At 38.7% G+C, this 142254-nt stretch overlaps 9 protein-coding genes and 1 pseudogene across 16 annotated transcripts in view; 5 read left to right on the top strand and 5 right to left on the bottom strand.

The window, feature by feature from the left end:
• LOC110069247 (uncharacterized) overlaps positions 1–4642 on the bottom strand; it is a 10083-nt gene extending 5441 nt beyond the window's left edge. For all 3 annotated transcript variants that reach the window (XM_089286666.1, XM_089286670.1, XM_089286676.1), the window contains exons 1-8: positions 4559–4642; positions 4394–4491; positions 3670–3792; positions 2993–3044; positions 2129–2167; positions 1916–1957; positions 1231–1274; positions 537–600 (exon numbers count right to left, since the gene is read on the bottom strand). In XM_089286666.1, coding sequence (XP_089142792.1) covers positions 537–600; positions 1231–1274; positions 1916–1957; positions 2129–2167; positions 2993–3044; positions 3670–3792; positions 4394–4491; positions 4559–4589 — 493 coding nt within the window. In that variant the 5' untranslated portion in view covers positions 4590–4642. The remainder of the gene's footprint in view (positions 1–536; positions 601–1230; positions 1275–1915; positions 1958–2128; positions 2168–2992; positions 3045–3669; positions 3793–4393; positions 4492–4558) is intronic.
• A 20637-nt stretch (positions 4643–25279) lies between these two features.
• Positions 25280–35898, bottom strand: LOC110064850 (allene oxide synthase-lipoxygenase protein-like). Of its 2 annotated transcripts, XM_089286630.1 has the most exons (13): positions 35828–35898; positions 34629–34776; positions 33664–33765; positions 32861–33215; positions 32489–32624; positions 31837–31943; positions 31321–31525; positions 30768–30874; positions 29064–29318; positions 28194–28300; positions 27411–27516; positions 26984–27202; positions 25280–26271 (listed from the first exon to the last, which is right to left on the bottom strand). In XM_089286630.1, the coding sequence occupies exons 4-13, from the start codon at positions 32879–32881 to the stop codon at positions 26038–26040; spliced, it is 1497 nt and encodes a 498-aa protein (XP_089142756.1). In that variant the 5' UTR covers positions 32882–33215; positions 33664–33765; positions 34629–34776; positions 35828–35898; the 3' UTR covers positions 25280–26037. The 2 variants fall into 2 exon arrangements, with proteins under 2 accessions (XP_089142756.1, XP_089142762.1); XM_089286636.1 differs by lacking the exons at positions 32861–33215; positions 33664–33765; positions 34629–34776; positions 35828–35898 and having other exon boundaries at positions 32489–32842.
• A 6802-nt stretch (positions 35899–42700) lies between these two features.
• Positions 42701–90512, top strand: LOC110064830 (BTB/POZ domain-containing protein KCTD9-like). Of its 2 annotated transcripts, none has more exons than XM_089297082.1 (13): positions 42701–42788; positions 79101–79225; positions 80367–80410; positions 81366–81428; positions 81891–81945; positions 82766–82821; positions 83366–83494; positions 84339–84406; positions 85359–85451; positions 86248–86397; positions 87142–87247; positions 88302–88435; positions 89511–90512. In XM_089297082.1, exons 1-13 carry the CDS (start codon positions 42723–42725, stop codon positions 89673–89675), a joined length of 1254 nt encoding a protein of 417 aa, XP_089153208.1. In that variant the 5' UTR covers positions 42701–42722; the 3' UTR covers positions 89676–90512. The 2 variants fall into 2 exon arrangements, with proteins under 2 accessions (XP_089153208.1, XP_089153152.1); XM_089297026.1 differs by lacking the exon at positions 42701–42788 and adding an exon at positions 78275–78434.
• Positions 44234–55617, top strand: LOC149117848 (allene oxide synthase-lipoxygenase protein-like). The gene is made up of 12 exons (XM_089296733.1): positions 44234–44256; positions 45532–45679; positions 47187–47288; positions 48050–48404; positions 48666–48801; positions 49156–49262; positions 49844–50048; positions 50510–50616; positions 52336–52590; positions 53384–53490; positions 54170–54275; positions 54690–55617. Exons 2-12 carry the CDS (start codon positions 45618–45620, stop codon positions 54927–54929), a joined length of 1782 nt encoding a protein of 593 aa, XP_089152859.1. The 5' UTR covers positions 44234–44256; positions 45532–45617; the 3' UTR covers positions 54930–55617.
• Positions 58670–78216, bottom strand: LOC110064840 (xaa-Pro aminopeptidase 1-like). Of its 2 annotated transcripts, XM_089296596.1 has the most exons (25): positions 78116–78216; positions 77463–77593; positions 76642–76705; positions 76178–76282; positions 75850–75890; positions 74783–74834; positions 74288–74310; positions 73439–73565; positions 71801–71896; positions 70708–70789; positions 69441–69597; positions 68229–68273; positions 67307–67393; positions 66244–66294; positions 66022–66080; positions 64314–64391; positions 63782–63853; positions 63247–63307; positions 62819–62888; positions 62162–62266; positions 61605–61676; positions 60591–60667; positions 60366–60413; positions 59454–59504; positions 58670–58931 (listed from the first exon to the last, which is right to left on the bottom strand). In XM_089296596.1, exons 2-25 carry the CDS (start codon positions 77574–77576, stop codon positions 58812–58814), a joined length of 1857 nt encoding a protein of 618 aa, XP_089152722.1. In that variant the 5' UTR covers positions 77577–77593; positions 78116–78216; the 3' UTR covers positions 58670–58811. The 2 variants fall into 2 exon arrangements, with proteins under 2 accessions (XP_089152722.1, XP_089152789.1); XM_089296663.1 differs by lacking the exons at positions 75850–75890; positions 76642–76705; positions 77463–77593; positions 78116–78216.
• A 629-nt stretch (positions 90513–91141) lies between the features above and the next one.
• Positions 91142–104161, bottom strand: LOC110065056 (uncharacterized). The gene is made up of 8 exons (XM_089295848.1): positions 103997–104161; positions 101732–101800; positions 100168–100329; positions 99150–99227; positions 98771–98838; positions 96117–96242; positions 92432–95674; positions 91142–91951 (listed from the first exon to the last, which is right to left on the bottom strand). Exons 2-7 carry the CDS (start codon positions 101796–101798, stop codon positions 92447–92449), a joined length of 3729 nt encoding a protein of 1242 aa, XP_089151974.1. The 5' UTR covers positions 101799–101800; positions 103997–104161; the 3' UTR covers positions 91142–91951; positions 92432–92446.
• A 1337-nt stretch (positions 104162–105498) lies between these two features.
• LOC149117846 (uncharacterized) lies at positions 105499–116005 on the top strand (annotated as a pseudogene).
• Positions 107570–112220, top strand: LOC149117847 (uncharacterized). The gene is made up of 5 exons (XM_089286622.1): positions 107570–108058; positions 108528–108805; positions 109070–109221; positions 109397–109481; positions 112166–112220. The coding sequence occupies exons 2-5, from the start codon at positions 108610–108612 to the stop codon at positions 112189–112191; spliced, it is 459 nt and encodes a 152-aa protein (XP_089142748.1). The 5' UTR covers positions 107570–108058; positions 108528–108609; the 3' UTR covers positions 112192–112220.
• Positions 116006–121314: 5309 nt separating the features above from the next.
• LOC110064473 (uncharacterized) lies at positions 121315–132637 on the bottom strand. Of its 2 annotated transcripts, XM_089296473.1 has the most exons (14): positions 132457–132637; positions 131883–131951; positions 131257–131295; positions 130463–130522; positions 129499–130020; positions 128980–129012; positions 127675–127692; positions 127559–127576; positions 127015–127152; positions 126016–126435; positions 125416–125596; positions 124517–124734; positions 123605–123751; positions 121315–122638 (listed from the first exon to the last, which is right to left on the bottom strand). In XM_089296473.1, the coding sequence occupies exons 1-14, from the start codon at positions 132509–132511 to the stop codon at positions 122397–122399; spliced, it is 2160 nt and encodes a 719-aa protein (XP_089152599.1). In that variant the 5' UTR covers positions 132512–132637; the 3' UTR covers positions 121315–122396. The 2 variants fall into 2 exon arrangements, with proteins under 2 accessions (XP_089152599.1, XP_089152641.1); XM_089296515.1 differs by lacking the exon at positions 128980–129012 and having other exon boundaries at positions 132457–132636.
• A 6742-nt stretch (positions 132638–139379) lies between these two features.
• LOC110065150 (uncharacterized) overlaps positions 139380–142254 on the top strand; it is a 9869-nt gene continuing 6994 nt past the window's right edge. For both annotated transcript variants that reach the window (XM_020772263.2, XM_020772256.2), the window contains exons 1-2: positions 139380–140119; positions 141572–141880. In XM_020772263.2, the coding sequence (XP_020627922.2) occupies positions 140053–140119; positions 141572–141880 (376 nt within the window). In that variant the 5' untranslated portion in view covers positions 139380–140052. The remainder of the gene's footprint in view (positions 140120–141571; positions 141881–142254) is intronic.

The raw sequence follows: 142254 nt of genomic DNA, 5'->3' as shown, positions 1-142254 counted from the left end.
CCTAGTGTCCCAGAACTACTGGGCAAATTTGCTCAAAGACTGGATACTGCTATCCCAGGGTTAATCACTATCCAGCTGAGATCACAGCTTCTTTTATCCACACTTGACCTTTGGATAGCTTTTTTTTGTAGTAAATAAGGTTATCTAGATCTACTACACTTTGTACACATGAGGCCTGTTGTGTTAATCTGACTGGGCTTCTGACAAGAGTGCGGGAAAAAATCATATTGTGCTGGATTTTGGGGCCAAATTGTGCCAGAAAAAAAAATCAATTGTGCAGGATTGTTTTGTTATGGACAATAAAACAACTGTGATTTATTATTTGCAAAACAATTGTCGCAATCCGCAAGTGAAAAACTGGAGAAGCTGACTACTGTCCATGATCACAAAAGCTGCTGTATATGTGAAGAAAGAACACCTTGAAAGCAAGGCTGGAGCCCTGAATGTTGTAGCACAAAGCCGCTTACAATGAACATTGCATCTAATCATTCCTTATGGCATCACAATACTGTACAAGGGTTCAAACAAATTCTTACCAACTTCAACACGAGCAAGCTTCTTTGGTGGTCCCTTGGGAGTCTCGGATGCAAGAGGTCTTTTCTACAAGTAAACAAGCTTGCCTTGTTAGTGATCATGAACAATAGCGACACAACAAATGTACATTAGATGTAACTATACAAAAGGGCACCCCTCAATTTCTTCCCATGGCAGATAAAAATAATAAAATAATAAAGATTGTCCATCACTTCTCAAAGCCTATTATGTTAATGAGATGTCCAGTTCTCCAGGCTTCACTTTGCATTTGTCTACAATGTAGAAATGTAATGAAGTACAAAGTGCAGTCAAGTGCTTATTATGAAATATGGCATACAACACTCTTGACAAGCCATACCAGTCAATTACAACCAAAGTCAAACAGCACATTCGCATGCTTTCGCTATGACTTGTAAAGATCTTTTAATTATTATTTTTTCCCTATGGTTTCTAAGTAGCAAAGAGAAAAAGAATACTCATATGAAAACAACATGAAGGTGCTTTAAGCTTGAGAAAATTCCACGCTTGCAAATGAGGCCTGGGAGTGAATTTTGAGCATTTGACATAACACATACAAGACCTACTGAGAACAAAAACTGTGCATTTATCACTACTATTCATGAATCAGAGCTCATAACCAATAGGATGCACAGAGCCGAGTTAGTTACTGTATGATTATATTCCTGTAAAATGTACCTTTGAACCAACTTTAGCCTCTGATTTCACTAATTCATCACCATCTATAATAGCAAAATTGATACAACTGTTAATCGCTCACTGAAAACTCTGCACTAATACATGTATGTTCAGAACATCTGTACGAATATTACTACAGCAGCTTTTAAACAGTTACAGCAACATTGTATAACTTTTGTTCTCTCTCAGGGTACAGTAAATACATGCAACATGTATTTCACAGCCATTTGAGTCTAAACTAAACAGAAAAAAAGTCTGGGACAAGTACCCGTGTGTAGCTACCTTCAATGACATTAATGAACAGATTAACTTCGAAGAGAACCAAGTACATGTAGCATTTTGTTCATTCGAAAAGTAATTTACCCAAGGAGATTATAAACCAGAACTGCTGCCTGTTTGTTTGTTTGTTTGTTTGTTTTTTGTCTGTTTTACTTTTCAACATTATCAATTAATATCTATGTATAGTTTGCTCTACTACATATATGTACATGTTCTACACACAAACGAAATGTCTGCTGTTCTCAAATTAGGCAAAACAATACAGCATAGGTTCTCCAACTCCATGTTGGTACTCATGTCTCCAACCAGAACTACAGAACAAGTCTCAGAAGCTATTTGTTTAAGCAAACGTTTCATGTGATTTTAATTACAAACCAGATATTAATTTGTTTAGGTTAATGCATACCTTCATCACTCTCTTCATCATCATCATCTAATAAATATAGTTCTGCAAATAGTAATGTTAAGAATAAAATGGTAGAAGCATCATCATGAAAGACTGTACAGCAACTGCATGACAGTTGATAGGTAAACACAAAATGCAACTTTTACATGTACTGTACATGTATACATGTGTATACGTCTTCACTAAACAACAGTGCCTTAAAACCAGTCTTACCTTGGTAAACAGAGCCAGTCAAATGGACAGGTCCAGAACCTGAAAAAATGCAATAAATACGTCATTAAATAACCCAACAATTTACTGCATCGTATCTTGTCTAAAAGTAACACATACAGGTATATGTACCTTGTAACACAATTCAGGTAATATTACGGGACAAATTGATCTTGTCAAGGTTTCTCATGGTGTACATGTATGCACTGACACATGGAAAGACCCCAAAGACAATGTAGGTTAGTTTAATGCTGTACAAGGCTTACTGTTATTGATAATATTTTAACTTCTGTTGGTTTTCCATAACAAAAAATTCATGTATGATGTTGTTGTTGCTATTAAATGTATAGAGGATATTACATGGCTGTGCATGCATGGAGATACAAAATTTCTCTCGAGTGTTGAAAAATATTTCATGAGCAAGCACGGTGAATGAGTGAAATATTTTTCAGTATGTGGGATATCAATTTATAAATTGCTACCACTCGGTATATCATTACATGTAAGTTTTATTAAACAAATAAAGAAGCCCAAGCTGTGTATTACACTGTGATAAAAGACGACAGGCATTTGAAAACACGAGTGTTCTCAAATGTCGGAAGTATTTTATCACAGTGTAATACACAGCTTAGGCTTCTTCATTTGCTTTATAATAATAGAGGAAATGTGGCAAAAAATGCACTTTTTTATGTTTTACACTCTGATAAAAAATGGGTTTTTGACCAATCAGAGTGTGTGCAGGGTCCTACATGTATCTATATCATACATGATAATAAAAGTGGTTCATGAATGCACAAATTAAATGCAAGGACCTACATGTATTTTCTAAGAAAACAGCTTTAACAGAAAACTGAGCAGTCCTCTTACCCTCGATGAGTTTAAAGGTGGCTGAGGATGGGAATGCCAAACTAAGTCGACACTATAAAAGAAGGGAAACATCAGCAATAAATAATAATAAGAAAGATATAGTAAATTATAAGCTCAGTAGTGAAACAATATGCTGTTCAAATATGACTTCAGGACCAATAGAATTCTTTCCTACATGACCTCCCAAGGTTTATGCACTAAGCTACAGAGAAATTTGTGTTTACAAAATGTAACAAGGCTATAATTTAACCTGTATATTCACTACATCGTAGGTTTAACTGACACACATCATGTCTACTGTTGTACTTCTATGTAAAGAAATTTTGAGAGGGTGCTGAAAGGTTTAATAGTTTGTTTTGCTCACATTGTATTTATTTAGTATTTTCCTTATTTGTCATCGCCTTAATAATTCTTTTGACCATACATTTACACTTCATCAACCATATTTCAGTTTACTCTCTAGCATCCCAAATTAACCAGCTAAAACACTGAGGAGCAAATGCAAACTGAAGTACACAGAAAGTGTGTGACATACGACAAAGAGTGACCAAAGTTTGGAAGCTTCGTAATGATTATATACATACTAAACAGCAAAAATTATGCAGTCATTATAACAATAATGTTTAATCAATGGCTTAATATAGTATTTGCAAAAACGGCAAACAAAGATACTAAACCTGATCAGTTTTTCCAGACGTTAAGGCGAGAATTGTGAATGTAACCATGCTATCACTACTATCTGTTGTCGTAACCTGCACCAGATTTTTTTCATTTGCTTTGGCTTTTAACCCTAGACAAGCCTGCAGAATGAGAATCGTTGATGTACATGTAAATATCAAAAGGGAGAATAAGAACGAATACTGTCTGTTGGATCTGAGCAGAAACACATCTTGAAAAAACAAATAATCATGTCTAAATAGTATCAAATGTGTCATGATTTATTATCCAACACTTTCCTTTGGTTTCTCTGGTTACCAGGGCAGCATGCAAAAAAAGTTATGTCTGATAGCCAGGGGGCTAGTAGATTTTGCAGTCAGGCAAATTAAGCTATTAAACATCTCTGACATTACATGTAGCTTTAAATATCAGTTCCCTTATTAACTTCACGCTCTTAACCAAGATATTGCTTCACCTGCCCTTTCAACACGAGTGTGGTAACACTTCAACCATTTCACGGAAAATTGTTCAATATTTTGTCAACAAGTTCTTCCCTGCAAATAAACTTAATTCAAATCTTAACAGCGCTAGCCTGACCAGCTCCTAGATTATGATTACCTTAACAGTGCCTACAGCTCTTAAACCTATATTGCTAATCGATAACATCGACAAAACTTTAGCGACTGCAGAAACACCATTTAGCTAAGTAAACGTCGTAAGCACGTGGAACGTTGATAAACGCACCTGAGATACTACCAGTTTCTGCTCAATATCTGCCTTACTGAGTTCTTCGTCTTCACAGTCCCAACTGTGTTCCTTTCTGTCCTTGCTCAGCTCACAGCCTGTGGTGGATCGGATTTTAAAATAAGACTATAGTCACGGCCGAATAGCATCAACAAGAAGTCTTACCCCAGAAAAACTCCTTCTCCATGGACGCCATCTTACAAAAAGAACGATTCTCGCGTGGTCGGTATTATTCTACGCATTCCCTTGAAGGACACAGCCGCTGGTCATTACAGGCACGTGAGGCGTACTAAGAGTCGCGTGTCCTCGCGTGTCACCTCATTTTATTCTCACGTTTTTCTCCGGCTTTACTACAGTCGACTCCCGATAACTCGAACCTTCAAGGGAAACTGATATAGTTTCTAGTTGTCGGGAGTTGGGAACAACGGTGTTTGATGTTTTTTTATTCATGCAGTGTACATTTTAATCAAATTTAATTACAGAATAGAGACGTCGAGTGAAAATAAAGCAATACAGCTCTAAAAGGTAAAGGTAAAGTTACAGGAAATGTATGACGGAAATCCAGGGGGCAAGCAATTTCGGTTCGAGTTAGTGCAAGGTTCGAGTTATCGGGAGTCGACTGTCTCATAGATTCGGCCGCACTTAATTTTGAACTGATTTTGGACACAAATTTGTCCAAAACTGAACCTGCCCCGAAGGTTCAAGGTTTCTGCAAATTTTACAGCGCTCACCAATATTGATGTTACTTCATTGTTCATTAGAAAATTACTTCGCTCTCAGAGAACTGGTCGCTTCTCGGAACGGATATTATCCGCGGACAAATATCCGAGCATATTTCCGCGCCAAATGGAAGATATTGCTTATATACATGTAAACCTTCTCATCACGGCTTAGGAAGCCATTGTGACCCGTCAGACATCACGCATCAGAAATTATAGTAGTTTTATGGGAATCTGATGCAAATGATTTTCTTGGTTTCTTTCGATTTCTTCTTTTCGAATTTACGGAAACTTTTAATCTGCGCACAAATTTTCTTTAAAAAATGCTTTCATCCAAGATTTCCAAATCATGGGACAGCATGCAGTCCTATATTCTTTCAGAAAAGTCCTTCGTCTTGATTAAATATTATTCATTACCCGTCCTACGAAGGACTTTTCATACTGAGGGGGGCATTGGGGGGTTCTGAGCGCCGCAATACCGCAAAAAATTCGGTAAATGCCACAGTATCGCAAAGAATGTCGCCAAATACCGCAATACTTCCAAGTCGAAACTCGATGTCATACCGAAACTACAACTCTGTATGTTAAGTTCAAATCAAATATAGCAATTAAAAATTTACGATCAAAGTTTTCAAAATTTAAGGTGGCTCTGAGGCTATGTACAAAATTTTTTAAAATTTTTCCAAAAGTTGCATCTCATCATGCTTGTCAAAATTTGATTTTATCAAATAAATTTCACCACCTCGTTTTTTAATTAATAAGCCCCTAAAGCCGTACTTAAGGGTATTTTTAGCAGGTCATATAACGAAAATGATACCAATGTGTTTACCAATGATTGGGCAGGTTTTTGATACCATGATTATAGCATGAAGTGATAAAGAGTGGTTATAACGACCCATCAAAGGCTAAGTGCTGGAAACTGTTGAACATTTGTCACACTGTGCGCATTTTTTTTTTGGTGCATGGTCCACTCAAGGATGCCGAGCTGCCACTGCATTCGCACAGTTTAAGTCTTTAATTAAGTTCTTACAGAAAGCTGCAAGCGCACGAAAGTTTGGTCTTAGAATAGCCGTGCCGCTTACATCCGAAAATATCCCTAAAGCTATCACTTAGATATCTAAGAAAATTAAAATGAAAGCATCTCTCGCATGCAGAACCTTGCAATTTAGTACGAACCAAACAAGCATAGTGATGCAACAGCAGCCGTATAAGAACACATCAAAGCACATCGGGAGCTACTGTTCGCCGATTGGGCAGAATAGGGAGCATACCTCGACTATGACAGCAACAAGAACGTCACCAAACAAAAGGTTTACTGAGCAAAACAATAGCTGTGCACGTGCGTTATAAATCCTTGTACATTTCTTTGCCGTCCTCTGCAAAACAAGAACCTGAAATGACCAAATTCTGCGTAGTCTGAGGAACGCGACCGACGACGGCTATTTTTGTTTTTGTTTTTTTTTTTTCCCATCTGAGATTGATCGCTGTCGTTGCATATTTACACTGGGCAAGTTTTAGAGCCATTGGCGTACTGAACACATCTAGACAATTGCGAAAGTGTCACTTAGCTCTTATTAACCGAGCAGAAGGTCTGTATGGGAGAATCATGACCGAGGTCGGAAGTACAGACCGAACGCAGTGAGGTCTGTACACACGACCGAGGTCAAGATTCTCACATACCGATCGACTAAGCTCGGTTAATAAGCTGTTCATTACATGGCAAACAAAACTAATTAATTCGTTTCATTCGTTCATTTTGCTTGCGAACGGCGATAAGCTGAACTTAATTCTGCCAAACTCGTCATCTTTACTTTTTTCCTCATCAGGTTTCGCACTTCCATAATATGGAAACTTTCTGGAACAGGATTATGGCTCCAGTTCTGGAACTAATATGTTGGGAAAAAAATAGTCAATATTTTTGTATTTAGTTTGCAACTTTTTCACGGCAAAATGTAATCGATCGAGATGCCGGTCTAGATGGGAAAATCTAGACCGCGGTCAATATCGATCTCGGCGAATCAAATTCGTGAATTTGGTAGTTCCCAGTCCTTGTGAGACACAGCCATATAATAGCTGGTTTTCACATGATGTCACCACAATTCGAACTACAAAACTATTGATCTTCCCAAGATTTTACTTAAATGATCTTTAAGAGCAGCTGAAAACTAATATTCATACAAATTTTCGCTCCGAATGGGTTCTTGGTTTTGTGATACACTACGCTTGAATTTCTAAGCTTTTACGTGACGCGGTATTTACATGATGGCCTAGAGAGCTGTCATGATGATTCAAAAAGTGACTTATTTCAGAAAACTTGGCTATCTGAACATTTCATGTCTTAGAAAAAGTATTATTTTAATGTTTTAGAGTTCCTCGAGGGAAAAATTCACGCTTTTGTAGCAAAACTCAGTGACAGATGTTTCTGTTGGTTGCCAGCCGCCATGTTGTTGCCCATACGAATGGGCATCAGCATGGCGTCTCCGTACAAATCTCTATAAAATTGGGTAAAAAATTTCTCCGCATAACTCGCATAAGAAAAATTGCTGTGACTAGAATTTTGGCGAGAGTCTTTGCATATTTACCTTCTTTCACTTTCCAGATTCTGGACTTTATCTATTGACCGGTTTTGATTTTTATTTTGATCTATTTTGAATTGCGTGACACTGAAAACCAGCAATAAAAAGTGGTAATTCAACCCCCGTCTTTTTGTCATCATTATTGGAATAACTTTCTATTTTTAAAAGCGAAATAATTTATGCCGTCTCATGGCAAGGTAAAATGAGATGATTCCTGGCTAGCGATTGTGTCGATTCTCTCTAGCTGCTCCAAGCGAAGTAAAGAAGAAAAACATTTAAATTATTTTATAAAATGGGAGGCTTTAAAACATGCTAGTGGGACTTTTCAGGCTCATTACAAGATCGTCTTCCCTACCTAAGACCGATAGAAAGAAACTATTAGTTTCCCGCGTATCTGAACACAGCGAACTGTATCGATTTCACGCCTGGCAACTTCTATACGCTAAGAAATCTTTGGCTTTGAGAACGTTTCAAAACGTTGCAGTGATTAGTTTTTAATAGTCTAATGTATGTCAGAAGTAGCGCTCAGGTAAAATAATAGTAATAATAATAATAATAATAATAATAATAAAAATATTGATGATAATAGTAAAAACGCTCTACACTTGTAGTCATGTTGCGAGTCGGTTGCCATTTCTAGCGGCATAATAAATTATGTCTGCTTTGTCGTCTGGCGGCAAACTGGAATAATTTCTGGCTGAGATCATTTCTAGATGCGGATGGTAAGTAAAATATTATTATGAAAGATTATTTGTTTGATTATTATTTTATTATTTGTTGATGATTAATTGTTTGATTAATGCTAAGATCATCAACCTCAACTAAGATCGATTGAGCTAGAATATTTGTGGTTCGCTGGAGTGGAAACTGTGAATAAGGCACTTGACGAATACCATCATTCATATAGAAAAGTGCTGCCTATGAAAACGTTACAAAATGTTGTTGACTTTTCCTTTGGGGTAGTTTAGCTCGTGTCGGTATATACTACAGTTCAGACTTGGATATACGAGCACGTTCGTAATGCGCGAGCTGCCACTTCTACGGAGGAGTTACAGACCGTATGCGATCTCAAAATGTGAAAATATATTTTTATAAGAGTTTCGTCGACCGTTCTACTGTCTCTTATATCTTAATCGCCGTTACCGTTATTATTGTTAGCAGTGGAATCCCGTTCTGCTAACCATGCTGTTACTTCGAATACGGCATACGTCTCCGAGAAATAAATAATTACGGTCGTAAGCAAACCACGACAACAAAGCCAAAGGAAATTAACGCAACCGAACAAAAGGTTCAATCAGCAGAGCAATGATTGTGCGCTTGTGTCATATTGTTTTTTGTTTTGTTTTGTTTTTTTTTTTTTTGGCACATGTCATGGCTGTCCTCTGCAAAACAGCAACGTCAATTGACAAAGTTCTCCGTATTTTGAAGAACGCGAACGACGCCAGCTGATTTTTTCTTTTGGGAGGGGAGAGAAATTTTCATTTGGAATTGAACGCTGTCGTCACATATTTAGCTTGAGTAAGTTCTGAGACCGATAGGCGCACTAAAACGATTTAGGAAATTGTGAAATTCGAAAGTAAAATATAAATTCATTCTTTACTAAGCGTTCTCCTCGGAGTCACGTTTGTCATTGCTTAAGCTCATTAATACGCGCAACCTGCTAAATGTTGCCTTTGAACTAAATTCAATCGCTGAACTGGAGTATTTCCGCACAGTTAATTTGTTTTTCTTTCTTCTTCTTATTATTTTTTTTTTTTCTTGAGCTGTTGGAGAATCGTTGCGACGGTATAATCTTTGCATGTTTTTCGATTTGAATCCAAACACAGACCCTGGAAACCTTGGAAACAGTTAAGATATTTAGCTTTTAAGGTGCAATATTGAAGGAGGATTAATTCTTAACAGCCCATACGAATTCTTTGGGGAAAATCCGCATCAGGCTAATACATCACTCTCGAAGTTGTTGGTCGGAGATAATCGTGCCTTTTCCTTAAGTGTTTCGAGTTGATATTTGTGTAGCGTGATCAGAACGAAACACATGCTAGAGACAAATATCATATACATATATATTCTTATGGTAGTTAGGTCGCTCAATGTAATTTTTGTTACTAGCCAGAAAGGAAGCGCAAATTTGCACGCAGCCTGTATACTATTTTTCAAATTCAAAATTTGGTCGTGGCTCCATCCGAAAAAAAAAAATAGAGAGTAGTTTAAGCAATAATGCCTAGAATAGCATAAATTTAAGGGTGCTTAGCATTTGTCAGAATCAACCGGTTGGGAGGACCATAGAATGATGGTAAGGGTTTTTCCAAAATCAGCAACCAAGCGAACGAGATGGCGCTTACCATTTGCAACTGGATTTCCTCGTAACTGTTTTCTGCTAATGAGAGACTGGAAACTGGAAAATTTAGCAAATGGTGAGGAAATTTCCGCCGTTCCGTCCCGAACGCAAAAGGAGGACTAACTCTGGAGGTAGCCTACAATTTCCGAACGGATTTTAAGGAAAATTACTGTTTTATTTGACTTCAGTGTACCGAAATTTCCAGATTTTTTTGCTAAATGGTAAGCAACCTATATTGTTTACCTTCAGATTTCGCAATTTTCTAGATCTATTCAGCGCGTCTGTTGGTCTCAGAACTTGCTCAAGCTAAATATCTAGAACCAGCGTTCAAATCCAAAGAAAAATACTAAAAATTAGCCGCTGTCGTTTGCGTTCTCCAAAATACGTAGATATCAATAGTCATTTCATCTTGTTGGTTTGCAGGGGATGGCAAAGAGATTTACAAAGATCAATAACACACGTGCACAACCATTGATTTGTTCATGAAACCTCAGCAGACAAAAGATTTAAGGAGCAGAAAAAATGGCTCTGCATGTGCGATATGAATCTTAGTACACTTCTCACCCATCATCTGCAAAGCAACAGCGTGAAAAGACAACTGATTCCGATTCTTCCTTTGGAACTGAACGCTGTCGTTCCACATTTAGCCTGAGCACATTTTTAGACTGATAGGCCGGCACTGAACAGATTTACAGAGTTCCGACATTCGAAGGTAAAATATAACTACATATTTTTATAAGGCGGCGTCGTCGTCATTGTTAAAGCCCCTTGTGAAGAAATAAAACAAACACATTGATACTTGGGAAAAACATGCACAACCAAAAAAACAAAACCGTAAAACGGTATATACGAAACAAACACATATGTAATTAGAATAGCCGAGTCTACGTGAAATATCTTTCATTTGTAGTATTGAATGCAACATAGATTTGAAGTAACAAAGGATGAATATGGACAAGATACCATGCAGTGGCTCTGTTGACTGCGGTAATATTGCCGGGCAGCACGTGAAAAAGGCTGGGAATAATGTCGGAGATCAGGAGGCTGGTTTATCATCGGCAGAGGAAGCCACCCCAAAACGTTTTTCACGCCTTTTTCAGAAACCGTTAAAACTGGCTTCGTAGTGCCTCATCACCGTTCTCTCTATGATGGCGCTTTCCATGATTGCACCATTCTATCCACAAGAAGTGAGTTGAGTCGTAGTTGATTGAAGAACAATTCCTTGCCTAATTTATATTTATCGTTTATACACCTAAATGTTAACCCTCGGACGTGCAAGCTAGCTCATACCCCCACTGTGGTACAAGGAGGAGGGGAGGGGGGGGGGGGGCAGGGAGCGTGGATGTGGAGTCCCTCTTCTGGCTGTTCGTTCTGTTAAGGCAGAGCGAAATAAACTTACATTGATTACATAGATACCAGTTTTGGTGGTAATGTCGTCATATGACGTCAAATGACGTCCTTTGACCCGCCATCTTGGATCTCGCTATATTCTTAAAAAGTCAAGAAATACGAGAAATCAATAAAAAATCAAGCCAGAATGCTTATGAAATATAAAAATTCACGAATTGCTGCAATTTGATTTTAAAAACATTGGAAAAATACAGAATTATGTCAAAAAGGTTGATTTTTGGTAAGACCTACATGAATTTGCGGTCGCCATGGAGACGTCAGAAATGATGAACAAACAATTGACATATACAATTTCCGCAGAGGATGAATGAACAGCTACTGAAAGTTTCAGCCCCTTGCAATAAATATTCTTTCCAAAACCTTTGATAAACCTGGTTTCAATTTCGACTTTTTTTTCCTATTTGGTTGAGATCCCTTTTCACGCTGACAGCGGTTTTTTTATTTTTGTTTTTGCTGTTGTTGTTGTTGTTGTTGTTGTTGTTGTTGTTGTTGTTGTTGTTGTTGAAATCTAGTAGAGAGAGTACTGCTGTGAACTTGGACCAGGGTATTAATTAAATACCGCTCGTCTATTGGAGACTATCACTCCTGACCCGAAAGTAAGAACTAATCAACGAACGACAGATCACATTGTTGCGGTTTTATTGTAAATTTGATTGTTTTAACTTTGACCCGTGTGTGTCCAGTCAGTATTAGAAGAAAGTTCCCCTTAATAAAATGGAAAAGTTTTAGGTGCCAAAAAATGTCTTCCATTGCTTGCTGACTGTCTGAAAGGTAGGTTGGTTGTTGGACTGACAAACTGATTGATTGATCGACTGAGTTGATTTGAGGTGATAACTCAATTAGATTATGGGCTCGAGATTTCTATGAGGTGATAGTTGATTCGGCCTCCGGCCTCATCAACTATCGCCTCATTGAAATCGAGAGCGAATAATCTAACTGTTTTAATAGAATGCTGACTGAAATTTCCTTCAAATAGCGATTCCAATTATTTCTGGTCTTAGTATTAAACTTCACGCTTAAGAGAATTCGCGCGGACTCGAATTTATCTGTCAATTTGACGTCTGCAGTTCTGTACTCGCTTATCAGTTTCTTTCAAAACTTTCGAGCGTTTTTAATTCATGAAACTGTAAATGCTCTCCTTTTAGTCTTGTCGAAAATTTTGCTTATTCACTTCTTTCTAAATGTTCTTTCAAAACTTCGAAGAAATGAGGAAACGTTGCATTTTTTGTCGACCACAACAAGCTACTGCACAGTAATGACTGACAGTGTGCAATGCATCAGCCAATCAGATTACAGCATTTGCATCAGTATAGTGATTAGAATTCATTATCGTCCGTATTACGAAATCGCCCTGACTACGCGACGCGGGAAAAATAGGTCAGGTGACTTAAGTTTTAAAAGGTACAATTTATCATGTAACGATATTCGAAGTCAAGTTATCAACCGTAGCAAGCGTAGACAAGATAGCGAATCAAAGGGATCTAACGACTCAGGAACACAAATTGTAAGTTTCGAAATCGTTTGTCGCTTCAACTGACCTTAGTGGAGAGTGACAAAGAAAACCTGTCCAGCATCTAAAAATATTCACGAATAGATATCATGGCCAGTGAAACAAATCATTTAGAAAGTAAATAGAGTAATTTCTAGGAGAAAACAACTGACATATATACGCATCCGAATCCGTCGTCTCTCGATGTGCAAACTAGACGCTCTAGGAGCGTTTACTCGGGCTTCTTACCGCAATATCAAGCGTACTTTATAAGGACGAAGCTGATTGAATAGTTTTGCGAAAAAGGTCCCGTGACTATGAATGATCTATTGAGCATTTCCATATGTACTATGCTAGCTGTGCGTTCTAAACTCATCACATTGCCATCGTTTTCTCGCACAGGAAGCGTTAGAACACGGTCATCTTATGCCTTCGTCAAACACGAGCAATTCCTCTTTAACTTGGGTGTCAGCAGTCAATAACACGTGTAGAGTGTATTTATTTCTTCTCTACCGCCATGCCTTTTGCAAACTCCTTTTTGGAGTCCGAGAGCTTGAAAAGGGTAATGGGCGGCTGTCAAGTTCTAGAATTTTGTTTGTGGGAAATCAACTCAGCAATATAGTTACGTTTTTCCTTTTTTCTGATGACTTTTCTAATGTTTAATATGTTGTCGCGCGCGGTTGACCGGCGCTGCTAGGCAACTCAGGTGATATTTGGCTCCAAGGGCAATCATGTCAATTGTACGTAGCTGAGATATTAGATTCAAGCTCGTCCGCCGGACTAAACACGCCTCGTCATCTCTTAAATTTGAAATAAGCGCCCCCGGCGCTAATTCGAGGATTTAAGGCATTCGTAGGTTTGCAGTAGTTATAATTTGTGTAGTGGTTTAGTCAATGCATCGTGAATCACGAGTCCCGGGTTCGACTCCCGGTGCCCGCATGTTAAGTTCTTTTCTTCTTCTTCTTCTTCTTCTTCTTCTTCTTCTTCTTCTTCTTCTTCTTCTTCTTCTTCTTCTTCTTGATCTTGATCTTTAGTATTTCTATAATGAATTTTAGTATCTTATGATGAATTTTAGTATTTAATGAATTTTAGTATTTTATCATCCATTGTAATTTAATATATTTTCCTTATATTGGTTTCGTTATCGTTTTTCTCATTTTTATTCTGTAAGAGCATTGAGATTTTTTAATGTAATGCGCCAGAAATAAATTCTTCTTCTTCTTCTTCTTCTTCTTCTTCTTCTTTGTTTCTGCTGATAACTGAATTTGACGATGGTGATAATCGGTCACGAAATTTCATAGCAGAAAGAAGGGTCTTCTTCTCATCTATCCCGTCGAGTGACTACCAATAAAGCAAGCTGTGAGGGATCTACAGCTATTGTTTTCACTGGTCAGCAGATTTATCTCTGAATTTGACAGTTGAGTGACTGACCGCTCACTTGCATATTATTTGCATAATTTCGTAGCTTGTTATCGCAATCACGAGTTAATGAGAACAGCACCTCCATTTCTCTTAGGAAGGAACCATTTAACTTTATCGCTCAGCACATAATGCTGTCCACAGCAACTCTTAGCAAAGAATCTGCGTCAGGGAATCTGATACTCCTACCGAATATCCTAATTTAATAAATTTTCAACCTCGGATATTGCGTTTCAAGCATGCTGATTGGCTCACTCAATCTCGGTTATCAGCCATTATAACGGCGTTTGACCTTTTAAGGAAACTGACTGCGCCAACCAAGCTCAACAATTTGTGCGAGAAGCAATTTTTTTCCGTGGACAAAATGTCGGACGAAAGTAAATTATATTTTGCGAACTTTGTACCAAAGAAATACAGGAACTATACAGGCAATGACGTAGAAAGGTTCTTTATTGGTACGTATCTCAATTTTGCTGACAAATTGAGGAAAAAAATTAAACTCTACCTCTCATAGAAATTTGAGGCACTGATAAACGTTACCTATTAAAAAAAAAACAAGGTTTAGCAACAACAACAAAGTTGACTTTTAAAATTTTCAGAATGGCTTGCAAGTCCTTGTGGGAGTACGTTTTAGGCGAAGCAAATTGAAGCAATAGCTAAGACGAGCTTAATGTGAGCCTGAAGAATTTTCACACGTACGCGAGGAAAAAGGACGGAAGTTTTTTTACGAAAGCACTTTAAACAAGTCGATAAGAGCTGCGATTGACCGTTTTCTCCGGTTGCCACCGCACAATACGACCTTTTCAATAATCGCAGACCCTGCCCTTACTGAGGCAAATAAAGTATTAGAACATTTGTAAAAGACATCAGGAAGACAGGCAAAATTGCCAGCGTGGTTCATGAGAAACCAGTTATCACCGAGCAGATGAAGAAACTGACTGTTCGACAGCAGCGAGCTCGGACCGGACGAGATTATAAATCCCACACAGTTCCAGAGGACGATCTAGTTTTATCTCAATATCCTTTTAGGCCGACGAGGACGGCAATGCTGTCCTTGCGAAAAACACCTTAAGGACATGAGTATTTTGAGCTAAAAAGAAGTAAGCTCGGTTCTTTACCAGCCATGAATAACCATCAGGGTGGCCTCGGAGATCCTGAAGATGAATCCAACGCTAAGATAGTTTATGTCACTGACTCTGAAACTGGGCTACAATCAGCTCCACACATCCAGTTCGAAATGCCAAGGCAGTCACAGCGAGGGAACACTGAAAGAGTTCTTGTCGAGAATAATTTTAGCGCAACGTCTTAGTCATATGGCGATCAAGGTTTTGCGCAGTATTTTTACAACTGCAATGTGCAAGTGTAGAATTGCTACTTTTTTGGTGGTAGATGTTCCTTGAATTCTGCATGATTGTAAGTTTCTTTCAGCAGACTCACTTGCTTCGCTTTCACGTTTCTCATTCAACTAAGGGTGCGTTTCTTTAAGAAAATCCAAGATTGGAATCTTAAATCCGAAAACGGATTTTGCGTTTCATTACTAAACAGATAAATCCAAGAGCACTCGGATCATGGTGCATCAAAGGAACCGAAGAACCTACTCTGGGCAAGGATTCTTTGGTTCATTTGATGCACAAAGATGCGAGTGATCCTCGATGAATCTTTTTAGTAATGAAACGCAAAATCCGTTTAATTTTGGGCTTTGAGAAGCCAACCTTGGATTTTCATAAAGAAACGCACCCTAAGTTCACAAGCGGGGCGCATATCATGTGATTTCCGACTTGTTGTTATTTTTGATACACCAATTTCCAATCGTTTTCCAAAATTACAAAACGGTAAAATTAAGCTAAGATTTTCAAGTACACAAGCGTACAGAATTTAATAATAAAATTTAATGAAATAATCATTCCATAAGCGCTTGTTGGATATAAGATTGGTTATAGCTAACTTAGCCCTACGGGCCTCGTTGGCTATTTACCATCTCATAACCAACGCACGCTAATAGGATAATTGTTAATTATATTATATTACCTGTATAATCTCTCCTCTCATAGCTGTTTGTCTTGCTACAACTGGGCTAGTTTACGTTTACTTCGACCCCATTCCCGGGCCGCACTTGGAAAAAGTAAGTATCATTTCTATTTGCGGCATTTTGCCAAGTGTTGGTTATTTGAAGGTCACGATTTCGCCGAAAATCTTTTCCGAAGAGGACATTAAAATAATTCAGGGTTACTTAAAAATACCAAGTAAATGATAATTCAAGTAATTACCTCCGAATTGAAGACATAGACATAGGACATAGGACATAAGACATAAGACATAAGACATAAGACATAAGACATAAGACATATTATGAATGGGATAATTAAATCTCCTTATAATGAAAGATCTGTAAAAGGTTTCACATCCATCTCCCTAGAGCTTTGTTGTGTGAAGTTGTGAACCAGGGGAAAAACTTTAAAACTTGTCGTACAACAACTGTTGTTAGTCAATAAATAATCACTCCGACAATCAATCAATAAAAGTTATCACTGGCACCTCCACGTACTGGCTATTCGTACACTGTTTCCAGATCGAACAGAAATTTGGAGACTCTTGGTTTTTGTGGATGGAGGAAAACGGAGAATCGGACAATTAAACTGCTTGGCCTGTGAACATACAACCACTTGAATACATTCAGGAAATGAGATTTCTTTTCACAACAAGTGATCAAATCCCTTTTGTGACAATTTATTTATGGCAGGGTCTACTGTAAAGACGCTGCTATGTCAAATGACTTTCCATTTAGCGCCATGATAATGTGGGCACTTGCAAGTTCTGAATATCTTCAAAGTAGTTACGATGTTTTAAATTATAGGAAGCCTTTTCAGTATAATGTTCTGTGGCCCTTTATTGGTTCCCGTAACTTCGCTGTTCGTATTAAACGTACTGACCTAAGATCAGACTCGGCTAGAGGCAGGCAAATCAGCCGCAATGTTTTGCGACGAGAGAACCAAGAAAAAAGGAAAAAAATATATATCATTGAATACTTTTCGACTGATGTGGATCAATAGCGGCAATTGCATGTGATTTTCTCGAATTGATGATATCACTCGTTGTAACATTGAACCATTTTTTTCCATTCCTTTTGATAGACTATGAACCTCAATTCTGCTCGGCTCGACCTGGTTTTTCTTGTACCTGCTATGATTTTTACCATTGTATCGCCACTCGCAGGCTGGATGGGAGACAAAACGGTATGTCAGTCACACTACATCGTAAAGTTAGTCACTAAGATAGCTAGTCAGTCAGTCAGTCAGTCAGTCAGTCCGTCTGTTACTCAACCCTTCAGTCAGTCAGTCCGTCAACCAGTCAGTTAGCCGATCATTCAGCCAGTCAGTCAGTCAAGTATTTTCAGCGGCATGCTAAACTTGGGGTGAATTGTTCAGTAGTGATCTCCTATTTAACGATTAGATTATGAGCTCCAGATTTCTATGAGGTGATAGATGATGAGGCCGAAGGCCGAATCAACTATCACCTCATAGGAATCGAGAGCGGATAAACTAATTGTTTTAGTAGAAATCTAACCGAAATTTGCTTCAAATAACGATTCCAATTATTTCTGGTCTTAGTATTAAACTTTACACTTTTGAGAATTCGCGCGGACTAAATTGTGAATCTGACATTTGCAATTGGGTACGCGAACTTATCAGTTTCTTTCAAAATATTTGATAATGTCCTAAATGTCCTTTGAAACATTTTGGAGAAACGAGGAAACGTTGCAATTTTGTCGACCACACCAAGCCATTGCACGCTAATTAAACAATAGAGTGTTTCTGTTGAGGAACTATTATCGGCTAATAGTTTCCCCGCGGAAATTTGATGTTCTTAAAACAAATATTTGCCCGAGGAGCGAAGCTTCGAGAGCAAATATGCTGGTCTTAAGAACATCAAATTCCATGGGGCAACGTAACTATCAGACCGATAGTTCCGAGACATTCACACTCTATTGTCTTCATTGTTCATCACTAAATTTTCTTCCGCGCGCCAGTTCAAAAATCATATTGAATCGTTTTCAACTTTTTCAGATGAAAGCCATGAAAGCCAAATGGAAAATTTGAAACAGAAAACAAACAAAAACCTTCTTAATACAATTTAAATTGCTTATTTTCTACAAGCCCGCTTGTTTACAGAAATATTTTCACGGACGCGTACTATCCATCCGGGTATTTTCCTCGGACGGGCACTATGGGCTGATAGTGTCTCTCCGCGGATGAACACTATCGCGTTACGTGATCATTTTAAACCAATAGGAATCGGAGAAAATTTAGTGGTGAACTATAATGGCTGATAGTGTGCAATGGCTCAGTCAATCAGATTACAGCATTTGCATTACTATACTAGTAGAATTCTACTAAATTCGAATTATAAATCAGATGGTACATCTCTCCCTGACCATGAGTGATTATAAGCATTGTGTACCAGTAGAGGAATACGTGATATGTATTAGCTTTTTCCATGGGAAGGACAGTATAAAGTCTATTGGATGAAGCACATCGAGCAATGAAAATACTCGTGGTGATCTTTAAAGATTTCTGAGTTACTTCTTACTCACTATTCAGTTATTCTAAGTTGAGAGTCGAATTCGGTATGAAGATTTGCTTAACTTGCAGACGATTTGTTAAGTGCATTAATATTTACATTGCAGTGCGACTATTGGCCCGACCCTGGGTGGGATCTTAATTTGATCAACATATTGGATTGCAATGGGCAGTTGTGGTAAGATTTTCAGCATTAATTTGAATACTACTAAATATGTATTGAAATAGTTAGAAATCTTTATCTGAAGTCAATTTGGTAATTTGTGATGGAAATCTTGAGATCGTAATCGAAATTTTAATCGTTTGTTTGCTTTGTATTTAGATTGTAGTTATTATCAGCTTCTCGCAGGTAAGTTGGTGACAGCATTGCATTATTTAGGCCCCGTTTATGTGAGAAAATGTTGTCCCCGTAGGTCGAATCAAAGCTTAGGTTACCCTGCAAGATTATTTGAATAATGAAATGTGTAGATACCTCTTCGTTTGAGTTTCCCTCGGTCATTCGATCATGATAGTGGGTTTAGCCAAGTTAATTTTCGGTTCTTTGATAGAAATTTCTGCTTTAAATCCTAAATCTAGGCATTACGTGACACTCGCCACACTGAGAGTTGTCCCGGTTGGGTGACCCAAAATGTTTATATGAAGAAAAGTTGTCTCGCCTGCCAGGGTTACCCTACCTGCCAAAGCGAAAGAACTCGTCAGCCCTTGACAACAGTCGACGGCGAACGGAGAATTCCATTGGCTAATACTCACTGAGTAACTTATTAAGGACGTTCGCGCGAAACGTTTTCAGTCGATAGATTTACTTGAGTCAGAAATGCAAAAAAATGGGGGGGGGGGGGGGGGACCGACTTCGTTTCAGAGACAAAGCATGAGGAAAACTACCCTGATTTTGAATAATTGGCGCACGTAATTCAGCATGGTCTACAGGGGTTTATAGTAAGAAATATTGAAGGTGAGTCAACGGAGGCAAACGATCTTAGTCATATTTTGTAGAAGTGAGTCATTTTTTCGCTAAATCGGTGGGGAAATTGATCCATCAAAAACAAAAACAAAAAAAAAAAAAATAGGGGTCACCAAACGTCCAAGATCGTCAAATCCACGCAAAGCTTTAGCAATGGCCATCTCGGCCCTATCATTGTTAATTTTATGATATAGCACGTGCTCAGCAGTCCAACTAACTAAATTTTTTTTGTAGACCTTTAAGTAAATCAAGGATAACAATCGCAGAAAGTCGGAATAAGGTGATATTCTTCGCTAAAAATTTAGCGGGGAATATTTCTGAATTTTTTTGGGGGGGGGGGCGGGGGGGGGGAACTTTGCGAGACCAACTACTCCGATTTGCTTGTAGATACCAATTTTAACTAAACTGGATATTGATAACAGTGTAAAAGAATATCACAAAAATGTTTTTCTGCAGAAATAACTGCCCTCTTTTGAAAACACGACTCGCTGAAAATGGCTAAATTTTGGGCCACGCTCATTAACGATTCGGCGGCGAAATTTCCGCCATTTTAGACCGCTTGAGTAGCCAAAACATGATGTGGTGACATCTCGAAGAAAAACGAACGCCTACCTCGACAAATGTCATTGTTGTTAATCTTTTTGGATAGCTTTTATACTGTGAAAAGATCAAGGCAAACGTCTGACCTCGATCTTTTGGTTCTGCCCGGTTTTCTCTGACAATGACACTTAATTGTGTTTAGGCCCTAGTGTTGGTGGCGTTTACTTTGTTTGAAAAGAGTATGGGCAGCAGGTGAGAGACGAGGAATCGTTTACCATGGCCCAGATCCAATAATGAGATGCAGTAGAAGTTGCCTTTGTTTGGTGATCAGGTTTTGGGCGACTTTTGTAACCAGGCATGTTGCGTGGATGTAACTGCGTGTAGGATTCCCTGGGCTGTCCCGATGTTAGACTTTCCCAGGATTTCCGGAACCAAAAAGAAAAACCCAGACCCAAAGCAAGTTCACACTGTTCAGAACTTACAATCCACAACACAAGTCCTTGGCACCTCTGGATCAGATAGCACGAAAATATGTTGACAGGCTAGACCTAATGACATGACTAGAATGGAGAGCGGCTCCTTCCCCTCCCGACAATGTTGTGATCGAACAATGACGACTTCATCACGATAAACAACATTGAATTTGGGGGAAGGGGACGAACTGATAAATTTCCCTGACAGATACTGCAAAAGTGGGCAAGCGTGCCAAGGTTTTTGTCGGGGATTGTAGCTCAAAAGCTAATTCATTACATTTCATTCATCTTTTTGTTCTTTTTAACAAGTGCCTAGCGTAACTAGAATGAGTTATAGCAATTTAACTGCTGTAACTTATTCTAGCTAAATAAATCACTGGCTCGATCAGTCAGTCCGTCAACCTTCAGACAGTCCATGGGTCGTAAACTAGTAATGAAGGTAGTGTCGCTGACCAGAGTATTTCGCAAGAAGGGTGACATTTGCCTCATCATTGTGAACAAAATCGTGACTATTTGGCGAGGCACATCAAGACAGTCAAGGGTCACAAATCGGACAGCTCCATTGAATGATACAACCCAAGATCACCTTTCGCCCAGAAAGAAAAAGTGTCAAAACACTTTGAGCGGACTCGTACCCGGAGAAGTCCTTTTTTAGTTCTCAGTTGTGCTGCCGTGGCCTCCCAAGTTTCTCAGCAGTCAAACAACCGTGCGTGCACTTTTTTTTCTTGCATTTCAGAGCAAAAGAGCAGTATTGCCCGCCCCATTATGGAAAATTCCAGCAAGGGAGAGGAGGAATGGGTGGTCGATTCCAGTGATAGGTAGGAAGACTCGGTAATAGATTGCGTTCATAACCAAGAAACAGGGTGTATGGTTAATCTCATCTGGTGCATGTCAGAAGTTGGACTGGAGACTAAACTAGTGGAAAGCTCTCTTGTCCACGTGGCATTGAAGACGCTGAGGAATCAGAATTGTGATTAGATAAGCCACTGCCGCTTTCGAAGCTTACCTGGTCCCCGGGTGCGGATTCGTCGATGTAAAGAAACCGTACCTTCCTCGAGCTAATTTTAAATGATTTTGGTAAATACATACGAAACTGAAAACAAATATTTATTTGTCCAAGAAAAAATAACTTTAGTAGAGAAATATACTTTTTATAGAAGCCATTAACCCTTGCACATGAAAGGGGGCAGGTGTTGGCTGAGGCTTTGTGAAAGTATTGAAAACACGATTTACTCTAAGAGAATGAAACTGTCAGTAGCTGTTTATTCATCCTTGGCAAAAATTTTGATATGTCACTTGTGTGTTCTTGATTTCTGACTTTGCTATGGCAATTGCAAATGTCAGGCAGGTTTAGCCAAAACTCGACTTTTTTTGACATAATTCTACGTTTCTTTCTACTTCACTTCCTCAAATTGCAGAAACTCTTTTTACATCTCAGAAGTATTTTAACTTGATTTTGTATTAATTTCCGTTACTTTTGGCTTTTTTTAAAGAAAGTGGTGAAATCAAGAGAGGCGGATTCAAGATGGCGGATTGAATGACGTCATGACCAACAAAAATGACGTCATCCTTCAACGGCAACGGCAACGGCAACGAGTACAATGGCTGTGTAAGCGTGCGTTATAAATTTTCGCTTATTTCTTTGCCGTTGTTTACAAAAGCTCACAAAACAACAACGTTAAATAGCCACATTATGCATATTCGAGAGAACGTAAGCTATACGAAGGCCAATCTTTAAAATTTCTTATTCGAATTTTGAAGCTGACTTTGGCGTTGTTGCCGTTTCTGCTTAAACTGCTTTTTGCTACTTGGGCAGCGAGCGTCTGCTTGCACTTTCGAAAAACCTGTTTGTTCGGCGGTTGCCTAGCTTGAGTTTGGGCGTTTGTTTGCTTTGTACTCGTTTGTCTAAACGTTTCTCTGCCTTTCATTCAGTTGTTATTGCTTGAGTAGGGGACTTCTATTAAAATTTCGAAATGTATTAAAACATACCGAGAGCCGAAGCTCTTTTGCTTATAATCAAAATATCAAAGACATCTCCACAGCGTTGGAGCTTTTCCTTTGCTTTGAAACGAAACGAAACATAAACAGATCCTCCACGAAAACATCCAAACAACGCGCGAGTAACATTCGCGGAGGAACTGGGTACAATGTCTAAAAATAACTTTAGAGGGATTACCTTGGGTACAAGAAGGATATATGGGGAATTCACTCTCTTACCTTAATAATCTCTTGCATTACGATCATAGGTGTACGGGCACCTTCGAAGTTTGGGGAGGCCAGCCTGACGCAAGAAACAATTGCCCACGTAAACATACAGCAAACAAAAGAAAACAAAACAAGTTTCTATTGTTAGTGCAACAATCGCAGTCACGTAATACCTTAATCCAGAAATGCAAAATGATACAAGTGCCTACAATATTGACTAATGCAGTGATTTTCAGGAGCTACTAGTAAGCAGAATTACTTCACAAAATTTACGGATGATGGAAGGATATTGTTAATTCACAGCCCTCTTTTTTCTCGTATTGAACGCGCGGATAGAATCGCGCCGAGAGAACTGGACTTTATTTTCACATAAAAACATGGTTTATTTATTCGGCTGAATAGGTTCTTATATATATGGTGCATTATTGGCCAACTTTCAGCCTGATATTCTTAATCCACTTGGTCTTATATATGGGTGTTTGCTGTAGCCTACGCTTGCAAGTTTTGTATTCCTTTACTTTGCTTAGCGAAAGAAGAAGAACTTCCTCAATTCCAGATCCGAAATGGAAAAAAAATATTTGCGGCTGCCAATACCTTTATTTGCTTTTTCAGTGTACAAGATATGTAGCAGTTGCCGACGATCGCTTCTCACTTGATTTTCCCTTAATGGAGAAATCAAAAAGGCAAAGCTTTACTTGACGAGCGTTTGGCATAATTACGTTTAAGAAATTTTGACATACCACTAGTATTGACATACAGCCTTCATTCTTGGCTAAATTCTTAATTGTGATCAACTAGAGTTGTTGTTATGCAGTGAAATGAAATAAAAGCGAATAAATTTCCTCATCAATGTAAACAGGAACAATAGGCTTTAAATAAATAGACGCCCTGATTAATAGCAGTTGTAAACGTACATTGTTTTGTAGCTTATTAATTAAATAGAGGTGATATAGATGTGAAATACTATGGCTCAGTACAGAACAGAAATATCTAAGCTTGTTTCTGTGAACTGCACCGATAACGCGTACTCGATTGAGATATAATAGTGTCTGACTGACGAAGGCATATTTAAAATTTTAGTTCCACAAAGTCCTTTGTTTGAGGGTAACGAAGTAGAAATTTCTGGGACATAATTGAGAACGGTTTGCTGCAAGAACCGACTAAAGGTATGCAAGATATATTTCTCACAATTCGTCCGAATAAAGGTCTTGGTAAACTGATGAAATGTTTTTTCGTTTTCCGCTCGGGGGCTCGCGAAATTTACACCAAAATCGGCACTTTTCCAAATGCTTGTGTTTATATATTGAAAGCTTTTCAGAAAAGATTACACAAGGAATAAATCACTTTTATTTCTTGAAGTTATCAGAGGTGTCAAATTTACTTAAAACAAACTCCAATTTTTGATGAATTTTTATACTTCTTGCCAGATACAAGGATCGGGAAAGCATTCTGATGCATGAATTTAATCAACGAAACTATATTCAGATTAAAAACAAACATCCCAACTAAACATTAGTCGAAAAGAATTTGGGGGTAGATGAAACGGCGAACTCTAGGAGCGATTTGACACAGGTCTCTTGGGTAGAATGAGAGACCTTTTGACTTTTCATGTTAATGAAAAGGTAAGCAGACAGCTCTTAAAACCTGGCATTTCTTTGTTTAAAGATGTATAATTTTACTTCAAAGCATCTTTTAAATAAAAAAAACCAGTCTTTTTTTTTTTGTTAATTCGGAGTTGTGCAGTTGCCCTTTCACTTGAATTTCTAACTCCGTTCCGGAAACAATGAGAACGTGTACGTGACTCTGTAAATCTGGCTGTTTTGTATTCTTGACTAAGAATTATATGAGCTCTGTCTGAAATTTAAACACCACAAACAGCAGATGTCCCCGGCCTCCTCTTGCCCCCCTGCCCCACCCCCCAGCAACACCCTCTCTTTTTGCACCTTGTTGCCCCGAAATGAAGATAAGTACTCTTGTAATAGGCCCTTTGGAATACCGACATGGTTGTTAAGAAAAAACAGATTGATATGCATAGTAATACGTTGTTTAGCGATCGTCGTTAGACGAATACAGGATCGGGTAATCGTAGGTTCAGTCTCGTCACAAAGTAACAAAAACAGACGGACTTTCTTGGGACATCACAAATGTAAATTGCTAATAAAATTCTGGCTAAAACAAATTCATTAAAACAGAAAATGTTTAATCTCTCATACTACAGTAGTAAAAACAGTGCAAATTGAAATAAAGAAAGTAACTTTCCTTGCACATCGTTGGCCGTATGTAAAAGAATACACGCATATAACGCCCTAAGAAATCAATGAATATCTGAATGCAGCTACGGTTAAGTTATAAGCCGGCTCACTCGTGCAACTCCGCAACTGGCTCCATCAAATCCTTGAAACAATTGTACTGATGCAAGTAAAGCCACAGAGAATGTGGCAGCGGGTGGGTTAAACACAGGAAAGCTCTCTGTTACAATATCTGAAAACTTGAGCTAATAATCAATGTAACAAACAATGCATTTGTAGTGCCTTCTAAACCTGGGGGAGGGGGGGGGGGGAATTCCATATGAAACAGACAGGGATGCTCGTCGAAAATTTTGAGATTGACCCCTAAAGGAGACTAATCTGGGCATGACTCACGCATTTTTTGACCTAAAAGAGATCAATCTGGGTCAAAAATAGACTTTATTTTGTTATATTTCTTTGCGTGCAACCCTAAACGAGACCTTGAAGCTACAAATATTTGCGCTGTTTCCTTAACACCCTAAACGAGACTAAAAACTGAAATTTACACCCCTAAGCGAGACGAGCATCCCTGTCTGTTTTATATGAGAATTCCCCCCCCCCCCCCCGCCCCCCACCCCCCAGCTTCTAAAGCTACGTCAAGTGAAAAAGAAGACGTGTAAAACAAGTTCGTTTTTGAGAATGTGATGGATTAGGTTTGAATTCCATTTGGCAGCCATCTCGGAATGAGGTACGGATAGGTCAAGAAGGCATCTTCCTTCCTCTTTCGGTTCTTTTCTTGCATTTCAGGCTGAACAACATTCATGAGGTAAGTGTAATAACGATTGACGAGCTGGACGGCCTGGTGATCACGAAGCTCGTTGCCATAGTCAAACAAGGAGTCAAAACGGTACAGCGCAAGTGCGTTACTAAAGCTGGCTTCGATCTGAGGAGTGAAAACAGAAAAACTGAATTTTGACTGTCTGATTTTCAATTTTAATCAATGTTTTACTCACCGTCTTTCTATCAAGTGTATCATGGCTTTTAAATCACTAGAATACGAACGCACAAATTCAATTACTGACTGCCGGAGTGCCTGCTTGACTAACTGAGGCCTTACTTGAAAAAAGGTCAATTGCCTTTACTGATTTTGTGAGTTAGCTGTCAGTTGTTGACTCCCTATACATGATTGACGGGCATGTAGGTTAAAAGAATGAATATCTGTCTCCTTCGGTAAGTTTCTATATCGACGACTGACTGAAGGCAACATCTGCCACAGACTCAAATCACTGCGTACATTAACAAAATGTCTAAGAAAAACGAAAACGCCAAAGAATACCCCTTAAGAAAAATTGCCTTTCGAAGCAAATTCAAATACAGTTATTTCAGTGAGAATCTACTCTACATAACGAGATCTACAATCTTTGTCCGACCTTCAAAAGTACACTTCTGTTTATGCTACCGTACACTGCGTTGGGGGAGAAAGGAAGGCGCTGAATAATAATTAAGGCCAGATTCACGAAATTTAAATGTATATGCCTTAGCTTTTCATACGATTCCAAACTGCACCGCTCTAACGGTACAAGCTAGGTGCGCATGATTGAACCCATGACCATGCCATTTCCAGCGTAGGTATTCAATAAGGTCACACAACTTACAGAGGAGGTGTTTCTGTTTGGCAGACGTAGCACGGAGAATTCGCCTTCCTTCACCCTGGTATCGTTGTACAATTTGGTTGGTAGGTTAGGAGTGTACTCAGCGTAGTCTGACAGGGGATAGTTTACAGCAGCGTGTTGGACGCTCAGTTGTGAGATAATGCGGGTCACAATATCGCAGAGTTCGTCTTTAGTATCAATCTTTGAGGGTAATCCTTGAATCTGTTAAAACACAAAATAAACCATTTTTAGATAGCACGGCGAACTTAGAGCAGATTTCAGCGTTTAACTGATTGAAGTCCAGTTCTTCATGTAAATCCAGAACAAGCCGCTTTACGTGTCCAGGGGAATGAGTTGAGTGGAAAGAGCGATTACCCCTGCACTACCCCAAATATCGTGAAGTACCTTACATGTAAAAGTTTACACTTACTTTCCCATAGCGACCGTGGAAAATCGGTAGTGAATCACTGGACAATTCATGGAGGTATCTCTGAAACTCATAGTCGTTTTGAACATCTTCATTGTCGTAATAATACCTGAGGAAACAATACAATGCAAAACGTTTACTGACACTCCCTACAAGGAGTTTTTCAAGGATAATTAAAGTTAAAATGTATTCTATAAGTCATCATCCCCCGTCTACCTTATGCATTTGCATACATTGCACTCTAAAGGAAGGTCCGAAGTTAGTGTCTTAAGCCCGTACCTAGTATGCAAAGGCATATCCCGCCACGAGTTATCTGCGGCTATTTGGTTGAGGATTCGACTAGAAATTGGAAGGTCTAAGGTTTGATCACTTATTGGAGACATTGGACATTGGACAGGGTATCGCTCTAATGCAAGTACCATACTCGGTATAAGCATTCGTTGGGAAATGATCCTTTTAAGAAACTCTTGTGCTGCGTCAAAAGACAATTGAAACGCTTAGTCTTAAAATCATCGACCTGAACTGCCATAGCGAGCTTAGGAAACCTGGCGTTTCGAGGATTAGCTCTTTGTCAGAACTTCGTGTTTTTGCTGTTATCCCAATACCCAAGGTAGATGGGCTTACTATCAAAACGCCACATTTTCTTAGTCAGACTTAACTTTGTTAATTAACTAACCACAGACATTTCTCAGATTTATGATCAAGCGATCAAAACTATTTTTAGGAAGTTGGTCTTTGATACAGAGTTGCAAGTTTGTCTTTTTTCCCGCGGGCAGTAATACTTACAAGTCGACGTATTCCTTCACTATATTTTCTATAATTTTCAAGATTTGCTCCCCATCATCTCTGTAAGGATAATACGGAAGAAGTTCCTTATCATCGACTCCGCGTTTCTATTCATTCAAGAGAAATAAAGAAGTCCACACTTCATTGTAACTGGTCTACAGCAAAACACACAATTTCCAAGCTATGTGTTTCACAAATGCTCCTATTAAAACTGCAGCTTAACTTTAAAAAAGCGTGCGTCGGGATCGTAGGACTATTCTTGCAGACAGTTCTATCCATTTATGGTTTAAAACAAAAACGTAATTTATCTTTGTTCTACTTATGTCGTTGCGGTTTTTTCCTTCCCGTTAAACATTAATTTGAGGTCAGTATGTCTAAGACGCCATTAAAAATAATGCAGACTGGAATACTGTACATGGACATATCGCCCTTTCAACTTGCATTTTTGTTTGAGAAGTATACTAGCTACATCATCTGTGAACGTTTCTCGAGTGAAATATTCGATCGGGGATGTCGTAATCATTTGGAAAAATTTAGAGTTCCAAGCTATGTCCCCGAACGTGAACAAAAAGGGGCAGCAGTCAAAGGCTTGATAAAAGTAAAAAAAGAAAAGAAATATTAGGTATAAGTTCATTGAAAGACTGCATAAAAAAAAGAGTTCACTTTTTTTTTTCTACTTCTTAGGCTCTTTTGGTGCAGAGAAGGTTGCCTGTTTACATTTATTGCGGATATTCAGTCCCCATTGAATATTGTGGTCAGTGTGAACTCATTTCCATGTCTTTAAGGCTTAAAAAAATTGTTTAGCTGAACCAGAATACTTTGAATGTTTTTAGCCTCAAAGATTGAAAGGGAAACCGACGAATCACATACCTTTATTTCGTTTCTAAAATCTGTGACATCCCACGTAGTTAATGAATGTGCGTCTGTGAGAAGGCGGGCGGTTCCACTATTTCCAAATGCAAACAGCTGATCCATAAACTGTCCTTCGTTAACAAGTTTTGGAGCGCCAATGGTATTTGGGACTGTCACGTCTCTGCAATGGTACTTGAGCATTTGATGAAGTGGATGAGCAGAAGACAGGGTGCGTTTCAATATCACGCAAAATGGCTCCATTAAAAAATGAACCTTGTAAAAGACAATAATTGTTAATCTTCGTGTGGCATATCTGCCTTTAAAACATAAATACGAAACGTTAGCTATTTTGCGTTAATATTTTTATCTCTTCACCATTATTTCACCCACGAACCTACTTTTGTTTTAGAATTTTTTTGTGAAACCACTCGAAAGTGCTTTCGGCGAACTTTATGCTCTCAATTTCAACCAAACGTGACGTTAGTAAGAACGCTTCAAATTATTCGATTTGCCAACGACACAAAGCTGTCTATCACAAACTGAATTTGACCAAATTGCTTGAGCTAAACTTTCGGTTTCGAACTCAGATTGACTTTTCAAAGTTCTCTTTTCACCCCAAAATAACGATCTAAGAGTTATTTGCCAAATAAAAGCCAGCCGAAGTGGCAATAATGAAACAAATTTCTGGAAGCTTGCTGCTTATACTTTGCAAATTGATGAGCTGAGTTTGAAATAAACAGCAGCTGAATTGATCGTATCAAGATGATTCAACGAGCCGCCGACTAAGATGGAAAGACTGAACTGTTTTTTTTTTTTTTTTTTCCATTCCTACATTCAGAGTACAAGATAGGATAATGAAATACTGTGGCTCAATACAGAACAGAAATATCCAAGCTTGTTTCTGTGAACTGTACCACAAGCTCATTTGGTGTTTACTTTCGCTGTTTGACATGAACAGTGTAATCCATGCCAATCAGCGGTGATAAAATATACCTCTCGATAAATCTTTGTTAATTTCATTACTTTATTATTGTATTTTTCTCACAGTTTCTCAGAAACTTATAGCACTCAGTCTGGTTGTAATTTGGGTCCAAATCTATGGGCCAGACTTCCCAATCATGTTAAATTATTTAGTTTAAAGAATTTTAGAAATCACATTTATTCAGAAAAAGGAATTTAAACAATTTAATTGATGTAAGCAGTGGGTACAAATGTCCTAAGTGTTCCGGCAACTTCACTACTTTCTTCATTCTTGGTTAACTTTATTTGTAATTTTATTCGCTTCTGTATTTCATGATTACGATAGATAGGCTTTTTTTCTTGTGAATAGTTAGGATTTTTTGAAACTTTATTTGTGCATAGTCCTGATAATTGTAACTCGTTTTAGTTGTTCCCAATTAGCTGCAATGCTAAACCTTGTTGACACGTAAATAAAGTTATCATTATTATAATTTACGCACAGTTTACCCCCTCGGTAGATGGCCCAGTAGCTTGTATTCCCTTTGCTGTCTGCCACAGAGGATGTTTAAGGTACGCCAATTTTTTCTTTGATTCGAGGTTTTGCTCTTGATTACTGAACTATTTGCCAATAGAAATCTCGAAATTGTACTTAAGAACTCTTTTCAATTTGGAATGGCCTCGATCTGTGCACCGCTTAAACTTCTCCCTTATAATATTGTGTGAGGCTAGGGAAAGTTTTAAAAATTCATAGTAGTGACATACCTTAGCAAGATGCTCCACAATTTGTGCATATCCGAGATCTGTAACCTGGACATTCAATTTGGCCAACATCCAGTTGTCATCATCTTCAGGAGTATACACAGCTGAATCTGATGAGAAAGAATGATTTTAGCTCAGAAAACTACTCTTATTTGTTATTTGTAAAAAAAAGCACTGGTGTGTTTTATCACTATTTACTTCCTTTATATTGTCTATATGATTCTTCCCAACTTAACAGACAATTAAAAAAAAAGCCCGGCTGTTTTAAAATGTAAATCTATTTTTGTCTTTGTTTTCGTTGACATCTATAATTTTGCTTTTTGCTTGATCTTTTAACCTACTTTCTTTCTTCAAAGTCATTTTTTTCTGACTCAGAAATAATCTGATAACTATGTAGCCAATAGCTAATTTCAAAAAGAAGGAGATCAGATCATAATATTGCCCAAACTATTTGATTTCTCAAGTACAGTACAGCGAAACAAGGTTAACAAAGATTGTTGCGGAAAGGTAATGGTTTAGTAGATATTAACTTCATAAAATCTTTTATATACTGAACCTGGAGTGTAATCCATTTGAATGGCCACAGGGACAAGATTATTGGTTTTTGTTAGGAAATTTTCCGCAGACGCAAACAGAGCAATGGGAGAGAGTGTGTCCCACATTGTCCTATTGGGATCTCTGTCAGTAAGGTCCACCTTTTCTCTGGGTAGGTCGTCACACAACTCGTAACGAAGAACGTAGACTCGACCTTGATTAATGGCCTGAAAACAAACAAACAAACAAAACAAAAAAGAATAAATAAATAAATAAATAAACAATAAACAGCTTTCATTGTTGTCAAAATTGAACTTTAGATTGGAGCTTTCTCTAAACCCTCGAGTTAAGCGAGAGGTTCGGACTTAGTTTGTGTTCCCCCCGCAATTAGTCGGTTTACAACAACAACAACAACAAAAACTTAAACCCTTTGTTTTAAAGTTAAGCGCTTTGATAAGTGACTTTTCTTCGAACTGGTGCGGCTTAAGAATTTGTACTGTAAAACCTTTGGTATTTATCTTCTGGACGGTAATAATACCTCTTTTAACGTGTCATCGGTTCCCAAAGCTTTTCGTACAGCGCCTCCCCAGTCAAATTCTGTATTCAGTGTTTTATAAAGTGTTTCCCAATCCAACCCTACTGAACCTAAACGAGAATAAAGGAAGGATTAAAAGAAAGCAACGTAGGACATGTGCACTCTTATTTTTATTTTTATTTGTTCCTGTCTTGTTATCATTGATATCATTACCATCATCACCATCATCACCACCATCATTATCCGGCACCATTATTATCATAATTATCAATACGATTATTATCATCATCATCATCATCATCATTATCATTCTCATCATCATTATTACCATTATTATCAATATGATTATTATCATCAGTACCATTAATATTATCATCATCATTATTACTGCCACTATCATCATTATTATCGTTATCAATATCATTCCTAGCCATGATCAATAGAAGTTGAATAACAGTTATTTACATTGTTATTTTCACTATAATTGTCGCTAAAAAAAATAGTGCAAGAGCCGGCAAAGAGCCTGCATTTGAAAAAAACCATCAAGAACGATCCAAAATTGAAAAGCAGCTCAAAAAAAGTTTTTAATGTTTTTCTTTAACTTGAAAGGTAGTTATTGTTCTTCTAGCGACACCATTCTTAGAAGAAGTTTTACCAGCTTGGAGAGTAACTCGTCTCAGTGACATAGGGTTGACTCCTGCCAGGCGCTGCTGAGTGAAGAACCTGTCACTTATCCAGTCAGTCTTGTCGTCAATGAAGGCTTCATATTTCGATGGCCGCCTGTTATATACCTTTAGGAATAAAAACACTGAGGTTTGTTCTACGAATGAAGACTTCTTAGTCGCCATTCGAGTGATCCAGCACATACGCTATATCACATGCTATATGTGTACAGCTTGCCTAAGGTTTCGTTTATAAACGCTGTTGTATATATTTTGTCCATTAGCTTACACGAGGGAGCTTAGTAGTAGTTTGACACAACCGTAAACACACACAAACACACAAACAAACAAAGAGTTAGTCTTACCCCTCCAAGCTTCGCAGACATTTCAAAGAACTTTGACAAAATCCGGTAATTGTAGCTGTGGCTTATTTCTTTATCGGTGATATTATTGACCAAACCTTTGTACACGATAAGACTTAAGTCGGTGGTTAGGACAGTTTGAAGGTATCCCTCTAAATAAAACCTTGTGAAGGGATTTGCGAAATCACGACCAACTAATGTTCAGGGACTTGGCACATCTAACAGAGCGAATCCATACGGGCTAACTTTCAACTTCCATTTGTCTTTCATCGTGAGAACTTCCATAAACCTTTTGGCTTTGCAAACCAAGTTAGCCTTTTGCGGAAGAGAGACATCGCATTCCACAAGCACTCCGAGCCTTAAAAAGCAAAGATTATCGTATAATTAGATAGACAAGGTCAGTGCCATGTGCTACTTATAAACAAAACAAGCATGCCTTTGTAACGAAAATCATGACATTCTCATAGTAAAATTAGAATGATTTTACTAATTCTCTCTTTAAATTAATGTGTTTATTTAAAAGTAATGTATGGAATACTGTTATACCTTATGAGTCTAACGCTAAAAATTTGTGTTTGCTTATTTTGTTCTTGTTTATTTTTCTTTCGCTATGTTTGGTTTTCCGCCCTCTCTTGTTTGTGATGATTAAAATATATTTATATTTTCTTCTCTATTATACGCTGGTTGTTTTTGTTTGTACGTGTTGTGCCGATTTGTTAGTAATTGAGAATTATGTGTGTTTGAAAACTTGTTTGATATTATACTAAATTCACGTCGTCCCTCGCCAGGTTTAAAGAGGTACTTACAATTTAGCCACTCGTAGAATGTCTTGCAAGGTTTTATTTGACATGTTCTTCATCGGTACCATCTTGACCGCGCGACGCTCATCGTGTTGGCCAGACGACAAACTAGGGAAAAAATTAATGAGAAAGATCATGTATTATGCGAGAGGTGAAAAAATATAGAGAGAGAGTACCAAAATTATTGTAAGATGATTTTTGAGCAATAGCGTACGAGGCGGCGTTTCGCGCCTCAATACAAAAAATTTAGCATTTTCCCTCAAAATGTTATGAATTTGGGTAGCAAGACAGGGCGAAATAGGAAGAAATAAAATAAACATAATAAATAAAATAAAATAAAATAAAATAAAAATCGCAATAATGCATAATACTGAAAACGTTTTGTTGTGCAAATCACTGCAAAGGTTTCGGAAAAGGTTTCTATTTTCCTTGTAAATTCTGCGTGGCAGTTGCGATCGGACATGTGGGAAATCGGCGCAGACATGCAGAATTTTTTGACATGCTCAAGCTCGAACGTTCTTCATAGGTTAATCCTGTAATTCCAATGCAAGTTCAACCAAGAAACAAAGCTGTTAATTACAACACAAACAAGTAAACGCGGGTTTGATGTCCTCCATCAATTCATCCTCGAAATAAAGCTTTTAAGTTTCCCTTTAACAATGGCTTGTACAAATGCTCGCTGTTGTCCGCGTCTTTATTCTCAGGATCTTAATTTAATAAGGTCTTAGCCCCCGATGTTGAAACTCCGTGCGCCTGTGGTATCGAGCAAGCGGTTATTCTAATTTGTATATTTATTTGCAAATGGTTTTTTTCAGAATTAATTTTAATAGAATTACAAAAGTAGTAATAAGATTACAGAGGATTAAAAACTAACACTGGTTTTATAAATCAAGGAGTTAGTTGTCAGAACGACGTGACAGAAACTCCCTACTAAAACAAGGAATATTTTGATTTCATGAAAGAAAATTTACCTTGAAACTGCACCATAGAAAGTGACTATGAATACTATACCAACCACAATATTCGCATTCATAACTGATACCGAAATTCCTCACAGTCTGTATGTGGCCTATGTTATCTCAGGACCAGAAGCCTGCTGTTTCTTGGCAGTCAGTGAACCTATTTTTCAGGCAAAGAAATTTCATAGGTCAAACACAAAATGTTAATGTCTATATATAGTGAACTATTGGTCCACTTTATATACCACAGCTTCATATACTGGTTACACGGAGCTTTTGGTTTAGCTTCGGGTGGTAACCATCTATACTGAACTGGTGGCGACATCGAGAAAAATTGGCAGAGGGCTTCATAATTATTCGTGTGTAGCGAAGTGGAAAGTAGCAAAGCAAACAACGCCTCAATGTTAGCGCTGTTTGCAAATTATGCATTACACCGTTTGTAAATGATGTCTACGACCAAGGGTGGTGTTGTCTCAAACAGTCTTAGTGACAGCGAACGATTACATGATTGCGAAAACAACGCGACTTGTCTTACTTTTGTGAGCTTAACCTCATAAACTACTAAGTTCTCTTATGTCTGTCTAGATGAAAAGAAATAAAGATGATTGAAAAAGGAAAAGAAGTACAATAAAAACAACTGTTTTGCGAACCCTTTAAATGACTCAAATTTCGTTAAGCGTGGTTTTTGCGACACGAAATTGTAATCTGCCAACTTCGATCGGTTCAAACTAATCGACGAATAGGGGAAAATTCACGCGGAGAATCAGTATGGGAACGAGGCATGACAAAAAATGTACATATTTTTGTTTAAAACTTTGATTGCAACACGCACAACATAGCCCGAATTCAACTTTTCAGAGTATGCTGTCATATGCCAGATTTTGTGTTTGGAAGAAGGTTAAAGCTGAATGCCTTTTTAAGGCCTGCGAAATATTATAAATGCGTCTCACTAACTGTTATTAAGGTATACATTATCAAGAATTTTTAGACTTAAGCTGCCAAAAAGTACAGTGGAATTGCAGTATCTTCTCTTTTTTTCGAGACCGCACCCAGTCATATCTACAACCGGATCGCATTACGGCAAAATAAACTCAGGTAGATTCAGTTATAAGTAGAAGTATGATTAAAAGTTACAATTTACAAAACACGCACATTAACGAAAATACTCTCTATATATCATTTGTTATATGTCAATAAACAGGCCCACTCACCTTCGATCGGAGCTATGAACTGACTAGGAGTTGTTTACTCCCGGGAGGTGGAATACCATCTGTGGTAAGTAAATGGTCGCGTTGGTTTTTCTATGAATATTACTGATTTAAAACAGGCATTAACTGTATTATTTGCCTAAGGTGACTCTTCAATAAACCATTGTCAGCAGATATTAATTCTCATCAAGATACGACATGTCATTAAATAAATGAAAAAGTACAATACATCCTTGTTATGATGCGTTACGGATGGGATATTATACAACGACGCGACGCACACAGCTTATACTTAAAAAAGCGATTTGAAATTCTTGGATCGACCTAAGCAACAAGTTTGTTTAAGATATAAGAACTGCATTCAACTTCGTGACTACCCTTGGTTTGACTCCAGTAAGTATATCATGAAGGAAGGTGGATACCATTTTTTTAATACCAAATTTTTTAATGTATCACTCCACATTTTTCATTGCGTGCTACCAGACTTGCTATGCAGCGAAGTGAAATTATAAACGAATAGTTTGTTTTGCTTTCTTTCATTTGCCTTTTATTCTCTTTATGTAACGTGGAACAATAGATATGATTTAAATAGACGCCTGGGTTGATAGGAGTCACGCACATTTCTTTTCCAGGCTTATTCATATAACAGACGTAACCTACACGTCAAATACTGCCAAATACAGATGAAAAATCGCCAAACTCATTTCTGTAAATTGCATTTCACCCAAAACATTTTTAGTTTCGCTTTATTTATTTATTTCTGGTGATGCTTGACTGGCAAGGACATTTTGAAAGCACGCAAGGCAGCTCTTTGTCTGAGAGTAGCGAAGTGGAAATTTTCCAGACAAAGAACTAAAAATATAGTTCCTGCGACTAGTGTCATTTCATTGATCTGAATAGTTAACTAAATTTCGTGGGAAGCGTACTGCTGCAAAGGCTAAAATAGTTTAAACAGTGTGACTACCGCGTGCTCCTTTAAAATATGGATGACAGAACAGTGATAAGTTCCTTTACTCTAGAATTTGCCCCCATAGACATAAAGGGGACCGCTTGTTTTATATAATGCATTTTTGCGAGAAAAAGAGAATGCTTTATTAACTCTAATAAAATTCAGCATCACACTTGACTGGCAAGGACATTTTGAAAGCACCTACGCAAGGCAGCTCTTTGTCCGAGAGTAGCAAAGTGGAAATTTTCGAGACAAAAAACTAAAAATATAGTTCCTGCGACTAGCGTCATTTCTTTCATCTACGAGTTAATTAAAATTTTGTGGGGAGCCTACTGAAGCAAAGGCTTAAAAAAGTTTCAACATTGTGATTACCAGAGAAGACTGAAAAGTTCCTTTACTCTAGATTTTACCCCTGTACACACAGAGAGTACCGCTTGTTTCACATAACGAATTTTTGCGGAAAAAAGCGACTGCTTCATTAACTCTAATAAAATTCAGCATCACAGTTTCGCTTGTTTTTACAGCCATTAATGAATCACTGTCCGCGTCGTTTACAATACCGGGATAACAATGTTGTCTTTATCATAAGTTGACCACTTAAAGGCGTTGTGGGACAATAATGTGGCACTGTGTGATACCTAAGATAATACAGTCCTAAGTGATGAAGTCACAAAAATAAAATTTTTGAAATTAAGGGATATGATATCATATTCTTATAGAGGACCCTAAAAGATGCCCTCATCCCAAAAACTAGCTCTGAATTGCAATTCCCGATTCAGATATAAGGGATCAAAGTTTGATAGCATCCCATACAAACCCTTCAAAATTTGTTTAAGCTCCTTCAGTGTAGAACTGACTCAAAATTAGAGAGATTTCTATGGAGCAGTACCAAATTTTCATCCTTTATATTTCGGCTGGGAATTACAATAAGAGGTAATTTTCGGCAAGGACCCTTTTTTAAGGACGTTCTATTCGAAAATGGAGCCAAATCCCATAATTTGTCAAACATTTTTGTGACGTCACTCTTTAGGACTCTATTGTTATCTTTAAGGTAATTCCCCTGAAATAAAACTGCCAATAGATTTTTGTTCAAACTCTGTCCACTGAATATTTATCATATAAGAACTTTAATTATAAAATAAAAAGGGGGTGCCCATGCTCATTAACGAGCAGTGAGGCATTAAAAATGTCCCATTTTAGCATTATTTAATGCTTATTACAAGAACGCATTCCAAGTTTTTGTAAACTCTTTGTGAGCCCAGATTCATGGCAACACGCCTCAAACTACAGTCAATACTTGTGTCGGACGCAAATAAACTTTTTAAGTTTGATTTTGACAGACAGCTGAATCCTTGTTAAAATATTGGAACCAGATTGCTTGACACGGCTATCAAACTGCAAAATAGAAAAGACCACAGTGCAGCTGCTATTTTCCTTATTTATTCAATTTTCAACAATGGAAATCAGATAAGTCTTTTCTCACGCAAAGCTAATGATTAGTTGATTAAAATGACTGGAAAAAAATTTGGGGTGCCCAAGCTCGTTAGTGAGCTATAGCCATTTTTCAACTGACAGAACTCAATATCAAGGCAAATCCGCCATGTTTTCAATGTGCGCGTGCACGAACGCGCGCTAATGACGCATAAATTATGCACAGTAAGGATGCGCAATGCAAATGTGAGGAATCACCTTAATCTCAATTCTTTTATCTGGTCGAAATTAAAACGTAATAAGAAAAATGTTAATACCTAACGCAATGCACTTTCGGGGGGGGAGGGGATAGGGGTGGTGGTGGAGTTTTGATCGCTTGAAAAATAGGTGGTGGTGTGCAGCATGACTATAGCTTATTGTAAAGGTTCCATAATTCATGTGCGTTCACAGTACATTTACATACACCTATAGTTATAAAGTACAGGTCAGCAAAATGGATCGTGCTGATGTTTATAAGATATACATCGGAAAAGAAGACCTATAACAATAGACTATGCTACGAGTAGCAGGTTTTTGTTCCTGAAATCCTCCACAAGAGGGAGAAATTAAGATTATGCAAATAAGGGAAATAACGGGGTGGAAAAAAGAAAGCAAAGAAAGAGACTGTTCGCCGCCTACTATAACAAAAAAGCCCTTAAAACTTCGAGTCTTGGGGGTGCTTTGCTTTGGAGTTCTGGATACTTTGTCTAGGCTCATTGCTTTCGAACTTTAGAACTCCGTGCCGAGGTCCACGTTTTCAACGCGCTATTGAACTTTCCTTCGCCGCCAACCGGTCACCCCGAAACGCAGACCATGCAGACTGCAGACTGCAGACCACAGACCATGCAGACCATGCAGACAGTGCAGACTGAGTACTTTTTTTTGTTATTCTTGTTTCTGCATTTACTTTTGACTCGCATATTTTTTGGCTCTGTTCAATTATATATCAGAGTGTTTGTTATCCACAGGCCAGGCAAACTCGGTGGTATGTGACTGTTAATGTGTTATAGATTTTGCAAGGGAACTCCCTTTAGTCCTAAATATGCTTAAGTAAGCTATTTTAAAATGTGGAAATAAACTTCACTTGTATCTTGTACGTATAATGTCACACCTGACATGTGCATTTTGTACTCTTGGTGTGCAAAATGTAATTTCAAATAACTGTTGGAGTGTGACTGCGATCACGCCAAAAAAGCCTAGCGCATGGAAAGATCACAGAAAACCGAATATCATTTGAAATTCTCAGCGCAGTACGGTTGCCGTGATGAGTTGATGCGATGATAAATTTATCTGTCCTTGTGGCAGTTGTGTTTTTGTGGCGATTTAGACTACGAGTTGAGTAGTCACTCTTTCGCTTAGTCCATCGTTCGTGACGCATACGGAAACCCTCGAGGAAAAAATTTCATGCGAGCATTTTTTCCTCGAGGTTTACTTACTTCGGTCCGAGAGAGCGAATAACCCTAGTCTAATGGCGATTCTGTACTTTGTGGAGCAAAAGCGATTTGTAGGACAAGGTCGCTTAGAGTCACCGTCCTTGCTTTGTTTTATGAATCAGTTAATTATAAGGGGAGAACGAAGACTAAGAAAATCGAAAAAAAAACCACAATAACAACAACAACAAATTAGACGAAATAAATAAAACCACAAACCCGTCAAAAATTGACACAATATTTGCGCCCAGAATGTATGTAAGTTTATTTTTATGCTTGGTTTTAGTATATTTAGGACCAGTAAAGGGGATTTCCCATAAAGAGTCTATTAAACGCGTGAACCAACAGATGTTGAGTTTGTGCTGCCTGTGGATAAATAACAATCATCAGGACATATTGAACACTATTTTGTCTCTAGAGGCGAAAATAGTGAGTCAAGTGTTAGAAAAAAGTACTCAGTCTGCACGGTCTGCACGGTCTGCATGGTCTGCGTTTTGGGGTGACCGGCCGCCAACTGTGCATTAACAATTAAAAAAAAAGAGAAAGAAATCAAGATCGTACCTTCCCTGCCACGGGCGCACGTCCCTTGGCAAACACCATCACCCTATTTTGACCTCTTTTGAACATATTGGGGCATATTTCATTAGTTGAACGAAATCGTTAGCAGATTCCATCACAAACACAAACTAAGAGCATAAAATGTTTGCAAAGCAAGAAAACAGACAGGCGTATGTTACGAAGCCCAGGTGCTACGCATTATGTTACATGTAAATAAACGTCGAAAACTCAGAACTTTAACTTTGATACATCCAGATGTAAATCCAAACATCCACGAGTATGGCGACAAGCTTGGTTCACTTCGATCAGCCCAATTTAAGCAATTCAGGTTCAGCTAATCCAGGTTTTCTACAGACATTAAAGTGAACTAAGCAAATACGGGAACCAAAAGAGTGAAATTGTACAAATGTGACTCTTACCGACTGTTTCTTTCAAGTACAAGTGTCCAAAGTTCTTCGAAAACAACAACATGGCGGGTCGAAAAATCAAGAACAACCCACAGGCTTCATAACACGTAACACAAAGACGATACGTCATATACAGGTCCGCAATGGTAGCTACGGCGTATGTTTGTAGATAACGGGCATTCCTGGGTTCCTGGGCTCCAGGCTTTAGTCTCTCTCCGATTACTACATAGCCTGCGCGTTTTCACTCGGGCTTCCGTAGGAAAGCCCGAGTCATAAAATGCAAGCGTTTTGGTCGCCAACAGGGGGATCATGTTCCCAGGCGTTCCATGCGTAGACCATGGAAACTGGGGACGAGAAAAGCAACAACGCTCGCTCTTCGTGACAGAATGCGATGTTTTGTGAAGAACTTTTTTGGAAGAATCGCGCCTTATACATTCATCTTACATACAAAGATGTCGATCGTTTTTGGAAAGGGTCGGTCCACGAATTATATTGCTTGAAAGCCAGCCAGGTAAGCAAAGGTCAAGCTCGAAACGTTCTCGTGACATAACAACTGAGCCGATCGCGGTATGAATTCAAACTACCAAAACACGGACAGAAAATAGGCAGTCAATGACTGCGTGTGGCTACTGCTGTTATTATTTAAAACATTGCAGTAAAACATATTGCAATAAACCGAGCTAAGTATGAAAACGTGTTTGGACTCGCAGCTCATTAAAAACATGCGACTTGTTTCTTGTACCGCGCAAAATATGTCGACCTCCAAATTTATAAAGATAAGACTTTCGGTAACTTGAATTTTAAATATCTTACCTCCAGGTTAGTTGGCCTTCTAGTAGGGTGCAGGGAAAAAATACGTGTAATTTTGCATGCAGATTGTGCGGGAAAATTTAAACTTCAATTGTGCGGGGAATTTGTGCGGGATTACTGACGAACCAATGCTCTTGCCATGTTCCAAGGGAAATCTGCATTGACGATAGTTTAGCCAAATTTATTTCACTAGTAGTTCAAATATATTTAGCAGTCTTCGCAATCGCCAATTGTTTTAGAAAACTGTGTCTAACTACTAAAGAAAATCATGTTGCGTGACATGAACTAGACGAGTATGAAACCAAAATAAATGGCAAAACAGAATGCCGCATCTTCCCTTATACTCCTGCCTTGATCGAATAAAAATATATAGCTTGAATATTTCTTCATAAACTACGTTAAGGGTCGCAAATTCTCGGAAGTTATCCGTAAAAAACACAACTTGAAAGTTTATGCAAATTAAGTGCACTGCAATTTGCGCCTTGTCCCAAAAGGACTGTTGCTTTCGCAAAAGAGTTTATCTATTCGCTCTTTAAAGGAGAGAAGACTCTTGAAAAGGGTTTAAGACTGCAAAACGGCAAAGATGTTCAGGTGCACAATTCACTCGGATCGCCACAACCAGTAAACGAACTTCGTACAATTTCCGTTAGCATGTTCAATGTAATCGCCATAAGTCGTAAAAAGACCGGGAAAATTCTTTGCAAACAAGTTCTCCATAAATGCGTAGACAGCTGTGCTTGATTCTTGAACCAAAATGGTTTTAACTCACAACATGCGATTGAACTAGGGGGATACTCAACGAAGCAACTTGAATGGTGAATATCTAAGCGGAACTCTTGTGCTAAAATATCCTGATTCTTTAATTTGTTTTTATTGTGTCCAATACGCGTTGACGTAAAATACGATTTGATACTGCGGTACGAGGCCCGAGTAAACGCTCTTAGAGCGTCTAGTTTGCCAAAAATGCGGAAAGCGAAAGCTTTTTATTTTTCGCAAAGTAGACGCTCTGAGAGCGTTTACTCGAGTTTCGTAAACGAAGCAAAACGCTTGCATTTTATAACTCGGGCCACCCGCGGCCTTCCTACGGAAGCCCGAGTAAAAACAGGTAGGCTATGCTAGGTAGCAATCGGAGAGAGACTGGAGCCTGGAACCCAGGAATGCTCGTTATCTACAAACATACGCCTGTTTGTTTTCTTGCTTCGCAAACATTCTGCGGAAATTGTGCTCTTAATTTGTAATGGAATCTCTTGACGATTTCGTTCAACTAATGAAATATGCCCCAATATGTTCAAAAGAGGGTGATGGTGTTTGTCAAGGGACGTGCGCCTGTGGCAGGGAAGGTACGATTGTGATTTTTTTTTTTTTTTTTTTAATATTAATACACAGTTGGCGGCGAAGGAGAGTTCGATAGCGCGTTGAAGACGTGGACCTCGGCACGGAGTTCTAAAGGCTCGAAAGCAATGAGCCTAGACAAAGTATCCAGAACTCCAAAGCAAAGCACCCCCAAGACTCGAACATTTTAAGGGCTTTTTTGTTATGGTGGGTTGCGAACAGTCTCTTTCTTTACTTTCTTTTTCCCACCCCGTTTCTTTCTTTGCATAATCTTAATTTCTCCCTCTTGTGGAGGATTTCAGGAACAAAAGCCGAGTACTCGTAGCGTAGTCTATTGTTATAGGTCTTCTTTTCCGATGTCTATCTTATAAATTCAGCTCGATCCATTTTCCTAAAAAGTACTTTATAATTATAGGGTATGTAAATGTATTGTGAACGCACGTGAATTATGAAACCTTTACAATAAGCTATAGTCATGAAGTAGCCCTAGCCAGCCAGGCTTACAATAAAGATTAAAAAGCTTAAAATAAAATTGTGTTGTAGTAGGACTTACCAGCTTGCCAAAAATAAAAAATAAAAATAAAGAATGATACACTTGAGTCGCATTGCGTTAGGTATTAACATTTTCTCCGTCATGAAATAGGGTAAGGGTCAAAAAAAAAAAAAAAAAATGCTGCACACCACCACCTATTTTTCAAGCAATCAAAACTCCTATTGTTCCACGTTACATAAAGAGAAAAAAAAGGCAAATGAAAGAAAACAAAACAAACTATTCGTTTATATTTTCACTTCGCTGCACAGCAAGTCTGGTAGCACGCAATGAAAAATGTGAAGTGATACATTAAAAGAAAATGGTATTAAAAAAAAATGGTATCCGCCTTCCTTCATGATATACTTACTGGAGTTAAACCAAGGGTAGTCACGAGGTTGAATATAGTTCTTATATCTTAAACAAACTTGTTGCTTAGGTCGATCCAAGAATTTCAAATCGATTTTTTAAGTATAAGCTGTGTGCGTCGCGTCGTTATATAATATCCCATCCGTAACTTATCACAACAAGGCTGTATTATACTTGTTCATTTATTTCATGACATGGCGGATCTTGATGACAATTAATATCTGCTGATAATGGTTTATAGAAGAGTCACCTTAGGCAAATAACACAGTTGATGCCTGTTTTAAATCAGTAATATTCATAGAAAAACCAACGCTACCATTTACTTACCACAGTTGGTATTCCACCTCCCCGGGTGTAAACAACTCCCAGTCAGTTCATAGCTCCGATCGAAGGTGAGTGGGCCCGTTTATTGACATATGAGAATTGACATTGTAGCAACTAGAATTTTCTTTGCATTTGGTTTTCACATTTCTCCGTGACCCCTGGGGATTATGTAACCTACTCGTTAACTACTTAAGCGATCATCGCTATGTATAGTTTTGTATTCATTTTCGTCAGTGTTCGTTAGCTGCGGGCAGGTAAGTTTTACTGGTTTCTACCGCGTGTTCTTGGCTGCATTTCACTGTTCTGAGCTTTGAAGTATTATTCTAAGAGTTTATCCCCTTGGACAGTCGCCACAGTTTGTAAGTTTATTTTACTCCGTTATCAGTTTTTGTCGTTATATTTCTGTACTTAGGTATTTTGTTTCGTTTATTTTTCAGTTGAATCACACCGATAATTACGCTCATTCGCTCTCGCGCTTATGCGCACCATAATTTAAACAAGTGCATTCAAACTGTAGCATCGATTTCTGTAGCGTTTATACCTACAGATATACATAGAGTATTTTTGTTAATGTGTGTGTTTTGTAAATTGTAACTTTTGATTATACTTCCACTTATAACTGAATCTACCTGAGTTTATTTCGCCGTAAATAGGTTGGTTCATGCAATGACTAGATATGACTGGGTGCGGTCTCGAAAAAAAAAGATGCTACAATTCCACTGTACTTTTTGGCAGCTTAAGTCTAAAAATTCTTGATACTGTATACCTTAATAACAGTTAGTGAGACGCATTTCTAATTTTTCGCAGGCCTTAAAAAGGCATTCAGCTTAACCTTCTGCCAAACACAAAATCTAGCATATGAGAGCACACTCTGAAAAATTTACTTCGGGCTATGTTGTGCGTATTGCAATCAAAGTCTTAAGCAAAAATATGTACACTTTTTGTTTTGTCTCGTTCCCATAAATTTTTCGCGTAAATTTTCCCCCATTCGTCGATTAGTTTGAGTCGATCGAAGTTGGCAGCTAACAATTTCGTGTTGCAAAAACGACGCTTAACGACATTTGAGTCATTTAAAGGGTTCGCAGAACAGTTGTTTCTTTTGTATTTCTTTTCCTTTTTCAATCATTATTATTTCTTTTCATTTAGACAGACATAAGAGAACTTAGCCTTGTTTTCACAATCATCTAATCTTTTGCTGTCACTAAGACTGTTTGAGACAACACCACCCTTGGTCGTAGACATTTTGCAAACGATGCAATGCATAATTTGCAAACGATGCTAACATTGAGGCGCTGTTTGCTTTGCTATTTTCAACTTCGCTACACTCGAATAACCATGAAACCCTCTGCCAATTTAGCTTGATGTCGCCACCAGTTCAATATAGATATATACCACCCGAAGCTAAACCGAAACTGGCTCAGTGTAGCCGATATATAAAACTGTGATATATAAAGTGCACCGATAGTGCACTATATTTATAGACATACAGTTTGTGTTTGACCTATGAAACTTCTTTGCCTAAAATATAGGTTCACGGACTGCCAAGAAACAGCAGGCTTCTAGTCCTGAGATAACATAAGCCTCAAAGAGACTGTGAGCAATTTCATTACCAGTTATGAACGCGAATATTTTGGTTGGTGTGGTATTCATAGCCGCCTGCTATGGTGCAATTTCAAGGTAATTTTCTCCCATGTAATCAAAATATTCCTTGTTTTAGTAGGGAGTTTCCATCACTTCGTCCTGACAATTAACTCCTCGATTTATAAAACCAGTATTGGTTTTTAATCTTATTAATCTTATTACTCAGTGGCAGATCTAGGGGAGGGGCCCGGAGGGGGGAAGGCCGGGCCCCTCTTATTTTGGGTAAAAAAAGAAGAAATCGCAGAAGGAAGAAAGGCCGGCAGGGCGATCGAAACAAACCCCCCCCCCCCCCCCACCCCCTTTGCTCAACGTCTGGATCCGCCGCTGTTACTATTTTTGTTATTCTATTAAAATTAATTCTGAAATAGCCATTTGTAAATGAATATACAAATTAGAATAACCGCTTGCTTGATACCATAGGCGCACGGAATTCGAACATCGGAGGCTAAGACCTTATTAAATTAAGATCTTGAGAATAAAGACGCGGACAATAGCGAGCATTTGTACAAGCCATAATTAAGGGGAAACTTAAAACCCTTATTTTGAGGCCCTGGAGGAGGAGGGTACTTCCAGAAAAGTTGGGCGGGGTGTGCGGCCCACTTCCCAAAACCCTTACCCTATTTATGACCAAAATCTCCTTTTTCTTTGCTACCCTATTTGTGACCAGACCAAAAATTCGATATCTTATTTATGACCGTTGCAGCTGACACAGTCGTCCTAAACATAAGTCATGAAGGGCTTTTGTTGACGGTTTTATCGATAATGATGAAAAAGTAGCTTCTTCTAAGAAACATACCCAATTCAAGACCAGAGTGCAAATACCACACCCTATTTATAACCAAAACGGCCAAAATTGATACCCTATATATGACCAAAACGGCTAAAAAACACTACCATTTAGGGCCGCACATACCTATATAGCCCAGATATGGGAGGACCCCCCCTCCCCCCCGCGCCGGGTTTCGAGGATGCATTGCTCGAGGACATCAAACCCACGTTTATTTGTTTGTGTTGTAACAGCTTTGTTTCGTGGTAGAACTTGCATTGGAATTACAGAATTAACCTATGACAAATGTTCGAGCTTGGGTATGTGAAAAAATTCTGCATGTCTGCGCCGATTTCCCACATGTCCGATCGCAACCGCCACGTAAAATTTACAAGGAAAATATAAGCATTTTTCGAAAGCTTTGCAGTGATTTGCACAACAAAACGACAAGTAGTAAAATGAGAAGTTAACAATTCTCAGTCACGAAGCTCGCTACCTTTTCAGTATTATGCATTGTTGAGGTTTTGCGTTTATTTTATTTAATTCATAATATTTATTTTATTTCTCCCTATTTAATTTTCCCCTACCTTGCTATCCAAATTCATAACATTTGATGGAAAAATGCTAAAATTGTGTATCGGGTTGCCAAACGCCGCCTCGTACACCATTGCTCAAAATTCATCTTACAATGGTTTTGGTAGTCTATTTTTTTTTTCCTTTTTTTTTTTTTTCCACCTCTCTTATAATACATGATCTTTTTTATTGATTTTTTCCTAGTTTATCGTCTGGCCAAGACGATGAGCGTCGCGCGGTCAAGATGGTACCGATGAAGAACATGTCAAATAAAACCTTGCAAGCGATTCTACGAGTGGCTAAATTGTAAGTACCTCTTTAAACCTGGCGAGGGACGACGTGAATTTAGTATAATTAAAAACAAGTTTTGAAATACATGTAATTTTCAATTACAAATCGGCACAGCACGTATAAACAAAAACAACCAGCGTATACTAGAGAAAAAAATATAAATATATTTTAATCATCACAAGCAAAAGAGGGCGGAAAACCAAACATAGCGAAAGAAAAATAAACAAAAACAAAATAAGCAAACATAAATTTTTAGCGTTAGACTCATTAACAATTAGACCCGTAGCCCGCAAGGGCTGCGGGTCAATAGCCCATGAGGCGAAGCCGAATGAGCTATAGACCCGTGGCCCTTAAGGGCGAAGGGTCTAATTGTTTTAGTATCACCCATCTAGTCGGACTGAAAAGGCAATAATAAAGTTAGCAAATGCAAGTTGAAGAAATATTTATTTGGGAATAAAACGAAGGAAAACGTCACGCTCGATTGCGCCAATTTCGCTACTCGAAGACTATTACTAATAGTCCTCTCGTAGCGTAGCCAATCAAAATGCAGGATTTGCATTAGTCCACTAGTTGGGTGATACTAATAAGTTATAACCGTGTTCCATACATCACTGTTAAATCAACACATTAATTTAAAGAGAGAATTAGTAAAATCATTCTAATTTTACTATAAGAATGTCATGATTTTCGTTACAAAGGCATGCTTGTTTTGTTTATAAGTCGCACATGGCACTGACCTTGTCTTTGTAATTATACGATAATCTTTGCTTTTTAAGGCTCGGAGTGCTTGTGGAATGCGATGTCTCTCTTCCCCAAAAGACTTACTTGGTTTGCAAAGCCAAAAGGTTTATGGAAGTTCGCACGATGAGAGACAAATGGAGGTTGAAAGTTAGCCCGTATGGATTCGCTCTGTTAGATGTGCCAAGTCCCTGGACATTAGTTGGTCGTGATTTCGCAAATCCTTTCACAAGGTTTTATTTAGAGGGATACCTTCAAACTGTCCTAACCACCGACTTAAGCCTTATCGTTTACAAAGGTTTGGTTAATAACATCACCGATAAAGAAATAAGCCACAACTACAACTATCGGATTTTGTCAAAGTTCTTTGAAATGTCTGCGAAGCTAGGAGGGGTAAGACTAAATTTTTGTTTGTTTGTTTGTTTGTTTGTATGTTTGTTTGTTGGTGTGTGTGTGTTTACGGTTGTGTCAAACTACTACTACGCTCCCTTCGTGTAACCTAATGAACAAAATATATACAACAGTGGTTATAAACGAAACCCTAGGCAAGTTATACACATACAGCGTGTGATAAAGCGTATCTACTGGATCACTCGAATGGCGACTAAGAATTCTTCATTCGTAGAACAAACCTCTGTGTTTTTATTCTTAAAGGTATATAGCAAGAGGCCATCGAAATATGAAGCCTTTATTGACGACAAGACTGAGTGGATAAGTGACAGGTTCTTTACTCAGCAGCGCCTGGCAGGAGTCAACCCTATGTCACTGAGACGAGTTACTCTCCAAGCTGGTAAAACTTCCTCTAAGAATGGTGTCGCTAGAACAACCATTACTACCTTTCAAGTTACAGAAAAAAAACATTGAAAACGTTTTTTGAGCTACTTTTCAATTTTGGATCGTACTCGATGGTTTTTTCAAACGCAGGCAATGATTGTGGAAATAACAATGTAGATAACTATTATTCAACTTCTATTGATCATGGCATGGAAAGTGATATTGATAATGCTAGTAATGATGATATAGGCAGTGATGATGATGATGATGATGATAACAATAATAACAAGACAGGAAAAAATAAAAATAAAAATAGGTGTGCACATGTCCTGCGTTGCTTTCTTTTAATCCTTCCTTTGTCCTCGTTTAGGTCCAGTAGGGTTGGATTGGGACACACTTTATAAAACACTGAATCCAGAATTTGACTGGGAAGGCGCTGTACGGAAAGCTTTAGGAACCGATGACACGTTAGAAGAGGTATTATGACCGTCCAGAACATAAATACCAAAGGCTTTACAGTAGAAATTTTGAAGCCGCACCAGTTCGAAGGAAAGTTACTTCTCGAAGCGCTTAACGTTAGAACAAAGGATTTATGATTTTTTTCGTTGTAAACCGACTAATTACGTGGAGGGTCACAAATTAAGTCCAAACCTCTCATTTAACTCGAGGGTTTAGAGAAAACTCCAAACTAGATCACAAGCCTCACTAGGCCTCAATATTTTTCCTGATTTATTACTTTTCTTTTATTGCAAAAAAAAAAAAGCACGCTAGAATGGGCTCCGTGAATGTCCTCTTAAGAGTTAACATTAATTACTTTTTGCTCAAACAGGGGCGGTTCGAGTAGTCGCACTGTTATTATTTCCCAGCATGTTTGGCACATCCTTCACGTGTGTAGCGCAAATATCTGCCCACGAAGCAAATGGCTGCTTGGAAGCAATTCTTCTAAGAGTGACTCAGCTGCCTTTTTCATTTCAGTTTTTGTTATTTATTTATTTATTTATTTATTTATTTATTTATTTATTTATTTATCTATCTATCTATCTATTTTTTGTTTTAAGGCCATTAATCAGGGTCGAGTCTACGTTCTTCGTTACGAGTTGTGTGACGACCTACCCAGAGAAACGGCGGACCTTACTGACAGAGATCCCCGTAGGACAATGTGGGACACACTCTCTCCCATTGTTCTGTTTGCGTCTGCGGAAAATTTCCTAACAAAAACCAATAATCTCGTCCCTGTGGCCATTCAAATGGATTACACTCCAGGTTCAGTATATAAAAGATTTTATGAAGTTAGTATCTACTAAACCATTACATTTCCGCAACAATCTTTATTATTATAACCTCGTTTCGCTGTACTGTACTTGAGAAATCAAATAGTTTGGGCAATATTATATTTGATCTCCTTCTTTTTGAAATAAGCTGTTGGCTACATAGTTATCGGATTATTTCTGAGTCAGAAAAAAATCACTTTGAAGGAAGAAAGTAGGTTAAAAGATCAAGCAAAAAACAAAATGAATGATGTCAACGAAAAAAAAAGACAAATAGATTTACAATTTAAAACAGCCGGTTTTTTTTTTTTTTTTTTTTTTTTTGATTGTCTGTTAAGTTGGGAAGAATCATATAGACAATATAAAGCAAGTAAATAGTAATAAAACACACCAGTTCCTTTTTACAAATAACAAATGAGGGTAGTTCTCTGAGCTAAAATCATTCTTTCTCATCAGATTCAGCTGTGTATACTCCTGAAGATGATGACAACTGGATGTTGGCCAAATTGAATGTCCAGGTTACAGATCTCGGATATGCACAAATTGTGGAGCATCTTGCTAAGGTACGTCACTACTATGAATTTTTAAAACTTTCCCTAGCTTCACACAATATTATAAGAGAGAAGTTTAAGCAGTGCACAGATCCCAGGCCATACCAAATTAAAAAGAGTTCTTAAGTACAACTTCGAGATTTCTATTAGCAAATAGTTCAGTAATCAAGAGCGAAACCTCGAATCAACTATCAAACACGGCAACGATCGAGAGAGACCCTTCTAATTGTTTTAGTAAACCTCTACTTCTGTTCTCTAGGTAAAGTCTCGATATAATATGTGCTTTGATTGTTTTATCAGCCTACAAAGCATAGCAAAAAACGGCGTACCAGCTGCTAATTTTTGCTTCGGTAATTAGAAGAAAAAATTGTCCTAACTTAAACATCCTCTATGGCAGACAGCAAGGAGAATACAAGCTACTGGGCTATTTGCCGTGGGGGTAAACTGTGGGTAAATTATAGTGATAATAACTTCATTTACGTGTGACCAATGTTTAGCATTGCTGCTAACTGGGGACACCTAAAACGAGTCACAGTTATCAGGACTATGTTTACGCACAAATTAAGATATTAAAAATCAAAACTATTCACAAGGTAAAAAGCCTATCTATCGTAATAAAAATACAGAGGTGAATAAAATTACAAATAAGGTTAACTAAGAATGAAAAAAGTACTCAAGTTCCCGGAACACTTATGACATTTGCACCCACTGCTTACATCAATTACTTAGATCCCTTTTTCTGAATAAATGTAATTTCTAAAATTCTTTAAAGTGAATGTTTCAACATGATTTGGAAGTCTGGCCCATAGTTTTGGACTCAAATTACAACCAGACTGAGTGCTATAAGATTCTGAGAAACTGTGAGGAAAATACAATAAATAAAGTAGTGCAATTAACAAAGATTTATCGAGAGGTATATTTTATCACCGCTGATTGGCATACATTACACTCTTCATGTCAAACAGCGAAAGAAAACACCAAATGAGCTTGTGGTTTTGGAGAAAAGTTAAATTTGTAGAAAGAGCCAAATGGCAGTATTGCAAAGTGATATGGGGAGTATGCTCGTTCGCCTTAGTGGCCATCTCCGGTCATCTCGACAAAGCTAACCTAATCAGTTAGAGTTTTCACCACACGAGTGATTAATTAAAAGTTCGCTGGAGAAACATCTTCGTTCTATCTTGTACTCTGAATGAACAGTTCAGTCTTTCCATCTTTAATATTCGGCGGCTCGTTGAATCATCTTGATGCGATTAATTGAACTGCTCTTCATTTCAAACTCGGCTCATCAATTTACAAAGTATAAGCAGCACGCTTCCATTAATTTGTTTCATTATTGCCGTGTGTTGGAGAAGTGCCACTTCCGCTGACTTTTATTGGGCAAATACCTTTTAGAACGTTAGTTTGGAAAAGAGAACTTTGAAGCGTCAGTCTGCATTCGAAACCGAAAGTTTACCTCAAGAATTTTGGTCAAATTCAGTTTGTGATAGACAGCTTTGTGTTGTTGGCAAATCGAATAATTTGAAGCGTTCTTACTAGCGTCGAGTTTGGTTGAAATTGAGAGTATAAAGTTCGCCGGAGACACTTTCGAGTGGTTTCACAAAAAAGTCTAAAACTAAAGAAGGTGCGTGGTTGAAATGATGGTGATATTGGCGCAACATAGCTAACGTTTCGTATTTATGTTTTAGAGGCAGATATGCCACACGACGATTAAGAAATATTTTCTTTTACAAGGTTCATTTTTTAATGGAGCCATTTTGCGTGATATTAAAACGCACCCTGTCTTCTGCTCATCCACTTCATCAAATGCTCAAGTATCACTGTAGAGACGTGGCAGTCCCAAATACCATTGGCGCTCCAAAACTTGTTAACGAAGGACAGTTTATGGATCAGCTGTATGCATTTGGAAGTAATGGAACCACTCGCCTTCTCACAGACGCACATCCATTAACCACGTGGGATGTCACAGATTTTAGAAACGAAATAAAGGTATGTGATGCGTCGGTTTCTCTTTCAATCTTTGAGGCTAAAAATATTCAAAACATTCTGGTTAAGCTAAACACTTTTTCAAGCCTTAAAGACACGGAAATGAGTTTACACTGACCACAATATTCACTGGGGACTAAATATCCGCAATATATGTAAACAGGCAACCTTTTCTGCAACAAAAGAGCCTACGAAGTAGAAAAAAAAGTGAACTCTTTTTTTATGCAGTCTTTCAATGAACTTATACCTAATATTTCTTTTCTTTTTTTAGTTTTATCAAGCCTTTGACCGCTGCCCATTTTTGTTCACGTTCGGGGACATACCTTGGAACTCTAAATTCTCTCAAATGATTACGACATCCCCAACGGATATTTCACTCGAGAAACGTTCACAGATGATGTAGCTAGTATACTTCTCAAACAAAAATGCAAGTTGAAACGGCGATATGTCCATGTACAGTATTGCGGTCTGCATTATTTTTAATGGCGTCTTAGACATACTGACCTCAAATTATTGCTTAAAAGGAAGGAAAAAACCGCAACGACAAAAGTAGAACAAAAATAAATTACGTTTTTTTTTCTGTTGTTGTTTTTAAACCATAACTGGAGCACAGCAGTTTTTAAATGTATAGAACTGTCTTCAAGAATAGTCCTACGATCCCAGCGCACGCTTTTTCAAAGTTAAGCAGTAGTTTTAAAAGGAGCACTTGTGGAAACACATAGCTTGGAAATTGTGTGTTTTGCTGTAGACCAGTCACAATTAAGTGTGGACTTCTTTATTTCTCTTGAATGAATAGAAACGCGGAGTCGATGACAAGGAACTTCTTCCGTATTATCCTTACAGAGATGATGGGGAGCAAATCCTGAAAATTATAGAAAATATGGTGAAGGAATACGTCGACTTGTAAGTATTACTGCCCGGCGGGAAAAAGAGGCAAACTTGCAACTCTGTGTCAAAGACCAACTTCCTAAAAATAGTTTTGATCGCTTGATCATAAATCTGATAAATGTCTGTGGTTAGTTCAGTATCAAAGTTAAGTCTGACTAAGAAAATCTGGCGTTTTGATCGTAAGCCCATCTACCTTGGGTATTGGGATAACAGCAAAAACACTAAATTCTAACAAAGGGCTAACCCTCGAAACGCCAGCATTCCAAAGCTCACTCTGGCAGTTCAGGTCGATGATTTTAAGACTAAGTTTTTCAATTTTCTTTTGACGCAGCACAAGAGTTTCATAAAAATATCACTTCCTAACAAATGTTTATACCGAGTATGGTACTTGCATTAGAGTGATACCCTGTGTAATGTCTACTGTCTCCAATAAATGATCAAACTTTAGACCTTCCGATTTCTAGTCGAATGCTCAACCAAATAGCCGCAGATAACTCGTGGCGGGATGTGCCTTTGCACACTAGGTACGGGCTTGAGACACTAACTTCGGACCTTCCTTTGGAAGGCAATGTATGCAATTGCAAAAAGTAGACGAGGGATGATGACTTATAGAAAACATTTTGACTTTAATTATCCTTGAAAAACACCTTGTAGGGAGCGTCAGTAAACGTTTTGTATTGTACTGTTTTCTCAGGTATTATTACGACAATGAAGATGTTCAAAACGACCATGAGTTTCAGAGATACCTCCATGAATTGTCCATTGACTCGCTACCGATTTTCCACGGTCGCTATGGGAAAGTAAGTGTAAAAAATCTAGTATCTCGGTACTATAGCAACCTATCCTCACTTAACCTCACCAACAAATGACCAAGGGACAAATAATCATTTGGAAAAATCGCTAAAAACTCTTCAGGAGGTAGCATCTGGCCTCTCCCCTTTTGTACGTCCGAGGGTCATTCCTCTTTTTGTTTTTGTTTTTGGTTTATTTGTGTTTTGTTTTTCGATTTGTCTTCTTTGTTTCTTTGTAAGACACTTCACGATATTTGGGATGGTGCATGGGTAATCGCTCTTTTCACCCATATCATTCCCCTGGACACGTAAAACGGCTTCTTCTGGATTTACATGAAGATTTGGACTTCAACCAGTTAAACGCTGAAATCTGCTCTAAGTTCGCCGTGCTATCTAAAAGTGGTTCATTTTGTGTTTTAACAGATTCAAGGATTACCCTCAAAGATTGACACTAAAGACGAACTCTGTGATATTGTGACCCGCATTATCTCACAACTGAGCGTCCAACACGCTGCTGTAAACTATCCCCTGTCAGACTACGCTGAGTATACTCCTAACCTACCAACCAAACTGTACAACGATACCAGGGTGAAGGAAGGCGAATTCTCCGTGCTACGTCTGCCAAACAGAAACACCTCCTCTGTAAGTTGTGTGAGTTATTGAATACCTACGCTGGAAATGGCATGGTCACGGGTTCAATCATGTGGATTTAGCTTGTGCCGTTAGCGCGGTACAGTTTAGTACCGTATGTAAAGCTAAGGCATATACGTTTAAATTTCGTAAATCTGGCCTTAATTATTATTGAGCTCCTTCCTTTCTCCCCCAACGCAGTGTACTTGGGAGTACGTTGGAAATGCATTCTAGACATTGTATTTCCAAACAGACAAAATTAATAAGGTGAAAGGAGACAACGTGTCGGTTACCGTTTGTGAGCTCCCTACGCTAGCATGAACAGAAGTGTCCTTTTGAAGGTCGGACAAAGATTGTAGATCTCGTTATGTAGAGTAGATTTTCACTGAAATAACTGTATTTGAATTTGTTTCGAAAGACAATTTTTCTTAAGGGGTATTCTTTGGATTCTTATATAAAACAGACAGGTATGTTCGTCTCGCTTAGGGGTGTAAATTTCAGTTTTTGGTCTCGCCTAGGGTGTTAAGGAAAAAGCGCAAATACTTGTAGCTTTCAAGGTCTCGTTTAGGGGTTGCACGCAAAGAATGAAAGTCTATTTTTGACCCAGATTGATCTCTTTTAGGGGTCCAAAAATGCGTAAGCCACACCCAGATTGGTCTCCTTTAGGGGTCAATCTCAAAATTTTCGACGAGCATCCCTGTTTGTTTCATATGGGAGCCCCCCCCCCGCCCCCGGGGGGTTTAGAAGGCACTACACATGCATCGTTTGTTACATTGATTATTAGCTCAAGTTTTCAGATGTTGTGTTGGAGAGCTTTCGCGTGTTTAACCGACCTGCTGCCCCATTCTCTCTGGCTTTACTTGCATCAATACAATTGTTTTAAGGATTTGATGGAGCCAGTTGAGGAGTTACACGAATGAGCCGGCTTATAACTTAACCGTAGCTGCATTTAGAAATTCATTGTTTTCTTAGGGTGTTATATGACTGTATTCTTTTAAATACGGCCAGCAGTATGCATGGAAAGTTGCTTTCGTTATGTCAATTTGCACTGTTTTTGCTACTGTAGTATGAGAGATTAAACATTTCCTGTTTTAATGAATTTGTTTTAGCCAGAATTTTATTAGCGGTTTACATTTGTGATGTCCCAAGGAAGTCCGTCTGTTTTTGTTTGTGACGAGAATGAACCTACGATTACCCGACCCTTTATTTGTCTAACAACGATCGCTAAACAACGTATTACTATGCATATCAATCTTTTTTTTCTTAACAACCATGTCGGTACTCCAAAGGGCCTATTACAAGAGTACTTATATCCATTTTGGGGCAACAAGGTGCAAAAAGTGAGGGTGCTGCTTGGGGGAGGGGTGGGGAGAGGAGGCCAGGGACAACTGCTGTTTGTGGTGTTTAAATTTCAGACAGAGCTAATCATAGTCAAGAATACAAAACAGCCTGGTTTACAAAGTGTCATGAACACTTTCTTATTGTTGCCGGAATGGACCTAGAAATTCAAGTGAAAGGGCAACTACACAACTCCGAATTTAAAAAAAAACTGGTTATTTTTATTTAAAAGATGCTTTGGAGTAAAATTATACATCTTTAGGCAAAGAAATACCAGGTTTTACGAGCTGTCTGCTTACTTTTTCATCGACACGAAAAGTCAAAAGTTCTCTCATTTTACTCAAGAGACCTGTTTCAAATCACTCATAGAGTTCGCCGTTTCATCTAACCCCAAATTCTTTTCGCCTGATGTTTAGTTGGGATGTTTGTTTTATTCTGAATATAGTTTCGTTGGTTAAATTTTAATGCATCAGGATGCTTTTCCGATCTTTGTACCTAGCAAGAAATATAAAAATTCATCAAAAATTGGAGTTTGTTTTAAGTAAATTTGACATCTCTAACAACTTCAAGAAATAAGAGTGGTTTACTCTTTGTGAAATCTTTTCCGAAAAGCTTTCAATATATAAACACAAGCATCTGGAAAAATGCCGATTTTGGTGTAAATTTCGCGAGCCCCTGCAAAGCGAAAAGCGAAAAAACAAAATTCACCAGTTTACCAAGACCTTTATTCTGACAAATTCTGAGAAAATCGATTATTTTTTTTTTGTATCTTGCATACCTTTAGTCGGTTCTTACAGCAAACCGTTCTCAATTATCTCCCAAAAAATTCGACTTCTTTATCATCGAACAAAGGACTTTGTGGAACTAAAATTTTAAATATGCCTTTGTCAGTCAGACACTATTATATCTCAATCGATTACGCGTTATCGGTGCAGTTCACAGATACATGCTTGGATATTTCTGTTCTGTATTGAGCCACAGTATTTCACATCTATATCAACTCTATTTTATTAATAAGCTGCAAAACAATGTACGTTTACAACTGCTATTAACCAGGGCGTCTATTTAATTAAAGCCTACTGTTTCTGTTTACATTCGGAGCACGAAAAGATTAGGAAATTTATTCAGTTTTATTTCCATTTCACTGCATAACAACACGTCTAGCTGCTCACAATTAAAAATTTCGACTAGAATGAAGGCTGTATGTCAGTACTAGTGGTATATCAAAATTTCTTCGACGTAATTATGACAAACGCTCGTCAAGTAAAGCTTTGCCTTTTTGATTTCGCCATTGAAGGAAAATCAAGTGAGAAGCGATCAGCGGCAACTGCTACATATCTTGTACACTGACAAAGCAAATAAAGGTATTAGCAGCCGCAAATATTTTTTTCCACTTCGGATCTGGAAATGAGGAAGGTTTTGAACATTCCCTGGAACAGCGGTGGAGTTGAGTTTGTTTTTTAGCAGATGTAACTTTTTCATGGTATTCAGTTCCGGTCTGAAGAGGAGAAGATAAAAATCACACAACTTGGTTTGAAATAAGGAAAGGTTTACAAGACGCATGCAGCACAAGCCCACCTAGTTTTGTAAGACACACCCTCCTGCTGCCCCTCCCCCTCCCCACCCCTACACGAAGATGAACAGAATGCTCGACTTGAGTTGCATTGTTTAAAGTATTAACTTAAAGAACTAATGCCAAACTGTCAACAACTGACACCTTTTCTTTCTTTCTCTCTCTTTTTTGTTTGTTTGTTTGTTTGTTTGTTTGTTTGTTTTTGTTTCTCTATTGAGAGAAAAGTGACAACAGATCAAAACTGACTGCTAAATGTCTCGTCCCTCGACAGAGAAAATCTCCGGGGTACACCCATATATGGGCATCGTAGATATGTGTGATGCCAAATAATATAACTTTAATATGATGTATCCAAAGGTTTAATGTTTTAAATTTATTTTAAGGTACTTATTCTTTTAACAGATGCAACTTCTTGCTGCCATTCACGTCTGAAATAGGGTGAGAAAATTACTCTTCTTTTCATGAAATAGGTAAGAGTTAACCCCACCTTCACTATTTCGCTGGCTCAAGTACTCTGCGTATGCTCTATCCGAACACTGAATGTTTTGGTATTGTCTTCAGCGTTTGTCATTTTCGTTCCCAGTGCTACTCGTTTTATGTCATTTTGTTGACCACGTGACCAAACGAAACGGAGACTCTGGAGACGAGAATGCGTTTTGGAGTGAACAACTAAAACGATTTGAAACGAGTGGGTGGATGGAAAACGTTCGACGCGTTTTCGATGCAAAGACGCCGATTGATCTTTCACAGCCTTAGCGTGCGTACAGAAAAGTGCTTACGAAAAGGAGAGTGTTCTTGCGCGCAAAAAAGGCCTTCTCTCCACAAATTACTCAGGGTTAACAAACGTTAATGACGTAAACTGTTTCATTTTTTTGATTTTTCATTATTTCAAAGGAATTTAATCAGTCGCAAGACATACAAAGCATTCGTAAAACACGTTCCTATTTCTTTTCGATAACAAAAATTCTCCTGGGTAGCGAAGGTCACTTTAGCAGCTCATCATTTCAACCAAGAGGAATCGTCTCCTTCAGAAGCCAGTTGAGAGCGCTTGTGCGACCCTGTTCTCTTAAAGCCGATCCAACTTTCTCCGCACATAACCCGTGGTACCAGTTAAGCCACTCGACCTACAAAAAAAGTGAAACTTTGTAAGAGTTTCGTTCTTATTGTGGTTGTCGTTAAACCAAACAGAAACCTGATCTGTTCTGTTCTGTTCTCTGCTTCTCTTTGCTTCCGAATAGAAAACATTTCTATTGGAAGTAAAGGAGGCAAATAATATGACCAGTTGGCTATTTACAAGCGTGACCGAGCAGTTCAAATTGGAGCTACAGTAAAACATATCCAGGTAGTGGTCAGCACGGAACTCGAACCCGGGACCGCGAAATTGCGAGTCCAATGCGCTGACCACTCGGCCACGCTGCCTCCCCATAAAAATCATAACAATTATCAGAATAAGGAAAAGTAACCTCGAGCAAACTGGTCGGCGACAACTGGTGAGATATTCACAAGGAGTGGTCTGATTATCACAATGGGAAATATACGTAATTCAAATCAACTTAATTTTTAAACATCTAAACGAAATACATATTTAGTGCAGCAAGTGTCACTGTACTAACGATAAGACGACCAAAATTAACAGCTCAACACACCTCTTCAGACGTTAACATGGAAGGTAGAAGAAGCTTCGTTTGGATTGGAAACTACAAAACATAAGGAAGGCATTATGTTTAATACCCATGACTTAAACTTACTTCAAGAGTAAAATTAGAATTGTAACATTCGTCATAGGAAACAAAACAAAACGAACTTCTCTTGATCTGAAGTCAGCGGAGCCAGCAAACACTGATTCCAAAGAAGGTAATAAATGAGTAACACAGAATGCTGGCAAAGCGAGAAGCGAGAACAAGCGAGACAAATTCTCTTCCTCTCACTTTTTTTCCTCTTTCCAATCCACGGACTAAGACACAGATTGACTACTATTGGTAGGCTAATCAACAATTATTTCATGACTAGAGCCCGCGTTGGTGGACACGGGGTAATAAATGAAAAACAAGGCAAGTTTGTTATAATCATCTTGTATTCAACAAAAGCGAATCGAGTAACTGTTTTGTTAAAGATACTACTCTTGTTTTGTTACATTCTTCAATCGACTGGTTGACGTGGACATTTCAGTTTCATCTAGACGAAGTGATGACAAAAAAGGCGGGACCATTTGACGCAGTTGTTGTCTTTTAGGGTTGAATAAACCATGTCAGGAAAGCGAGCGAGGGGCAGCTTTCTTCCGAAACCTCATCTGAAGCCTGGTCTAAAGCTTCTTAAGTCGTCTATATTCTGGAAAATTGGGACAAACGAGAAACGTTTACTGAAAGATCCGAAAACATATCCTTGCCGATTGTAAATAGCCATAGTCAGCAACGGTCAAGAACGCTCATTATCAAAAGCTGTATCTTTTTCTGAGCAAAGTATTCAATTCTTTAACCATTCCTTGACCCTGAAAATAAGATCTCTGGTATAAACTACATTGCTTAACCGTGGAAACAATTTTGTTGAAAAACGCTTACCAGAGTAATCGGTTCAAAACCCAAGTAGCCTCTGTCCTTAAAGTTGTTCTGTGAATTGAACAAGGCGTAAGAATATGAAACAATCAAACTTAAATCAACATAAGAAACGTTTTAACATGCGAAAGTCCTTCTTTATGATCAGCTTTAACTGAAAATCTACTCCGTTTATTAACTGACAAAGATGACTAAATATTACATTAAAAAATATGAAGGTCAATTTTTCACCTCAAGTTCGACAGGTTTTACAAGTAACACATTTTCGATACGGATTCCGAATGCGCCGTCTTCATAGTAACCAGGCTCTAAAACAAACAAATGAACAAACGAATTGTTAAAATGTCTTAATAACAACCCCTAACATTGATTATCTTCCTTAATGTGTTAACGGTTAGTTCTCATGCTGCAGTTACTGAAGCCAAAATTATAAAAAAAAAGAAAAAATCGGGAACAACACTTACTCCACAAAATCAACGCTACTTGTCTTCAAACTGATAGTTTAAAAGCTAATTATAAGAAGTCAAAAATGCACCAAAATTTCGGCTGCGTCTATCCTGCATGGGGTGAAATCAAAATCTCTTACAATTAGTCCATATCAAAATTTTTGCCCCTTGCTCGCGAGTCAGCAGTTTTTTATTTCTAATTCTTAGTTACATTACGTCTATCATTCTCTTCTCATCTGTGTTAAAAGTTTCCTAAGAACTAATATACAAATTTGTTCCGCGCTTTATCTTCACTGACTTGTCTCGACTTTGAAATACGTAATCCCATACGTAATCAAGCAAAAGAGGACCTCAAGAAACACTTCCGGTTGCACCCGCCTTACGCTCGGACAAATATCACAACCGAAATAGCGGTTAGTTTACATTAGACCTATGTGATGTTGTTCTATTGCATGGTAACTGTTGTTATTTTCAATTTTTTTCTTAATTTAGCATGCAGTTATCGCCTCACATTGCTAACGGCCGCTATTTGACATGGCATACGACAGATTGGTTCACTGCCGTCACTGACAGAAGTCACACTGAACTTCACTGCACTAATGTTAGCTCATACGTCGAGTTTCTCCCTACCGTATCAATACTTAATCAAGCAAACATGTGATGAGAATCAAGAAATCCATCGACTAAGAGACATCGTCATCATGTACCACCAAGCAAACTCTCAAAACAAAGGTTAAAATAATTATGTGCCAATAAGTTTGGAGATTTGACAGTTTGACCTCGGAAATATAACACTCACCGTCAGTAACCATCATGCCAGCTTCTAAAGGAGCCTCGTTCTCTACTCCCCGGGGGCCAATCCTCTGAGGACCTTAAAAAAAAAAATGCAATAACCAAAACCAAGGCTGTCGCCCTGGCCAGTCACAAAGGACACCAACAATCCAGTGAACCAATCACCACTTGCAAACATACGAGGGCGCAAAGCGCGGGAAAACGTCTCTGAGCGAGTCACGGCAGGTTTTAGCTTTACTTCTGATTGGCTGAAAAGTGGCGCGAGTTTTTAAACCAATCACTAAGCTTGTAAATGCAAAACGTTCCAAAGCGAATGCATACAACTTTTGCACTCCAAAAGTCGAAACCGTTCCGAGAAAGAAACTTCTTCGTCACTCGTCGAAAGGTGTCTTTTGGCAGGTTAGTTGTCCTTTGATGGGCTCTCATGGGAGCAGAAGAAAGTTAGAAATCGCAATTTAAAAAGCCAATTCAAAAATCAACATTCCGTTATGCTTTCTTGTACGCTCTCACGCTTTCACACCACCCACGCACGCACGCCCGCACGCACGCCCGCACGCAACGTACCTTCATGTACATTTAAAAACGAACCAATCCCATGTCCTGTCCCATGCAAGTAGTCCAGTCCAACATCCCATAACGCCATGCGAGCTAGAGTGTCCAATCTGTGACCTGCAATAAGTAAAGCACGACACTATTTATCCAACGAGTCCGAAGAGGTTTAAAACAGGGCAAACAAGATTGTCTTGTAGACATATCAACTTCACGTCTGCTGGCATGAAGGTCAGAGATCGATGCTTCCCCCAGTATCTGGAATAAAACCCTAATTAGTCAAAGAAGTTAAGCGATTTCTTGTAGGAAATCAGAGTTTCATCAATATCCTTAGCGATGAAATGAACAAGTTAGTAACGTGAAGTATTGAGGTAGTAAAGCTGCAACTGGTTGAAAGAAATACTAAATAGTAAATTGTCACAGACTAAAAAGGAGTACAGTTTTCAGAATCTGTGAATCAGTATCAGGTAACAATGAACCTGGTGTTTCGCAAGATCAAATAATTCCCCTCCCACGCTTCCAAGCTCAATTAAGCCCCTACTCTGTTACCTAAACTCAGTCCTCCCCTTTCCCCTCCCCCTTCCCCTTCCCCCTTCCACCTACCCCCTCCGCCCTGTAGGTGTTTCTCTGATCGAAAGGTAAACATTCATGACATCATATTTGCGTTGTTACCTGTAGTCTTGTTGGGGAAGACGGCTCTCGCAAGCGCAATATGCCCCTTTAACACGCGAGTAAAGCATTCCTATAACAGAAAGAGAAGACGTTTCCCAGAGATTATTATGTCATAGGCATCAATGTCGGTTCCTTTGTGAAAATGTATCAGATGTTATTTAAAGAAACTGTTGCCAAAATGGACGATGCTTTCGATTCGACCTTCCTATTACGTTTTCAGTGCCACTGGAGCCGAAAAGGTAGAAAAATATTCCAGTCTACGGTATCATTGTAGTATGCTCTACAATCAATTTTGTCACTATACGAGAGCGACAAAGCGCAGTTAACCACAGGCGTTTTTTCGCACGTCCATACATGTAATTAAGCAATACATGTTAAGGAGTAATTCAGTTCCAAATTAGTCACCAGTCCATCTACTAAAAACTCACCCGTTCCCATTTTGAAGGAGCACCAAAATGCCACGTGCGAGTCACATCAGTTGTACCATCCCTAGATAACAAAAGGTATACTGTGTAAAAATGCCATGTAAATCACAAAGTCCGGAGAATCCCGATAATTGAACTCTAACTGGCTAAGGGTGGAAAGTTCTTAGCATGGAATTGAGGCTCCAGTATGGAAGCGAGGCACGTGCTTACCCTTAGCATTACAAATTGAATAATAATACGCTCTTTCTGTAGGCATCAAAAGTCGCCGTCAATATGAAGCCAATATCAAGCTCAATTTTCTCGAAAAACAAGTCACTATTGTGATTGCCGGAGTCTTTCTCCGGAATCAGTATCAGATCTTGCCAGGCATGAAAACTTTATTCCACGCAATAAAATGGATAAAACCTTTTCTGACAATGGGGCCGAGATCGAACGAACGACGAAGTAGCTTTTCGCTTATTTTTGTAATTAATTTAAACCCTCGTTTACATATTAGTGTATTTTCACGTAAGAACGGCACAAACAAAAGCATATTTACTTAAACTGTGCTCCAGAGTCGCACAAGTACAGCTCTTCATTGGAAATCACACGATCGGTTTCCTCGGCTGGTCTGTGGAACAACGCATAGAAGTCCTTTATTCTAATTCATTATATATAACAAGTAGATTCCATGTTGTCGTACTTCTGTTCAGTAATAGATCACAGAGGACGTCAAAATGTGGTAAGAAGATCAAGGACATACTCGGCTATCGCCTCGCGTGCCACTGTTTTATACTTACCACGTATTGACGTCATCTGTGATCTATAACTGAACAGACGTACGGCAACATGGAATCTATTTCTGAAATATATCATTTACATGTCGGTCAGCCGGTTAGTCCATCAGTCAGTAAATGCAATCGCGAGTTCATCACATTAGAACTCCTGCTCTTGAACGGGATACACTTTCTTGGCAGTATGCATGTTTAAACTGAGTTTTATTTCTTCGCACAGTGATCCTTGAAGTTAAAATGCAGATCTGCTTTGAAACATAGCTGCTGCTCTTTAGCAGTTCAGGTCGAGTTACGTACCTGTAATGAATGACTGCCCCATTAGGGCCCACACCCGAGATGGTCTCAAAACTCAGGCTTATGAAGTTCTCTTGTTCCCTAAAATAAAGACAGGCAATTAAAAAAAAAATGATCTTTATAATTATAAGAACACGCTTGGTAAAACTTGAGGAGAAGCACAACTTACAATGACATCATAAAACGTCCACTTGTAGTATAAGACAGTACAATTGCTGGTGCTTGGACCGTTTTCAAAGTTTCACCTGAACATCAAATTAGTGATTTTTTATTCAGCTCATTCATATAATTATTAAGTAATTTTACATCTAGAAATGGCACAAAAAAAAAAAAAACATTTTATTTAATTTATATTAAAATTAAGCTCGAGCTGGAGGGCTAAATTAACCTGTTGCTTTTCTTGATAGCTCCTCTTACAAAAAAAAAAGTTCTATATTGGCAGCAGAAGAATAAAAGGACAACAAGGAAGGAGAAATAAATTACAGCATGTAATATAAAATCATGTTTAGCGTAGAGGAAAATTACTTCGTTTCTTGTTCTGACTGTAGATAACGTTTTATTTGTTTCGAAAATGCAAACACAGCTGGAGGGTCTTATAGCTTTCCAAATATCGATTGCCAAGCAAAGAATCGATTGGTTACCTACATTAGTTCAAACTCTAGACTTACACAGATTTTGTTTAGCGCTATATCACTTGAGTTGTACCAATGAATGTTACTAGTATATTGAAACATGTTGTCAAATAGTTTGGACAAAAGGCCTATACAATACCACGAATGTAAGTCAAAGCATCAACATTCTTCTGATTGACCGCCATTCATTTGTTTTAGTTACGTTAGTTCTACGAACCAGATAATAAATCAAGCCTTGATTTGAACCCCAAGCTGAGAAAAACCCTAGAAGATAACTTCTCCGCTACGTGCTTGCCTATGGACTGAAGTAATATCTCCATTCAACTGTTTGAACATGTATTGCTCCTGTACTCGTAGATGACTAAATCGCTTACGATTTGAAATCTGTTTAAGCTACAGAGATGAGGTTTTCAACTATCATCTACATTTTGACGGCTTTGCAAACAAGTCTACGCGACGTATACATACATACTATATCCGCCCCAGTTAGGCTTTTCAGAATAAAGGTACAAAATATATATATATATAAACAAATAAAAATGACTAAAAAGGTCTATAAAAGAAATACATCAGTGTGATGAAAACCTTAGAAATTTGGAGATTTAGTGTTTTCTCAAACAACGTTAGAAGTCCTTTAGTGAAGGTTTCAACTTGAGCGCAGAGTTTTATAGAGGAATGTTCTTCGTCCGGTTGTAAAGAAGAATCTGTAAACTCTGCGAGTTTATTGTGCGTTTGGTAATGGGCATATCTAGAAAATAAGGCGTCCAGCGCACACCCAGTCGTACATTTAAAAGTCATTATTGCCAGATGGTGGTGGAGATACAGTCTCACTGGTAACCACTCTAGATCTCTATACGGACTGACTCACTTTGAGTGTCCTGTTTTGTTTTGTTTCTTTGCTCTTTTTTAGAGGTGTATGAGACGGAAGCCAACAAAAGTTCATACTGGCGGGTGTCTCCGAACCAATCAAAGAGGCCGTGTGTATCTCGTTTTTATCGGTGTTCAGAAAATAGTCGTAAAAAATTATAACAACTCTTTTATTACACTGTGTAACATAGCAAGTCCTTTACCTGTCTTACCTTCTTAATCCTTCAAGCTTTGCTGCACCCGTAACTTCAGTAAGCTCATCCTTTGGAACCTACGCAATAGCAAAATCAGAATCAAGGATCTGTTTACTAAACAGCGTTCGATAATCTGGGAAACTTCCTTGTTGCTGTTATTGTTGTTCGGTGTTGTTGTTCAAAGTTGTTGTTCAGTGTTGTTATTGTTGTTGTTGTTGTTGTTCAGTGTTGTTTGCTTACCTCTTGCTCCAGCCAGGAGAAATATTCACATAAGGCAACTGCGTCTCTTATCTACAGATAGAGAAAATGGATGAAACCAGAGTATGAAGTACTCCAAGCCAACACACCCTTATACTATAATGTTACAGCTAAACTAGCCTAAAGGAAAAAATTTCCCAGTCTAACAGTTATTGCAATGGCATCACTAAGCCCTGACTCCTTGACATTTTAGTATTTAATTTAAGTCCTGATGTTTTACCCGTGTAACAAACAAACAAAACAAACAAACAATCAAACAAACAAATACATAAATACATAAATAAATACATAAATAAATACCTGAATAAATAAATAAATAAATACATAAATAAATACATAAATTAAATAAATAAATAATTAAACAAACAAACAAATAAATAAATAAATAAATATAATCTACTGACGGTTTTGGAATTTATCACAGTATCTAGCGACTTGGTTGCTACAAGTTCTTGTAGTGCCTTCTTAAGCAGCTCACTATTTTACATTTAGAAATTAGCTATGAGCTCAACATTTCTGTGGGGTTATAGTTGATGAGGCCGAAGGCAATTGTTTGAGTAGAATTCTAAATAAGTCTCAACAATTGTAACTACTTTTATTAACAACGATTTCCAAATCGCGCGGACTGAACACGGGGTCACCGATCATTTGAGAGAGTAAACTGCGGGTAAATTTCACGTAACCAGAACTGAGCAGTTTACTTGTTTGTATTTCTTCCTCAACGCGCGCACTCGATGCATGACGTGGCGACACAGTGCGACTGGCATGAATTACGGCGAACGTCCTTAAAGTCGAGCACAGTAAGTCATTCTATTGGTCTTGTCAGTTATGTTTCTAAATCTTCCAAAGATACTTCGGGAAAGCGAGAAAACATCGCTATTTTATAGAAAACCTCCAGCCACTGCATTTTAATGGTTATATAGTGCACGATAACTCGGCCAATCAGATTGCAGCATTTGAATAAGTGTGCAAGAAAAATTATATTAAACATGCTATTGTACTAATGTACACCTTACTAACTTAGTATCAGCATTTATGCACTCACATGAGCTTGTTTCATGCCCTCAATTTCCACTGAGTTCTTGACTGCTTTGCTGCGAGCCAGTGGTGACGGATCAGAGATGAGATGAGTCTGTAGCAAAAAAGGAAAAAAATTAAAAAGCAAGATATATAAATATCATTTTAGGGAAATATATCGTACCTGGACTGTGAGGGTCAAATGAATTCGTTGAATACCTAGGTGCAATGAACGTTTACCAAGAGTAAGGCAAACCAACAATGGTTGCTGTTGATTTTTAAGGCACACACATGAACACTGTAAAAGATTCACATCTAAAGAAATTGCAAGAGGTCACTCTAAACTCGAGATCTACGGTTAAGCCAAGTCTTTCGGTTTCTTAGGCAAGGACACGTTTTAAAAGGGACACAGTGTCCTGGCTGATTATCCAAAGTTCTCTTTCGTAAATTTGAGTACCAAATTGCGAATGCCACCATGTATAGAAATAAGCTGCCTGGAAAAAAAGATTCTTCAGACCAACACAGAACATGTATTTTGGACAAGTACTGGAACAGTTAAATTTGATTTCGAAACGAGATGTTAAGAAATAAAGATTGCCATTCTTGCGCAAATCTGAATCTTTCGGCACTGATTATATTTTACTCCTTCGCTGACATTTCTTTATTTTCAGCACCTTTCTAATCTTCCTTCTTTCTGTTTATAGCAAGTTCCCAGCCATACTGGTCATTACAACATAGTTTATCAGCCATAGCATGATCTCTATCCACCCAAGAACAAATCAGTACCGGGAAATGTTTGAACACATTGCAAATACATAGCAGCACTTATTGAAGTCAATTCAAGGTACAAAGACTATGTTACAAGGACAACTCGGAAACATAGTCAGAAAAAGGAAGGTTAGATAACAGAATATTCCAGATTTCATTAGACAACAAATCCATAACCTTACCTTGGGAACAAGTCTTACTAGTGCTACACTGGAAGACGAACTAATCTAAAGAAAAAACAACAACAACAATGAGTAAAAGAGCGACTACCTAATGGCACAGTGGAAGGATACTTGAAATTAATAGCCGCAAAGAACGATTACAACAACATACATTATACTTTTAAAATGTTTTCAGTGGGAAGCATTAAAATGACACTGGTAATCAGGAGTTTTTCTTCAGCCTTCCAGCAGAATAACCAACCAAGTGCAAGATTCCCTAAAGGCCCCCTCCACACTACGTCAGATGTATTTGAAAACACAGCTTTATTTTTTATGGTTAGGTCTACCGTCCTCACTAATCCGTCACGAAAACGGAGCTTTTCGAAAACGCTTTTTACAATAACTGTCTAATTTCTCGCGCGCTGATTGGCTCATTTTTATCATCAATAAGAGTACAGACGGATAAAATTATAATTTATGCAAGCTTTCAAGATCAACTTTCAGCTGTCAAACTGTCAACTTTTTAACAATGAGATTTTATGGACTTTTTTAAGAAGCCAATCAAAAAGCGAGAAAAGCTATTGGCATTGTTCGCGTCATTTTGAATAAAATTCACTTATCTTTGTTTACAGCAAGTTTACAGCGTCTTTTCCCCTCATTTATTCCCGGCATTTGACCATTTTGGGGTCGTTATTGTAAAAAACAAATTGACATCAGTTTTTTATGCGTCTGTCTTCTTATTGATGATAAACTTCGTCATAACATTGTCAAAGTTTTCTGCAGAACCACTCGCCTGCGGCTCGTGGTTCCACAGCCACTTTGACAATGTTATGAAACAATTTATCATCAATAAGAGGACAGACGCATAAAAAACTGATGTCAATTTGTTAACTTCAAACCGGAAGAATTTGAAAACGACGGCTTTTCGTTTTCGTGTGGACGGAAAACATTTGGGAAACAAAAAATGACCGGTGACCAAATCAAATTCCCCCGGCGTAATGTGGACAGAAAACATTTGATGCATTTTCAGAGAGAAACTTTCGTTTTCAAATTCCTCCGATGTAGATTGGACGGAAAACATTTGATGCGTTTTCAGAGTGAAACTTCCGTTTTTAAATTCCTCCGGCGCAGTGTGGACAGTGAAACTTCCTTTTTTCAAATTCCTTCGGCGTAGCGTGGACGGGGCAAAGACTTTTCCATCACCCTATCACAAATGCAGATGAACAGTCATACCCAAATCCTTGTTCCATTGTTAGCAGCTTCCTTGACAGCGTCCCATATTCCCTCATACGGACACACAGTCACTTTAGTCTCACTGTTGTCATTAGTACTGTCCAAGCCAAGGTGACTGGACACTGCTTTGTCAAGTTTAGCTACATCAATAAACAAGCTGAAAGCAGGAAGGGGGGGGGGGGGGGGGTAAAGATGGTATTGCAAAGTTAGAGTGGAATCGGGTATACATTACTTACAAAAAAGTTTTGGACCTTTTATTTTGGACATTTAATTTTTGGACACTTTTCATCTCGTTTTGGGCAAATTTCAAACAAACATTTCGGACAACTTGCTGAAACATAGCTAGAGTAAGTTTACGCCTACAGAGTATGAACTGGACTGAAAAGTCTGTGAAATAATAGTTTTACTGCACCTTCAAGGTTTTACAGATACACCAACGAGAAAATAACACAAAATTCTATCAAGCCGCTCCGTATCTAAAGCAGCGTCTCATCTAGAGCTCGAACCACAAAGTGATTAAAAAGATCGAGCAAAGCCTAATCAGAGTTCTGGCTCTATCATGTATATTGGCCTTGAATACCGTGTAATGGTGCTGCCCAAGAAATTACGTCCTTGAAAGTTTTAAACTGTACTGTAAATATTTTGGAAGCTTAAAAATTTCGGACAGTTTTTCCGAAATTAACATCGTCCGAAAGGTTTTGGTACCTGAAGATATTGCATTTAATCAGGGGCACTTCATGGAAAACCATGATCTAACGCTGGGGTGTCAAACGTTGCGCGATTCGTCGTTGCGCAGAAGAGTTACCTAATTTTTTGAGCCTAAAGTAGAACACATTTGACATCGTCTCATGGAGATGTCAGAATGCTACAATAAATACGTATAGGAGAACTTTCAAACTAGGAGTTACTTTCTCTAGGAAAGCCCTTCATGGATTTTCGTTCACACTTACTAAAAACATTTTCCTGGCTCTATAAAAAGATACCAGCTATACGATATATTGAGTGTGAAAGTTCACCTTATGGTCTGCCAAACTTCAAGGGACTGACGACAAATCATGAATGAATCATGAATCGTCCAATGTAATCTTTGAAACCACTGCAAAAAGATCATGTTTTATTATGACGTTTTTGACCAGTTTTTAATAGAGTGGCAAAAGTAATCGGGCAATCACTTTGGTTCCGGTGTTATTCAGACCTACTGGCGTTTATCGTCAGTTCCTGTAGTGATCCAAAAATGCTTAACAACAAAACATAGCACAGAACTTACGTCACTTCATCTAGTGTGATCAAAGCATAAGCAAAAAACACAGGATTGTAAACCACATCAGACCCTCTCAAGTTAAAAAGCCCTAACAACAAAAATAAGAGAAGGAAAGCTTCAGGTTTAAGATGTTCACTATTCAGCTCCTCCAAGACACTCATTCTTAAAGAAAATATTTCGCTTAGGGATAGGTCGATTATACGTAATATTTAATACTAACTTACAAGCCAAACAGAGTTTTTACGGTTTTGGGGTCTCAATAAAGTATAGATGTTAGTACCAAAGCAAAATCTTGGATTGCGACCTTTTTTGACCTTGAAAACAAGATTTAAATTGGTCGCTTGAACCATGCCCAGTAGAGTTGATCAAGCACGTGGAGATTGGTGTCTAATGATGTCCAATTGGCAAAAGTATATGAACAAAGAGTCTCTTGGAAAGAGTTCAATTCTAATTGACAATAACAGAAATACAAAATATTAGCTGTTGTAGATCAGTTTCTCCAAAATTCTAAGAAAACTGGTCATTTTATGTTGTTCTTAGTTCGAAAAGGACAGCTAAAAAATTATCAATGATGAAATGCAAAGTCAATGTTCTGCTCAACGCTCTTGCTGTCTCTCTCGTGATGGTCTGCCTACTAAGATCCCAAGTTTCTTTTCAGAATGAAAATGGCTTCATGAGATAAAATTTTCACAATAAGATCCATGGCAAAATGACCTCAAAATGACCTCATTGTTATGTACGACTTGACCTCAACTATAAGCCTGGTGGTTTCTAGAGGTCACCTCGCCATACATTGAAATATTTATAAATAATTAATAATTTTATATTGGGTAAAAAGGCAAATAAACAGAATCTTGAATCTTGAATGGAGTTCAGGACCACACTTGAACCTAGGCTCTTCTCCGCTTAAACAGTGGATCAACCTTACTGGGTGTGCTGAAGAAGGAAATGTATTAAATTGTTTGATTTCACTGGAGGTGGTGGTGGGGGGGACAGGAAAACCCCATGGATTCAATATTTTTCGACAGGACTCGTGCAAAGGTAAAACCCCTGTAGGAGATATAGACACTTAAGACATATATATTATTAGATTCCTTACATGCAACTTCATCAAGGGCTGTAACCACCAAAGCATCAGCTTTCTTTTTGGTCAGTGTTCCACGTACTTCTTTGACTTTTTCATGCCAGTTTTTACCTATTGTAAACAGAAGTGATGAGCATAAAAAAATCCAGCAACTAATAAGGAAGCATTAATGGTAGTGACCAGTACTGAGAACTTCCTAGCAGAGTGCAATACAAATGGCAGAGAGAACACTGGTCAACAGCTGGAATTACAGGGTAATATGTTTTCACTGAGGAGCCTAAGCAATGAGGATGACGCCTTGTAAAAAATGAATTTATATTTTACAAGCGAAATTCGAGATTTTCTAGGTCTGTTTGGTACGCCAATGGCTCTATAAACGTGCTTAAGCTAAATATGCAATGACGGCGTTCAATTCCAAATGGAAAGACGAAAAATTAGCTGTCGTCGTTTACATTTTGTAGACGACGCAGAACTTGGTCATTTCACGTTGTTGTTTTGCAGAGGACGGCAAAGAAATGTACAAAGATCTATAACGCACGTGCATATGCAGCTATTGTTTTGCTCATTAAACCTTTTGTTTAGTGACATTCTCGTTGCCTCTACTACAATCAACACATTGCCCAAAAGACTTCATACACTAGATTAAGGCTATCAGACTCAACTTCCTTTGCACATTGCTAGTAGTTCAACAGGCCAATGCAAACTCTGGTTTACACATAGTCATACTCAGCCTTTTCAATATCTTCCTCACAGTCCCAGGTACCACATCACAGTATTTTCTTTGCACGTTGTCCCAAGCAATTTATACACCCATTTGATTTACACACTGCCGAGTTGGAACAAGGGTAACATGTAAGAGGCAAGTGCCTTGTCTTGGACACACAGGCTCAAATCTGGACTTCTTAATCTAAAGTGCTTTCACTATTATTTGTACTGATCATATGCCCAAGGATAGAGGTACATGTAATCTACAGTAAGGAGGAATTTGTGTACCAAGGTAGTGTTGTACCTCTCTACAACAGCCACCTTGGGGATAGAGGAAAGTAGCCATTGCAGAGAGGTGGCCGCTATGGGAAGGTACAGGTAGGAGTATAATATGATACCTGTCTTTTTAACTGGCCATTGTCAAGAAGTTATTTTGGCAGTTGGGATGTGCTTTATTGGCCGTTGCCATTGTGGAGAGGTGGTCGTTGTAGAGAAGTTAAAACAAGAGTAAATATACAGGATTGTATAGACTGTTTGCTGGGACAAACTAATGTGGCTTTTGCAGAGAGGTGGCCGTTGTACAGAGGTGGCCCTTGTCCACTTATGTCCAGGATTGAAGGCAAGTATTGTTTAATTATTACTTCATATTTGGCAGGGTTATTTGACATTATCAGTTTACTTCATATTTGACAGAATTGTGTGTGTGTGTTTTGGTGACTTTTTCTCAATGACACTTTGTGATGCTTATCATAAGGAATTTGAATCTCATTAACGTTCAATCCTGGACATATTTGCCCTTGTAGAGAGGCGACCATTGTAGAAAGATGGCTGTTGTTAAGAGGAGGCCACAATAGAGAGGTGACCCTTGCACAGAGGTGACTGTTATAGAGAAGTGGTCGTTAGTAGAAGTACACCTTACTGTACTTTGTTTTTGACAGCAGCACTAACCAGTAAAAGAAATGTCCATCACCATGAGCCCTGCCATGGGTGGGTCAGGTCGACTGTGATCTTCCCAAACAAGATCAACCAAATTCTTCTCTGTGAACACCAGAGATAACCCTGCTGATAGCAGCACCTATATGTCACATAGAATGCAAAAAAAAAGATTTATCATTCATAAAATTTATTCTGTTGGTGAGAATAATTTATTTCAGGATTGTTGTAGTATCATTTGATGATACAACAATCCTGAAATAAATTATTCCAACAGAATAGTGCTAATCAAAAAAAATTATTAATAATTAATTATAATATATTTTCCTAACATTTACTTACATGTATACTACTAACATGTAATGTGGAAATCAATGCAAGATTAGCATAGATTTTACGGTTAATGTACTCCAGGTCCAGATGTAGAGCTAGGGGTGTCTAAGCTTTGAACCTACAATCATGGACAAAAGCAGTTGAGACACTCCCCAAAAAAGACCTGTTTCGTTGAACACGTCCAATTTTCGCCCTGCGGCCCCTCCCCCCTTTTCAATGTTGTAACCACCTGACAGTGTCCACGGGGTGTATTTCAACATTGAAAAGGGGGAGAGGGGGGGTTGGCTATCAACAAAAAAGATGCTTTTTTGAAATTACGGAAGGACGCTAATAGAAAGTGTTTGTTTTGCTCAAATGTGTCAACACTTTTGTCCATGAATGTAGCTAGGTACCTTCATTCTCCATATCTCACAGTAACTCTCTTGCCAACAATAATCACTGGCAAGAGTAATAATCATTGTTGAGCAATTATTGCTCAGCAATGATTATTACTGAATTTTTGACGAAACAGTGAAAATAATTAAAGCTTACCTGAGACATTTTGGACCACTTCCCTGGAAAAAACAAAAAAAACAACAAAAAGAATAAATAAATCACCAGTAGACTACATGTAACTTAAGGGCAATGCATGATTCTAGTATCTAGCTTATAAAATGCCAATGACATGGGCAAAAGAGTCATACAGTGTCATGCAATGTTGCTGTTTACATAGTCATGTAAGTTAGTTGCATAGTTAACAGGTTATCTTGGAGCTTTCATGCTCTGAAATTTAAATTTGGAAAACCAGTTACTACTCTCCTAGACAGTTAGTGAAGTAAAAAGATCAGACATTCAAGACTGGACAAATTAAGCTTTCAAATTCTTGAAATTATAGTAAAATATTGCACATACAGCTAACTTAAGGTACACGAAAGGTTGACTGTCACCAACTCCAACAGAGATTTTGAGCATAAACCACATAGGCATTGAGTGTGGTAACTTTACCGAGTTATTGTATGACAGGTGTACATGTAGCCAAGATCTTACCATGAGTAATGAGCCATGGGTCAATCCCAACCTTTGATCCAGTCGGTAACTCCTGTGACAATTTAAAAAGACTTGATATTCAATATACTATGTTTTACTGTACACCAACACCATGCTCAAAAATATAGCGCTTAGCCCTTAAGCACTGAAATAATAACTTACAATTATATAATTATAACTGCTACATGTAATTTGCACGAGTCTCTAAGCCAATACCATCACAACTAAACTGAAGAATCACTTTCAACAGACCAGACTTATAACATCATAACTTAACTTAACTTAATTTATTTCTTTAGTAATTTCATTGGGAGTGTCCACAATTAGTTGGCCTCCCGGCTGACTAGAAGTTTTAGACACTTAAATAAAGTTTATTGATTGATTGATTGATTGATCATCGATTGACTACAAATTATTCACTTGACTCTGAAGATGACTTCCGCTCAGGTTGTTGAAACGTCACTAGCCAACCACAGTTCTTTTCAGAACTACCCTCACCTACATGTAGACAATCACACAAGACAAACTACTAATAACTGCTAATTCCATTTAAAAAAATTGATCAAAAGCACATTTACAAAAACAAAATCATTTAAATCTTAATGACGAGTTAGAAAACAAAAAATATATTAGCCTAATCTGTAGAACAACAATATTATTTTATCCTTTCATTATTCATTTATTCATTCCTTTTCAATCACTATTCATTCATACATGTAACTCTTTCAAAAGTTAATCAATAATAAAATTAACTAAAGGTGAAAGAAGTACTTGTAAACATCATGAATGAAAAGCAAGACTAAAAATTGCATTTTCAATAATTTAATTATAATAAAACTTATAAATCTACTGTAGTGGAATTCTCTTCTCTCTGAATGTCTTTTGGCTTGTCAAGTGCACTAATTAAGTCTAATCATGAGGCCACTGCACCTCCACAAAAGGTATAAATTATATTTTTGTTCTTTTCCTTGTATTTTCTGCTTAAGTTGACCATAAAAAATATATAACTCCAGATAATTAAGAGTATATTTGAGATTAAGTAGTTACTGTAGTGAATTTATTAGTACCTGAATAAGCCAGTCTTCCTGAGAGAGAGTGTCAGGTAACCCTGCAATGGCACATGTATGACTATCACATTAAAAAAGACATAGTCATGACATACAGTCATGTACAGCTAGCCACAAACTGATATTAATAGTATACACTATGTCAGTGTATATGTTAAAATGGTAATAATAATTATTATAATAACTTTATTTGAGTGTCTAGTCTTCTAGCTAGCCTTAAACTTACTAATCGGGGACACTGTTAAAATTAAAATATAATATAAGTATAAAAACGATTCCTGTTTCCTAGTTTGGTCCATACTGTTTGTCAAATTGGGACAAAACATACCATCCCTCATCAAAGTCCAATTTGAATCCAATTGTTTCTCAGCCTGCAGATGATACCGTCCATCTGTCCATAGCGCTGCCTTGGTTTCTGTGACAATTGCAGTACCTATGTGTATATTAAGTAATTCCAAAATTAGCGTGTGAACAGCACACTGCTATGGCAATCAGAATGGGACATAATGATTGATGAAATGGACTCCCCATTGAGTGATCTTGGATCCCAGACTTCATTAGACAGGTGAGTCTTCTGCTGTGGTGTTCATAAAGAAACTCAATTCTTGTAGAGCCTCTCTAAGGGTAGATCCAAAGGGTTGGGAGTGTAGAGTGAAAGAGAAGGGGACTTGGGAATCTGTTGATATCTAGTTGCAGTTGTTGTCTGCGGTTGTTGTGAGTTATTTTTGTAAGGTTGTTCTTATTTTTGTTTGAATAGTTGTTTTTAGTTTCATTTTTTTACAAATCATATACCTGCTGAGCCATTGAAGCCAGAGATAAATTCTCTTCTTAGGTCACACGAGGCAAGATATTCATTCTGCAAAATAATAGTTACATGTATTATTAATGATTATAATTATAATAAACTATACGATACATGTAGCTGTGGTAAACTCTATATTTTGTGAATTCAAACTTCAATAATAGCAGCACACAGGAAGGTTATTACCTATATGACTGAGAAAAATATTTCAACGTGATTGTTAGAGACCTAGACATTAAATGCAAGGAGCTAATGCAAAGAAATATTAATTACAGCCAAATAATCCTCTACAATAACACCCAATGCATTGTCTACCTATGATACTACATAATATTTAGTTTTGTGGGAATGAATACAGTGGCAGATCCAGACCTTGAGCCAAGGGACAGGGGGCAGTTTGTTTTGCTTGCCCTGCCGGCTTCCTCCTTCCAAATCCCTTCTGGGGAGGGGAGGGGGGTATGGATATTTTCTTGAACTGCACATTTTCCAAAATGAGCAGTACCAGAAAATATCTATACCCCTCCCCCCACCCAACAGAAGGGATTGGAATTTCCTGGGGAGTGGGGAGGTTCTCTAAGACCAAAAAATTTAAAGAAATGTATCAAGTTTAATTGGAATTTCCAGAGGGGTGGAGGGGTGGGGGGGTCTTGGAAAAAATCCTTTCCATGGGGGAGGTATGGATGTTTTCTGGAACCACACAATGGTGAAGAAATCAGCGCGAGTTTCATTTGAGATTTTCAAACCAAAATCTTTTCAAGGTTAACTTATTGCAAAAACACATTGCATAATTAATCAAGTGTGATTAGTTAACCTGATGTGCATCTCCAGAAGGGATAATGTAAGCTTGAATTGCTTCAGCCAGTTGATGTTTACTTCTCATTAATGACCTGAGTTGACGCAACAGATGTCCTGTAGGTTTTGCCATAATTCCAGCAAAATGATCTACACAAAAATTAAGTGTAACAAAACAGGAAGTACACAATGTAATACATGAGGTTGAAGTATTAAATAAATTAATCTGATATGAATGATTTTTTTCCTACATATGCACTGTCAATGCCAGAATGCAGTGGCTAGAGCTATACTCGCCTACCACATGGGGTTGTACATGTATGACCTGTTTTCTTAAAGACAAATAAACTTTATAGGCTTGAATTCACATTCATACTTTGTTAATTCAATTCTTCCAGAAAGACTCTGTCTGAAGCCAAGGTGGAGCTAGAGCAGCTAACGTGTGTTTGGAATTAATCAACGCGAGTACATTTTATAGACCAGTGTTTTTGAACAAAAGCAAATTTAACTCTTTCACCAAGACGAATCGTTAATGTTTAAAATAAAGTTAGCCTCTAAGACATTCGACGCAAATTTGATCACAGAGATAAATTTGCGGGCGATCGTTAGCATATCACCTGCCTGCTCTATACACGTCAGCTTACAATAAAATTTTGGGATATTAGGACTTACCAGCAAAGATTTACGAGGTGGTCCTGGTTTAAGGCTATTTTGGTTTCATTTCAAAGGTTTTCTGCATTTTTCGCTAAAAAAGCGCAGGCCAAAAATGTGTAGCAATCTGAGAGGGACTGGAGACTGGACCCCAGGAATGCTCGTTAGCTACGAACATGCGCCTGTCTATTTTCTTGCTTCGCAAACATTCTACCGACATTATGTTCTTAGTTTGTGATGGAATCTCTTAACGACTTCGTTCAACCAATGAAATATGCCCCAGTATGTTCAAAAGAGGGTGATGGTGTTTGCCAAGGGACGTGCGCCTGTGGTAGGGAAGGTACGATTTTGATTTTTTTTTTTTTAGTTATTTAATACACAGTTGGCGGCGAAGGAGAGTTCGAAAGCGCGTTGAAAACGTGGACCTCGGCACGAAGTTCTAAATCTCGAAAACGATGAGCCTAGACTTAGAGACAAAGTCTCCAGAACTCCAAAGCAAAGCATTCCCAAAACTCGAAAATGAAGCGTCGCTTTTGAGTTCTGAGGGCTTCTTTGTTTTAATTATAGCCGAACAGTCTCTTTCTTTTTCTCTCCTCATTAATTTCTTTCCCTTGTTTGCATAATCTTAAATCTATCCCGCGTTCGGAGGATGTCACGAAACAGAAACCGACTACTCATAGTTTTGTTATAGGTCTTCTTTTCCGATGTATATCTCATAAATTCAGCACGATTCATTTTCCTGACCTGTGCCTTATAATTTTAGGTGTATGTGAATGTACTGTGAATGCACATGAATTGAAGGCTTTCATACAAAAAGGGCGTATGTAGCATTTTGGGCTGATTTTTAGTTTTTGCAGGATTGAGCTAATTTTTGGCAGACTGACTTGTTTTGACATGAAAAGCGTCATTGCATAACTGTTTTTGTTGATTTTTTTTGTTTTCAACAAAAACAGTAACCATTTGTTACCCTCAATTCATAAAATTCTAATTAATTTTCCCACTGAAGGTGATTGCTGTCCCTGGTACACTTAAGGACCTGCTTCTTGCAGCTCAGTGCAAGCTTGGTCTTCATAGAGCAGTTGCAGTTTACACTAAAAATGGAGGCTTAATAGATGATGTTGATTTGATCAGGTATAGCTCATTCTATACGTAAATCGCATGGTATACATGTAGTAATACATCTCTCGTTAGGAAATAAAATGGAAGGTATGGTGACCTAGTACACTTATCTCCAGAACGAGCAGTCCATGTTCAAGTCCTGGCTGGAGACGTTGTATTGTGTTCTTGGGCAAGACACTTTACTCTCACAATACCTCTCTTCACCCAGGTGTATAAATTGATATCGGTGAACTTAGTGATGGGGGTAACCTTGAGATGGACTAGCATCCCATCCAAGGAGGAGAAGAAATACCATTGCTCCTAGTTGCTTAATGCTACAGTAACGGGGATAAGCTCCAGCCTGCTGGGCCACATTGTTTAAAAATCCCAACTATAAGGAGGCAGAACAGTTGCTGAGTTATAAGCTGTAACCAAGGTGTTGAACACGGGACCATCAAGAAACAAATCCAACCAGTGGCAAGTTGAGGGAGTGGGGGGCGGGGGGGGGGGGGGGGGGAGTATTGAACCTGTGATCTCTAAAATTACAAGTCAAACCAGCACCCTAAACTGACCTGGCCATACATCCTGCCCCCTAAAACATTAAAGTAATATCCATGAAACATTAAAAAAGTATAAAAATAATAATGGTGTTATTAGGTTACTGTGGCCAAAAGGGGAGTTTGTTGGGCACTACTGCTAGGGTCAAAAAGGCCTGAAAGTTCAAAGCACTCAACTCCTGACTAGTTTTTGCCACATAAAGTGACTTGGAGTATTGCTATTCCCGCACCCAGATAGAATGTTAAATTACCACAGGTAACCCTTGATAGTTTGGCCGAACATTTGACTGTGAATCGAAATGGCGGCTATTTTCGAGATTTTGTCAAGGTTCAGAAAATCATGGATTTATTAACCAAATCCAAAATTTTTGGACAGCAGTATTTCACAAATAATATTTTTTGTGTAGATTTGTTTTAGTCCACCCTCTATGAGGTCCTAATAGTTTACACTGTATGTTATCCTAAGTCAGAACAATGTAAGTGATCCAAGTCTATACTGAAGGTGATCTTTAACCATTAGGTTACCACAGTTTTTCCTCATTGTATCACTGAGAGTAGTTGACAGAAGTTACGTTTTCTTATACATGTAAGTAGTAATCAGTTTATTTATTTTTCAGAGATGATGAAGTCCTTTTTGTTTCTTCAGAAAATCCTGCAGTGGGTAGGAAAATTTTTCCTGATTTCTATTTTGACTTGATGTTGTTGTGTCTTTAGAAGAAACTGGCAGCTTTAAGTCAACACAACTTAAGATTTTAAAACTGCTTGACTGAGCTGTACATGGTAACAGTGCTTAAAATCCTGCCACATTCTAGCATTAGATAAAAAGTTAGTAATGCAATATCCTTTTACAGTAAATATATGTATGACAAGATTTATTAAATAAAATAATGTACTTGTTATCCCCCGGCATGATATCGTACAAAATGAAGTCCTCCTTACATGTACTTTGAGACCTGTACATGAAAATGAACATTTCAATGTGCTGGTAACCATCAGTTTTGCCAACTACTGTAAATACTTTTCTGTCTATCTCACAATGGTGTTCCTGTATGCTGCCTGACCAATAACATATCCATCTCTGGCCTTTTGTGCCCACTATTTTTGTCACCCAGAGTGCCTGCTACTACAAAACATTTGGACAGGGCAACATGCCTGTAGACAGTATGTGAACATGTAGTAACACCTTGTAGATAGTAAATCCATATTTCCAGTGGCAGATCTCGGGGAGGGCCCCCCCCCCCCCCCCTATTTTGGGTAGAAAAAAAAAAAAAAAAGAAAGAAATGACAGAGGGAAGAAAAGCCAGCAGGGCAAGCAAAACAACTTCCTCCCCCCTCCCCCCCCCCCCCCTTAGCTCAAGCTCTGGATCCGCCACTGACTACTGTCAGTGGTAGTGTTGTCTCTAGGGATATTAATAGTTCCCCTCAAATATGAGTTGTCATCTTGTCCTAAGCCACACCATTTTCAAAGTGCATACAATAATGTGTTTTGACATATTCTAATGGGTCACTGAGCTATTGAGCTACTGTTTCCTAAACTGTGCTTTAATATTAGATCTACAGGTAGACTTTACAAAAAATACTTAATCCTTTGTATAATTGTTATTTCAATTCACCAGTGCCATTTCCTTTTGAAAACAGTCCAGCCAATGGTGTGAGCGACAATATTAGCGAAATGAAATGTAAGTAGCATGTTGGAAGTGTCAACAATTTATGCAGAAATGTAATAAGAGTGAATGATTGAAGGAATTTACAGCATGGTGTTAAAAACAGCTCAGACAAGTAACTTAGAAAACATCAGACGATACATTTAGCAAAATCTTATTAAGCTGTCACAAATTGATACATGCACATGATGACAATATTTTATTAATTCTGAATGTAAATTACCACTGACATGTATAAATTTACATTTTCATGAAACCTGAAATTTAGACTTGTCTTCAGCCAATGTGGTGATGATGTGGATTTCCACTGTACTACGGAATTTTCTAAACTGTAAAATCATTAGCCAAGGGGAACTTATTCTTAAAGAATTTTCTGTAGCCTTCTTTCAATAAAGTGCTGTTTTATAATTACATGTATAGTTGTTAATATTACATGTAACAGTTTCATTTCATTTTTATTATCCTCACTCTTTTTAGCATTTACTGACTGGGTGACACTAAACGTAGGTGGCACAATGTTCACAACAACAAGGTATGGATTCTCTTGACTATTACAGTCAAACCAAGTGAAGCATAGCCCTCAAGAATACATTTATTTATAATATTGATTAATGTTTGAATATTGAACCTGCTAGTCATTTCAAGAATGCAATATTGCAAATTGATTCTTTGAATATGATTTGAACCTGCTGGTCATTCCAAGAATATGGCTAACGGGTTCTGACTTCAATATTCAAATAATCAATTCATTATTGGAATCTTGAAAATTATGACTATCAGGTTCAAATATTTAAATAATCCATTCAGCAAAGTGTAATGTTGGGTAAGCTTCACTTGGTTTGACTGCAACATCATGAACAGTCTGAGTTATGGACTTGGTTTGGGACAGGGTAACTGTGCTAGATTCTGGATTGAGCTGTCCAGATTTGAGCCCTGGCCAAGGCCACCGCCTTGTGTTCTTGGAATTGGACAAAAAGCTTTATTCTTAAAGTGGCCCCCTTCACCCAGGTGTGTGAATGGGTAGTGGCAAATACTGGGGGGTAACTCTGGGATGGATTAGCATCCCATCCAGGGGGGAGTAGAAATACTCCTAGTTGCTGTTAGTAGTTCCTTAATGCCTCAGAAACATGGATGAGTTGTGATACATAATATTATGGTATACTGAGCCACTTGAGCTTGACTCTGTCGGTGATTTGACAATGTACTAATTCTCTGTCATCCAAGCACAAATTGAATGTGTGCTTTCTACCAGCATGTGCTCAGTGCTCAGCAATTTAAGTGTAGTTTTCTCTGTGTAATGTTATTTTTTACTTTACCTGTCTTTTATAATCTGAGTGTTCTGTTTGTTTTAGATCAACACTGATGAATGAGCCAAACAGTATGTTATCTAGAATGTTTTCTCCAGCAGGTCAGTCCAATAGCAATTTTTCTTAACCAATCAATTATGTAAATGTACAAAAATAGTGCTTGCCTCAGTTTTGCCTAGTTTTGGCACATGAGCTCCTCACAGCAAATTAGGAGACAAATAAGGGATACAATGCATGTTTTGTTTTGTGGCAGCCATTTTGTATTTTCAATATGTGGCAGCCATCTCATGTGAGGTCTTGGACAGCCTAGCCTCCTACACAGAAGCTCTTTGGGCTCATCATGCAATCTTCCTCGCCCAAAGCACATCTGCATTTGAGGCTAGGGACAGCCAAGGGAATTGGGAAATTTTCAGGATATTCAACCATGTACCGAGAGTTCCGAGTAGTTTCTAGACATTTCTCAGTTCGTGAGACTTCACTCTAGATGGCCACCTATGTCTGACAACTCAAAATGGCCGGCACGGCGCAAAAGGTAATGTTATTATTGATTTGTCTCAATTCTAATTTGATGCAGTGGGCCCCTGTGTTTTTGGTAGTTGGAAGACAATTGTGATAATATGAGGATGTTTTTTATTCACTGGGTAGACTCATGGAGCAATATAACAGATCCTCAAGGAGCTGTTCTCATCGACAGAAGCCCAGTCTATTTTGAACCAATCCTCAATTACTTACGCCATGGACAGCTTATATTGGACAAGGGCGTCAACCCACAAGGTAAAGGTGTGCAAATGCAAACGGCTCACCTTCCCAAGTTTCATTTTATATTAGAGTCTAAAATCGTTCAAGCCTAACTCCCGTGTTCTTAAACAGGGTTCTTGGCTCCCTTTGCGTGTCTCGGTGTCTCACTATTCCTTTCAGAGGTACAAAGGTTCATTTTTTGACACACGAAAGTAAAGTTTAAATTTTCAGCGTATGAGAGCGCTCTAATACATGGCTGTCACAAGAAGGCATTGTTCAACGAAACATTCGAAACATGTTTCCTTTTTTTTTTTTTTTCTTGAGGTAATCTTAGGTTTGTTTTGCTTTTGTTTTTGTTGTTGCTATTGTTGTTGTTGTTGTTGTTGTTGTTGTTGTTGTTGTTTTTTCACAATTATTGTTTTCCCAAGGCCCTGTCCAAACTATACCGGAGAAATTTGAAAACGTATTACTAATCCTTTTTCTACGGTCAGACCTACCGTCCACACCAATCCGTCACGAAAACGGAGCCTTTCAAAAATGCTCTTCAAACCGGGTGAAAACGGCGGCTTTGCCTTCTAGTGTAGGCGGAAAACATTTTGAAAACGGAACTTTTCTAATACGATGACGTCACGACAACCATGTGATCTCCCTGACCGAGTTTTCCTCAAACAAACTCCAAAATGACCGGTGATTGTTGCGTCTTCAAATTTCTCCCGTAGTGTGGACGGGGCCGTATTCTCATTTTCTTGTACAATAGAGAACTACAGTGTATGCTGTCTACGACATAAAATTTTCTGTTAAGTCTAAAATAGGTTTTTACTAAAAATAAAAAAAAGTGTTTTAAAGTCACGTTGGGTTCTGTTTTGGTCATTTATAACAGGAGTTCTGGAAGAAGCCAAGTTTTTTGGGATCTCAAGTGTCTTGGAGCAGTTAGAAGAAATGGTGAAGGTACTCGTTGGGAAGTTTTACGTTTGTCATTGTGGCTTGTTTCCTTGGCAGGAAAATGAGCCCTTCCTTGCAAAAGTGCCCAAGGAAAGAAATACAGTGGGCGCTTTCCATTCAACCTAAAACTCTGGTTATTTCTGGTAATTTCCTGTGTCGAATCACTCGAATGCAACAATATTTTCCGGAATTTTCGTTAAAAATGACAACCTTGCGAAAACTTTTTACCAGGAATGTCTGTCCCTTCTGGAATTTTCGGCTGAATGGTTCGTTTCGAATGTCTACGATTTTTGGTTGAATGAAAAGCGGCCATAGATTGAGGTTGTGCCGAGAAAAAAATCGAAAAAGGGATGATAAGAGAAGTAAATGCTCCTTAATCGCTCTTCTCCCGACAGCATTTGATTGCTAAAACTCATTGAGATAAAATCCAGGTTGAAATTCTATTTAAAACGTGCTGTGATTAAAAGCTCACAAAATTCGAGTTCTTATCGACGAGGCTGCTGCCTTCGGTCGCAATATTGTGATTTCTCTCCGTTTTCAGACCTCTTTGCTGTACATGGACCTGTGTTTTACAATGAGTGACACTTTTACCCCATTTCCATCGCCATCCTGCTGTGCTTATCATTCGTGAAAAGAGAGTGATCTTTACTGACCTCAAACTTTTGGCTCTTCGGGTATAATACTCAAGAAGAAATTTTCCCAAAATTCCATATTTGTGGGTGGTTAAATGGCTAATGAGCTGATACATTTTTGTAAAATTTTGATTTTTTATAACTCATGTCGCTGCACAACTTCTTTGAGAGAGTTTATCCTTCTTTACCCTTTCAATATTGAGAACTTCCATGTAAAATGTTTGTAGCTTCATCAGTAATTGAATCGCTTATGCTGATGAGGTAGATATTGGAAGCAAAGATTCTCCTGTAACCTTACTAGTGTGTATTGCTTTTGTTTATTGCAGAGTATGGAGAGGTCGGATGATGCTCCTCTTTCAAGGAGTGAATTTGTGAAAATTTTATTATCAACGCCGTCAAACTGTGAACTCCGATGTCAGGTACATGTAACTCCAAAAAACACATGTAAGCTCTCAGTATTTCATTTATATCTCGTGCAATGCAAAACCCAGTGCCGTAAAATGATGTTGGTAGCCTCCCTTCTCCGAAAATGGCTTCCTTCCCCCCCCCCCCCCCTCCCCGCCCCCTCTCTGGTCCCTAACTCTCGGGCACAAATCTTTCCGATAAGCCTCCAACCTCTCTCATCTCCCCGCTCTTGGAGGGCGGAAGATAAGAGACACTGGGAACGAGGTTTATAAGCCTCTAGCTTCCGGATATAGCCAGTGGAGCTACGTCACAGTTTTCGCATCTTGAAAAGTTTAGCTTGAATTTTTCAAGTTCGTTGTTTGTAAATGTAATCCGTGTTAATCTTCTCCATCCTTAAACATCCTTGTTCCTTGATGTTTTGTTATTATCTCTTTAGTGTTTTCCTCTTTTAGTAAACGGGTCCTTCAATTTAAGGGTAATTTTGTACGTGGCTGAAATCACTCAAAAAACCGCGACTGAGCTCCTTTAAGGGCCCGCTCAGAAAGAAAGAGTACCATGTTTTCTTTCAATTACGTGTACATCTTCATAAGCCTGCTACTGTAGAGCCTTTTTGCACTTTTTCAAGTCGCTGGAATTTGCTCAGAGACTTGTATTTTCCATTCGACGACTGTAAAACACGATTCAGTGTTGCTTCATATGGCGTGGTGTAGATAGTTTTACACGTCTCTCTTGTATTGTGCAAATCTAGTTAAAACTATTTAAAAGTTACTTCGATTCATCTCTTTTTTTCCTTTAATTTAAATGTTGCAGGGAATCAATTTAGACTCGGCAGATCTTTCCAAGCTAGATCTGCGTTTCATTAATTTCAAAATGGCGAATCTTAGAAAAACGGACCTTGCACACGCCAATCTCTCGAACTGCTGTCTGGAACGAGCCAATCTCTCTGGAGCTCATATGGATGTAAGTAGCTTGAAAAGTGATTATGATCTAACTTTTTATTGCAATGCGACTTATATAGCAAGAAGAACGGCGGTATGGAGAATCGATACTGTGTAACACCACATTCTGAAATCCCCATCTGTACAATCCTTTTAATAAAATTTTACCCCGTTTGCACGGCCATTTAAACCAGTTATGTTCATTTTTTTCATTGTTAATATTGTATGAACTGATTGAAGATTTTTTTTTTTACAAACTGATAGTTTTATCAGTCACTGATAAGTCAAGTGACTGGTGTTTGTTTTGTTTTGTTTTGTTTTGTTTTTTTAATTATATCTGCATTTCGGATGCTTATTAAAGACTAGTTGTTTAGAAGTGGTATATCTGTTAAGACGTCACTCAATTTGGCCCAGTCATGAAATTTGATTCTACCTGGTAATACGGCCACCCCGTGAATACGGCCAAATTTTCATGGCCCGTTGATGACCGTTTTAACGAGGTTCCACTGTAGTTTCATTAGTTAACTTAGTACTCGAAATTTTCGCGAATGCCTTTATACAATAATTTTCCTCTCACTGTATTTATTGTATTTATTCTGCATTGTTTTCGGAAACTAAGTCAACTGGTTTTCGTGAATCCATTGTACGCACTGCTTCTTAGAGTCAAAACTAGAAAACCTAAAGGATTAAAATAATTGTTGAATCATTTTCCTTTCCTGAATATTAATGAAATCTTCCTGTTTCCTTTTCGTTGTACCCTTTCAAGGGAGCCATTCTCAGCTGTACGCGTCTTCAGAGGGCCCAAATGGAAGGAGCCTCCCTTCGAGGTTGTAATTTTGAAGACCCTGCTGGAACCAGGGCTAATTTAGAGGGTAAGATGGTAACCTGTTTGACAAGTTTTCCAACCTAGCTTGTATTCGTGACTCAAAACTCGTCTAACCGTACCTTTTGATTCGAAAATGCTCATTGAAGACATTTAGAGGCCATTTAGGCGCCATTTTGTAATCCCAGCGTGCTTTGCTTTCGTCCTAGTTCCAGACTTTTCAGGTCAATTTTCTTCCGAAACTAAAGCGCAAAATCGTTGTAAAAGTTAGTGTGATGGATTCAGTGTAGCACAAAACCAAACTCGTCGAATCAGACTGATAAGTAGACCGGTAAATTTGAGCAGGCTCCCCGTCATGAACCCGTGGCATGCCAGTACTAGGACGGAAAATTCTTCACAGACGGGAAGCCCTTCTAAGTACAGTTTGAACTCGGCCTTTGAAAGACCTCTTGGCATTCCAGTTCGGAATGCCCAAAGGAAATTGTGAGACAACAACCAACGCTTACAAAACGCGCATCCCTATAATAGATCAAAATGTACGTTAACACTCTCTGCGACTAGACAACAAAATTTCACTGTCGGGGTGACCTAAATGCCGCTTCATGAAGGAAAGCTTGGCGTAAAAGCTTTACAGAATGCGTTCTTTTGATGAGTTTGTAGACATTCTTCGGCGTCTACTCCGGTCTAATGCTTACAAAAATGCTATAGACTCACAACGAGCCATCACGTCAAATTAGAGATCGAATAATTTTACCTTCTACTGACGCGTCTTTGGTTTTGTATGGGTCATCACAGCTTGAGTGAGGTCTGGAACCGAAAAGTCTTCGGAAACCCTTGGGTCACTATATTACTGTCGGCTGGAGATCGGTTGTCCCGGGAGGGTAGGAATTCGCTCGGTGTTGGTGCGCCTCGCATGAGCAGTCTCCCGTCTTTAAATCCGAAAGGCTTCCATAAAAAAAGACCTGTAGATAGCATTTCCTTTTATTTGGTACCAGCCGGCCTCGTGAGTAGACTTAATCGATAAATACTGACTGCGGGAAAATAGAGCTTATAACTTATTATCAGTATCAAACTTGCTTAGTAAAAGATGTCTTTTCTTCCAGGTGTGAACTTGAAGAATTCTGACCTAGAAGGAAGTCAGCTGGGAAATGTAAACCTTCGTGTCGCTACTCTAAAAGGCGCCAATCTTCAAAACTGCATTTTACGGGGAGCGGTGCTAGCAGGCGCTGATTTAGAGGTCAGATATACATCTTATTGACTAAGTGGGAGGGCCGATCTGGAAAAGCATCGGTACTGGATACACGGATACTGTTTAAGATCTGAGACCTTATAGGGGTTTTTCGGGACACGGGATATTTAGGTAAAAAATTAACGGGATACGGGAACGTAGAAACTCTTGTTCATAGGCAGGAGTGTCATAGATCATCGTAGCGTGATTAAAAATATAACACAAACAGCGGTAATAAACAGTGTATTCCATCGCATCAATTGCAATACAGAGCTTGAAGTTTCGTATGCTAGTCAACATATATTTTCAAGAGTGACCATTACAAATTTTTGAAAACGATTTATATCGTAAATATTAGAGGTCTGGTGCCCGTTTCGCGAAGGTCCCGAAAAGCCGTAGCAAAATCTCAAACCTTATGACTTCAGAGCTGTTTTAAGCACATATTCTTAATATGAGCAGAGGTTCCCTTCATATAAGAAGTTTCAGGCGTATACACCTCTCTGTCTTTAAATACCGATTGACTAAAAATGGCTTTGCACCCCGAAAAGTTTCCGGGGCTTTCGAGAAACGGGCCCCTGGAACCTATACTGGGAAAAATGTTTTGGGGGAAATGTTTTGGGGAAAAAAATCAATGGAATATGGGATATTTAGATCAGATAAGACGGAACTGATAGAGTAGGAAAATTGGTAATATTTGCACTTGGAATCAAAGGGATATGGGATATGTAGGCCAAAAATTAACGGGATCTGGGATACTCAGACACCCCCCCCCCCCCCCTCTCCCCCTTTCAATGGGGCCTCAGGATCGAGGTGCTATCTCCCAAACACGGTCCCCGGCAATCTTGGTTAATAAGAAATTTGTTAACCTTTGATGAATGAAAATGGCAGTGTTGTTGAATTTATGCTACGGAGACCAAATTTTAGATTACAACTGACAAGTCACCTGAGGCGGTACAGTAATAAGACCAAACTATTCCAGTCAAACGGAGGAAAATTTAAAATAAGATCTTTCCACTGATGTCCATGTAGGATTGAACGCAGTTATACGACTTTTAACAATGTCCTTCTCTGCATTTTCCTGTAGAATTGTAACTTAACAGGTTGTGACCTGCAAGATGCAAATCTTCGAGGCGCCAACATCACTGGAGCGACGATCGCTGAAATAACAGGACCTCTACACATGACAGCTTTTGTTAGAAACCAGCTCCCAGGCTCCGCTCTCTCTGTATCCTCGACGCCAGAGTCTTAGGCGAGAGGTTAAGCAACGGTCATGAGTGGAGGCGAAGGCCTAGAAGCTGTCATTTTAATGCCAGTCGCGTCTCATTTCGAAATGTTTTGCGGTTACGAGATGAGACCAAAAAAAAGAAATGCGGTTTTGAAGCAAAAAGAAGACTACCGATCACAGGGAAGCTTTTAAAGTCAATTGATCATGCAGTTAAAAGAAACAACAGTAATCTCGATACCAAGGACGTGTTTGAGTGGCAGATTATCCCTAGGGAAACCCTAAGGAAACCCTAAGGATAAGTACAGTGAAACATCCTTTCAGTTTCGCCAGCTGGACCTGGTTAGTTGCGACCTTTTCAGTTTCAAAATTTCAATTCTCCAAACCGATTGTCATACATTTCCTTTCATGTTACTTCTGAGAACATCGTGTTACATCAAGAAGGTACATATATCTCTGAGTCTAGGACAATTTTTAGTCTCAAAGTTCTGTCGATTTGACAATGTGCAAGATTCGATATTAATGACTTTTGGAAATGGACGTCAACACCAATTCAGCCAGAAGTCAGTCTTTTAACGCCACATTGAATAAGAATTTACTCCTGTTTTTACAAGGGAAACTTTCAAGCTAATTTACCTTCCTATTATGCTGTGTATTTCCTCAAAAAATGACTTTGAGCACCTCTTAATAACTAAAGGAGCTTCGAAACCTAGTTCTAATCTACCTGAAAATATTATAACAGTATGTTGGTACCATCGGCTTTCAAACTCGTATGAAAATGTTATCTCGTGCAGTTTGAAAGCCATGTTTGAAACTAATGAAAAATTGACAATACCCCGCAATAGACCCTCATTCTCGAAAGCCGCCATGTTTTTTGTTTTTTGTTTTTTTGTTTTTAATTTTTTTTCCATAATTATGCAAAGTTGGTACTTGGTAATACTTTACTAAAATTCCAACTCGGCTCCGAGGCTCAGGGAAATAAAAGAAAATAAATTACATTTTAATTCCTCAACCTCGATGTTATTTTGTTTGTTTTATTCCCCTCAGCCTCAGACTCAAGTTAGAATTTTAATATATGGACATTGGCTTATTTTTTTAATATTCAGGGTGCGACATTTACGTTGTTCAGGGAACGACAATTAACGATTATTAACAATCTCTTACCTTAACACCCCTCTTCCTTACAGCCCCCCCCCCCCCCCGCCACTCCCTTCCTGCTTGCCTGTTCCCCTCCTTACCAAAGCTTGGTGCACAACACCGCTAAAATATCTTATTACGCCTGGAACGGTTGTTGTCAGAGAAGGTTTTAAACCTTCAGACGGGAAAAACAAGCGAGTGACGGTGGGGGATTAGTAAAATAGTAAGCGCAGCGTGAAACTCCGAGTCTCAATTCTGTGAAGTATTACAATATGAACGGACAAATTCTATTACGCCAAGCTCATATATTCCCAAAGCGGACTATGAAGTTGGAACTATTACTCAATTTACTACTGTTTGGTAACAAAACAGTTTTTATTATGGACCCATTAACGACTTATCAGGTTACAACCGAAGTCCGTCAGTTATTCCAAACAAAAAAAATAATAAAACGGATATCACTGGATATCACTCTCTTAAAGAAAAGTGACACAAAAATGACTTAAAAAATAAATTTTAAATTTTAAAAAAACCTGACTCCTCCAAGCGGGTTATACAATGACTAAGGAACCCAACACCTAATTGATTTTGAACATTTCTGAAAATACTGAAATGTTGCTATTTATATTATACCTGCGCCGTGAGACTCGCTACTTAGATAAAGCTACTGGAAAACCGCTCAAAAAAGACTTCATCGCTGTAATAATAAAATTAAAACACTTTGCTTCAGCTAGACGTTTAAATGGTTCTCAGGGTTGTAATGATAGATAAAATAACATACACTGCAGCGATGTCTGTCTGAGTTATTTGCTTTCTATCCCTGAGTGGGTTCTTATTAACGCTAAAATCAATATTTATCTTGATAATAATTCAAATAGATCGGCCTCATCGTACCGCTAACACCCGTGAACATTCAAGAAAGCTATATATATATATATTCTTGGGGAGGTTTATATCAATCATTTTCCCCGTAATAACTACGAAATCTTCCACTCCTTTTCACACTTTTGTACGTTAAAAGTCTTTCATCAGCGTATTGAGTCCTCTCTCTTGTGAGGAAGAGAGCTTCATATCAAGCCAACAAATGTACGTCAAGGATACACATCTTGGTCAAGATTCTGCCCATCGGTCACTTCCTCGCCATATACAATTTCTGCGTTCCGTACCTAAGGGGTAGATATATAAATCGTTTATCAAACTTCTTTATAAAGTAAATCGTACTGAAATCACAATGGTAAAACACAGTAAAGCAACATTCAATGCTAGCAGATCTTTCACATAGAGGAATCATTTCGTACAAAAAGGACTCGCACGTTACGCCACTCAGGATTTAAAGTTACTTATGCCTTAACTAAACATTGTAACAATTTTGTCGTATATAAAACTGTCATAACTATATTTGATGACCTCAAATTGCTGTTAAAAATGTATTATACATGTTGACACTCTGCCTTTTATAAGAAGTCAAATCAAAAACTGAAATTATGTTTCTGAGATTTTCTCCCAGGTTCCCGAGTGAGATTCAATGACCAGTGTAAAATCCGTCTCATATGTTATAATACCTCAACGCTCTTTCATTTCAACGCTGAGAGCAGTTACTAAAGCACAGATATTTCCATGTCACTACTACACGTAGTCCAACTTACATTTGAAAACGATTTTTAGTTTCCACCAAGGTTTATTGTGACGTCATCTCCAATCAACACAAACGGAGCCCAGTGATTCACTTCATTAAACTCGTCAGATTCTCTCATACATTTCATGGCTTTGTTCAATGATTCACTGGCACTGATCCCTTTTACCAAGTGTGAGTAAAACCTTTTCATGAACTCCAGAGTGGCCTCATCGTCAATCGCCCACAGGGACACCAGGACAGCACGAGCACCAGCACCCAGAAACGCTCGTGCAATGCCAACAACTCCTTCAGCCTTAATCTCTCCACGACCACTATGACAGCAACTTAACACCACCAGTCTTGCACGAATTTGAGCGCTCGTTACGTCTTTCATAGTTAAAAGGAAGTCTTCATTCGAAGGAATCTGGGATGCTCGTGTAGTGTTGGGTGCTAAGGCAATTTCTCCTGTTTCCATTCGACCATGCGCCGCAATGTGTATTAGAGCAGCCGAGGGAAGTCGTCTTAACACTTCATCCTTTGTTGCCTCTCCTCCAATGAGGGGTTTGGTGTTAAATATTCTCCCGATCGTCTGTACCTCTTTTCTGGCACATGGCAGCTGCTCCAGTACTTTTCCTTGGATAAGAACCTCTTGTACCCACGGGTCACCCACTAGAAGCACCCCCGTCTTGCAGTGGTAACCAGCCGGAGAATCTGTGATCAGTTTCAAACTTGTAAGGGACGGAATCACTCGGATCCTACAAACATCACATAAATACTTAGAATTAGAGTCCACGAATGCAGCATAAGGAGCCAGACACAAAGGACCTTCAGGAACCAATATAAGTTCATCAACATGGACCAAGTCTGCAACAGGTTCAATGATGACGTCATAAAACATTCTCAGAGCATTCATCTGGAACGGAACAGGCTTAGCTGGTGTCTGTGGAGACCTTCCGGTTGCCACCTGCCCATCTCCCTGCTTATCCAACGAGCGATCCTCGCATTTTATACTAGCTCTTACACCAATTTCTTGAGAAGCAGTCAGAATTAAAGTCTCCAGAAAGTCTTTCAAATTTACTGAACTGTGATCACTAAGTTCCTTTCTCCTCAATTCCACATCTTTTCCGTCGTGGACAACCCAGAAAACAATGTCTCGTTCATCAATTGCTATAAAAACGACAGACGATGGAAGGAAACGGAATGAATCGTATGTAGTTTCTTCCCGAGTGTGTAACTGATCGTAAGTTGTTTCGAAGCCATAGTTTAATTCCATGAGATCATTCAGAGCTTGTGCACGTCCTTCCTCAGCAGCGATTAGAGCCTCAACCACCTTGCCTTGTTTTAATAATAGGCGCCACAGAGAAGTGTATGCAAATTCATGCATATTGCGGTAGCTAATTTTCCACTCATCTTTACCTTTAAGATCATGTCTGACAATATTAAACATTCTCACACTTGAATAATAACAGTCAAGGGCTTTGGGATGAAACTCTGATAATTCAAAGCTCCTGCCAAGATTATAAGACAATTTTGCAGCTCCAGCTTTGTCTCCCACTTCTTGGACAATCTTTAAAGAACCTTCATGGTATTCAATGGCTGTTTTGAAATCCCCCAGAATTTGAGAAACAATGCCAAGATTACCAAGGGCGACTCCTTCTCCAACTTTGTCTCCCACTTCTTGGGCAATCTTTAAAGAACCTTCATGGTAGTCAATGGCTGTTTTGAAATGCCCCAGACTTTCATAAGCGTTGCCAAGATTACTAAAGGCGATTCCTTCTCCAGCTTTGTCTCCAATTTGGTTGGCAATTCTTAGATGACGTTCATGGTAGTCAATGGCTGTTTTGAAATCTCCCAGACTTTGATAGGCGTTGCCAAGACTACCATAGGCATTTCCTTCCCCAGCTTTATCTCCCACTTCTAGGGTTATTTTTAGATGACGTTCGTGGTGGTCAATGGCTGTTTTGACATCCCCCAGACTTTGATAAGCGTTGCCAAGATTACCATAGGCATTTCCTTCCCCAGCTTTATCTCCCACTTCTTGGGCAATTTTAAGACGACGTTCATGGTGGTCAATGCCTGTTTTGAAATCCCCCAGACTTTGATAAGCGATGCCAAGATTACCATAGGCATTTCCTACTCTGGCTTTATCTCCCACTTCTTGGGCAATTTTTAGATGGCGTTCATGGTGATCAATGGCTGTTTTGAAATCCCCCAGACTTTGATAAGCGTTGCCAAGATTACCATAGGCATTTCCTTCCCCAGCTTTATCTCCCACTTCTTGGGCAATTTTAAGACGACGTTCATGGTGGTCAATGGCTGTTTCGAAATGCCCCAGACTTTCATAAACGTTGCCTAGATTACCATAGGTCTTTCCCACTCCGGCTTTATCTCCCACTTCTTGGGCAATTTTTAGATGACGTCCATAGTAGTCAATGGCTGTTTTGAAGTCCCCCAGCCTTTGATAAGTGTTGCCTAGATTACCATAGGCCTGTCCTACTCCAGCTTTATCTTCCACTTTTTGGGCAATTTTTAGATGGCGTTCATGATAGTCAATGGCTGTTTTGAAATCCCCAAGACTGTGATAAGTGTTGCCAAGATTACCACAGGCCATTCCTTCCCCGGCTTTATCTCCCGCTTCTTGAGCAATTTTTAGATGGCGTTCATGGTAGTCAGTGGCTGTTTTGAAATCCCCCAGACAAATATAATCGTTACCAAGATTGCCATGGCCCATTCCTTCCCCGGCTCTGTCTCGCACTTCTTGGGCAATTTTTAGATGACGTTCATGGTAGTCAATGGCTGTTTTGAAATCCCCCAGACTTTGGTAAGCGTTGCCAAGATTACAATAGGCATTACCTTCCCCGGCTTTGTCTCCCACTTCTTGGGCAATTTTTAGTTGACGTTCATGGTAGTTAATGGCTGTTTTGAAATCACCCAAACGTTGATAAGCTTTGCCAAGATTACCATAGAAATTTCCTTCTCCGGCTTTATCTTCCAGTTCCTGGGAAATTTTCAGGTGGCGTCCATAGTGGTCAATGAGTGTTTTGAAATCTTCCAGACTTCGATAAGCAATGCCAAGATTACCACAGGCCATTCCTTCTGCAGCTTTGTCTTCCTGTTCTTGGGCAATTTTTAGAACACGTTTGTCGTAATCAATAGTTGTTTTGTAATCCCCCTGTCTGTGATGGGCGTTTCTAAGATTTCCGTTGGCGTTTCCTTTTCCACATTTGTCCCCCACTTCGTTTTTCGAAATTTTTAGTAAAGAATCTGCCTTTTTCTATTGGCAAAAAAATCTTGATTAGTGACAAAACTGCAAACATCGATAGATGCTGTTTAACAAAATACAGTCAGTTACATTAAAATACCAACACGTGATGACAAAACATGATCTAATTGGGTATCAAATGTTGAAAAAATATTTGGTCTTCAGGCTTTAAAGTGTGATCAAATGGTTATGCTTCCTCAGTTTCATAAATATCACGTTAGTTACTAGAGAACTTTTTACCCAGAGCGCTCGACTTCTATAATGTAGCTTTCCGCTAAAATATCCCAGTCAACATGCGCTGGTAAGTGTTTTTTTTATATAAGGCTAGAATTTTTTGTGAGATGATATACGAGAATTAAGGCAACAACATTATTAAGATAACGTTCTGCTTTTCCATTAAAGCCTCAAGAATATTTTCTTGTACCAAACCTCTTTTTATTACAACAATGTTTACCTGGCCTATTGCAGTGTGAGTGACAATCATGCTCTTCATGTTCTGTCGCTTTGTTTCTTGTGATGTATCAGGTTCACTGAGACACTTGATCTGTAAATCAACTAATGTCTTGTTGTTCTTGTCAATCTTTTTGTGGTCATGAAAATGATCGAAACGACAAATAAAATAGATTTCTTGATATTTACCTAAATTCTTGCTAAATAAAAGGGCATGTGAAAAGTGAACTGATCAACATGACAGTGCGTGGAACAAAGGAAAAAATCTGAGTGCCCGTCAGGAATCGAACCCATAACTTTCCGAACATCGGGCGGGCGCTCTATCCACTGAGCTACGAGGACACATGGAAAGTAAGGTCGTTTAACTGAGTTTATATGTGACAGGCGTCCAGCATACTGCTAGGATCGGCACTGACAAAGTCATCGTGAGTGCGATAATTGAATGAAGACGGTGAATTTTTTCAAGCTCGGTAATGAAACTTTTTCCCATGCTCGTGTCATGTTGATCAGTTCATTTTTCATATTTCATTGCCGAGCTTAAATTTCACCATCTTTATTCAATTATCACACTAAAAGGGAATGTTAGCCCATTTTTATTTCATAGAAGTTTCCTAAATTAATCGAGTTTCAATAAGTGCCTGTAATATGCAGTTTTATAAGAATGTCTGGATTTACGAAAAGGGTGTTAAAGAAATTACACTCGAGCGTAGTTGTCTTTTAGCTCTCTAAAGTAGACATTGTACATGCAACATGTGCAAGTATTGAAAGTAATGATTTTTTTTTGAGTAACACGTCTTAACAAATTACACGTATCACAAATTACAAATTACAATAACAAAGTACTCTGGTATGGCTACTCCAATACTACAATGTACATTACTTATTTACATCAGGTGTTACTTACTTACATTAGGAAAACGAATAACATAAAGTAATTAATTAATTCTGACAACACACATTAGCTACAATTAAATCAAACAGGATAAAAAGCAAGATATAAAAAAAAGAGAGAAAGAAAAACAATAAAAGGAAAGGAAAACTTAAAATTACAAAATAAACAAAAAAGCAAACAAACAACTAATAGGCTGATTTAGCAAGAGAACGGGAACGTCACTCGACGACGGCGCGCGCAGTAAAAAAAATTGAAAGTAATGTTGCTGTAGTGCCAATTACTCTGGGCCGAGCCAATAACTCATATTTATTCAGATTAACACATCGTTAATTACAAAACTTAATCCTCTGAGCAACGTCTGAACTCCTAAACGATTCGAAGTTATTGAGCCTGAATTCCGAGGTTGGCACCAGGTAAACACCTTGAAAACCGTACCCTCCCATGGCGAAAGGAAATGCGTCTGCGTAATCTATAGTCCGCGGTAAGAATAACCTTATGTAGCAAATATGAACTGAAACCTCAACTGGGACTTTTGTTTCTGGTCTTTTTTCTGGTGTTCTTCCCTATTTTAGTTTTTGCTTGCTTGGAGTGATTTGTTGGCCTTCAGGGATCATGAAATCCACGCGTGGATAGCTTAGTGGAAAAGAAGGCACTTTTCTTTCAGCACTTTTTTACAGGTACAGCATTAGCACCGTAATTAACGATCAGTAAATACTCAATTTTGACACCAGAAGCATCAAAAATTAAAACGGTATCAAAGAAACTTCACCCCAGTGTAAACTGCAAAGTAGAAAATATAATAACTCCAAGCAATATCAGCCTTTTTTGCTGCACGCTCTACTCTATTTTCTTGGTCCTTTTCTATTTATTTATCTTTTATGATCGGTTTGGCGTGATTTGTAGGTTCCAAGAGGTCGTCAAATCCAAGTGTGTAGCTCACATAGTGCAAAAGAGGGCATTTTTTCTTAGCAGTGTTTTCATGAACCTCGTCATATATACAGTGTAATAAAGCTTATCATAACCCTAGGTTATAAACCAACCGATCTGGTGCTAAATAACAACTAGGTTTGGAGCTCGAGAATTCTACGGAGTGGCAGATGATGAGGCCGAGGGCCAAATCAACTATCACCTCATGGAACTATCGTCTAGAAAGCAAATAATATTTCTTTAGTAGCATTCTGACCAAATTTCCTTCAGAAAAAGATTTCCGAGTATTTCCGGTTTAACGAGGAATGCATGTTTCGCTGCTCGTAGTTTAGAAGTTAGCAACTAGATCGAGGAAAGCAAATATGTCTTCGCGTTTAGAACGAAGAATAGGTATTAAATTTTGCCAGTTCTTTCTCGTTAAAGGACGAGTATCACAGTAGCTGTACTCAGTATAAATAATTTCCAGTATACAAGTTTGTGTTAAGAAAGAGGAGCGTCTATGTATCTGTTCTCTATTCCGAGAACGAGGAACGGACAGTTTACGCGACTGATATAAAGGGTTATGTGGCCGACCACGGACTGCAGACCACGATTGCCGCCGTATTTAGTGTAAGTGACTGCGGACCACGGTAGCAGGATGTGATGAGTAATATTTCATTGGAAGGGTATTCTGAAGTTTAACTAAGAGCTGTTAGGCCCGATTTCTTGCTCGGGTTAAAACTTAAACTCACTCATGCTGTCTAATAACTTACTCAGTGAGTAAGTTGTCCTTGTAATAGGAATTGTATCTTTTAACAAAGGAAATGAATATGACACCATGTTTAAGATTCAAAGGATACTGCCAATCCCTTATCACACCAGGACGTGGCTTCTTCATAACGCTTTAGCTTTACACAAGCACCAGCTCCTGAAAAATGAACAGTAGTATTTGCCTTAAAGCACTATTGTTACTTCTGACAGGTTACCAGAATAGTGACAATAAAAAAGACTACATTGTACAGGAACAGGCTATCGAACAGATAAATCGAGGATATCACTGTAAGAAGACAATTTGAGGAAAGGCGGCTTAACTAACAGTAAAATAAGTCTTCCTGTTACTTACAGCTAACTGCTTTAGTGAAAGGCCTATGAACTTACACTCAGCAGTTTTCTGCTAATTCATATAGACTTATCATACACAAGTCAGCTATAAATGGTAGTCAAGAACTTTTTAATTACCTTTTTCAATGGGTTTAATGAAAGTTGGTTCCAAAGTAACAGCGGTTGTTGCATCATTCAGTGTTTCCTGGTAATTTCCTAGCAAATATAAATAAAATTACTCTTCATGCTGTAGAAATGATGAAGGCAACGATAGAGTAAAATGAAGTAACAATATTACAACTACCTCCCAGTGTTTTAAATGAAATTAAACTGATAAATTGAATTTCGAAAGTTGTCCAGCCCATGGCGAGAACCAAACGTAATCTTTTCTATAAACTTTTAACCTTGAACAACGTCTGAAACTTGAAGGACACAATTAAAGGAAAAAGCTGTTCGAAAGATATAAATTATCTTAAGTAGACAACAACGGCATATTTTAGTTTACGACCAAAGATCTCAAGTAATCAAGTACACGACCCGTAAATTAGTTTTGACTGACTTGGTAACTACTCACGCTCAAAGCGCGGCAAAAATGATAAGAAACCGATAAAAGGGAACCATTTTAATGTTATAGATAGTTACACAAGAGAAAATGTGAGCCCAACACCCAATAGTGCTTTTAAAACATTTTCCCAATGAAACGAGAACTACAGTATCTTACATTGCGCAAGTTCAGTTGTAAGAGATGTACTTCAGCCACTTAATACGAGAGACTGGTCGTAATATGGCTACCTAGGTTATTAATCCTTTGTTTTGTTTGGATCAAGGATCTCCAGAAACAGCTCTGCAAACATCATTATTCTCTATTCGTACATTGTCCAGTCGATGTCTTATTTTACCCTTTTCAATCGTATAACACGACAATATTATAACTTGATCATCTTTGAAAACAAGTATGATATAGAAAGACAGACTGGACATCCAACAACCTTTGTTTTTCATATTTGGGTATATTCTTTTCCAGCCTCTTCTGAGAAGGAGCCACGAATATAGCGGCGCTGTTTTATATCCTATAATCAGTAAACAGAAGCTCTGGATTTTACAGGCTAAATAAAGAACTAATAAACACAGTGTGAAATATAAAATCAGATCTTACCGAAACGGAAATAAGCAGTAGCTCTGTTACTGTACAGTTTGGCATTCAGTACGTCATCTTTGCAGTTCACTTGGATTCCTCGTGTGTAGAAGTATATGGCGTTACTAGCTTCTTTTCTTCTGTATTCTTTGTTACCTTCTTCTAAGTAGACTGTGGCTATCGCTGAAAAACGAGACGGTGATTTAGTACATAACTGAAATTTTCCCAGGACGCCTATGCTTACACGGCAGGTATATTTTGCGGGGTGCAGGGTGCAGGGTGCAGGTCGAAATTTAATTATAACTGGAAAACCGCTGGCTCTTAGAAGAAACGTACAGGTGGTAGACCTACCGTGACTGTTACATGACTCTGTCTACAATCGCTCAGAAAGGTGGCTTCCACTTAAGTGCCAAACCGGCCGAAGAGATGGGAGGAGAGTATATTCCTATAATTTTAAGCCTGCAATGAATTATTGTTTTTGAAGAAACATCTGAAATATCACCTGAAATATCTGCTGAATTTGGTTTCTTCCCTGTGAGTACCAAAATGAAAGCACACTGAGCTTGCGCAAGTATATTCCGTCGGTTAAAATCTTGTTATTTCATTTCTTTATTTGTTTGCTTCATTTGTGATGGCAATCTTCTGTTGTTGAGGGAAGACCCGAGCCAAGTCTGGAATCGATGAAAACATCTGTGGAGCGGCCATCCAGATAGCTTTCAAGAGATTTCACTAGTCTTAGCGTGTCGATCGATAAGTACTTATCGCGACACTTATCGCGGATCGATCGTGTTTTCACCATGTGAAAGAGGCGAACTACTTTATGTAAGAAACCCTGACGAGTATGGAGGTTATTAATTATTTTTAGTGCCAGCGGTTTTCCAGTTATAATTAAATTTCAACCTACGACCTGCACCCTGCAACCTGCAAAATATACCCGCGGATGCTTACCGACAAATTAGCTGATTCGTTTCCCTTTATACTGGAAAGTATGCCATGGCTGGAAGGTTAAAATGTTCCGATTTCCTAGCAAGTACCATTAAGATATATTTTCTTAAAACTCAAGTTCCCATTCCCAGAGCCTTTGCGTGTTCAGTCAAAACATTCTCATCCCAAGAGTCTTTAAGGTCAGCGGTGACGCTTTACCCGGAATCAAGAAATCTTACTGTTTGATTGTGTGTATCCGCCCAAGTTCATAATAGTTTCTGAACATGCTTAGGAAGTGAAACTGCTGTGGCTAATGGCGGCTCAGCTTCCGATTTCAACTAGAGCTCCTGATACTTGGTGCTGACCAAGCAATCGAAAAATGTAAATAAATTTGATAACTTTGAAAGGCAACTTTGTACATTTTGTACATATTGCAAAAATTATTGCCCGTGTCTTTCGAACACGGAATCATCTTCTTTTTTCTCATACAGACGTAAACACTTCTACTTCATCGTTTATTGAACAAATTGATTTATTTGTAGGCGACGTGTTCCGTCTCAAGTTCTACAACATTTTTTATGGGCCATATATGTAGCCTTTTTCAATGACCATTTTATAATGTTATATTATTAACTTGACATGTTTTGAGGTTGGGATTTACCTTTTAAAGTGTCATCATCAAAATCCAGCTGAGCACCAGAAGGTGATGTGACTTCACCTTCGGCCATTACTGAAAAAAAGGAACCACATAAAAGAAAAAAAAATTTTTTTTTCATTATTTAAATTTTGGTTTTTGCGCTTTTGTGCTTTTCAAGCCGAAATTTCCATAGAACTTTCTGGACCCAAATTCTTTTAGAAGCACATCCTAAGAGGGTCGTTCTCTAAACATTTGTCGACAGTGTTAAAACACAGGTGACTGAAGCGTACTATAAGGTTTGGCCTTCCTTCGACGACCAAAACTTCCGGTTTGACTTTTTGGAAATTTCCAGAGGCGAATAGAACGGCATTATCCATGGCTAACACAGAATTTGAATTTACTAAGAGAAATTATTTGTAAAAAGAATTTTGTTTCCCCAAACGTTGTTCATACGGTAGAACTTTCTGTGACTGCTTGTCGATCTGATTTGAACAGAATCCTTCTATTTTCAAGCAGACTTAGGCAATTGTTTACCGCTTGTTATCGCGAATTTAGATTGAACATGAATCTTTACGAAGCATTGCTGGGGTATTTTTGGAACGCGAAATAAAAATACTTCAGGGAAATTAGTAAAAAATAATTAAGGTTGCGCCGTGTAAATTAAAAAGGCGTCAAGTCGACCCTCAAAGAATTAATTTCTGAACGTCGAGTTTTGACCGTCGCTCGAGAGTCTACCACTGGCAAACGTCTAAACAGATCCACGAATAACAAACATTGGCATCAAAACAAATCACATTTAAAGCTTTTGTCCTGGTGAAGTCAAGTACAGACGCCCGTAGGCAATTCAGCATTGAACTGTGCAGTCACGGTCACTGACTTCACTGCTTGACTTGACGATAAGATTAATGACATGACTGTAAACTGAGTACTAAATAATAAAATAAATTTTAATCTAGGTCTATCGTCAACAGCGTCTGCGCCACGAGTACTTTGCGCCCTCTAACGAAAAATCATAAAGGCAACGTCTACATCAACAAAGCCTGATATTGCATGCTGGAACGATTGTACAACTTTTGCATTTTCTGACGGAGCCGAAGAAACAGGACAAAGCTCGAAACGCATCCAACAAGCGACCAAGTAAGGTCAAGTAATCGATCAACCGTCGCTCGTAAGTCGATGTTATTTTTGCCGTCTTCATCCTACCCAGAAGATTTTTTTTGTCTCTATTGTCCTCGTGTGTCCGCAGATTCTAGGGGGTAGTACGTACAAAGCAATAATTTCCAGTCGAACATCACAAAACAAACATGGCGTCGTATAGTCGAGGGTTTTTTAAGACTGTAAATTTCCGGGTTTTTTTTACGGAAACACAAAAAGCTGGTTTAAGATGCTCGAACGATGACAAGGAGGGTAATAATACCTTAAAGGCGATTATTTCGTCCTTCGGGTTCATGACACAGCCTTCCAGTCGAAAGAATGTCTGAAATCAAACGTCTCCCCGAATAAATTAAAACAAAACCGCACTGTGAATTGTTAAATACTAAGAAACCCTCCGATCGTTTCAAGAAGGGTTCGATTTGGCTGGATAAAATCACACACAACAACAACTGTAATTCAACATGGCCAACCGCTGACAATACATGACATGAATTACTTTTCATATTCTTAGAGAGACAAAAATGTGGCTTGTAATCGGGGCCGTAAAGAATTCAGAGGTCGTCAGGCTGGTTTTCACTAGCGACGGAGTAGTAGTCGGAGTCGTAATCAGAAGCGTAGAGTGATACGATCTGATGAAATTCAAACCGACTGAGTCGGAAGCAGAACACCCATTTCGATTATGACTCCGTCGCTCACGATCTAGTAAAAACTAGATTGCAGGAGTCAGAAGCAGAAGCAGAAGAATAATCCAATTACAATTAATGCTCCATTCTGGGCCTTGTGATTGGGACAATCTAGTTTTCACTGGATCATAAGCGACGGAGTCGTAAACGGAATCGGAAGAAATGGAAACGTTCTGATTCTTCCGACTCCGATTTCGTTGAGCATATGACTCTACTTATGACTCCGATTTTCGATTTTCACTAGGTCATAAGTGCTCTTACGTCTCCGACTACGACTGCGACTCCGACTCCGTCGCCGGTGAAAACCAGCCTTTCAAAATATTGTTTCCGAGCGACGACATAAAACCAATCTCAATCAATAACACTGCAACAAAACATTAACTTTCATGTACCTGCTCATCAATTCACCAAGGTGACCAAAGGGGAAAAAATATCGAACATTGACACTTACATCATACCTACGCTTGAACCAAAAAAATGTAACTCGCCTTGGAGTGAACAGAGCAGTTTTACACAACTGGTGCGGGTAAAGTGCTTGCAGTGCGAATGAACACACGCGCAGGCGGAAATTTTGTCGCGTTAGGAATTTGGGGGTTTTTCCCCTTTTCTCGGAACATTGCCCCCTGACCTTAAAAGGTTTTCACGTGATTAATGTGTAAACAAATGTTGTGACGCAGCAAGTCAGTAGTTTTTTACTTTTTCGACCTTAAAATTCAAATGCAGAACGAAAATTTAAACACTGAGAGAAATGCATCAAACTGAAGTAAGAAAATAGTGCTAACTCGGACTTCGGTCAGAAAATACTGTCTGATAAGTGTAAACAAGGCTGTGGAGGGCAATACATTACGTACAATCAGCTTCGCCCAAGAAAAAAATTCTCAGCAGGATGCGTAAAATGAAACCGCGACTTGTCACAGTGAGGCGAGAGATCTCAGTTATCACACGGCCGAAATTAATTATCGTTTTTTGATCCTGGTATGCAACAAAATAAACCAGACGCCACAATCCACGCGCGAGTCTTAATTGAAACACGAGAAGACTACGGCAATTTTCTTTCGCAAATATGCAACAAGTAAAGACATGAAATCGAACCGACTTCTTACTTGCGGTTCTCTGATTGCTGAGCATTTTTTATTGAACGCTTGCTGTTTTTGGATTCGCCGAATTTAGTCAACGGCAGAGGAAACTAAAAATACTGAAAGTAAAAGAAGAAGTGACGTTATGAAACTAAGTTTGAACGACATGGAGATAGGCTTCATTTCTTTGTTCGTTTTCTTTAATCAGCTAAAATTTATTAAAGCGTGCGTGAAGCATAAGTAAACTCGGTGACGTTGGTCACATAACTTGCGTGTAACGCAAACAGTTAGTTTCCAGTACCTCGCTCGTGTCCTGGCTATAGTTTTCGCAGACTGCAGAGGATTTGTGTACTCGCTTGTGATCGCTATTGTGTGTCAAAGGTAATTTCTTACTAACTGGGTAGTATTCTACTTTGGCGGGACTTTCAAGTTTCAAAAGCATCATGTTTTTGATTTGTAACTCACTTGAAGCATCGATATGGTGGGAGACGAACCGTCGTCCTCCTCCGCGTTTAACGTTTCCAGTCTTTCGAGGGTTACGAGTTCGTCGCTTGGCCCTCGAAAGCATTGGTACGTCCTTACCAAAGAAGTTTGTTGAGGTTACCCGAAGGATTTCGCCAGGAATGAAATTTTTAAGTCATTTCGAAACGAGCTTCGAAGTGTGGCTCCGCGGGAAGTTGAGCCCGCCAAATCGGCGTATTCCAGCGGCTTCCAAAGAACGCCAAATTCAGGTTAAATAAAGTCTTTTATTCATGTCGCTTCGACCTGTGGTTTAATTGCCGGACTATTACGTCAAAGCGGTCGTTCAGCTAGTGGCTTTCTGAATTCAGCTGTATTCACGCCGATTGTAAATCTCCTAAACTCCATCGCGTTGGACATGGAGCACCGCGATGCCATGGACTTCGCTTTTGGCGGGAAAGCGTGCCCGGTTATTCAAGCCTCTGAGGAACTCCATGCAGAACTGGCGGAAAAACCACGGTCAATTGAATTCCTTGAACTCAAACTAAAAAACCTTCAGGGTCAGGTTGTTGATCTTGAAACGAGTTTAAGTGATTTTTCTTCTTCAGGGCCAACATGCTGTTCGACTCCTGTCAACTCTCGTTCACCATCATCGTGCTGCAGTTCGATCGAGGAGATAAAATGCAGCCCAGACCTCGGATCGACGACCAGAAAACGACAAGTTGTAGCCAAGTGCAAGGAAGTGCTAGATTCAGTCAGTGACGTCTCTGGAAAATCTAAAGAATCAATTGCTTGCGTTCTAGGAAACAGTTTTATTTATGGCGATGATGCTCAGAGAGAAAACGTGAGAAACCACATCTCGGAGGTCATAAGTATTGTAATGGACTCAAAGGGGTCGAAGAAAGGCTTTTCTGAGCTTCTGTCCTCAGAAACACACGTTCGTGTTTTCCAGAGCATGAGAGTTCCGGATTGGGTGCTGTTGTATTTCAAGCTGCATCCAAAGCTGCCTGATTCAGCGTGGCAGACGCTGCTCAATTTGACCCAACTTGGAAAGGGGGTAAGTGCACTTCTGGGTAATGATGAGTGACATGAAAAACTTTCGTTCCCTTTTTCTATTTATTGTTCTTAGTTTTGTTTACATGCTGCTGCTTTTCATTCATTGTGATTTGCTCAATATAATGGTTATGTATTCCCCCCCAAAAAAATTACCATCATTACTTTTATCAAGGCTACTTCCAAATAAAAAACGTGTGTCTAGTATAATTTATCAGTTTCACAATGTATTGAGCATTTCAATTTTACTCAGGGTGATCGCCAAACACAACAAATCAAATATCGTAATAGCATAAGGAACTAGCTAGAAGCAAGGAAACACAAGTGACCAAATCACATATGCCAAATCGCAATTGGTTTTATTTTTGCACCTGATTGGCTGAGAGGGAATCACCACCAACTTGACTTGATAAGAGATGACTGTATATAGGAGTTAAATTTGTGCCTCCATTAATAGTTTCCTTCTATTTATCCTTAGCGATCCAGTGATACACCTTTACTTCTTTCAAAAAATGAAATCAAGGCTGTAAAGAAGTTAGTATTTTCTGTTGTGCAAAAAACGTTGAAGATTGGTAGAGCCAATGATGCTGACTTTGAAGCGTGTGATGTGGACCTACAATCTGTTCTTGTCTGGGCCATACAAGAACAGCGCCTTCATTGTTGTGATACTGAGGACCTGGAATTCAATGTTAAACTTGATGGCCGTCCTCTTGGTGGTGAGTGTATCAGTAACATATTTTAACTGGGTGTTTCATTTGTCTGCCTAACAGTATCTACTGCAGTATTTTTGATAAGATTGTGTCATTCTATGGGTTAATAATAATATATTATGAATAGTTTGTAATAAAACTATTTATTTTTGATATTTTGTTTTCAAGGGAAAAATCAAGTGGCTGTAGGTCCGGCCCCCATTGACTTTGCCAATAAAAGTTCCGAGAGCGCCTTGTCAGTCTACCCTATTGCTATAGGGAATTGTAAAGAGAATAGGTCAGTGACTACTGATTATGCAATCATGAACAATTTTAAAGTTTTTTTAAAACACACAAGGCATTTTTTGTCTTTGGATAAGAAAGTGGGCATTGAAATGTTGCTGTAAAGAAAAGAAACATTTATACATGTATTTCTCAGTCAGTTATTTAAGATGTAGTAGGGACTCTAGATAAAAAGAGTTCCCTTTCTTTCATGAGCAGCTTTAGTTGAATTTTGTGATGAATACATTTTTTTCTGTTTATTTCATTCTTTCAATTAAGATAAGGTTTAACATTTTTTATTTTTGTCCCTATTCTTATATCAGGGCAAATCTAAAGCAATTGATTAGAAATCTTAATTGCCAGAAGAATGTCATAAAAAAAACATGGCATTGTTGTGGATGGCAAAAAGTACAACATCTCTTTCACAGGTACATGTAAATAGTGATTTAAACCAGACTGATAAGAAAGGGAATGAATTTTGAAATGCTGTTATTTATTTAATGGGATATTATTTGTGTTTATTTGGGAGAAAAACTAAGTTAAAGCTATCTTATAATTTTTACAGGGAACAATTAACTGTGCAAAAAAAGTGATGGCAAATATTGTTTGATAATTACCTTAATATTTATGGCACTGTTCAGTACCTTCAGTAACATTTGGCTGTTGTTCTAAATATCATAATAATCCTGCCATTAAATAGGGTTAAATCAACATTAATACCATTGGTTCATTAGGAAATTGGACAAACTTATACAGTACTGTATGTGAAATGGTCCTTGGATATTGTTTTGCCTCATTAGCATGTGGTATGAATTGTTTCCCCTTATATGACCTTAAGTGACTCTGGACTACAAGGCTTTGCTGCTTCTCCTAAACAAAAAAGACGATGAGGATTTCCTCCTTGGTGGCAAGGGCTATGGAGTGCAGTGTTGTGCATTTTGTGATGCAATAAGGGTAAGGTTTTATATATTTAGTTTGATGGTAACTGCATTAATTAACACTTACTTGAATTGAAAACTGCATTTTAGTATAGGGTTCAGTGACTATCCTACCAATCATGTCAATTATAAATTAGTACTATTATCATCAGTAAAATACTTGTATTTTTTTAATCCTAATAAACACTGAATGTTAAGACGAAGAAAATAGATATCATTATCTAGTAGCTCTTTAGCTCTTTGTGGAAAAATTTGTTTTTTCCAGCGTTCTAAATGAGGTCAATATTTCTATTGTCCATAACTTTATTTTAAGCTTGCACTTGCCATGGAGTTGCTGTGGATGAGACATGCCCGGATTGTTTAAGATCAAACGCTAACATCGGAAAGTGAGGGTGTTGTGAGCACAACTGACTGGTAAATATAAAATAATCGAAATTTCCAAGTTCAACATAAGCCACTAAGTCTGTATTTTTGTTCTTTTTCAGGGGTTCAGGCCTTCAAGATGATCTCAATTTTCTTCTGGAGGAAGACTTAAGCAGCATAAATCTTTGCTCTCTACATTTTGAGATGCGAAATTGTGAGCAGCTTCTAGGTTCATTGGGTTTGTTTGCCTATCGAGTTGGAACCCTGGACAAGTTGAATGGTGCCTTGTCTGATTATGGGCCTGAAAACTGCAGAGGTTTTCTTAGAGTAACAGTTAAAGAACGGAAAGGACAACAAACAGCAATAGAGAGACAAAATATACATGTTACATCTTTTTCAGGTACTGTGATCAGTCCTTTAATCTATTGTTAATCACCAATGTAATGCTATCAGGAATATGCCAAAAGAATGAGCCCATTTACAGAGTGAACATAATTTATAACTTTGTGAACATAATTGCATACAGTCTTAGGAAACAACTTTTTTAATTTTCACTCCGATTGCTATGTGAAGGTCATGGAGTAGTATACATACTTGTGCCATTTTATGACACTGATACAAGTTTGGTGGTCGGTATTTAAAGTCAAGGTAAATTCTTTATCAGGTTCGATGGAGAGAGAAGTTCTTAAAAACTTTGAAGAAATTGTACCAAGGTCACTCCCCCTTGAGAAAGTTGCCCATTACTATGAGGAATGTCCTGGAGCTGCAAGAGACGTTCTGCTGAGCTATGTCACCTTTTTTGAACAGAGGATCTCGGTGGGTTAACTCATAGCAAAATTTTAAATATCTTATGTTACTGAGCAGAATTTAATGCTTTATATCATTTTAATACACATAAATTCAGTTTGGGTTGAGATGACTTGTAAGGGAATAAATAATTATGCTTTACAAGAGAAACTTACAATGTAATTAACAATGTCCTTATTTGTAGTTTATAGATGAGATACTCGACTGGGGAACCTTTGTCAGCGACTATGGTGCACGGCAAGAAACAATTGACCTCGATGACACAAAAGGTGAAGGGGCATCTCAAAGAAGCTCATTAGCTCACTATATTTATATATTGTCCACTTAATAATTTTTTATTTACTCATCAGCCTATTCAATATTCATAACTTTCTCAGGATCTGAAATTGCTCTTAATGGAGCTACAGTTCAGTCAAGGCTTCTTTGCCTAAATTTTCAAGTTTCTCATTTCACTTGTAATCAAATTGAATTTCCCTCTCGCTCAACCACCTATGTCTTGGATTACTCCTACCTGTTTGATGTTTGTTTACCCTGGGAAACTATTATTTTAAGGTTTCCTTACCAGTTGGGATTCTTAATATAGTCGAACCTCCTGTAAGCCACCACCCAAAATATGAAGCCTAGGTGGTCGCTTATGGGAGGTGGTCGCCTATGAGAGCTTAGACTATAATGGGTCAAAATTTTTCCTCATAAGTATATGATAACTGCCGAGACTTAACCCATGAATGAATGCCGATGCAATGTTCTATTCATGTGAAAGTCAATTTCGAGGAAAAAATCTGGTTCTTCTCATTGAGAAATTTTTGTTTTCTATGCTAGCCAGTAATATGATAATGCTACAACACCTTATCCAATTTATACTCTACCATCTGTCAAGTGGTTGCTTACGGGAGGTTAAAAACAAAGGAAAATTTCAAACTCTTAGCTCTAAAAGTAGTCGCGGTCACTTACAAGAGGTTCCAAATATAGTGATTTGAATTGGAAACTTTTGGTATTTTGGAAAACTGGTCGCTGAGGAGAGGTGATCGCTCACGAGAGGTGGTCGCAACCAGAGGTTGGACTGTAGTTTATGTAGTCTGCGTAGCAAGCGTTTCTGTGGGGTTCGGGAGCAAAGAATTACAGCGCGAAAAATGGAGCGAGTAAAAGAGGGGGGAAGGGGAGGGGAAGGAAGGAAGGAAACGCTTGCAGACAAACCGCTGGATTTTGAAAACCGCCCACTTGGCCTTTCATGCCTGAGTGCGCACACCGAGATTTCGTGCTGTCATCGGCTGTCATAAAATTAACCAATAAATTCTTCGGCCTTCCGTAGCGGAAGTAAACTTTGAACCAAAATGAACTTTACTTGTGAAAATATGTCTGAAACAACGAGCGCACGGTGGGAACGGAGAAATCTCGATGAATTAAATTTGGTAATTTATAATCAAGCTATATTTCTACTCAATCCGTCTAAATGGAAGGAATGCAACGGTGAAGTTTTAGCACAAATCTGCCAGAAAGTTAAAATGTGAGAAGTATTTCAGTCGCGTTAGTAATCCTTGCTGCTCACATGATTCGAAATCTTGGATCACTGTGTTCATTTGTCTAGGAATCGATACAAGGTAAAATTAGCAAGTCAACTCCCACAAAGGCAATTCCAGTAAAGAAGCGTTTGCCGGAAACGCCAGATACGCAAATCGGTTCGAGTGTTATCGCCTGCAGCAAAAACAAACAACGGGAAGTCTTCTCGGCAAACTTTGGAATTTGGGCCGGAGAGGCTTCAAACATCTGAGAGGGGAAATAACGATAATCTTGACCAGTATCTGAATAAAGATAATCTTCCCCTAGGCGGCCTCCAAGTCAAAGTTGTTTATAAAATGTCCTCGTAAGAATTCCCCGCTACGAGACGACTAAATTTTTGGTAAGGCAAATATGTGACAAAAACTGGCATGCCGCAGCTAACACTATAACAAATCATTCAGAATTGTACCCAGAGGTTCTAAATGCTGTCAACAAAAATGCTTCTAATGAAATGTCAGAGTACCTACGACAGCATGTTGCCATGTAACAAGCCAGACGAAATCACTAGGTTTTCCTACGGAGTAGTGCAAATTTTTTGTCCCGTGGTTTATTATCTTGTCCTTGGCGCATGTGGCATTCAAGAAAGTGATGTTAAAATTAAAGGAACAGCTGCAAACTGTGTCGCGCTTGCTTCTGCAATAATGTGCAGGCTTTGGAAAACCAAAGCGTCGGCATTGCATTACAGGATTTCTACCGTACTGTCGAAGCTGACGACTAAATCCTCGTTCAGCAAGAAAAGTTAAAGCGTTTTGTAACCAAGCTTCGAACGCGTCTTCCTCTTTTGTCTGGCACTCAGAAGTATTAAAATACCTTTGATCGACACATGTCAATAATATTGGACTAGCCCAGCCGATCACGAGCTCCGTTCGCTGGCGAACGGAGGTTTTCAAAATCCAGGGATTTGTCTGCAAGCGTGTCCTTCCTTCCCCTCTCCCACCCCCCTCCTTCTTTTTTTTTTGTTCTCGCCCCATTTTCCGCGCAGACAAAACACCGTAAATCCCGTTCCTCGGTCTTTCTTTGCTTCCAAACCCCACGGAAACGCTTGCTACGCAGGCTATAGTTTATGTTACATTTGAAACATTTGTTTAGTTATTTACAGTGGCACCAATTAGCACATTTAATAGTGCTAAATACATTTGACACTTAAATAAAGTTATTGTTATTATAATTATTTAAAGTAAATTTCATACATTGTAATCTTGATGTAGCTCCTTTACGCAAGAAACTTTACCCACATAAAGTCATCTGTCTCTCAACCCCAGGCTATGAATGGCTGGAAACAAACATAATCAGGGAAACCTTGGGGTGCTCCAGACTACAACAAATTGGTCCATTATATTCCCATTAAATGCTTTCACTGACAATCTGTTGGATTCTTTCTGTTTTTGGCTGTAAGAACTTAAAGTGTTCTTGGAGAACTAAAGGAGAACTGGATTAAAAGACAAAAAGAAGTTGAAGAAAGATTCCTGGAGCTGGAAGAACAGTGTGGCAATCAGGAACCCTTACCCAAGAAAAGGAAAAGAGGGAAGAAGAAAAAACTGGAAGACCACACTGATCCCTTTCCAGATTACGCAGCCCAACTTCAAATTGAATTTTTTGTCAAGGTAAACTGGTAGCTAACTTTAACATGCAAGTAGGTTGCATGCACTCGATTGAGTCATTCACTTATAAAAATGCCTGACTGGAAAATCAGTGTTGTTCAATAACCAACATTGTCAACTGAAAGATTAGCAGTTTTATTTGTGAAGAAACGAAAAGTTTAACTGCTGTAACTTTATTTGACTAATACTTAACTGATGAAAGAATGAAGGATACGAATACAGCCATAACACTACTGGAAAAATTAGCTGAAAAAATTTCAGGCTCTAAACGGGATTCGAAACCACGACCTTTGCGTTACTGGTGCAATGCTCTACCAACTGAGCTGTCAAAGCCACATCAGAGCGGTCGCGTGTAGGTTGGGCCCTATATGTTCAGTGGACGTAATACTCGGCTGAAATTTTTTCAGGTCATTTTTCAAGTAATGTTATGGCTGCATTCGCATCCTTCATTCTTTCATTATTTAATTGCCACTGTTGGACATCTATTACCATATAATACTTAACTGTTGTCAGGTTTGCTGTGATTGGAGGGAAATTGCCCACACAATGCGTGACAGAGTGTTCGAAGACCATGAAGAGCAATTGATTGATGTCCATGATGTGAAGGTATTATTTTTTTATGTTGAAAACTCTTATTATTCTCTTACGAAGCTATTGTGGCCATAGCCCTTGGTCCATATACACACTTGCTTAAACTTTTCTTGAGTTTGTTTGAATTAACTGAAAATGGTAAGATATCACCTTTATGAACTAGGTTATTCAATACATACAGGGGTTTAAGTCCATTTTTGTTTTAAGCATTGCATATTGACTTGACAGGTATGAAACTGGTTTGTGCAGAAATATTCAGGAATGATCAGTTACTCTTACTAAATCCAACAAGGTTTGCAGTAAAATGGAACGTGGACACGAATATAGATTTGCTTAAAGTCTTATTTTAATCGCCATGTGCTTGGTCCGACAAGAGATTACATGATGCATGGGGCGCGCATGCCCGTATATGATGTGTCACGCTGGACGTACCGTGACAAGGTTAATAGGCTGATAGAAAATAATTTCAACCGTAGCTTTTCTACAATGAAATGCTAAAGCTGTATGTTACTGTCAAAAACTACATGCTTGTCTGTAGTGTCAAAATTGTTGTGTATACAGTTAAAAATGTTACAGGTACAGAGGGTTACCCATCATTGATAATGTAATTTCTTATTACATTCTTGTTTTCTTTTGCTATACTCTCTAGTGCAAAGAGTGGGGCTTTTTGTTGAAAAAGCTATTTGGACTACACTTTGGCACTGGTGATTATGGGCACCTTGTCATAAATCACAGTGCTATGCTCCTACGGCACTTTAGGTCCTTCTATAAATATTCTGGCTAAGGATGTGAGGCTTCACACAAGCTACACAGACAATTGTATTCTAAGGCAACAAATCATGATTCATCTGGACCTGGCCAGTCATGTGAGTTACAAGATACTGTATTATTATCATCATCCTTGTCATCATTATCATTACTGTTATCAGTATCAATTATAGTTATTTTACTTATTATAGTCCAGTCACACTAGTTTCAGTCACTTTTGTTTCTGAATACTCCTTAGAGTGTGTCTGTTGAGGCCATAATGATATAGAATTAAGTTTAAATGAAAGGAAAATAAGCTGTAATATAAAATAAATTGGGTTTGAAAACATTTTCTCTTCCTATAGTGAATCAAATTCTCACGCATTGGTATGCAACCATGTTGCTGTCGTTGAGGTATTCATTCCAACAAGCTGAAAATTGTATTATGGCCCGTAAGTATTAAAAACCGAATTATGTGTCCTGGATATTTTGTAATACTAAATAAATAGATTAACTCCTTGTCTGCATTTTACACATGGAGGTAAAAGGAAACCAAGTAAATAAACACTGAATTTAATTACACGTATGTCTTAATGCAAAGTTTACGACATAATTGTATAACATTAGCAAAAGTGGTCATGAAATGAGATCTTGGACAGGAACTATGAAAACTTGGGTTCAAGTAATCAATAATTTATTTGAGCAAATGTTTGGAAGTGACTTCCTTACATACTGCTATGATAAAGACCATGGCACTAGGGTCGAGGACAAGGTTACATCCAGTATTTTAGAATACTGCCATGATCACTGGGAAAGTCAGTATGGTGTCCACACCAGTCCACAGCCACCACAAGATCTTTCTGGTAAGTGTCACCCAGTAGCTACCACCTTGGTTTCAGATACTGACATGCTGACTGAGCCAACCCCACCACAAGATCTTTCTGGTAAGTGTCACCCAATAGCTACCAACTTGGATTTAGATTCTGCCATGCTGAATGAGCCACCCCCAATACTCATTCCAGAGTCTGAACCAGCTAAATGTAACTTGGAGTCTGTCACTTCTCATTCATCTCCTCAACTAAAGGCTGCAGTTGTCATTGAGGATCAAGGTGAGACCATGCTGCCACAGCAAACTGCCTTGCAAGTTGCTATGGCCAAAGCTAACACAGGAGGTGGAGAAGCTGCTCTACACAGTTTACTTCCACCACTGGCATCAAGATTCCCTTGGCACTCAGGCCAGTTTATGGCAAAACCTCGAACGCAGATCCCTTCTCGTTAACAGAACGTCCCTGTAAAAGTGACATCCAGAAGGGCTCAGAAAGTTCTGCATGATGCTAAAAAAGCAGGCATGAATCCTACTGGTATTGACATTCTAGGCAAGGGTCCGTTTTCTGAGAGTGCCCTCTGTATCCTAAAACGCTTCTGCACACTAGCTGACGCTACTCGCAAAGTGTCTGCAGAAGCTAACTGGCTTTCAAAAATGAAATGCTCACCTGAAGATCTTGTACAATTACAAGATGGGCTTTGGCATCATCCAACAAACTACCCAATACTAAAGTACGGTAAGAAGGGATTGGATTCCACGTCATTTTCTGATCTTGTTGAGGAACGATATATCGATAGCTTTGTCATTGATATATGCAGCAGTAAGCTTTTGGATGACACCAGAGAAAATGGTAAGAATGACACTGTGTACTTTCCCACAGAGTTTTATGATTGGATGAGCTGCAACGACCAGAATTTCCAGCAGCTGCAATTAAATGAAACAACAAAGCACCTCTCAAACATCGATGATTTGCAGCAAATTCTAGTGCCAGTTTACATGCCTAACCATTGGGGCTTAATCTTTGTTGATTTAGCCGAGAAAGAGATGTACTTTGATGATGGCTTGCAGTCAGCTTTACCTACGATGTCCCTTCCATCAGTCAAGTTGTCATTACAGTTACTCTCTGAATTTTTTCAAACAAGGTTTTGGAAAAACTATCCAAGGTTTCGGCGCTTTGGTATGGCATCTCAGGCACCGGTTAACTCAAAAATGATCGGCGTTGGAAGCTGTGGGATTGGTGTGATCATGGCTGCAAGGGATATGATTCAGAATGGGTCTTTGTGCATCAACAACTTCCAGTGGAGATTTTCTGATATGGATCAAAACAGGAAAACCTTAATGTTGCAGATCCTTGACTGGAGTACTCCATAGAACGAAATTTCACAGCGGAAAAACACTTTAAGAGAACTTAAATGGTGAACTAAATGCAACTAACATAAAGTAGTTCGGTATAAATCTGTTCTTTAATACATCTTTCTTTGTCCAGTATTTGAGTTGCTCGCTCGTTCGCTCGTTAGATTTTTTACCAATGGCTTGTAGAGTCTGTAGGCGACGCGTAAGCCAATTCAATGAGAAAGTTGAGTAAACAAACCCAATTGTAAGCCAATTTACCGGAAGAAAAAAAGATAAACATGTTATTGTCCGGCTGAGGGTCGGTCCGTATAGTGAAAAACTGTGACCTCGGGCTTGAAAATGCTGCCCGAGGCCGCAGGCCTCGGGCAGCATTTTCAAGACCTCGGTCACAGTTTTTCCCTATACGGACCGACCCTAAGCCGGACAATAACATATAACATTGACGCAGCCAGTCAGTGGTTTTCACTTTTTTCGACGTCAAAATTCAAATGCAGAACGAAAACTTTAACACTAACAAAATGCAATAAACTAAAGTGAGAAAAGAGGGCTAACTGGAACCTCAGCACGGTAGAGAGAAACTGATTAGTCAGAAAAGCTGTCTGGTCTGAGCCTAAACAAGGCTGCAGGGGAATACATTACGTACATTTGCTATGCCTGATTTGACATGCTATAACCGAATTTTGGAAAATTTCACGAGAAAAGACAAGCTGGATTTCAGTCCGTTGTTCAGAGAGGCATAATACATCAAACGCCTGCGCCTTTCTCAACGACGAACTGAGATATTAACCTTTTTTCATTAGTATTCCCGCTTTTTGCTTCGTGACTTCATTGTTATTAACACAGCAATTTGAATTTATTACAAGAAAATATTCCTAACTACAATTTCCTTTTCCTTAAAAAGTGCTTTACGGCATAACGCTCAGTGTAACAGTGTGTCGATGTGATTTGTACAGAATGCTTGTATTGTCAGAGCGGTTTCCGTTAAGATCAAACAAGAAGCTTGACGAGCTCGAGTATCTGACTTGCTTGTGGAATGCTTCAAATACACTTCAGGGAAACCAACACAAAATAATAACCAAGGTTGCGCTTGTAAATTGAAAGGGCGCCAAGTCGACCCTCGCTGTAGTAATGTTTGAACATCGAGCTCTGTACAGTCGCCCGCAAGTCCATTACTGACGAACGTATATAAACAAATCTACGAACAAACATTGCCATCAAAACAAATCATAATTAAAGCTTGCGTCCTGGTGAAGTCAAGTACAGACGACCGCAAGCAATTCAGCATTGAACTGTGCAGTCACGGTCACTGAATTCACTGCTTGACTTGACGATAAGTTTATTAACATGACTGAAAACCGAATTGAATACTAAAAAATAAGGTAATCAGTTGAAAATACGACCAATGAAACTATAGCTAGATTTCACAATGGGCTCACTCTGAATTCAGAATTCAGAATTCGGAAACAGCGTCTGTGCATGCGTAGTTTTGTTCACCTGAATGTTTTCTTTTCAAGTTCCTCGACTGACCGGCCAATTCCAAAATCGCTCAGTGATAGATAAGGTATATTTTTAGATCGACCGCAAACGACGCCTGTGTCTGTGGGTAGTTTGACCCAACAAAAAGAAAAAAAAAACCCATTAAGACCACAGGTATCGCAGGCTCCTTGGGTAGTTTGAAGCAGTGAACATTATTATATGACATGGCCTAACAGCGTAAATGTAAGAGTTTGTATGGGAATGTGTAACGATCGTATGCAGCATTTCGAAATCTGAAAAAGAAATCGAATAACAGCGACTAACTTCGACTCTTATTCTGTTTGTTACTTTTGTTTCCGTGCCGTTTTGGGGCCGTGTTAAAGCGATTTCAGCGAGTTTCAGTTTTATCGTTTTCCTCTCTACATACATTCCGTATATAGAGAGGAAAACGATGAACTTGAAACTCGCTGGAATCGCTTTGAAACGACCCCAAAACGGCACAGAAATTAAAATAACACACAGAAGAGTCGACGCAAGTCGTTTCTATTCAATTTCTTTCCCATATTTCCCATACGATCGTTACATTCCCATACAAATTCTTGTATATTACGCCGTTAGGCCATGTCATATAATAATGTTCACTGCTCCAAACTACCCAAGGGGCTTGGGATACCTGTGTAAAGACAGCGCCATACACGGCGCGTCGTACAAACGTATGACAAAACATGCAATGCATGCTGGTACAGTTGTGCAACTTTGGCATTTTCTAAAGGATGTAGACAAAATACTCAATTACTAATGTAGGCAAGCAAAGTCAAAAATACTCAATAAAAATGTAGGTAAACAAAATCAAAATAATCAATGAAAATGTGGGCAAAATACTCCAGTTTTAGTAGACATCTTAGCTTGGTAAGGTCAAATGTCCGATGTAGGGTTTGGATTGTATTTTGCCAAAACTTTAACAAAACGAACTCTCAGCGGACTGAAACTTTGCAGCAGCTAAAATGGGACTGCAGACGTCATGTTATTTAGGCACGGCCATGAGCACATAGAGATTTCCACCTTGATGGCTCAGTAGTAATAGTGTAGGACCAGCGCGTGTTATGTTATATACGTTTGGAGAAGGCAGCTATGAAGTATATCCAAGTGACAATTTCTCTATCGTTAATCTATTTATTGTTATTAGTCTTGTTGCTGCAGTTAACTGAATCTTGCCGGTCAATTCACACTTTCTTCCGTTTGGAGTCGCTCGTTCCGGCTCAAAGTTTGTCGACTAACAAATTTATCGTACCAGCTGTAAAGATCAGTGCGGACCAGTTTCTTTCGTAGAGGTGAAGAACTTACAAATAACAATAACAACGGCATAAAACGAATCGCAACCAACAACACTGCAACAGAACAATAATTTGCCTCTTCTATTTACCACGGTGACCAAGAGAGAAAGATAATGGTAATCTCTTGTCATCATTAAACTCATTATTGACACTTGTATCATAACTATGTTCAACACAAATCAACTTGCTTTGGAGTGAACAAAACAATTTAAAAAGATTCAACCAGGTGCGTTTAGGAATCGTGTCAGGAATTTGGGGTTTTGCCATTTTTCTCGGAACAATGCCGCATGCTCTCTTGCACGTAATTAAGGTAAAAATAAATATATTAACGCAGCCAACCAGCCACGTAACTTGATATTGTGTCTTTACATTGTGAAAAAATCACCAGAAATTACTCCCTTAACTCCCATAGTATCATCAACTTCAACTGAAAGGCGCATGTGGTTTATGAGCGGAAATGCTTAGGGATGATTGCAAGACCTTTTTGAACAAAAATTCAGCCAAATCTTCGTGAAAATGCTGCTTTAAATCACACGAAACTTTTAGGTATGAACTGGTCAAAAATTGTAACAAAACTGTAAAGGGATGCTTCTGAAATCCTTACCGGAGAACAAGTACTGCACCAAAATTATACAGATCCATTAAATAAAAGTATGTTCCACGGTTCCTCACGTAAGTAAACCTATACCCCCTCCATGGTAGAAAGTGATGGGAGATGAGGTTGACCCTCCCCCCTCCAAAAAGGTGTTTTCCTACTAATATGGCCTATTAACATTACTTTACAGCTCGCTATACAAAAGACAACTTCAAAGGGTAGAGTAAATGTCGCTGAAATCAATTGGTGATAACATAGATTGAAGAGAGGCTCGAGTCCGCACGTAGGATTTGTTTTCTATTTTTCATGACGTCATATGAGGTCCCAAGAGCAGTACCCGGTATGAAAGGACAAAAAGATTGCTTTCACTTTTTCACGGCTGTCTAAAAGCTATCTGAAAAGAAAGCTTGTCGATCTGATTTGGTCAGAATACGTATACTTGTATTCTCGTTGTAGACTTCCACGTCGCGAATTGTTTACTTCTGGTTTCCCCGAATGAGGTCGAATGAATCAGCCGTCGCTCCAAGTCGCTCAAACGTCGATGATATTCAATGTATGGCTTCCTTTTTCTTGTTCAAACTTTGAGGAGTGTCGTTGATTTCCACTAACAACATTATCGTACAAGCTGTAAATCGATCTAAAGATCAGAGCGAGCCAGTTTCGTTCTTTCTTTTAAAGTAGTTTGTAATTGAGGCCGTCAAGACTTTCAAGGCAGCCTTCTAACTAAATATTGTGCAATCGCAGGGGCATACACCGCAATGAAACCATAGCTTACCTGGTCTTCTATTTACCACGGTGACCAAGAGAATGACACTTGAATCATAGCTTTGCTTGAATACAAAACGACTTGCTTTGGAGTGAACAGAACAGTTATACACAACAGACCTCAATAAAGAGTTTACAGTGCGAATGAACACGAACCGCGCGGCATGAGGGGAAGATGATTCGCTTCAGAAGTTTCGGGGTTTTTCCCTTTTTCTCAGAACAATGCCGTGTAACCGTGAAGTTTAACATCAAAGACTTCTGAATGATTGATGTAAATATAATTGTATTATTGTAGGCAGCCAGCACGACATCTTCAAATCACTTAAAACTAATAACCCTCTTCTACAACTCACTTAGTATCAGCATTTACAAAAACTCCCGAAGAAAATGCGCGAGCTGATTGGATAAAAACTGTGTTTATATTTAACAGTTAGATAATTCGCTCTCGATTTCTATCACGTGACAGTTGACTAGGGCACAGCCCGAGTCAACTATCAGAATTAATCTACTAGTCGTTCAAAACTTTATCTAAATTCTCTTCACAAACACTTCGAAAACGCAAACAAGTGCTCTCCAGCGCACATCACTTGGCTTACTCATAGTCTACAACAGAATAGACAGTGAGTAGCGTAGCCACATTCGTAATAGAACGCTAGTAGACTTACACTGATTAAACAGATCTCTCTAAATGTAATGATGGCGCGAGCGAAATTAAGAGAATTTACATTTTGATGATCAAAGTAAACAAGTTGTTGTCTTTCCTTTTTTCATCGCAAAACTCGATAGAAACACGGCACGTGTTCTTTATTTCATAACTACAGAAAGACCAACTGGTCGACAGTTAGTCTACTAACTGTTCCACCAGTTTCAATCAGTGAATACTGCAAGCGAGAGTTGTATTATTCGTTCCGTTTAATGTGGGAACCTGCATCGGGAATTATCAAAACAAGTCATACTCAGTAAAACAAATTTAACCAGAGATATAGCTGCCCAACCGTAATTCCCATTTCCATTTGTGACCCTGGCTTTAAAATGCTTGAGTCGTTTTGACACAGAGGCAAAATGCAACTCGGAAATGCCTGATCTTTGGTGCTGTTAGATGATGGATGCAATTTGACCAACCAATTGTTTCCATGCCCTACGCTTTAATAATTGGTTCCCAGAACGTTACACAGTTTGGAATAGGTTAATTTTGTAAAACAAAATCAGATGGCAAGGTTCACTTATTATTAAATTTATCCACAGCCACACTAAACATTATTTTGTAATGAAACTCTTTATTTGACGTTTGAAGAGGAGTAATAATAATCTCATTTACAATCAACCTTTGCTAGCGTCTAAAACTTGATTTATAAGTACCTTGATAGACTAAACTGCTCTTGTTATTTAATTTACTATCGTCAGTCTATCGACTTATTTTGCGAATTTTCCAAAATATTCTTAAAGCTCTCCGCGGAGCAAAACTCAAAGAAAATATACACCACCTCAAATGACAAGAAGTTGGAAGCTTTACCAAAAGGAGAAAAATATCATTTGCCTCGGGTTTAATAACAAATCAGTAGGAGATATCCAAAAATATCACGACCTCAGCGGATATACTCTCTTCACCGAGCGCCACATTGACCGCGGTGTCTCTCATTGGTTAAAGTAACACAGGTGCTTTATTTTCCGCTCTTTGAGCCCTCGATGAACAAACTTAACAAAGCTAAGGAATTAAATGTGGCGTCCCAAGAAGAGGTGAACAAAATCACAACATTGTGTAGTATTGTATTACTGAGTATTTTTTTTCATTATTGAGGTCAATATAATTTGATTTCATCCACTGCAAAGTGCAATTTTATTTTTCGTTTCAAACAAGTTGCTGCAAAAAGGAAACTAAATGCTAAATTTAGCAAGACAAGATAAAGGAGTGTGTAAAGAGAAATTGATTGAAAAGTGCAAGTTGTCAATCTGACAGCTTTCCTAAAAGGTGTCAAGGTAAGGGTCATTGATCTTTACCATGCGATAATATAACGTTATTTCACAAATATGATTTTATCTGGCAATGATACTTATTTTAACTTATACTTATTTACCAAGTAGGCACCACTGAGACTTCTTTTTCGGACACCCGGTCTCATTTGCATGCAATTTTCATTACCAGTCTTCCCAGATTCAATCCATGTTGCTTTCTGTTTGCTTATTTATTTGGTTCAAAGGATATTCTCGAAAACGCAAAGAAAAGATTTAGTTTTCGCGAACATTCTTTTGAAATGTTTTTGTCTTCGAAGCAAGCAAAACTGCCACTGTCATTGGTCCTTGTTGTGCTATAACTGGTCCATGAAATTTAAAACAGAGCTCTAAAATTCCCAGACTTTATGCGGCGACTTTCGGTTGGGCTTGTCTGGAATGGTGCTAGCAGAACGGCCTGATCCGGAGCCAGAATCTTCTTCTTCCTCTTCTTCTTCATCTTCGTCTTCATCGCCTTGTTTTTTGGAGTTCTTTTGAGCCTTGACAGCCTCGCGGATGGCGTCTTCGTCATTTTCCTGCTCTTCTTCTTCGTCTTCAGTGCTGTTAGATTTAGCTTCCTTAAGTTCTTCAGCTATGGGAAAGATAAGCATAAATATACATCACGGACACGTTCCAAAATATTCATTGAATTACTGATATTTTAACAGCAAAATCCCAAAACTCCAAAATCACAAGATCCAAAAAGCCAAAAATCCAAAAATCCAAAACAAAAGACTTGCATTGTTAATTGGGTTCAAATATGGTAGCGCTTTCTTGAAAGGAAGTTTGCGTTTCGAACTGCTAGGGATATATTGGTAGAACCTTGAATAGTGTGTTTTTGATGAGAATTTTCTCATATATACGTGAAGGTTATCATAGTCAGGGGGTCTCAACGGGATTAACCGTCGATCGTCAAATGGCCAGAAAATTAACAGTCAACCATCAAAAACGCAGTATTTTTACCGTCAGTTGTCAAATGAGCAAGCCAATATTAGCCGTCAAATGTCTCAGATATCCTTAATTAGGAATTAAATCATTAACTTAGCATGGGTCAAGTTATGCTGTTTATAAATGATCATTTTAATACATCACAAGAATAAAATTATGTACATGTCGTTTAACTTCTAAACTAGGGAACAGGTAATTAATACATCCATTAGTAACAAAGGGGGAGTAATTACGCTAATTAGACACATATTTGGATACCAAAACCCAGTTTTTATGCATAGGACTAACTGGATTATTTAAATATGGGCAAAACTGTATCCTTTCATGAAAAATTACAGCCAGATTTGCGCTTTGATTTCGTGTTATAAACGTCATTCCGAAAAATTAACCGTCAAATGACCTAAAATTTAACCGTCAACCGTCAAAACGGCTTAGTTTTAACCGTCCACCCGTCAAAGGAACCCTCCCCATTAAGAACCTTATAAGCCGTTCACCAAAGTCTCGGCTGAGCGTCCCACAGTAACATATAATACTATCTCCCAGTCCCCCTCTCTCATTTCCTGTTGGAAGAGGAGTGAGGCAGAGTTAGAGGTCTTATCATTTTACTCACCCAGGCTAACTTTCTTGCTGTGTTTTCGTACTTTGTTTTTCTTCAGCGTGTGATATTTCAGATGAGCCTTATGGTGTTTCTTGTGGTGGCTTACTACGCTTTCTTCATCTTCGTCGCTTTCTTCTTCATCGTCTTCGTCTTCGGTTGCTTTAAAAATAAGAACAAAACATTGAAGGTAACAATGGTCACTACTGATTTGCTAGCGAAAATCTTGGCAATCCCAACATGCTAATTCATTGATAAGAAAATCTGATCAAATGTTACCCTAACTAGTTTACCAACAGTTTTGCTATTCTACAATTTCTCCAAGTTCCAGCTTAAGTTGTATTCTTACTAATGCTTATAAGTTCCAGGTTTAACTATGAAAATTAAGTATTTCCCGATTTACATGTAAGAGCATATCTTAAGCAAAAAAATATATCATTGCAGATTTCGGTTGAAAGCGGTCATTCGTGACTAAAAAATTCTGTTTTAACCCGCGCATAGTTCTCGAAAATCCTCGGCTGAGGGTTATTTTCGACAATCTCAGAAAGACTTAGATTTTGGAAGTCTCCGTTTTCAACGGAAGTTTCCTGGCACCAGTGACGCCGGTTTTTAGTACGCAGATGGTTCTCGTTTTGTAACAGATAGCCATATTGCGCCTGGGCGGTGCCTAAAGCAGTTACGAGTGGCGCCTGTTTATGAAGTACTTGGGCACAATTCTTTTATTCATCTTAAAGCTATTTTGATTTTAATTTCTCGTGCAGCTCTCAGTCAAAGAGAACACGGCATCTCTAAGCTTTAAATAAATCTTTCGGCCAGTTTACACATCTTGGTTAATTAACTCTTTTCAGTCCCTTTCATTCGGAAAATTTAAATTTGTCGATAACAGCCTAGGTAAAGCAGATTTCCTAAACGTGTTCATTAACGTACTTAGCTTCTTCTTGCAGAGGGAGTAGAACTTATCGTCGCAGTGGAATGTTGTCCATTGCCCATTCTGATCGGAAGCTATACAATCCATTTCTTGGTCAGCCCTCTCATCCTTGATGTAATCCATCTGTGGACTCATGGACTTGTATGTCAGGTTGCCTCCGTCACTCCACCGGAAGTCGCTCTCATTCTTCAAGTCGTTTAGACCAATCCAAGTGAAACTGGAATAATACCCAGAAAGTATGATGTTGTAAACCTGTGTTACTCCATTTAGAATGACTTATAGACCGGAACTCAGGAAAGAGATGGTCAAGAAAGTGCTCCCGATATTCCCCCTATCACCATCTCTACCCATCTCCCCCCCGTCTTTTATCTTTAAGAGTAAGCTATGATAACTAAGCTTGTATAGCGGATTATTAATTCAGTATCAAGTATTAAGATATGACCCCATATCGTTCTGGCCAAACCCTCTAATGATAAGAGACAGGAGAGGTACTGGAAGAAATTGCAGATATTATGCGCAGAACGGTAATCAAGTTTTGTAGGTCTTAAGATGGCCTATGATGATCCTATGATGATCCTTCATTTGGCGTACGGTACCTTTTAGACAAATCCTCGAAAATATACTCAAAGAGTTTTCGACTTTTTTATTAAATCGGAAAAAGCGTTAAGACTACAAATCTCTTTCTAGGAATTTCCAGGTTCTTTGGGCAACAGAAGCGGTTGCATGCCTTAATGTCAATGAACTGCCTCATGGTACCTAGCAAGGTATCCCTCAAAACTGCAGGCTTATTTAATTTTTTCTTTGGGAAAGATATTCCAATCATAATGGCAGCGGAAGTATACTTTTTTACTTACAAACCCGACCGGAAAGATCTAAGTAAAGGGAAACATAATTATACCCGCATAGCTGAACTTGGTTCTTGACAAAGTCAGCCTCCTCTTCGCCCCTAATGGAGGCGAGATCGGCTCCATATTCAGCGCACTTGTCTCTGGCCGCATGCCAGGTGTTGAAGTCCGTCATCAACTTGAAACAGTACACTCCTTGGTCAGTTGAAAACCGTCTCCAAAACAGAGGACACACTGTGGAATGAATTAAGGATACCAAGTTTATATTTCAAGTATTTTGACTGTTTCTTTAACACAATCATTGAGACATACGCGCAGCATTCGAAGGGATGGTTGCCGGTGTAACATCGTCGGATACACGACGTCTTTCCTGTATTCTGATTGGCTTTTTTTCTTTAAGGCATGGTATAAATATGGGATTAATTCCCTAAGGATTTAATTTCTGTCTCGGCCAATCTTTATTAGGTAAATGTATTTACCAAGTATCATGAAAAAATATTGCTCGATGATAAACTTAGTACATTAAAGTGACTTTACCGACTGAAACAGAGATGTTGGGGTACCCAGATGCTCTACCGCCTTGCATTCCCTTGCAAAGACCGCTAATAGAAAGTAAACGTGTATAATGTATTAACTGTAAAACAGTCTCTTACTTTTGTTATTGAATCTTTTATTGCTGAATCCTTTGGGATTTTCAATGATCCACTTCGTGGCATAAGGTCCACCATATGCATCAGAAGCTTCAACGTACATTTTTGTCGAAACGACATTTCCTTGTCCTTTCTGATGGATGATACGGACAGAGTTTATGGCCACGGGTTGATCAAACTCATAGCCAATGAAATCTTCGCCTGCTCCGCGATCGTACCATCCGTTAGGAAGCCAGTAGGTACTGCTTTTGTTGTCAAATGCGCTCCCGGGTTCGTAACCAAGGTAACTTGAGCTGGCGAAAGCTTTGGCGGGTTTAGTTTCAAGAGGTACCCTAGCGTGTTTGTCACTGTAGAATTTGATATTTTCTATTACCCATGATCTTGGGAGGTGTGCTTCGTTTACGACTCTCCAGAATTTGTGTCCTGTTGTAAGGAAAACGCAGTCTTAAGGTCATATTACGATAATATCTTGAGTATGAAACTAGAACTTGTACCAAAGAGGCAACGAAGATATTTTCTGGTGAGAACGTGACGCGTCAATGATATCGTGATAGTAGAGCTCGCGAAAAAATAAAATAGTGGATATTCAATTCTTATTTTGAAATAATTGGCCTGTATTATAGTATTTTGTTGGCACTGGAAAGGGCTGATCTTACCCATGTCAGCAAGATTAACAAGCAAAATCTGATGACAATACCTGCTTCGTGGTACTCATTCAACAAACTTGTTTTTAAAAGTCATTGAGGATGCGTTCCTTTGGGATATGATCCAGATCAGCATCCATGATCCAAGATCACTCTGATCATGGTGCATCAAAGGAACCGATGAAATCACTCTGAAGAAAGATTAATCGGTTCCTTTGAGGCACGATAAATCCTTGTCAAGATCAACCCAAAGGATCCCACCCGGCCCAAGTTTGTGTCTGTACGCCGCATTGAATGATTTTCATCGTAGGATATTTATTCATCTTAACACGTAATGATCAAGTGTTCATGAACTCACCAACGTTCTCGGATGAATCACACCAATTGCAGGAATCTTTACAGTAGTTGTACATGAAGTGGTGGTTTTCTTCGCAGAAACATGGATTCCTCGCCTTCAAGCAGAAATTGCTGGCCCTTTCATCGTCAATACAAACGCCTGTACGGGAAATGAAAATAATACCATTCATTAGAAATTAATATGTTTCTAGATTGAACTGGTGTACAAGCAGCTTTGCATCGAGTGGCAACACAAACGCCCAAATTTACTCGCAAGTGCATAGACGTCGCCAAAAAAGTTATTTTAAGGCTACGAATGATGTGCAACAACTTGTACTTGACTGAAAAACTGAAAAACTTGCCCCAACCTGCGCACAGAGTTCTTCCCGAACAAAGTGAATACAAGTCAGAGGAAGTGCTTCTAAGTCATGGCAAAGAACACTTGAATCTACTTGAGACATCCTCTCCACCAGGTCTTCTAATAGAAATATTTTTTTTCATTTCATTGTTCGTTATATTGTAAACCTATGTTAAATCCAACTGAAAGAAATCAATTTTAAACATACCTGCGGTGTTACTTCGAGCTGTTGAAAGAAAAGAAAAAAGATGGAATAAGAATTTTATCAATACAAGTGGTAACAGCAATCACGCAAGTGATAAGAAAAACATAAACTTTACGTACCGTGAGCCTTGGCTGAACCTGGAAAGGAAAAGAAGCCATCAGAAAACGCAAAAACAAGGATGACTATGCTCTCAGTTTAAAGTTTGTGGTATAGTATAAAGTTGCCAATAAATGCGAACAAAGAGAACTTCAAATGTTCAAGGTCTCGTTTCTAGTGTTCTACAATACAGTAGCTGTCACCAGGAATGCTCAGAAGAGCCTGTCAAGGAAAGGAGCAATCTTGGGCTTGGGTCAAAGTATCGAGTGTACAGAGATACCCATACCATATGTTTACTGTATTTTCAATGATTCTTAAATAGACGTAATATCAAAAAAAAAAATTAAAAATAAAGAAAAAGACGTAATAAAGTACGTTTTCACATTGTCCCTGAAATGTTTTGCGTGTGATAGACAGTCGAATAACAAGAAAAACTGTCTTGAAGAACTCAGTTGTTTGTTGATCTTTTTTTATTACTATTTCAACAAAACTGTCAGATTACTCTGGCTCCAGATCGTATCGGTTTTTGTTTCTTTGATTTTGCTTTGAATCCTCGTTTGTTTTAGTGATGATTGCACCCTTGATGGTATGACGGAATTCGTTTTTCAGGGACGAGTGAAAATCGCTCTACTACAATAACATGGTTGTTCCAGTGTCAGTGTGGTCTGCTGTTTGGCTCAGTACACAACAAGTTCACCTGTCCTGTCTTGTCCTTGTCATTACTACAAATTATTTGTTATTGAAATTTTATTACTGCATACGCCAAGATTTAGGAGTACAAACGCTGAGATTTGAGCGCCACCCTACGGGCACCCACAAGGAAGCCATTTCTTGATAGAACAGGCAGTTACGCAACGTGCAATCGTCAGTGCTTTCGGCAATAAAAACCCTTGAAATGAAATATTTTCAATAACGTTATTTAGCATTTAAAAAACACTCTTGAACAAGTTCTCAGCTCTGTAAACAAAAGCAGCCGTTTCTGTGAATATAAGGCTTCAGAAGCCCACTCACTATAAGATTCTGGCTTCGACTGAAATTGAGGCTCCCTCTTTTTCTCTAGCTGACGCAAATTAGCACTTTTCCAGAAAGAATGCTCTTAGCCTGTACTGAGGGAACCACACTGACGCACGAAGTATGTAAAAAGACAGAACTTTCTTGTTGAATATCATGGTTCAAAAAGAACGAAACTGTTTGCTACCATGTTTTGGTTGGTTTGATTATTTCGAAAGCCAGTGTCGTTCACGGTATTGTTTGTTGGTGGGACTGAAATGTGTTTCGTCGTTTTGTTTTCGTTTTGGTCATCGTTAGTCCATTCTGCCGAGACATACCTTGAGTGGAAGTTGACTTGGCCACTTGAGCCACTGAAAAGAAAACATTTTCGCATTTTTCTCTCAGTTTTATGTATTATTTTGGTGTGAATCTTGATTGTGGCAGACACACTGACCATTGCAGTCAAGTGGTGGCGTATGCATTTATAACAGTGATGCTACAAGATCGGATGTTGGAAATGAACTCGATGACCATACAATGGCTACAGAAAGTTTAACATCAAAGTTATTGTCCTACTGACAAAGGGATGAAGACATTTCCACGTTCACAACCTGGTTTTGAGTCTCAATGTTATGACCTTGACATCTCAGTTGCAGTTACCAGGTTTTTTTTTTTTTTTTCAGTCATAACCGCAAGACTCCTTTTTGGCTGCAATACATAGTAGATCTTTATTCAGCTTACAATGGTTTATGTGAGGAGTGAGGTCTTAAAACTGAGGCAATTTTTATTAAGGAATTTTAGATTTGAAATTTGAATTGAATGTGCCCCGTTGCCATGGTAACATTTAAATCCCTTACCTGCAGCAGCGATCAGTGTGGTTGCAGATCGAGCAGGGGCGGGTGCCGGGTAGGCGTAAGCTGCCGGCGCTGGATACGACGCATAGTATGGCGCCGGCGCTGGATTGTAATTGTAACTGTAGCTTTGGGATGATGGTTGATAAGCTGTGGATGCTTGTGCAGTATAAGGTACAGATGCCCTAGCTGGAGCGGATGCCTCCACAGGTGTGGAAGAAGCTGGAGCTGAGGCGGGTGAAGCTGCAGCAGGGGCCGAAGCTGGAGCAGCTGGGGCTGGTGCTGGTGCCGGGGAAGCAGCGGCTGGAGCTGGTGCTGGGGCTGCAGCTGCAGGAGATGCAGCGGGAGCTGTTGCCGCTTGGGCTGTTGCTGCAACACCTCCTTGGGGTGATGCTGCTGCTGCAGCTGTTGCTGACGCTGGAGAAGATGAGGATGAGGAAGCGGCGGCAGTGGCAGGGGCTGATGATGGAGATGAAGCTGGGTATGGCATCGCGGATCTGCTCTGTCCAGAGCTTCCTGAGTTGTACGCTGATACAGATGACGACATATTATGAAATCCCCTTACTCTTTTATGTTAGATTTCCTTTAGAACTTAATAGAAACATTCACAAGTGTAATGTTGCAGAATCAGGTATGCACATCATTGAAATGTCTGTAAGGAGAAGCTCGAATTAAACATCTTTTCTTCGATGAGCTTGTTAAAGTCTTAATGGCTAACAAGCTTTCGGAAAATCTGCTTCTTGAGTGCATCACATCTAGAGTAACTCGCACTAGTGAACTCGCACAACAAAAATGCGATCAGCATGGAAATATATATATATTTCTAAATTTGAAATGCCCTTATACTTGTTTTGATACTAACAAGCATCAATTACCATCGTTTAATCTTTGGGGCAGAGTGTTGTCATATCATGGTGAACCAGCCTTCTTCAGTTTAAGATTTTGGGTAAAATTTAATGTCCTTAATTACCTGCACTGTTATAAGCGGTGCCAGACTGTGCGGCGTATTGCGAGCCATAGGAAGGGTAACCTAGTGAAAAAAAATGTAGTTAACATATGGAACATTATCCATGAAAAGATCATGTTTCAGACGATTAGAACTATGACAATTTGATTTCTCTGTGAAATCTGCCTCAGATGAATTTACGACCCATTGGGTTACTGAACCATTTCAGTTATTCTCACAAGGCAAAGCGTCAAAAAAGGCGGGCAGCGAGCACGGACAGTGAAGCGCTTTTCTTTTATTTAAACGTCCATTTGCTCACCTGACAATTCTGTTTAGTTCTAAATTCTAAGTATGACACGTCGTACGAGACGTAAGTTTGAATGCCCATTTCCTTGAGTGATATTTTTTATGCATTTCCTATACAGTTATTTTCGTTTCCCGTGACCAGTGGTCACTAAATGGATAAGTTCCCTGCATTAATTGTTAACCAAAAGAATCGAGGGCTCCAGACAATAGAGGTTTGGCCCCAGACAATATAGCTTTGGCACACTCGGACCTTAAAGCGACACAGAATCTTGCTAAGTTTCGGTGGTTAACGGGAATATGGCTTCTTCTCTAGCGAAAAAAAAACTGAGCTTGCGGTAAATATGTTTTATTTTATTTTTGCTCTGTGGGTGGACTCAATGATTTTATGGCAGGTAAAGTAAAGGAACAATAAATTTTGAAAATGTTTAGACATAATTAACTGTTCACACCACAGGCGTCCGCCATGTTTTATCAACACTAGCTGATGTAAAATGACCTCATGGTTCCCTTACCATTTGCCGCTGGAACTGTGTCCCGCTTTACTTGTCTAGCTGTGAACGGAAATTAATGACAAAATATGTTCAAAATCACGGAAATTACTTATTTTGTAGTGACAAAAGTTTTTAAAATTAGTGCGATAACTAAGTTTTATTTTAGTTAATTTGCTAATTCTAGTTCTTAGAGTACGAACAGCATTTCAAATTGTAAAACGACAGAAAATGCTCAAATTCTTGAGATAGCAAATCATGTTTCTCAAGTTGATGAAGAGTGTACACTCTCATTAAATTATTTCCAATATGGAACTCGATTACCAACATATTTCTTGCGAAGAAAGAATCAGAACACCGATATCAAAAAATACGAAAAGTCTGCCATTCGCTTTACTTAAGAATTGTACCCATTCATAAAACAAAACTGATGGCAAAAATGATGGTTAAAACACAAGAGAACTAGGATGCAAAGTAATGAGTTTCCTTGCGTTTTCAGAAGCTCTTTCGTTTGTATAGAATTAAACTTGTCACTTTTATCACCGCCTTGATGTCATTCTATAAAACACATCTACACTGACAGTTTAACAATAACACTAGATACGTTCAGAAGGTTGATGTGTTAATCACACTAATATACTTATACTTACATTCCTTGTCAACTGGCCATTGTCCTCTATGTTTATGACTCTTTGGCTTAATATGAAATTTTCCGTTTACTACAGATAAGGAATAAAAATGAATACCCTTGCAGTCGCCATTGGTTATATAATATTAATGGCTTCAATCACCGACGAAATCTGGCGTAGATCACTGTCGTGGATTTGCTTCTTCTTAAGTCTTACTCAGTTGATACTTACTTATTTGAGTTTCCTCTTTCAACTTTGATAGTTACATGACATAAAAACGTTAAACGACTATTAAAACCTGGAGTGAATTACAAATAGATTTTACTATATTCCAGAGATAACAACAGGTTGCATTTGTGTGGCAGATTTTGTAAGAACTTTCTCTCTTTTTTTGCCTCGAGATGCGAGTCAAACTTGACTTTTTTGTAGAATTTTATGTGGTTTAGATGCACTTTTAGCTCGATATTTTCTTTACCAAAGGCAGCAATCGACGAGGAAACATGGGACGTTTCTTCCTTCGGGGAAGCAATTCTAAGAAATTGTTGTATTGCGATGAGTGATCAATATTCGTAGTGAATGTCACTTCCCAGCTTACCTTGAAGTTCTAAACAAGCAATAAGAACCACTATTAACACACACTTCCTCCACATCACTGACAAGTTACATAAATCGGCTTGAAGGATTCCTTGGTTCTCAATCTCTTCTAAATCCCTCGTGATCCCAAACAAGAAGCTAGGGAACAAAGACTTGGAGCCAAGGTTATTAATAAATCATCATAAATTAAAACTCATGACATGTACCCGAGGAAATTGATAAACAAAGGTGAAGCTCCTGCCCTGGTCAGCGTCACTTCGCAACAGGAAATTCACCGATCTCGTTCATTTTTTTTTTTTTTTTTATTTGCAAGGACAAATCTGAGTGGATTTTTCTGTGATTTTGTTTTGCTGAAAGCTTATTGTGTTTTCAACTAGAAAAGAAAAATGTTCGTGTTTTTGTTTTGATTTAATTGATCAAGGTAGTTAACACATTGCTCTATTTTAAGGTCTAGCATGGCAAATGACAAAACGGAGAAATTTTACCTTCTCGGAATTGGCAAAGAAATGAAAATAAGGTTTAATGCAGTTTACCCTCGATCGAAACGTTTAAGAGCGTTTATTTCAATCCCGAACGTTCCAAACGTTCCGAATTTTCAAGATTTCTCTCACAATATTTGAGGATCTTTTATTTTTGCGTCAGTTATTTTCTTGCTCGCTCATCTTTCCCGATCATGATTTGTGACCGTTGATCCACCAGGAAAAATCAACAATTTCGGATCGACAACCGTAATATCTTCCGGGCGGAGTTTATTTGTCTTTTTACAATGCAAATACCAGCCTCTTTCAGAAAACAAACGAGCGTTTCTGGTACCCGCAAGCACTGGTTCCTCCATGGTCGTTCGCCTGTGGTCACAGCCAATCACGGCCCAGAAGTGTGTAGTTGTGTTCGATGGCTCCTTAGCTCTACAAGTTATTGACACTTGCTCTGGATTGGATACAATCGTTATCGCTAAACTGTTGGTAGAGTCATTCAACGAGAAACGAAACAATGGCGATACATTCTACAAGTGTTGCTAGGGCTATATGGCCTTTTACCGCCCACGTGCAGGTAATCGTCTGGTTTCTTTAGTAATTAACTGTGGAGAGAAATTTAAAGGTCGCTTGGGGTCGTACAGGTCGTGATATGGCTTTTATTCAACGTGGCTCAATGAATAACAGAGAATGAAATTGTCAGGTCTTGGACATTAAATTAACTCTCTTTTGACTCTCGGCAACTGATTAATGCTTTCACCCTGAGCTCTACACAGGACGCGGCAGTAGTTAATACCTAATTTGATTCAGTATGGAATAACCGTGTTATTAGAATCAACAGATTTCTCTGTTTACTATAAGAAATGATAACTAGCACGTGACTAATGTTGAGTTATCAAAAGCATCATCTGTGGTAACGCTTAATTGCAATTGTCTTGCCATGACATTCGTAGCAACCCTCATCTTTCAAAAAAACGTTTTGAGTCAATATAAAGCCTCGCAGAGACACCCCTCGAAAACTTATGAAAACGGGAAGAAAATAATTCGAAGGGAGGAGTGCGACGCGGTAAAACTCGATACTACCCCCTCCCTTTGTCGAGCTGCAATCAACGTTTCGGCACTTTCTGTCGACGTTTCCGCGTTGCTCGTCAACTATCCGGATGCCTGGAATATGCTTTACAATAATCGTTAAACTTGTAAGTCAGTCCTGCAGGTTAAGCTGTAACAGCACCGCCTTGAATATCGTTAGAATGTTAAAACAGCTTTAGCTATCCTTAAAAGTATGCGCTCGAACTTAGAGACCCATAAGAACAGAGCTCATCTCTGCTGTCTGTTGTATGAGGCGACCAGTAATATTTCTACTTTCCCCACTGAGAATGGGATGCTAGTCAAGGCCTATTCCCAGCGTTAAAGGTTTGCCAGTATCAATTTATTCACATGGGCGGAGAGAACTATATCAACTACTGAGTGTCTCAGCTCTTTATATAAAGTGGCTGCATCCTGATGCGTTTTTTGTCCTACCAGTTTTACGTGCTCTTTCTGCAGCTAAGACTTTTCCTAAGAAAATGCGAAAATTGATAGATTCATTCAATTCAATTCATTTCGTGTAGAATGACCAGTAGCTTAATGGAATTCCACTTCAAAGTTTGTTTTACTGAAGGTAAACTAATGTAAGAAGCTGCTGTCGGCGAACATTTTTTTCTGAAATTTAGTAATTAAAAAGGTTACCAGCATGCATGGTACAAATAAATATTTCATCTGTGAGGAGAATCGATTTTAAATACCGTTTATAAAATTGTCTGAAAAGACTTAGAAATTTTACTAGCTAAATCTGGACTTCGCTTTCCAACAGGTTTTGAACAGTAAGGTCCAGTTCAGACGCCGAACTTTTCAAGAGCCGAACTTAATAGCTTTAATACGTTGAATTAAGTACATACATGCATGAAAAGTTCGCGTCTGAATCAGTTAAGAATTCGGCCATTTGAATTTGGAGCGGCCCAGCCGTTCTTCTCGCCTAGCTCAGCCGGGAATTTCGGCTTTGGAACGGCTTTGATTCAGACGTCGAACTTTTCATGTGCCGAACCTAATGGATAAATTATTATAACGTATTTTACAAGCAGGTTTCTTCATTCTGATGTGTTTTGGTTCAAACTAAATTAAGTTCGGCGAATTATAAAAAGTTCGACGTCTGAATCAACAGGCATACTTTTGATAATCCGGGTCGGTCCAAATTCGAGTACCGCTGATGAAAAGTTCGGCGTCTGAGCTGGGCCCAAAGTTCTTGATACCGTAATGCTTGCAGAAATAAAATTGATTTTTTGACGTCAGATTACCGTACAAACTTTCAAAAGTTTGCTTAATAGCAGGCAATGGAATTAGTCCATCAGCTGAGAGCCGAAAATTCGGGTTAGTTATGGCTCACTTGAGGGGAACAGCGAAACATGTCTTATCTTGAACTTTGACTATTAGGCATGATAAAAATGTATGATAGCAAGGATAGAACAGTAGCTTTCACTTTGCAAATCGAATTTTAAATTTTGCCCCACATACCTTTCTTTTGCCGCCATATTGGATTTTTGGGGAAGGCTCCAAAGTGGTTTGTATTCCTTTAATGAGAACGAATCGTGTTTCGAATACCAAATTTTAAACGTACCAGAACTACAAACATGATGTCCATTTGTTCTAGTGCTTGAATTATAAGTACATGACGTCATAAATGACGTCACAACGCCTGATTATTGGTCACAATATGATCATTTTGCACTTGTAGTCATTGCAAAAACATTGCGGGGTACAGTTCTCAAAATTATTTCATGAAAAGAGGGCAAGTAGATAAAATATTAAATTGCAAGTTTGTTGAATCAAAGCCCTCAAATTCATTTGCCTGTTTCCTATATCCAGCCCCAGTTCCCAAACATGCTGTCTCACAAACAAAAGTGCGAAAGTGTTTCCTCTGCACCATGACCTGATGATGGATGAATGCATTGTACGCGGTTGTTAGGGTCCTACATGCTGTAGGTTAGCCCAGGAAGCTTCTTCACGAGTATTTGGCTACTACTTCATCACAGACCTACATCCATTGGCTTCAGTAACATCAAAGAAGAAATCAAAGCTGAGGGAAAGCTGGTGGATCAGTTCAAGGATGTTATCAACTAGCCGTGGAAACAAGATTCAGCATTAACGAGCTTGTCCACGGCGGGGTATCAAAGCGACAACAGAAGTAAGTGATGACTTATTGCAGGCCAAGCGAGCAAGGTAAAGAAGACAGTGAATAACTTTGTAACGACCGTTGCTCATCTAGTCCCACTTCAGATTACTTAGATCCATTGAAGGCAAGCTGAAGTCTTGGATCTGTAGGCTGGGCGTAATGTTCGCAACTAGGATGTAGTACTTCCTCCTATGAATCGTGATGTATTTGCTCTGATGGCACTTGTCGGATAGTTTCGTCCACTTCCTTGGTCTCTTGCCCATCCTTGTGGACTCCTGCGAAAAACAACTGCGCAAAGCCAAACTCTCCCGACAGCTAGAATGACACATCACAGTTACCGAGAAATACCCCGAGAACGCAACCAGTATTTTCAGTATACCTGGAATAGTGGTCTTGCAGAAGTTGAATATCGCCCCCTTTGGAGGTATGTCTCGTATGGTCGCTAAGAGAGTGTTTGAGTTGGTAATGAGCACCGGCAACAGGCACGTGGACGTAGTGTTCGACATGTATCGCGAGGTGTCGATCAAGAATGTTGAAAGATTTTAAAGAGTGTCTATCTCTGACCGTGAACAGTACAAGAACATACTTCCTGCCTATACTGTGATAGACTACGAGTAGTCCCTCTTTCGCTTAGTCCGTGGCGCGTGACGCAAGAGAAAACAGTGAGCAAAAATGGCCGCGCGAACTCCTGGGGACGTCCCAGGATTTCACGCGGTCATTTTTTCCTCGCAGTTTATTTACGGTCCTCGATCTATGGCCTCGCTCGACGGACTAAGCAAAAGAGGGACTACTTGTAGCCTAAAGCTGCGAAGTCAGGGAACAGGCTTTTCAGTATCACCACAAACAAGCCTGACATTGCCAATTCCTTAGTGCCACAGTGGAAGAAAGAAGCATTCTGAGGCAGGCTCAGTGACCGGATCATGTACGTGACAACCGAAGATCAGTGCTAGAGACTAAGACGCAGCCACATGCGAACCAGTTCCTGAGATAGGGTGTAATCATAAAGAGGCTAATATGAGTATGGTTCTCCATGCTTGGTACGTGGAAGGCACGTGCGTCATCCACTCTGACACTGATATCTTTGTCTTACTACCTGCTCAAAGCAAAAACCTTCGAATGTGCTACATGAAGAATCGAAGAGGTGGAAAGACCAGAATGATAAAATTTCTTTAGTCATTAACAGCTGCATTGACAAGCACTACTTCATGAAAGTCCTAATTGGCGTACACACAATCACAGGTTGACGCTCTCTGGTAAGCAGTTCAACTTTTAATTCTCCAATACAATGAAAGGTCAGGCGAGAGTTGGGAAGGAGTGAACAGCATCCAAAGAGATACTGGAGGAGGCACTCGGGTGACAGCTGAACGAGAAGGAGTGTCAGAGTATGGATCCACTTCACCAGAGGCTATGCGGCTATGCCATCTCTATCACGTCGCGTTATAAGAGCAAATTATCAAGCAGTAATCTGGAGGGGAGCCGTCACCACAGAGAAGACATTTAAAATACGACGCTAGTAGCGGAGTATATTTGACAATTTTTGAGATGTTTGGAAAGGTACTCAAACAGAGTCTTGAGTGTTTTGTAAAACTTCTCGATCGGAACTACAACTAAGGAGAAACAGAAAAATAAACTCGTAAAAATATCTGCTAGTCAGATATCCACGGTCATGTAACGGTCATGATTTACCGCGTTTAGGCTTGATGAATTGTTTGTGAGTTTGAGAAGCTATAGATCCAAATGAAAGTGACAGCAGTGACATGATACGATCGGGACGTTTCTGCACTCAAATGAGCTCTAAATTGAAGTGTGAACCTAGTTACATGCGTATACGTTGAGTTACGGTATATTGGTTCATGGCGTAGTGTGCTTAATTAACTTCACGTAGAAAAGGTGTTTTCCTAGTACTATGATGTGGAACACCTTATTGGTAATTTAGTAACTTCAGGTGGTTAAAATAGAGGTTGAATACACAAACTAGAAAACAAAATGGCAGCCACTGTAACGTAATTTATGACGTCATCATAGCTTGAACAACCACAGACAATACTGAAATAATATCTAAGATACTAATTACTCCAAATATACGTCCAGGCAAAATATTGTGTGCCTCTAAGAAAAGAAACATAGGAAAATAACACTTGTTAATGTTATTTTTTAGAATTTCAAGATGGCAACCAAAAGGAGGGTATTGGGGGTAAATTAAAAATTCGATTAACAAAGTGAAAGCCACTGTTCTATCCTTGCTATCATGCATTTTAATGATACTCAATAGTCAAAGATTAAGAATATACAAGTTTCATTTGTTACCCTTAAGTGAGCCATACAACCACCTCAGCTGATGGACTAAATCCCAATTTATCGGACCACCAAATGAAACGGAAAGTTTAAGGGTGTTTTGAATGAATTTTGCTGTTGCTATAGTAACCCTTTGCGTCATGAAAAAGACCATACACGTATTCTCCAATGATTAAGTACTTGTTGTTACCGTTATTACGTCATCAACTAAAAAAAAACTGGTATCATTGATTCATTATAGAAGAATTGCTCAAAATTGCTTAAACTGACCATTGTGAGCCACTTTAATACTCTAGCCTCACACAGTTTATTAGTTACGTAAGACTAGCCTCTATACAGAGCTGTAGGATTTTGTTTGCCATCGGAAAATTGGTGTTATTTTATTCCCTTGGCATGGTGCAGGAATTTGATTGACGACATTTATTGTCTGCAGTCTGCAGAAGTTGTCATTTAGTATATACGGAACTCAAGCTAGTTTAATTAGTTACGGAAACTAAGTATATAGAATTGTGTAGAAACCAACTCACATTTAGCCAGACAATGACCGTGAATGGTTAAATAATTTGTTTAACAAACTGATCGAAGATAGAATCGCGATTTTTCGCCGGAAATCTGTTTATATATCAAGCTTTATCTGGAGCCAATTGAGAATTTCCCCTGAAATATGCAAGGATTTCTCGATCTAATTTTTGCCCAACCCAAGCTTTCTGCATATCATAATTGGGCAAAAAAAATTATAGCTCACAAAGCAATTAATCCATACAAACAGAAAATGCACCCAACTTGAATATGGTCGAGTGACTGAAGTGTGACGTATTGCTATCCACGTCCTCTAGTCCCCACCCCAGCCCCACTGGATGCGATTTTAGTTCACCGTGATTGCACGCTGGTCTCCAGCAGATCCAAAAACAAGTTTTTTCTTCCCGTTTACATTCATACTATTGGTTGGAAAACGCGACAGTGCTAGCTCAAAGTGGCCATGCCTTACAGTTAAGACGCACCCGTAGTTCTTGATACGCTGTGTGCATTGGGCAACTGCACTTCCTTCCACTCGTCTGTATTTACCAGTTAACTTTATTGTCATTTTTGCAATCAAATGTGGCCTGACAGTATACTGTACGGCAGCAGTGGGTTTTCTTTGGTAATAGCACGGTAATACAGAGTTTAATTTATAGTACTTCGAGCACGTTTACACTAAGCGTTGAAAGGTTTTACTGGCTAAGGCTACACTGAGAGCAGAATCGACATGGATCATTAGATACCTCGACTTCTGGTACCTGCTGTAAATGGTACTTAGAACCTGTTCGGTAAACGATTGTTACACGGCTTTGGGTCAAAGCTATTTATCCGCTTACTATCCTCAGAGAATAGCTATTAAACACAATGATCCAGCTCCTTACCCCCTTTCTCTCCTTATGAGCTTTTCTCTACAATAAACTATTTCACAAGCCTGATTATTGCTCCCGCACCCAACTTTTCCACTATGCCATATATGTAGGAGTGATAATTGATCACAAGTGATCTGGGTAATAAATAATGCGTTTGATGTCAGACCATTTTGACTCGCTTGCAAATATTTAGTTACGAGGGAAATAATCTGTCGGCCGCGGTTTTTCTAGAGATGAAACCCTGCCTTTTCGGCTTCGCGTGCTTGGTTTTCTTGGGATTCGTGTCGCCCAGTCAAGAAGGTAGGTTGTTTACAATTGACCTTATTTTGATAACTTTGTTTTTGGAATATCGAGGTTACGTAGTCGTTAGAGTATTGTCCTAATAGAAAACAACACAAGTGCTTTTAAAGCGCGTCTGCTTTCTTTGAGAACGTCAGAGAGTACTGCATTTGTAAGAAAAAAAAATGGAAATACGCATCGGTCTTTAAGGTCTTCTCTAAGTTATTTAAACTTAAAACGCGGCGATAACGCTTATGTCAGACACAGAAGTTAATGTACCAGTTACAGACAGCAGAGGAGCCTGAACTGAGGCATGACCTGGTTGTTATAGCCGGGAAAACAACTTCAGGGACTCATTAAATGAGATTTCTTTTTTTTTCCTTTAACATAAGGGTCAAAAAGGTCTGAGGCAGCGCCGTTATTGATATTTTCATGACTAATCCGCTTTAAATTAGTTATGACTTAAACCAATACCGTGATGTCTTTATGGGACTGAGGTTTTTCACCTTGTCATACTGCAGAAAAATTATTGAGTTTAAGAAAACCACGACTTCAACGGCAACGGGAACGTCATTTTATAAAAGGCTTAATGAGCAAAACAATCAGTGCACGTGCGTTATAATTCTTGGCACATTTCCTCGCCGTCCTTTGCAAAACAACAACGTGAAATGACCAAATTTTGCATTGTTTGGAGAATGTGAACCACGACGACCACTTGTTAAAACTTCCATTTTGAATTTAACGCTGTGTTCCATATTTATTTTGGAGTTTTAACAAAAAGAAACAAACTAAATGATTTTAATGGCCGTTGTCCTCGGCGTCGCCGTCATGGTCACTTAAATTCCCTTAATATTTATTTTATGTACTGTGGTGTTGTAAGGAACGCCACAAGCTAAGGTAGGTTGTTTGTAAATCTATGAGTTCAAAACAACTTGTTATCAATTTCAGCTCTGAAGGTAATACGTTTATTATAAGCAATGCAATAAACAAAGCACGATCTGGAATCGTCGTTGCTGAATTTTAGTAACGCTGCCCAACCCACTTTGTTCCATTAACCCGCCTACTTTCGTCTATGGATTCAAGAATTCATGAAACTGCAAGGAAAGCAGACAACTTTTCTGTGACGGTCTGCTTCGATTGGTCATTAACTATACTTTTCTTTCCTTTGGAAAAATACAGACTGTTACTCGTACTGTTGACCGTCATAACAAAAAAAAAGTTCTAGACGAAACATCGAGTTTTAGTGGCTATCAATCATTCCCGTCACTTTTCCAAAAGTTATGCAAAAGGTTACTTGGGAATTCTCAGTTGTCTCCAAACGTGAAAATGGATTAAATATCCTGTATTATTACCAAAAAGTCTTTCTATTCGGTTTAAGTTAAATCCTGGGCTGTCTCACGTAAGCAGGAACAGACGAAAGATAAATTTGTTTCGTTGTTATTCATTTTTCTTTTAAACACTGGAAATCCACAGCACACCTCCGCAAACCAGTGAAACATCATTCTGCACATCACAAAAACCACCCCTTCCATCAGAATGCCTCCTCGAACCAACCAGGCGCGTTGAAGAACACCACTGGGCACAAAAATCTCCCCCAAAAAATCTCGCCACAAAATCCTCAAGTAAGGACTTTACTGGCATCTGCGTCCGCCAATAAATCATCGAATCAAGATCGACCTAAACCCGCAGCAGATTCCCTGAAAGAGAAGAGCACTGTGCAAGCAACAGAGCGAGCGATTTTAGTGCACAATGCAAACAGTGGAGAGGGACATGTTGTTCAAGGTAAAACAAAAATCGTCCATTAGGTAGAATATAGATGAATTTTAATGGTTGTAATTCTATTAAATCTATTCGTAGCTTCAAATCGACCAGTTCCCTTCTCCATAAATCATACCTTTTAGCATCAATATACATTTTGGGCATTTCTTTAACTTAAGTGAAAATTAAAGTTAACTCAGTTAGGGCGTCCTAAATATTATTATGCGTTTCTTTGATATTAGAATTTTCAACATGTTTGCTCTCATCTTAGATCAACAATTAGGAGAAAATGTTTGGGCAAATTACGAAATTAAGATCTGGGTTAAAGAGAATACACACAGATGTATCGTCTATACCAGCACAAATTATGTTAAGGAATTACTTCGTCTCTTAATACA

The sequence above is a fragment of the Orbicella faveolata genome, unplaced genomic scaffold, assembly GCF_042242905.1.
Source record: "Orbicella faveolata isolate gen_17 unplaced genomic scaffold, um_ofav_v1 contig_1, whole genome shotgun sequence".
Lineage (NCBI taxonomy): Eukaryota > Metazoa > Cnidaria > Anthozoa > Scleractinia > Merulinidae > Orbicella > Orbicella faveolata.
This window is presented reverse-complemented; position numbering and strand designations above follow the sequence as displayed.

What these genes read in the sequence shown, in the direction of transcription:
- LOC110064830 (XM_089297082.1), top strand. Translation starts at nt 42,723, where the DNA reads ATGCCCCAATATGTTCAAAAGAGGGTGATGGTGTTTGTCAAGGGACGT. An exon ending in ACTGTGAACTCCGATGTCAG is followed by an intron (nt 85,452 to 86,247) that starts GTACATGTAACT and finishes TAAATGTTGCAG; the next exon opens with GGAATCAATTTAGACTCGGC. An exon ending in TCTCTGGAGCTCATATGGAT is followed by an intron (nt 86,398 to 87,141) that starts GTAAGTAGCTTG and finishes TACCCTTTCAAG; the next exon opens with GGAGCCATTCTCAGCTGTAC.
- LOC149117847 (XM_089286622.1), top strand. Translation starts at nt 108,610, where the DNA reads ATGCGAAATTGTGAGCAGCTTCTAGGTTCATTGGGTTTGTTTGCCTAT. An exon ending in ACATGTTACATCTTTTTCAG is followed by an intron (nt 108,806 to 109,069) that starts GTACTGTGATCA and finishes ATTCTTTATCAG; the next exon opens with GTTCGATGGAGAGAGAAGTT. An exon ending in TTTTTGAACAGAGGATCTCG is followed by an intron (nt 109,222 to 109,396) that starts GTGGGTTAACTC and finishes CCTTATTTGTAG; the next exon opens with TTTATAGATGAGATACTCGA.
- LOC149117848 (XM_089296733.1), top strand. Translation starts at nt 45,618, where the DNA reads ATGAACGCGAATATTTTGGTTGGTGTGGTATTCATAGCCGCCTGCTAT. An exon ending in ACGAGTTACTCTCCAAGCTG is followed by an intron (nt 48,802 to 49,155) that starts GTAAAACTTCCT and finishes GTCCTCGTTTAG; the next exon opens with GTCCAGTAGGGTTGGATTGG. An exon ending in TCCACGGTCGCTATGGGAAA is followed by an intron (nt 54,276 to 54,689) that starts GTAAGTGTAAAA and finishes GTGTTTTAACAG; the next exon opens with ATTCAAGGATTACCCTCAAA.
- LOC110065056 (XM_089295848.1), bottom strand. Translation starts at nt 101,798, where the DNA reads ATGGCCGAAGGTGAAGTCACATCACCTTCTGGTGCTCAGCTGGATTTT. An exon ending in TACTGCTTATTTCCGTTTCG is followed by an intron (nt 99,228 to 100,167) that starts GTAAGATCTGAT and finishes TATATTTGCTAG; the next exon opens with GAAATTACCAGGAAACACTG. An exon ending in GGTGTGATAAGGGATTGGCA is followed by an intron (nt 96,243 to 98,770) that starts GTATCCTTTGAA and finishes GACCACAAAAAG; the next exon opens with ATTGACAAGAACAACAAGAC.
- LOC110064850 (XM_089286636.1), bottom strand. Translation starts at nt 32,699, where the DNA reads ATGTGCTGGATCACTCGAATGGCGACTAAGAAGTCTTCATTCGTAGAA. An exon ending in TTGTGGAGCATCTTGCTAAG is followed by an intron (nt 29,319 to 30,767) that starts GTATGTCACTAC and finishes GTCTTTTACAAG; the next exon opens with GTTCATTTTTTAATGGAGCC. An exon ending in CAAACAGAAACACCTCCTCT is followed by an intron (nt 26,272 to 26,983) that starts GTAAGTTGTGTG and finishes TTCACTCCTCAG; the next exon opens with ATCGAAGCCAGCTTTAGTAA.
- LOC110064473 (XM_089296473.1), bottom strand. Translation starts at nt 132,511, where the DNA reads ATGTGGAGGAAGTGTGTGTTAATAGTGGTTCTTATTGCTTGTTTAGAA. An exon ending in TAAAAGATTCAATAACAAAA is followed by an intron (nt 125,597 to 126,015) that starts GTAAGAGACTGT and finishes TTCATTCCACAG; the next exon opens with TGTGTCCTCTGTTTTGGAGA. An exon ending in CAGCAAGAAAGTTAGCCTGG is followed by an intron (nt 122,639 to 123,604) that starts GTGAGTAAAATG and finishes TCTTTCCCATAG; the next exon opens with CTGAAGAACTTAAGGAAGCT.
- LOC110064840 (XM_089296596.1), bottom strand. Translation starts at nt 77,576, where the DNA reads ATGGCAAAACCTACAGGACATCTGTTGCGTCAACTCAGGTCATTAATG. An exon ending in TGGCTTCAATGGCTCAGCAG is followed by an intron (nt 76,283 to 76,641) that starts GTATATGATTTG and finishes ATATACACATAG; the next exon opens with GTACTGCAATTGTCACAGAA. An exon ending in CCCATGGCTCATTACTCATG is followed by an intron (nt 74,311 to 74,782) that starts GTAAGATCTTGG and finishes TGTTTTTTCCAG; the next exon opens with GGAAGTGGTCCAAAATGTCT.